This window comes from Camellia sinensis, chromosome 12 (assembly GCF_055761805.1).
Source record: "Camellia sinensis isolate YWXY chromosome 12, ASM5576180v1, whole genome shotgun sequence".
Classification (NCBI taxonomy): domain Eukaryota; kingdom Viridiplantae; phylum Streptophyta; class Magnoliopsida; order Ericales; family Theaceae; genus Camellia; species Camellia sinensis.
In genome coordinates, this window is record NC_138972.1 from 112,554,611 (window position 1) to 112,697,969 (window position 143,359).

General features: G+C 37.7%; 5 protein-coding genes across 14 annotated transcripts; 2 read left to right on the forward strand and 3 right to left on the reverse strand.

Moving 5' to 3' along the window:
- The first annotated feature begins 20,312 nt into the window (after window positions 1-20,312).
- DEG2 (DEGP protease 2) lies at window positions 20,313-51,355 on the forward strand. Of its 2 annotated transcripts, XR_014347064.1 has the most exons (22): window positions 20,313-20,705; window positions 21,848-22,027; window positions 22,838-22,888; window positions 23,693-23,766; window positions 23,973-24,036; window positions 25,219-25,263; window positions 25,853-25,960; window positions 31,494-31,571; window positions 33,139-33,205; window positions 33,356-33,414; window positions 33,699-33,798; window positions 34,616-34,695; window positions 47,052-47,108; window positions 47,623-47,726; window positions 48,063-48,150; window positions 48,281-48,366; window positions 48,485-48,509; window positions 48,629-48,700; window positions 48,794-48,901; window positions 49,159-49,209; window positions 49,289-49,349; window positions 49,426-50,082. XR_014347064.1 is itself a non-coding variant. In XM_028243997.2 (21 exons), the coding sequence occupies exons 1-21, from the start codon at window positions 20,508-20,510 to the stop codon at window positions 49,671-49,673; spliced, it is 1,896 nt and encodes a 631-aa protein (XP_028099798.2). In that variant the 5' UTR covers window positions 20,313-20,507; the 3' UTR covers window positions 49,674-51,355. The 2 variants fall into 2 exon arrangements, 1 of the variants encoding a protein (XP_028099798.2); XM_028243997.2 differs by lacking the exon at window positions 48,794-48,901 and having other exon boundaries at window positions 49,426-51,355.
- A 257-nt stretch (window positions 51,356-51,612) lies between these two features.
- Window positions 51,613-55,552, reverse strand: NET3C (Kinase interacting (KIP1-like) family protein). Its single transcript, XM_028244006.2, has 3 exons — window positions 55,395-55,552; window positions 54,341-54,471; window positions 51,613-52,548 (listed from the first exon to the last, which is right to left on the reverse strand). The coding sequence occupies exons 2-3, from the start codon at window positions 54,450-54,452 to the stop codon at window positions 51,893-51,895; spliced, it is 768 nt and encodes a 255-aa protein (XP_028099807.1). The 5' UTR covers window positions 54,453-54,471; window positions 55,395-55,552; the 3' UTR covers window positions 51,613-51,892.
- A 1,589-nt stretch (window positions 55,553-57,141) lies between these two features.
- Window positions 57,142-66,747, reverse strand: LOC114299289 (sodium/hydrogen exchanger 2). 9 transcript variants are annotated; one of them, XM_082899625.1, is made up of 15 exons: window positions 66,507-66,747; window positions 65,716-65,855; window positions 65,480-65,598; window positions 62,811-62,908; window positions 62,632-62,691; window positions 62,061-62,107; window positions 61,779-61,973; window positions 61,055-61,101; window positions 59,785-59,851; window positions 59,521-59,621; window positions 59,287-59,388; window positions 58,938-59,076; window positions 58,790-58,852; window positions 58,365-58,448; window positions 57,142-57,840 (listed from the first exon to the last, which is right to left on the reverse strand). In XM_082899625.1, the coding sequence occupies exons 4-15, from the start codon at window positions 62,860-62,862 to the stop codon at window positions 57,517-57,519; spliced, it is 1,281 nt and encodes a 426-aa protein (XP_082755751.1). In that variant the 5' UTR covers window positions 62,863-62,908; window positions 65,480-65,598; window positions 65,716-65,855; window positions 66,507-66,747; the 3' UTR covers window positions 57,142-57,516. The 9 variants fall into 9 exon arrangements, with proteins under 9 accessions (XP_082755751.1, XP_028099800.1, XP_028099799.1 ...); XM_028243999.2 differs by having other exon boundaries at window positions 65,716-65,892; window positions 66,141-66,524; XM_028243998.2 differs by having other exon boundaries at window positions 65,716-66,033; window positions 66,141-66,524.
- Window positions 66,748-117,609: 50,862 nt separating this feature from the next.
- TLP3 (tubby like protein 3) lies at window positions 117,610-122,115 on the forward strand. The gene is made up of 6 exons (XM_028244016.2): window positions 117,610-118,641; window positions 119,417-119,504; window positions 119,777-119,906; window positions 119,986-120,165; window positions 120,386-120,868; window positions 121,635-122,115. Exons 1-5 carry the CDS (start codon window positions 118,291-118,293, stop codon window positions 120,855-120,857), a joined length of 1,221 nt encoding a protein of 406 aa, XP_028099817.1. The 5' UTR covers window positions 117,610-118,290; the 3' UTR covers window positions 120,858-120,868; window positions 121,635-122,115.
- A 3,412-nt stretch (window positions 122,116-125,527) lies between these two features.
- LOC114299300 (uncharacterized) lies at window positions 125,528-126,543 on the reverse strand. Its single transcript, XM_028244015.2, has 2 exons — window positions 126,255-126,543; window positions 125,528-126,168 (listed from the first exon to the last, which is right to left on the reverse strand). Exons 1-2 carry the CDS (start codon window positions 126,541-126,543, stop codon window positions 125,528-125,530), a joined length of 930 nt encoding a protein of 309 aa, XP_028099816.2.
- Window positions 126,544-143,359: the final 16,816 nt, after the last annotated feature.

Below are 143,359 nucleotides of genomic sequence, written 5' to 3' on the forward strand. Positions count from 1 at the left end.
GACTAATGTGAATATCATACCTATCGATGGTTAAATATATATATATATATATATATTATTGCCATTCACAGAGAAAATTGTCTGCCAGAGAAAATTGTCTGCAGAAATTTCTCTGGTATGAACTACCAGAAATTCACAGAGAAATTTAACTTGTATCGTCCCAAAGGGATGCCTATATGATCATGTAATCTGTAAGACTTTGTGTTGGTACAAAACAATCATCAAACTCAACAAAACACAAAGCGCACAGTAATTTTATCTGCCACTGGAAAATTTCACTGCATGAATTTCAAAACACAATGCCCAGATAGTTTTCTCTGATGGTAGAATATTTCTCTGGATGAAATTGACGGATTCAAATGGTGACAGAAAATAGAATTTCTGAGTTATGAATTTCTCTGGCTTGAGTGATTTGGAGAGGAGGAATTTCTCCGTGTTGGTGAGGAAAATTTCTCTGGCTTTGACACAAATTTCTGAGTTGAAGTGAGTCCAGAGAAATTCTTCCCTGGTCCAGAGAAATTCTCAACTCAGAGAAATTTCAAAAGAGCTTAATTTTGTTTCTTGGTTATACAATAATTTTTTGTATGCTTTGTCTGGTGTGCACATTTCTTGAAATGACTGGTATGAAGCTACCAGAAATTCACAGAGAAATTTAACTCATATCTCGCCAAAGAAGGTGCCTATATGATCATTCAATCTCTAATGCACTATGTTAGTACAAAACAATTATCAAATTCAACAAACACAATCTACGCATTACTTTAGTCTGCCATTGTCAAATTTATGTAGATGAATATGAAGCTTCAAAACACAATACACAGAATTTTCTCTGCCATAGGAAAATTTCTCTGGATGAATTTGACAGGTATTACAAACCCACTGCCTATAGTATATATCAACAAACACAATGCACACTTTAACTAATATTGGAAAATTTCTCTGGATGAATTTGATTGATATTATTATATACACTGTCTAAAAAATACATTTCACAAAACAAAATACACAAAGTAATCATCAAATGTATTATTCAATCAATAAAATGTATAATCCTTATGTCCTCTTATTATGGTGACCAATACTCTCACAACGACTACACTTAATCACTCTTTTAAACTCTCCAGTAGAAGCAATTCTGTTTTTCTTCGGCCTCCCAGCAGGTCTCTTTCTCAATGGAGATAAAATCATAGCATCTTCAATGCTACACACAGGTTTTTCAACAGTTGGAACTGGGCCAATCGAAAACGAGTATGCTTGACGATACATATCAGCATGAAAAAATGGTTCAACAAATGAATTCAAATTCTTTCCACTCCTAAAAATTACAGCAACAGCATGTTGACATGGATACTCATTTATTTCCCATTTTCGACATGAACAAGTTCTCAACCCAAGATCAACCATAACCGAAGGAAAACAATGCACTTCAAAGACATTATCAGATGATAAACTCACATTCCATGTCCTCCCATCCAAAAAAGACTTCTCCAACACACTATCCATACGAGGACACAGAATTTTATTCCATTTACTAGAGAGCAGCCTCCTATCAGACCTCATATTCATGATTTGCAACCGTATCATGTCCACCAAATTTGTTATTGGAAAGTGCCAAGCTTCTCGTATCCATGAATTGAATGACTCAGCAATATTTGAATACATCTCACCATAACGTTTTCCCGCAAAATATGCATCACTCCAATTTTCATATGGTAAACTTCTCAAGAAAACACTCACAATGTCTCCTCCCTCACGTTTTAATTCATTTAACTTGAAATGAAATGATGCCTTTGTTGGAGCATATGCACATTCTGAAAACTTGGACACAATCGTCTCCCTAACCAAATTTGTGTTTCCACATGACAACTTATCCCTCAAATTTCTCTTCAGATGTTCCAGACAAAATCCATGAAAGCAGTTAGGGAAAAACCTAGCAATTCCCTCCACAATACCATAATGTCGATCTGATATGAAACTTATCACCCTTTCTGACCCCAATACTCCACATAAATGTTCAAGAAACCAACACCAACTGTCTTTATTCTCAGCATCAACAACAGCAAAAGCTACAGGAAAAAACCCTACAAAACAAATAGGAACAAGCATATTACATATACACATGCAGAGAAAAATAGAACAATAAACAACCAGAGAAGTTTGACACTGCCAACATCCAGAGAAAATTCACTTAATGCCCAACTTCAGAGAAAATTCACACATTGGCAACATCCAAAGAAAATTGACTTAATGACCAACTATAGAGAAAATTCACACAATCATAATATCCAGAGAAAATTCACTTATTGACCACCTACAGATACAATTCACACAATGACAACATCCAGAGAAAATTCATACACTGACCAACATCCAGTGAAAATTCTCACAGTGGCCAAAACCAGAGAAAATTCATATTCACTCAATTCCTACATGTATAGAAAATTCACATACTTAGATAAAATTAGATATATTTACAATTACCTTCATTCCCATCTTTCCCCGTTGCAGCAAGCATAACTCCTTTGTATCGTCCTTTCAAAAATGTTCCATCAAGAAAAAGTAATGACCGACAATATTTGAAACCAGCACTGCATGCATGAAAAGCCACAAACACTCTTTTGAAACGCTTGTTATCTTCAAAATCTAACTCAAAACGACTACCCGGATTGTTCTTCAATGCCTCATCAAAATACCATCGTAATTGATCAAATGACAAACAAGAATCCCCATATGTACTACATTTTGCTTTTTCAACACCCAACCAACCACAGTTATAACTGATTGAGACCTCATACTTGTCTTTCATTTCTTTCACAACATCCACTGGACGAGTTAAAGGTTTTGCACTTACCTCTTCAAGTATCAGCCCAAAAACTAAGCTGGAAGTTATCCTCGAATGTTTACTCGTACGAACTGCCACACCATACGTATGTTCATTGTTCAAAGTCCTTATGTAGAAGAACCCATTTATTTTTTCAACAGAAGCATGTACACGCCACATACATCCCCTTGATTCCTTATATGCACATTCTACCGTAACCCTCAGCTTGTCATTTTTAACATACGTAAACTGAAAACCAACCTCAATAGCATACTTGCATAAAAAAGTACAGAACTCAACCACACCACCCTCAAACTTTTGTCCAACACTCGTAATATTATTCCGCCAACTAGCCGACAATAATACATTTTCTTGGTGAGAACAAAACTTAGAGAGTGAATTCCTTTCAATATCCACTAGCCTATCACACTCACCATCCACAACATCTACCCAATTAGACCCCACTTCATCCTCTTCATCAGAAGTACTACATCCTCTTCATCAAAAGTACTACATCTAGTAATTGAAACATCAACTATATCAACACCGCGTGCACAAACAACCCTCAACATATTCAGAAAATCAATATTATTTCGAACCATACAATTCGGATGGCCCAAAATAGAATATGAAATACACATAGTCTCAGGTTTCAAATACTCCCATGTTTTACACAAAATGCCAACCAATTCATCAAAATTCAATTCGCATGAAACATTAATGACAATAGTATCATTCCCATATTTGTACAATAACAACACTGCACTGTCCATTGAAACTGAAATAAAAAAATAACAAAAATAATTTATTTAACATAGAAACACTTCACAAGAACAACATAAAAGTCTAAAGAAATTTTTAAAAATTATAATTTTCTCTGAACTTAAAATAAAAGTTCAAAGACATCGACAAACTGATATTCACCTTCAAGATGATAAAAAACAAAATCACAGAAACTTAATGAATCACAGAGAAATTTACTGCTAACTATTAAACACAATCATAGAAAAAAATCATACAGAATATCTGTTATGAAATTATAGGCTTCTCCATAATTTTCACCTCACTACAAGCTAACAATTTGAGATGCGTCATTCTGTAATATTGCACTCATAGAAAAATCCAGAGAAATTTACAAACTTATATACACCTTTAAGATAACAAAAAACACTGCATTGTCCATCTAAACTGAAAGAAAAAACACAAAAAATAACTTTTGCTTAAAGAAACAAAAACTTCTATTCATCTTCTACAAACATATAATTTTCTCTGAACTACAAACTGAAAGTGAGCAACAAACTTACAATTTTATCTTAACTACAAATACAAGTCCAGAGAAATTTATGAACTTACATTCACTTTCTCATGTTCTATCTGCATTAGAAACTTCTAATAATATGTCCATATGCACTTATAATTTCCTCTGGACTACACAAACAAAAGTGAAGAAAATGAAATTTCTCTGGTTTGACAAAACATAGAACAAAACTTATCATTGATCAGCATGTTGATAAAAAATAGAGCACGAAAAATGAACTCTAAACATCAAAATCACCTACACTGTCAACACTATTTGAAATTGATCAAAAAACAAAGAATGAAAAATTAATTCCAAAAATAAAAATCAACTCTATCAAGCTGGCCTCTCTCTAAACAAAAATTCAAAACAAAAATCAAAATCCATGTGGAATCTAAATCGAAAACAAACCTGATTCAACTCCACTCAAAAACCTACGTGATCAACACACTGTCAACACTCTTTGAAATTGATTAAAAAACAAATAACAAAAAATTAATTCCAAAAATAAAAATCAACTCTATCAAGCTGACCTCTCTCTAAACAAAAATTCAAAACAAAAATCAAAATGCATGTGGTATCTCCATCGAAAACAAACCTGATTCAACTCCACTGAAAATCTACGCGATCAACACACTGTAACACCACTGAAATCTCCGACGAAATCTCCAACGAAATCTACACGATCGTAGCAATCTTTCTCGTCAACTCCATTGAAATCTCCGACGAAATCTCCACCATGAAATCTCCACCGAAATCTCCAACGAAAACTCCGACGAAATCTCCACTGCAAATTCGGTTTCCAAAATCTATCAGTTAAGTCAACAATATAATATTCAAACAAATTTATGTTATAAAGGAAGGGTAATTTAGGTACTTTACAACCTAAAAAAAATTTGAGGGACCTTAGCCATCACAACATATTATTTTAGACCTCTTCTCCTAACAAAAGTAGAGGAGGAATCTTAGTCCAATTTTTCCTAACAAATATGATATTCTATTTTATGTGGACAAAAATGCCGCATTATTGGAATATGAAGTTGATGATGCGCGTTTTTAACCATCACAGTGTAATGTTAAAAAATTAAAATTAAATAAAAATAAATAAAACTATCATGTGTGAGCCCAACAAATTTTTATGGTAAGTGGTTATTCAATTATCTTCAGTTTATTTTTAATTTTTAAATTTATGTACTTTATGTTTCATTATTTTTATAACAAGTTAATCCAAATTAGAAAAAACTTTATTTGGAAATTATTTTTGTTTGGTTGAATTTTCAAAATTTATTTTGAAAAATCTGAAATTAATTTAATAAAAATAAATACAAAAAAATGTTTTTTGATTTGTAAAAATATTTATTTATATACCAAAAAAAGAAAAAATAAGAGAAAAGAAAAGGTTAAATGGAAGGAAAAACAACATGGGTGTTTTGGTCTTATTATTAAAACAACTATTTAGACAATATTTAAATTTTTACAACCTCCTATACTAGGTTGTTGTACGTATTTAATATTTCCTTAGGTGGTGTTTGTTTTTAAGGATTTGTCCACAGGATTCGACTATTAGTCCCTCCAGACTAATAGTAGGGACTAATAGTCTGTTATTTGGTTCAATTTTTTTGCTCCGGACTAATAGTCCTTCATATGAGGGATTATTGTATCCCAAGGGAGGGGGTGAGATTATTTTCATGAGATTAGTATACTATGGGACTAATGTGTGAAATGTCTATTTTACCCTCATGCTATTACTTAATAAACAATTGGAAAAATGGTAAAATAGTCTTTTGAATATTTATAAATTATTTTTTAGTATTGTTAATTTAAAATTATATATTAAATAAAAAATATAAATTATAAATTTAATTTAATTAAAAATTAAAAATTATGGCCTTATAAATTAAATTTTTTTAGTGTTGTTAAAAAATTAAATTTATATATTAAATAAAATCATTCTTTTAGTGTTGTTAATTTAAAATTATATATTATATAAAAAATATAAATTATAAATTTAATTTAATTGAAAATAATAAATTAAAAATTATGGCCTTATAAATTAAAATTTTTTAGTGTTGTTAAATTATAAATTACAAGGGCAAAATATTCTTTTGAATATTTATCCTTATTCAGTCCGTCCAACCAAATATTGGATTCACTAAAAATAGTCCAATCCAGACATCTAATCCCATGACTAAACAAACATAGGATACAAATCCAGTCCAACTAAATAATCCGAGGACAATGTATCCCAGGATTAACAGTCCAATGAATTACAATTGCCCCTGATGCAGTCCGTCCAAATAAACATGCTCGTAATGCCGAAAACAACACAACTGCCAACAAGCATGCCTGTCGGGTGGAGACAATTGAATACAAGAAAGACGGTTCACACACAATCAATGGCATAGTAACCCCCTCCCTCAATCGCAGTTAACTCTAACACCCTGAACACTTGTTTGTGTCTAGGATTATAAACGAGTTGAGTTGAGTCGAATTTTGTTAAACTCGAAAATGGCTCGTTCATTTACCAAATTCGTTTATTGAGCTCGAGTTCAGCTCAATAAGTAACTGAGTTCAAACTCAGCCTCAGCTTGGCTCGTTAATATTAATAAAACTCAAATTTGACTCGACTACTTGATAATTTTTTTAAATATTATTTATATTATTTTAAATAAAAAAAATATTAGTTAAATATATATTATTTATATATATTTATATATTATATATAAATAATATGTTTATTATATATAAATAATATGTTTATTATATAATTTAAATAAAGATAAACGAGTTGAATAACACATGAAATTGATTGATTTTAATGACATCACTCATAAAAAAATAAAAAGAATGGTATAATAATTTATAATTAACTACAAGGCCTTAGTTGTTCCAAGTCTCATTTCTTTTTCACAAGATCCATCTTCTGGTTATTACTAGACAGCCCAATGCAAGATCCAGATGATTTTTTTTTTTTTTTTTATAAAGTATGTGCAAATATATATTTTGACTTTAAAAAATGCTAAATAAGTCACATTTTTTGGGATTTTTTTTGTTTTTGTTATCTTTTTTAAAAATTACATCAATTTTTTTACTTTTTCGATCTGTCTTGTGTAAATAAATTTAAAAATTATATTTTTTAATGTTTAAAAAAAAATTAAAAATCAAAACAAGTCAAAAAATCACTATTTTTTGTTTGTTTTCATTTTAATGAAAATTTAAAATAAAATACTAATATTTATATGAAAATAAAATATTTAAAATTATAAATAATATTTGAATATCTATTTGATTAATTAATTTGCAAATACACGGGTGGGAGGTGAACTTATCATAAAAAAACAAAGGTTTTTGTTACCATGTACCCTAGGTGGTGTTTGTTTTCAAGGATTGAGCCATGAGATTGGACTATTAATCCCTCCAAACTAATAGTCCGTTGTTTGGTTCAATTTTTTTGCTCTGGACTATTAGTCCCTCATATGAAGGATTATTGTATCCTAGGGGAGCAGGTGAGATTATTTCCATGTGATTAATATCCTATGTGACTAATGTGTGAAATGTCTATTTTATCCTCATGCTATTACTTAATAAACAATTGTAAAATGCTAAAATAGTCATTTGAACATTTATAAATTATTTTTTTAGTGTTGTTAATTTAAAATAGTTTATTTACTGAATTCATTTATTGAGCTCAAGTTCAGCTCGATAAGTAACATAGTTTGAACTCAGCCTCAGCTTGGCTCGGTAATATTAATAAAACTCGAACTCGGCTCGACTACTTGATAAATTTTTTAAATATTATTTGTATTATTTTAGATAAAAAAATATTATTTAAATATATATTATTTATATATATATTTATATTTTATATATAATAGTTATATATATTTATATATTATATATAAATAATATGTTTATTATATAATTTAAATAAAGATAAACGAGTTAAATTTGACAAGTCGAGTTTGTTCAAATTCGAACTTGACTTGTTTACTAAACCCTAGTTTGGCTATCATTTTGGGACTAAAAATGCACAAAATGATAAAATAGGCTAAATAAGTTAATAAGATAAACTTCACATTCAATCTATAATCATTATATTTTTTTCTCTCACAAAAGTGAAAAAAAAAAACAAAAACAAAAAATCTAAACCAAGCGAGGCTAAAAAAGTCTTAATACAAAAAAATTGACTAAATTATTCAATGCAAATGAAGTTGGCTATATGAGCCTAATATTTGAACTAGAGTTCGACTCATTTACTAAATGAGCCGAGCCTGTTTATGAATAACTCGATTTATTTGCAGCTTTACTTGTGTCGTTTAGTATCTAAGAGCATTTCTATCATATTACCTAAATTTTATCCTAAAATATTATTAAAAAATTCATTCCTTATTTTAAGAATTACATTTTCATTTATTTCCCCAACAGACTCCCTATTATTTTCCTATTCTATTAATAAACTCCCTATTTTTTTTTCTATTTTATTAAAATATAATTTTTAATTATAAATTTTAAAAAAAATAAAAATTATAAATGTGTATTGCAGTCGCTAAATAAAACAAAGCAAATATGTATATATATAAGGAAGCTACAGGGACATCTAGGGTGCAGCACTCCACCACTTCGCCTAGCAGTACGACGCTTGTATTGCTCTTCCACAACCCCGTTTTCACGGTTTAGGCTGCTCCCATTTCGTTCGCCGCTACTACGGGAATCGCCTTTGCTTTCTTTTCCTCTGGCTACTAAGATGTTTCAGTACGCCAGGTTGTCTCTTTTTTGCCCATGGATTCAGCAGTAGTTTGAAAGGTTGACCTATTCGGGAATCTCCGAATCTATGTTTATTTTCAACTCCTCGAAGCATTTCGTCGCTTACTACACCCTTCCTCGTCTTTGGGTGCCTAGGTATCCACCGTAAGCCTTTCCTCGTTAATGAAAGGGTATAGAGAGCCACTAATCCTTTAAAATAGGTAAGAATGACATTTACAAGTTCTATTAGGGATTCTCTAACGTCGTCAATTCCTCTACAACCCGACCAACACTACATATGGTAGGTGCCAAACAGAGAGCAGTGAATTGCGAGGCGACGAGCATTAGGGGTGGACTACAAAAGCCTGTTAGGCGGATTTTAATACAATAAGAAAATGAATCAGAGCGGTTTATTTTAAGTCCTCTTTAGGTAAATTATTTATTTAAAAAATTAAATTAAATTGTTATTTTTAACTATATAATTTTATCATTACGTACATATTTTTAAAAAGTACACTTTTTGAATTTTTTAAGTTATTTCAAATGATTTTAAATATATTATTTTTAAATAAGTACACTAATTTTAACTATAAATTTTTAACTACTATTTTTTAGATTGTTTGGGATGATCTAAAGAAATATATTTTTAAAAATTTTACAAAAAGATGTCCAAAAAAGTAAAGAGATGATGTGACCCTAAAAAGATAAAAAGTATATTTATATAGTACACCTCAAACAAGCTGACAATAATGATTTTGAAAATAGATGGTACATTTTTTAAAAAATAAATGTGATAAAATTATATATAACTATGTATATTGGATCACTTTTATTTTTTTGTGGATGATCTATACAAAATAATTTAAAAAATTAATGTTTCGAATAATTGAAACCATGATTACAAATGAACTGAATTGTTCATTAATAGCTTAAGCTCGATTCGTTAAAATTTGAGCTCGACTCGTTAAAATGAATGAGCTCTAACAACCCCAAGCTCAGTTCGATAAGGCTCCTAAATATAAAATAAATAAATTTATATTTATTTTTAATAATATATCAATTTATTTCTTTTTAATAATATATCAAATAATTTCTTATTATTCTATTTTATTTTTGTGTTTGATGTTTGTGTAATTTGCATATTTATTTTTAATAATATAAAACATATAAAAAATTATGAGTAAAATATACAAAATTGCTTACGAGTAAATATATATATTTTTATTTTATCTCAATTGAATTTAATAAAAATAATTGGAGGCACTCTAACTTCTTTTCTTATGATTGTTAGTTGAAACTTTAAGACCAATTTCATGTGTTTACCTATTAATTTTTACATGATCTTCAAATTCATAAGTGTTTCTAAAATTTGGTAGTGTTATATGTACCAATTAATATACATACTAGTATACCAACTAGTGTTATGTTATTATTATTGACCTCACTTATTATACAAATTACAAATATTCAAGATCTCTAAAATTATGTCACATCATCTGTTAGTATACTAATTAGTATATTAATTGGTACATATGATATTATTCTTACAAATTTAGATTCTTTTTTATTTGTTTTTAACTTAATCATAAAAACAGTTAATGACTTTTGACATGGATTTTGATGTAGAGCAAGATTCTATAATTTTTAAAATTTAAAATTTTATTATTTTAAAAGTAGGTTTTGACTAGAGTTTTATTAAGATTCTATAATTTTTAAATTTTATTATTTTAGAAGTAGGTTTTGAGTAGAGTTTTATTAAGGCATTGGCTTTGGTCCAGTCTAAGATCGGATTGGACCGTGTTGTTGGGCTCGTGGGGGTCCACCACGGGTCTCGTTTTGATAATCTGAATCGTTCAATGTGTAGAAATCGTCGAGTACTATATGGCTGTAAAAAATCACGTTGATCGGATATCGATAGCTATGTGAACAAAACAGTTTTTTATCAACCGTTAATTTTTTCACCGTCCATTTTTTTTATACAAAACTGATTTGATCACATAGCTATTGATATCCGATCAACCTGATTTTTTACAAGCATGTAGTACTCGACGAGTCCTACATATTGAATGGTTCGAATTATCAGAACGGGCCCAAAAAATGGGCCCTATAGGCCAAACTGGACAGGTCCAGTCTTGATCTCAACTTGAGTCAAGCTGAACCCTTTATTAAATATTCTAAGATTTTGGTTTATTTGTGTTGATTTAAATTTCTTAGTTTAATTTATAATTACTTATAAGTATTAGTGTATAGAGGGGCTAAATATGGTTCTAATAGATGATACTTTTTCAATTCACAAGAACACCCTTAAATCCACACTAATGTTTGGTTTTAATTGTTTAAAAAAAGCTTTATGAATCTTTATTTTTTTCGTTTTTAGTAAATTTTATTAATATTTTTAAAATCTTTAGATTCATTTAATCTAAATATACTTAAAGAAGTACAAAATTTATGGAAAAATGTTTCAAAAAATTCATTAAATATGAAGAAATACAAAAAAATATATATATATTTTTATATTTTATTGTTATTTTATTTTTTTGGGGCACAAATTTCATACTTGGTAAGTGTATTTAGATTAAGTAATCTTAAGAGTAAAAAAAAAAAAAATTTAAATATTCACAAAAAAATAAAAAATCACGTATTAAAAACTCCAAACCAAACATTATTAGGCCTTATTTGTCAACTAGGATTTTAGTTAAAATAGTAAATAAAGATAAAAAAAAATTTATTAAAATAGTCAATAATACAAAAATGTCACATCCTACACCTCAATAGGGATAGCCACGGGACGGGTTTGGGATGGATTTGCCATTCTTTGTCCCCGCCCCCACCCCTGTGGATAAACTCCACCCCCGGCCCCACTCCACTCCTGTTATGGATGAAAATTTTTAATCTCATCCCCACCACTGCGGATACCTAATCACATTTCAAATAACCAAAAAAATTGAGAACCATTTAAATCCTTAACACATTAAATAATTTTCTTTGTTTCCATATATATAAATGGTGAGACTTTTAAGATTATTATTTATTTATATTTAAACAGAACCATATGTTTTTAATATTATTTTCTTATATCTAATTATATTTTATATATATATATATATATATATTATTTATTTATATATTATTAATTATATCGAGTCGAGTTTGGATCAGAGGAGATGATTACTACCCCCGTTGTGGGTGACCAAAACATAATCCACCCCTACCCCACATAGGTGTCGAGGCAGGTGAAATCCACCCAATTCTGGTGGGCGGGCCCGAGTGGATCAGATTAAAATAGTCATCTCTACACCTCAATCAATCACGTTTTTCTCTCACAACCATCTATTCAATTACAAAAAAAATTACAAATTATTTAAAACACATTTTTTTTTCATCAACCTATTTTAGCAATTGGGTTAAAAGTTAGTTTTTTTTTTTTTTTGAGTCACATCATTTATCTATTTTTTTACGTGTTTAAAAAAAAATTAAAAAGTCAAAAAGTTAACTTTTAACTTATTTTCTAAAAAAAAAAAAAAACTAAGGCCTGGTTTGGGATACCCAAAAAAATTCAAAAAGTCAAAAAACTATTAAAAAAATTAAAATGTTATCACTATTCACCAAAAATAATAATAATAATTTTACACAAAAATTATTACAACTTAGTTTGAACCATCCCACAGATGATTGCTGAATTGCTGAAATGATTTGGAAAAACTGCATAGGTGGGGTGCACAAACAACATAGTGTTGTTCGGCCAGTGGGGGCCCATAACGGGTCCTCGTCAAGTATTATATGTTTATAAAAAATCACATTGATCGGATATTGCTAACTACATGATTAAATCAGTTTTGTATAAAAAATTGATGGTGTTATAGTTAACGGTTGAAAAAAAAATAATCCGATCAGATAGCTATCGATATCCGATCAACGTGATTTTTTACAGACATATAGTACTCAATGAGTTCTACACATTAAACGGTTCAGATTATTAAAACGGGACTCGTGATGGCCCCCATGGACCGAACAACACTGTCTAGTGCAATGCCCGAAAAGTAAGCAACCATTTATCATCATCAATTCACTCTCCCAGACGATACGACCTACTGCCTATAGAGATGGCAATCGGAACCCGACCCCCCGACCCCGAATTGAGCGTTATTCCCTGAAAAATACCCCCGACGGGCCGAGAATGGTATTAAAAAATGTATTCTCGGTGATGTTCGGACTGGGGACAGGGATACATGGTTCAATCTCGGACCCAGCCCGACCCCGACCCGGCCGTAGCCCCGACCCCGACCCCGATCCCCGCCCCGTATAAACCCCGATGTAAAATTACTATTTTGCCCCTCCTTATATATATGTGCGCGTTTAGGGCTTGGTTGAAACACTCTGTTCTCACACACAAAACACTAACACTGCCATTGCTCTCTCTTTCTCTCCGCCATTGCCAAGAGCTTAGGGTTTTGCCTCCCCCTCTTTCTCTCTCTCACACAACAAACGATGGCTGCTGCTCTTTCGTCACCGCCGATCTTCCCGCACCGCTGTTCATATCTTACCGCCGATCATCCTCCCTCACTGCTCTCTCTCTCTCTACCGTTGCTAAGAACTTTAGGGTTTCGCCTGCCCCTCTCTCTCTCACACAACGAACGGCGGTTGTCGCTCCTCCGTCACCGCCGATCCTCCCTCACTGCTGCTCGTACCTCACCGCCAATCATCCTCTCTCACCGCTACTGTTTAGGGTATCTCTCTTTCTCTCTCTCTCTAGGGATTTCGATCTACTAGGGTTCATAGATATATATATATATATATACATATATATATATCAGAGTTTATTTATTTTTCTCTAAATTTATTTATTTATTTTAGTGTTTTCTCTAATCAAAATATATATGATTGATCTGTAATCTGTTATTGATCTGTTGTATATATATATATGATTGATATGATATTACTGATATGTTATATATATATACATATATATGAAATTTGATCTGTATCTATTATTTATTGATCTGTTATGATCTGTATCTGTATCTGTTATATGAAATTTGTATCTGTATCTATATCTGTTATATGAAATTTGAAATATGATTGATCTGTATTTGTTATTTATTAAGCATATATATATATATATATATATGATTGATATGTTATTGATCTGTTATCTGTTATTTATTAATCTGTTAGCAGAGTTATTTATTAAGCATAGTTATCTCTTATTTGAAATTATAGTTAATTTCATGTCTCAAAATGTGTAAGAATTAAAGTGGGTGAAACAATAGTTTTTTATTAAGTAGAGTTTGTAACCTGTAATTTTTTACAATAAAAGAAAAAAAAGAAAAAAAGAAAGAAAGAAAGAGGTTGATGAAGCATCAATGAATAATGTTTTCAAGAGCTCTCTAATACACATCAGTGATGATATGATTGGTTCTTGGGTTTGTGAAAATGTGACTTCAAAATTTTGAACAAGGGCAATAAAGCTAGCTAACAAATTGGGAACAAATAAAAGAACTTTTATTTGCATACACAATCAAAATGTGATCCTTTTTTTTTAATTATTGATCTGTTTATTTTATTAATCTATTTGTGACCTGATTTGTTAATGATTCATTCACATTTTAATTCAATCCATATTATTTTTATAAATGTAAAAAATGTCAGATGTTAACTCTCAAGTACCAGTTAACCCTGAACTACCAGTTAACTCTCAAGTGCCATTTGAGAGTGATGCATCACAACAATCATCGCCAGCTACCAACTCACCTACGGACTCACTGTCTCCCCTCTCTAATAAAAATGTTATTGATTTAGAGGAAGAGTCTAATACTTGTGGAAGAAGTAAAAGAAAACCTAGTGTTGTGCGAGAACACTTTAAGAAACAACAAATCAATAGGGTGTGGAAGACAATATGTAATTATTGTAATAAGCATCTTGGAGGTGATTCAAAAAATGGAACTAGGCATTTGCATGATCTAGAAGATGATGTTTTGCCAAAAACTTTAGGTTTTGATGTTTTGAATTGGTGGAAAGCCAATTGACCAAAGTATCCGACCTTACAAGCAATAGCTAGGGATATTTTAGCTATTCCCGTATCCACTGTTGCTTCTGAGTCAGCATTTAGTACTAGTGCAAGGTTGGTGAGTCCACATCGTAGTAGACTTCATCCAAACACATTAGAAGCATTAATGTGTGCACAAAGTTGGTTGTGCAGTATAGAGATGAAATGTACTCATATTATTATTTCATTACATATTATTATTTCACTTTTATATTACCATGGAATAATTTCAATATTGAATTTATATTCTTTACTTTTTTAGGAAATTCAACATTGGAATCGGTGGGCTATGCAACTATATATGATAATGATGAGATCGACTCGGATGAGTCGTATGCCACTTTTGTGCTGTCATTTTTTTTGTTTTGATTGTTAATATTTTTTACATTTTATTATTAGTATTGATTATTTGTTTTTTTTTTCCTTTTTGTTATTTAACAAGAATTCAAGTTGAAGGAGATGATGAAAGTTGTAATGTGGTTTGAAAGTTGTATTGTAATGTGGTTTGAAAGATGATGAAAGTTGCATTGGACAAACAATCTTGTTTTTTATATTGTAATGGATTTTTTTTTTTAATTTTATTTTTTGGGTAGCCTATCTCATGCGGGCTGTGCTTTGGACTAATTATTATGTTTGCAACTTGTTGAATTTTCCTTTTTGTGGGCTACTGGACTGAATATGCTATTTCAGTTGACAGATTATGGCTGATTGATGGAATCTGTCAACTTGTTGAATTTTTTGGGTAGATTATGCTATGCTATTGACAGATTATGTTGTTATACTATTGACAGATTATGTCAACTTGTACAGATTTTTTAATTTGCTATTTAGTTTAGCTTGACAGATGATGTTGACAGATTCTCCTAATGGTTGTATTGGCAGATTACAGATTATTTGAAAATATGTACAGATTTTTTAATTTGCTATTGAGTTTAGCTTGACAGATTATGTTGACAGATTCTCTTAATGGTTGTGTTGACTGATTATAGGTTATGCTATGGGATGTACAGATTCTCTTAATAGGTTGTTTAAAATTTTAAAATATGTACAGATTCTCTTTTAATTTTATGCTATCGGATTTTCTTAATTTTACAAATTATGCTATGGGATGTACAAATTCTATTTTAATTTTAAAATATGTACATATTCTGTTAATAGGATGTTTAAAAAAAAATTGAAAAAAAAAATTATGTAATTCGGGGATTTGGCGGGGTCGAGGATACCCGATCCTTGATCGAAGGTTGGGGCAGAGGGGGGGCGATGGGATCCCCGCTGGGGATCGGGGGCGGGGACAGGGACGGGGAGTGTGGTCCCCGCCCCGTTGCCATTCGTAACTGCCTATTGTCCTTATCTTCTCCTACATACTAATTTATACAAATTTTTAATACACATTTTTTCGTAAAAAGTCAAAAATTTAACCCAAACAACTATTTTTTTTCCCTCAATTTTTTAATCTAAAAAGTTAAAAAATGTACTTATTTAAGACACTTTAAACAATCTAAGTAAAATAATCAAGTTATTAAATGAGACCCAGTTATTGAACAAATTATAGGGCCATCCTGTAACTGCCCAAAAAAACAAAACAGGAGAGGAGGCCCATTGGGCCATTAATAATACATTGTCGAAGACACCCTGAGGCGCCGAAAAAAGGATACCAGTTGGTAAAATGAACAACGCAACGGCTTCAGTACAGTTCAACTTTCAACTGAAACCGATAGTTAAAATTTTTTATTATAAAAGTCATTAAATAATTTTTTTATCGGTAAGTAAGGACGTGTGTAGTATGGTTCGAGCAATTTGAGATTTATAGGGAAGTAAAGGTAGTGCGGTACAGTTCAGATATTTAGAGAATAAAATTATAAATTGAATAATGGATTAGTGGATTAATAAATTGTGATTTAAATAGTTTTAAATAGATTGACATATTAAAAAATATTTTAATTAATTATGAAGGATTTGCATAATATATAACATTAATTTACATAATATTTTTTATATATGTAATACAAACTAATTTATATAATATTTTTCATATATATATATATATAACTATTAATTTGTAATAAATTTTACATATAAATTTTTTCATACTCATTTTTATTTTAATATTTTATTATATGTTAAAAAATATGTATCTATAACTATATATTAAATAAAAGGGGTTGTAACGCCCTCAAAATAATAACATTAAACCCATCAAATAAGACATTCATTAACATATGAAATAACCACATTCTTCTATTCATCAGAGTTTCATTACAAAAGTATTACATGTTAACAACAAAAGCAAAATGCCCTACGGGCTTACAGCTTTCCAAGTTAACACTTGGTTACAACAAAAGAGTACTAACTCAATTACACCTTAAGCCCTTGGCTTAAATTTACATGTAATACAACAAAAGTAAAACGACAAAAGTATGTCCGCCTCCAGCCTCCCAAGCTATGTCCTTGTAGGTGGCATGCTACCTGTACCTGAAAATGATGTTCCCATATAGGGTGAGCCACGGCCCAGTAAAAATACACTAAACCAAATATGAACAATGACTAAAAGATTAGCAGTTGATAGTTGGTCCACACTGATTCTTTCCTTTATCACACTTTACATTTTCATGACATACAAGTCCATGGTACAACTCATTTTCCAATTTCTTTCAATTCTCAAATTTCAACCATGGCTCAGAACCTGGCCAAACAACTCATATGAGACAATAACTCATATCAAACACTTCTCATATCATATTAGATAAACATACGAGCTATATCACACAACAACAGATAAGCATACAAGCTATATCATCACTTCCACAGATATGCATATGAGCACTATCACACTTCCAATGACAAGCATATGAGCTCTGTCAACACAATAATAGATAAGCACATGAGCTCTATCTATGGAGTCCATCCCCTATCTCCTCCCAACACATCCGGTTTAGAGGTCCATCTCCTATCTTCCCCTAAACCGTGGAGTACATCCCCTATCTCCTCCAACACAACACAATGCATATAAACAACAATTATACACATCATCACACAATACATAAATTTAATGTATTCTTTCAATCGTCAATCTCAATGACACATTCGAGTGATTAGTTTCAGTTTGCCTAATCATCATGCATTGTCTACAACAATCACGACTATCCTCCACCGATAGCCCAAAGCAGTTATTTCTAAACAGAAAATAAATGCACAAATTGATATTTAATCAACATTTCATTTCGGTGAGTGATAAATAATTCAACTACACCCTTTAACCCCATACTTTCCCAATCTCCACATTTTCACTTCATTTCCTCATTTCTCACAATTAATTATCCCAATTAATCAAACGGTGTAATTAGGTCATTTTCCATAATTACCATTTCAACCCTTAGGTCCCATTTTCATCAATGATTCAACATTTATTTCACTTCTCTACGACAAACATGCATTTAGGTTTATTATAAATAAAACTCAAACTTTTGTAAAAATAACACAAGAGCCCCAAACTTTCACAAAATTACCAAACCAACCCCAACATCTCAAAATACCAAAATTTAAAGACAAAAATCCATAGAGAGGAGTAGGATATCCCTACCTCAAATTCGGAGCCTCAAAGGAGAAGATGACAAAACCCAACGTGCTCCAAAACTCGAAATTTTCAGATTAAAAGGTAGCCCTCGACGATCAACAATTTTTTTGTAAAGGCCAAAGATGAGCAAATCACTCATACTAGATCAAAACCTAGAGAGAAGGTTGAGTTCTAGAGTGAGAGGCTCAACAATGGTGTTTTTGGAAAAGTATGAGAGAGAAGAGAAAGTGAAAAAGTGATTTGAAAAGTCAAAACACGGAACTTAAACCCGGTCGACCTGCTCGAGCGTAAAACACCACGCTCGAGCGTCACTCATAGACTCCTGCTCGAGCGCCAACAATCCCGCTCGAGCGGCGAATACACACTTCCAGAACTTCTACAGAACCAGGCCATCGCTCGAGCTTCCAACTCCCCGCTCGAGCGGAACTCACACAACCCCGCTCGAGCGGCCAATACCACGCTCGAGCGTCCAACACTGCACAAAAAATACTGGATGGGTGCAATTCCCGCTCGAGCGCCAAAACCCCCGCTCGAGCGGACAGGTCAAAATCTGGGCAACTAGTTTTGGTTTCTAAACTCAACCAACCTGTAACAAATCTGCCCAACACATCCTATAACTCAAATACGAAGTAAAAGGATGTAAACAAAATAATAATCAACTACCAACATCCACGGACACATGTCCGGATCACTGTACAACAAGGGTAAACCCGGGATCGCTATAGGGGTTTTTAACCCAAGTCTTCTGGGAGCTTCAATTTCTCAATCTAAATTTCTTGATTTAAAAAAAAAAAAAACTTAGCATTTATTAACTTTTCCCAACCCCCAAGTCTTACCCTCATAATAATACTTTAATGCATTAAGAACAAGTATAAAAAAAATCTTTAATATCCAACACATATAAATTTCTTGAAAAGTCCCAACACATATGATTATTATCCCTCATAATAACACTTTAATGTATTAAGAACAAGTATAAAAAAAAATTCTTAGAAAGTCCAACACATATGATTATTATCAAAATATTAAACTTTAATATAATATAAAAAAGAAAAAAAATAAGACATTTAAAAAATATATATATATTTAAAAATTACAAATATATTAAGGAAAATGGGGTTTCTAAACCCTAAGTCTTGTGGGAGCTCTAATCTCTCAATCTTAATTTTCTAAATTTTTGATTAAAAAAAAAAATTCTCAGCATTTATGAATTTGGTCAAAATCTCCTGATCAGCATTTATTAACTTTTCTAATTCAGATGTCTGCATTTATTGATTTGGTCAAAATCCCTGATTAACATTTAAAAACCCTCATACAAATAATTATAGATACAACCCATGCATAATTACTGCAGTAGCCTTTTTAATTTCTCATGTATACTATGATTAGTGATAAGATTGTTAAATTATTTTTATAAAAAATCTTAAAAACATAATTTATATATTAAAAAAAAATTTAAAAAATATAAATATCTATAATTATCCCGTGCATAGCACGGGTGATAGGCTAGTATTATCTATAGTGAAACAAAACGATTTTAAAAGCGGATTATAAATTTTACAATTTAGATCATGATTAGCAGATAAAGTGATACGAATGGATACGATTTTAACGAATCAACAGTGATTTAGACCCTTTAAACTTCAACTCTCACCACTTTACACACACGTGACGGGTGGTGATTGAAAAAAAAAAAAAAAAAAAGAAAAAGAAAAAAAAAAAAAAAAAAAGTGGCCCATCAAAAGAGAAAAAGAGTCAAAAGATGGGAAAAAGAGGAATTCCAATCTTTATTCTTAACCAATTAAGAGATATTTTGCGCAACTTCATCGATAAAAATCATTAAACAATAAAAAATCTCGATCAGGTAAAAATTCAACCGGAGAAGTGAAATCATTTTGCAAAATCAAAAGGATAAGAAAAGTAGTCGTTCAAAAAAGGATAAGAAAAGTGAAAGAGAGTGAGAGTGCAAGTCTATTTCATATTCATTCAGCACTATTTACGTTAGCTTTTGGTTTGCTGTGCTTGAATGGCGATTGCAGCTGTGGCTTGCTGGTTCTCTACGATCAGTTCCACGGGTACTTCTCGTTACTCTCTATCTTCTTCCCAACGCCTCTTCTCCACTTCTCACAGACCCACCACCACTCGTCTATTCATCCCCAATGCCTCCAATCGCAAGAAATCAATTCCCAACAAATCTCCTCCTTCTCCTAAATCCACCCCAGAGGTAAGTAAATACCTAATTCTCGTCATTTTCAATATATATACATATGTTGCAGTATTTCATGAACGTTGCCTTATCTAGGGCTCTATTTATTGTTAAATGTTGGTATATGATAATATGTGTAAAAAGTGTGTAAAATTGTATAAAAGTGTGTTGATATATGTGAAATGTGTATTGAAGTTTGAAATTTTTGGCATTATTTGCGTTACAATAAACAGAAAATAGGAGAATTCTGTATATCTTCAATACAGCTTTATCTAGAAGGCTTTACATAGCCTTTTTATTCCCAATATGTATATATGTCCCGCATGCTGCTGAGTTATCTGTGTTCATGCTGTGATTAAACCCCGGGATTTTCGTAAAAGAGGGACCAGTGACAAGGGACTCCAGTGGCTCGCCCTAATGTCTGAGGCTGTTTCTGGATTAGTCTCTAGTAATAGGGCACTGAACATTGAAATCTTTCATGAAAATTGCGTTGCCTCAGCAAGACTACATCTTTATCTAGGTTTTTTTATTTTTATTTATTATTTATTGGGTACTAATGAGGTATACTGAATTTTTCAAACAAAGTAGATTTCAGAAAGTATCTATTAAAAAAGAAACTAACCCTTTCTTTTTCTTAGTTCATTGACTTTCTGTAATTCATAATTTGACTGTATATGTATTGAGGGAAATGCTGGGCGGTGGTTAATGTTGGTATATGTGTATAAAGTGTATTGAAATATGTGAAAAATGTATATAAAAAAAAGAAGTGTACGAGATGTGTGAAATGCGTATTGAAAATCTAACACTATTTTTGGGCATTATTTGATCCTTAATGACCACCCATTAGGCATGACCCATATATGAATAGATCTTGTTAACGTGTCCAAAGTGCACATGTTAAGAAACTTAAAAAGATTGTATATTTTGCATGAAAGTAAGTGCAATAAAGAATGTATAATCGTTTTAAGCCTTTTTATTTTTACATTTTAGATTCCAATGGGTTGAGCATATCACGTGTATGCATTCTATGGTTTTAAAATCCTCTATGTGGAAGATCTTTGATGATATAAAACTGCAGTTTTAAATTAGTTGTCTCTGTAAAGTTTTAGAATAAGAAACTGCAGTTAACTAGCTATCACTTGTATGTATGCTTAATCTAGACAGAAGCTATATCACAGAAGAAGTTTCCTGGAAGATCAAAAGATGAAAGGCCTAACTCAATTGCTGATGGCAATAGTGGCAGAAGTAATACAGGGCGATCTCAGTCAACAGCATTTAAATCATTTGGTGTGCAGAAAAAAGATACAAAGGGATTTCTGTTAGACTTAAAGGACCAGCAGGTAAGAAGGGTTCACTTTGCATTATTTTTTTATTTTTTTGTTTTTGTTTTGATAAGTAGTGTTCACATTGCCTGATCATCTTTTTTATCATTTTCTTTCCCCCTTGGGGGTTTGTTTCCTCCATTATAAATTACATCAAATTCATTGTATGTCTCACCACCAATTTACAATGGTAGGCAGGAATTGATGCAGAAGTTGGATATGGTATAGATATCAAATTTAAAGTGTAATTGAACCTGATTTGCATACTAATAGATATGTTGATGATTATTAGACATCTGATAAGACAAAAGTTCAATCTGTAGTTTAGTTTGTTTTTTGTTGCACGAGAAAGTATGTGCATTATGTGCTTGTGTAAGGAAATGGTGTAATATAAATGTCTATCTACTGAATTTCTAGTAGGTTCTCTCAGTCTCATTGGTTATTTGTTTATCTTTTTTGTTGTCGTTTTTTACCATTAATCATCATCGTAATTGTTACTTTGTTCTATTGTTTGGCCCCTGCAATGATTTTTGCTTTAGGATCCAAGATTTGACAATTTTCATACTTTGCTGGATGTCTATGGTGGTCTTGTGCTGGAAAAACTTGCTCGTTTATTGTTTTCTAACTATTTATACGGTTATAAGAGAAGCACTTTGATCTATGCTCATTGAATTCATCTGTGCAATTGTTGCTGCATTCTTTATGGGATCTAGAAGATAATTGCGTTCTTTAGTCTGAGATTTGTCCATTTGATATCATCTTTTAACTGTTTATAAGTATAAAGTATTTTACTGTTACTTTGTTTAAGCTGTAGTATTTTCTTAACAGGTTGAAACAGGTAATCTTCAAGATGCAACCTTTCTTAATGCTGTAGCAAAGGTAAATAGTTTTATTGATATTAGAGTTTCCAGGATTATTTTTTTTAAAATTTCAGATTGAACTCCACTCAGTAGTTATGACATCTTTTTTGAACTTTTCATGTCATTCTTGCACACACACACACGCACGCACACACACACACATCATGGGAATGGTTTTGATGCATTGCTGAGTGCTGCCTCATACACTGATATCCAGCATGTGCAAATGATTTAAATCATCTGGTCCATATACTCAATGTTATTTATCAAAAAAAAAAAAAAAAAAATACTCAATGTTGGGTCAGGACTTTTTTCTATGGGCCTTGACATATGATAAAGTACTCTTTCCCTGAATGTTCCCATATGTTGTTTACTGATCAGATTGCTTGAATGAACAAACTGAAGCTCATAGTGGGTGGAGGATCTTTATAATTTATTGAAGGGAGACTAAAGAAAGTGTTGTCAACTATTAATGGGATATAAGGATTTATTTTATTTAGTATTTAGTATTTCTGCTCAAATGATAGAAGAGTAACTTTCCCATTTGCCTACCCATTTTTTAAAATTCTCAACCTTTACCATCTGAGATGTTTTGGGCTGACCAGCCTAGCCCCATAGCAATTAAATAAAAAATTGTGACTACATATAAGTAAATGGTCTACAGACACTGATTTCATTCCTCTTCATTAGTGCTTGACATTAGTATGTTCAGTAACTTTGAATGGTGTTCTTCATTTGCAAATAATTTGCCAATTCTATTTTGATTAAGTCTATATCTACTTCTGTTACCTTGCTAACTTTTTTTAATTTGATTTTTGCCTAGGTTTACTGTACCCACACCGCACCTGATTATTCCCTTCCTTGGCAGAAACAAAGGCAATACACAAGTACTGGAAGGCATGTCTTGAATTCTTTCCTCTTCTAGCGGTTCCTGAAAATATGTGAAAAATGACTTCCGTGAAAATTTAAAGATTTAGTTGATTAAAAAATGCATTATGGGTTCTGTTCTATGCTTGTTATTTACAAATGTTCAGTCTTTGGAATTTAGAAGATATTTGCTGGAGTTCAATATTTATTTATTTTGAATTTTCTTTTCAATGCAGTGCTTTTATGATTGGGGATGGGAAACTTTTGACAAATGCACATTGTGTTGAACATGGTACACAGGTAACTTTTGAAATTTTTCTATGTTCAAATTATGATTGCCTTTGCCGGTCTCTATTAGCTGCATTCCAATCAACTGATTTCAAGCTATCATCACCTGAGCCAATGGGTTTTGTAGAAATGGTCTATATCAGTGATATAATAAACTAAGTAATCATTCTGCTTCTTAGATAGGAAAAATTATTAGCACATCACTGGCTCACAAATAATTTAAGAATATTTGTAGGATAATTTGAAGTTTAAGTTCCTATTATGTGGACACTTAAAAAGAAATATGATAGATGAGGCCATGAGGCGAACAAGGTAGAGGCAAAGCGAACCGCCAAGGGGGTGAGCCACTGGGAGAGGATGCACCGAGGCAAGGTTCATTCCTTGTGATAGTGGAGCCAACCCCCTTGGTGATGATGGTATGTCGGCCTCGTGGGACACAACTACTGACAGTTTTCTATAAAGAAATTGCATTGTAGAACACAAAGTAAAGAAAGGTGTCTCATCCTTGTTGGGCATGAGAAAGGGAAAGGAAAGGCAAAAAAAGAATGCATACATCTATTCATAATTGGTTCAATTTTCTCTCTTCTAATATCTCCTGGTTCATGAATTGATATGTACTCCTTTCCCGGTTCCCTTTTCTGTAACTTAAAATGCTAGGAAGAAGAGGTTTGCCTATATTCCATTGGTTGTGTATTTCCTCCCTGCCCTCATTCTTCTTAGGATCCTGAGTATGTCATCATCTTTAAGTATTCCATCTCTCTCTGCCTGCTTGTGCATATAAATGTGTACTCATCTGCATATTATATCAAAAAAGTGTACTAATCTATATATTTGTCATCCTACAATAAGTATAATAATTAGGAGGAACTTCCGAGTGCGGGCCTTGGCACTGCATTAGGGTTAAACCTCGGAAACAACCTCTCTACACGTGGAGGTAAGGCTGTGTACATATGACCTTCACGAGGCCCCACAGTGACAGGAGCCTCATTTAGTGGGACTACCCTTCTAATTAAGATGAACTTCTGATTATATACCTATGTTTATGTCTGTGCGTATACACTTATTATGTTCAATATGTTTATTTCTTAATCATGCATTGCATCATAAAATATGTATTGGAGTTTGGTGGGTTTATAATATATTTTGTCAATATTGGTAAAGCCCAATTATATTTTTCCTCTCATTTGAATGCAGGTCAAAGTGAAGAGAAGGGGAGATGATACCAAATATGTGGCTAAGGTATCACTTGTTTGCAAGGGAAAAAATGTGCCTTCTTATATGTTTTCTTTCCTTTAATTTTCATTACATATTAGTTGTAAAATGGTTGTTTATATACCTATTTCGATACTATGATTCCATTTCATTTTTTGGAGCACTTAGAAATATATTAATGAGATACCATTTGATGAAATCCTAGAAATTAGACCATATATGTGCAATAATAGTGATAATGACCAATTTTTACGTTTGCCTTACTACTTATGTTTCCACCCTACAGACACACACACGGACACTTGCATCAAGGCAAGTCATTTTTTTGTGTAGTCTGCCTTACTTCAGAAAGACCATGAATTTGTATTTTTTGAAAACATGCTACTTCTCTTGGTGATAACCTTGATATTGTTTGCTTCAGTGCTAATTAATCTTCTTTTCAGTAGTTTCAGATTTTGCTTGTCTCATTGCTATGCAAGAAATTGTGTCCTTTGATGTTTCAAATATCCTATTGTGAATTGTTTTAATGCTTAAATTTATTAGTTTTGCTCTGATTATTCAGTTTGAGATGATTATGCGTTGCTGTTTACATTCGTCTCAGTGATTTAATGTACAGGTTTTAGCTAGAGGTGTTGAATGTGACATAGCTTTGCTTTCAGTAGAAAGCAAGGAATTCTGGAAAGGAGCTGAACCACTTCATTTTGGACGCTTGCCTTGTCTTCAGGTTGTTTTATTTCTACTGTAGTTCTTCAAAGAGGAATAGTTTCAGTTCTCAGTCTACTGTGTGCTTGAGCATATATATTGGACTTGGACATTTGAGGCTTAGTTTGGGAAGAACAAAAAATGCCAAGCAACTATACAAAAATATCAAAGATTCCTTTTTCTTTTTACTTTTTGCACATTTTTTCCTAAAACGCTAAAAAATATCCCAAACATACTATTTTTTTAACCTCATATTTTAGCAAAAAAGTTACTAAAATAGTCTATTCCCAAACCAACCCCGAGTGTGAAGATTATCACTGTTTGTGTTTGTATGTAATCATGCTGGCTTTACCATAAAAAGTTAACAAGACACTGGCATAAATAATTACATTAAAGATTATTATCGGGCTGGGTAATTGATTATTGTATAATTGAATAACCAACAGGAATTGAGGGCAGGTCAAACTTTTCTCCTATGGTTTTTCTCTTTAGGAAAATAAATAATTGCATTTGAATAGATAAACTTCTTTAAATACCATTCAAGGGCTTTCGGCTTTTCAGTATTATGTTTAAGTCCTCATGCGAATGTATTTAATAGGGTTTATGAGCCTCCCAATTGATTACGAAAGAAATATAATTGGAGTTCAACAGGCCGATGGTCACTCTTCATAGATTATAAATATGGTTTAGTCTTTCTTTCTTTCTTTCCCTTTTTTTTTTTGGATAAGTAATATGGAGTAGTCTTAATGATGACTATCGACAGTCTGATCTGGTTCACAATATATATATTTGTTTCATTAGTAAAAATTCTAAATTAATATATAAAAAGGCACCCAGGGGGTGCAACCCTATACACTATAGTAGCAAAACAAAACAAAACAAAATACTTGAATCAACTGTTCATCTTGTCAACTCAAAAGACTATACAAAGTCCAGAAATTAGTTCAATGACGGATCAACTCTAGCTGAGAACCAGTTAGCCAAAGAAGACCAAATTTTACACTTTGATTTAAAAATAGGTTCTTCAACTCCATCAAAAGTCCTCTGATTATGCTCTCCCCAAGTGATTACATAAAAGCCAAAGGCACCAAAAGGTCTTTTCTTCTCTTCCCACTAGCTCCTCTCCAAGCGTACAAAAAATCCACTACATTTGTAGGGAACACCCACATTACACTAAACATTCTTAGAATCAAAGACCAAAGATCTCTAGTAGCCACCACATAATGATCTGATTTGCTTCAGGAATCATTCTCCGAAGTTTTAACATCATTTCAACCAGTGGAAATCATATGGACCTGAATATATTGTGCCTAAAATATAGATGGAGACTTGTCAAGCTGAAGATCACGGTACTTCATTTATGCTAAAGTGGGTAGTATGTAAATGGTGCCAAAGCTTATATTATGGTTATGGCACAAGCATTATGTGAGCATAAGTGCTAGTTTTAACACGTAAAAAGCCGCTCGGATCCCTTATGAAATTTATGGCCTTTGATAGAGTCAAGTGGGGAAGGATTCATATAGCCGACCCCATCTGATAGGACTTAAGGTTTGGCTTGGCTTGGCTTGGCTTGGCTTGGCTTGGTTTGGTTTAAGTGCTAGTTTTAACAAGAAAACTTTGTGAGGGTCTTTGTTGACAAGTATGGATCAGGTTGTTCTTCTTGGTTACAATAATAATGCCTCAAAAGCACTCAAAATTATTCCATGTGCATGTGATCATCAGCATGGTTATCAGAATCCCGATCCGGATCTTACGATCCTACGATCTTACGATCCATTTGAGTACAATCGATCCGGATCATGTAAAAAACTCCTTATAGGTAGGATCTTTCGATCCTAGTAGTGGGATCTTATAGGATCGTGGAATCCCGATCTGAATCCGATCCAATTTATAAGCCTTGTTTTATATTGTATGACATATTTTGTTGTAAATTTTATGTTTGTTGTCTAAATACCATTTTATGTCGTCAAAATAAATAATAAAAATTAAGTAGTATTGAATCAAATAGACTAAGAAAAACATATTAGGAAACAAACATTCAAATATTGCGGTAATTTAAGAAAATTAAATAGTCGGAAAAACAAACTTAGCTTTAGCGAAGTCTAAGAAGGGTAAAATGATTGCAACTTTATCCCAATTTCTGGAGAAATTATTTTTGTGACTCGAATCCGTTCCACCAGGGATGCTAACGACAAACCTTATCATTCGACTAAGCTACTCTTTTGAATTCTTAATCTATTTTCATTTTCAATTTTGTTAAATATTTTTTCTTCACTTTTTATGCATTATTGTACATTGTAAAGTATTTTGTTATAGAATTCTTATTCTTCTTCACCTTCTTTTTTGATAAAATACAGAACTTTTACCATCGGGTTTTCTATTGCATAATATATGTACATTTTACATGGAGTATTATATTTTTCACAATATATTCACTTCTTTTTAATAGAATATAGGTTCATTTTGTGTATACTTTATAGGAAATATTTATTTAAATTAAATTATTATGTACTTTGTCTTTTTCGGTAGGATCTTACGATTCTCGATCCGATTCTACGATCCGATCCGATAAACACCTCCAACGATCCAACGTAGGATCCCGATTTTAACAACCTTGGCAATATCAACTACAATTTGTTTTTTTTCTTCAAATAAAACAAATTTGTTCTTTCAAATAAAATTATAAAACTAATCAGCCAACAAAATAATCAGAGAGAGAGAGAGAGAAGCCTTACATTAAGACAACAAAAAAAAAAAAAAAGAAAGAAAGAAAGAAAGAGTGACAGAGATGGAGACAACAAAGAAGAGAGAGAGAGAAGAAAAACGAAGAGCGACACGGAGAGATAGATTGAAACACTCGAAGAAGAAGATCGAACAAGAAGAAGAGAAGAAGAAGATTGAATGAACAAGAAGAAGGAACTTACCTTCAATATGGCAGTGAGCAACGAGCGGTGAGCAACCCTTTCTCTTGTCTCTTCTCCTCAATCAGTTCGATTGTAGGGTTCCTAATTGGGTTAATTGTTTTAATTTGGTTTTTTACAATTTGACACCACTTCAAGTTTCGAAAATTATGTTTTGCACCCTACAGTGCTTGAAACATGTCCCGAACGTGTCCTGAACATGTCTGGCTGCAAAAAATTCAAAAAAAAAAAGGGACACTCTCGGTAGAGTGTCGGACATGTGTTCACAGCGTGTCTGATGCGTGTCCGTGTTCGACACTGATACGCAAGCCTCAAAGAGGTATCCGTGCTTCATAGATTGGACACATACAAGAGACTTCGAGGACTATGGAGAAGTGAGAATGTCTCAAGACTGGATCTTGAGTCATCCTCTTCTTAATTTCATTGAAGACTGCAGTTGTATTCCATTGGAACTATCCTTTCTTCATACAATCAATGATGGGAGACATAAACAGGTACCCATGTCCAACCCATGTAAGCCCAATTGGGTTGACAATGAGCAACGTATTTAAGCCTATTTATTGATTTGAGCGGTTTTATTTGGGTTTTAAATGAGTATAATTGGGCAGGTTCATGGGTTTGGATTGGGTTTGCCACCTCTAATTGAATGTATATTTCAGCTACAAAATTCTGTATTTCATAATAAATTAGATATCATAGCTCAAACATACAACCATGTAATTCAGATTTTAGTTGTGAATACTTATAATGTTGCACCTAGGTCAAGCCTTTTCCATTTTAGTTGATTACATACTTCTTCCCATTGTTAGAAATATGAGATTCCACTTGAAACTAAAATTTCACATGACACTAACATGCAAATTTCACATGTTGTCAAGGTTGTTAACATAGTTATCAAAATCCCGATCTGGATCTTACGATCCTACGATCTTACAATCTATTTGAGTACAATCGATCCGGATCGTGTAAAAAACTCCTTATAGGTAGGATCTTTCGATCCTGGTAGTAGGACCTCATAGGATCGTAGAATCCCGATCCGAATCCGATCCTATCCGATCCAATTTACAAGCCTTATTTTGTATTGTATGACATATTTTATTGTAAATTTTATGTTTGTTGTCTACATACCAATTTTTGTGGTCAAAATAAATAATAAAAATTAAGTAGTATTGAATCAAATAGACTAAGAAAAACAAATTAGGAAATAAACATTCAAATATTGTGGTAATTTAAGAAAATTAAATAGTCGGAAAAACAAACTTAGCTTTAGTGAAGTCTAAGGAGGGTAAGATGATTGCAACTTTATCCCAATTTTACAAGAGATTATTTTTGTGACTTGAATCTGCTCCACCAGGGATGCTAACAACAAACCTTATCATTTGGTTAAGCAACTCTTTTGAGTTCTTAATCTATTTTCATATCCAACTTTGTTAAATATTTTTCCTTCACTTTTTATGCACTATTGTAGATTGTAAAGTATTTTGTTATAGAATTCTTCTTCTTCTTCTTCACCTTCTTTTTTTATGAAATACAAAACTTTTACCACCGAATTTTCTATTGTATAATATTATATGTACATTTTACATGGAGTATTATATTTTTCATAATATCTTCACTTCTTTTTAATAGAATATAGGCTCATTTTGTATATACTTTATAAGAAATATTTATTTCAATTAAATTATTATATAATTTGTCTTTTTCGATAGGATCTTACGATCCTCGATCCGATTCTACGATCCGATCCTATAAATACCTCCAACGATCCAACGTAGGATCCCGATTTTAACAACCTTGATCATCAGTTGATATTATCTCCCTTATCTAGGCCCTATTGTGTATGTTTATTCATATATTTGAAGTTAGTATTTCGTGTAGATGTGGGTCATTCTGGAAGTACTTTTCACTACTAGTTGATTTGGTCAAGCCGAAACATTAACAACCTTAACATTGACAAATAAATTTGTTGTGTTTGAAATGTAGACAATAGCAGAAATATCATATAAGCTCCATCAAGTTATGTGAATTTTCTACAGGATTTTCCCAGTCTACGGTGGGAGAGATTTTTTGACAAAGTACATTGACGAAATATTTGGCATTTGCTTTTACAAAATCTAAAATGTCTCTTACAATGTTTATGTAGAACAACTAAAAATTGATAGATCAATCTGTTTTTCTAATTGTCATCATACTGGAAGTCCTTGACTGCCACTACATGTAGGTGCCTAATTGCTTTGCTTTTGGATATTTATATTTTTAGTTCAAAATTACAGCATAAAGCAGAATGACGAAAATAAGAAAGTAAATATGGTACATGCTTGAAGAAAACACTAAATTTGGTTTTAGTGCCTTTGGCTTGCTAGATTCCTTGGCTACACTGAATCTTTTTTATGTGTTCAATTTGGTTTTAGTTCTCATTCTTTTTTGTGGTGCTTATTGATTTGTGGAAGGAAGCTTTAGTGGCTTTGTTCCATGGAATTTCCGTTTGCCCATATGGCAGAATTTAGTGGAATCTTGTAGATGAGAAATAAACTTAATATTTACTATTGTAATATAGAAATTCTCTATATAAATGCTATAAACATGTCTCACCTGAAAACTTTTTAAACAAGTTTTTTGTTTCTCAATGGGCAGGATGCAGTAACTGTTGTGGGATATCCCCTTGGAGGAGATACCATTTCAGTGACCAAAGGGGTGGTATCGCGAATAGAGGTGTGTTTATTTATCATAAAACTATAATATTATGTGAAAATTAGTTACTGATATTCCACTGCTCATAACTTTTGACTTGTTTTTCCCCGAACAGCAAACCTCATCTTGACGCTCAAGTTGTACATTGTTTTTAATGACAACGATCTATCTAATTCATGCTATAAATCTAATGAACTGTATATTATTGTCTAGACAGTGAGTGACAGCTTTCATCATCTTTCATTGGGGGAAAAGGAGTGGAGGCTCATTGATTGCTGCCAAAAGATGAAAAAAGTCTGTCACGTCTGAATTAAGACATGGAGATTAAATTAAGAAAACTCCGTCTGTATTCCCAGAAATACAAATAAACAATCCAGGAAAATAAGAGGATGCTTTAGGAAAAGAATAATTAATGAATTATTTTGAATCAGATTCTATGACTACTAACAGGCAGTTGCATCACAACAGAGATGATCACAGTCAAACATGCATTTTACTTAAACCATGTTAGAGATTCGAGAGTCAAAAGCAACAAAGTGGTAAAAAGAGTAATCAAAGTTTTTTTTTTTTTTTGAATTGGTGTCGAAAGCAGCAAAACTGTAATTCCATGGTATTACTCATCCTCCCTAATCCTAATCACAATTTCAAGGTATCCAATCCGGCAATCAAACATGCCCTTGGTTTTTTCTATAGACATTGTTTTACCAGCAATTTATTCTTAGTTCTGTCATTCCGTAGAAGATTATTTACCATGCATTATTTTACAACAATATGACTGGTATAGAAGACAAATTTATAAATTAAAAACTGAAGTGTCAAAACCCAAGAGTAACAGAGATGAACATTAAATGCACATTGTTTCTTGTTTAGTCTAATGTTAAGTGAACCTAGTCTATCCAATTTGAGAATTCTCCATGTGTTATGGGGCAGCTGGTTCATGATTTTAGCTGAAAAAGTGCGAAGCTGAGGCTTGCAGGATTTGGTATCATTAGAAAATATAACAATTTAACATGGTCATTGAAAATGATTACACCTTTGCACCCAACAATATCTTATATTATAATATAATATAATGGTCATGAACTTCAATTCTTTCTAGAAACAAATAAGAAGGTGATTGTAATGGCCAAAAGGTCAATTTCAATAAGAGCCGGTGCTTCATCTTGAATAGAGCTCCTTGTAGAAGGCAACTGGTTCATATCCAAGCTGACATAATTGAAATGTAACATGTGCAAGATTTGCAAAAAAGTCTGAAGCCTGAATAATTCAAGTAGATATGGCTAAGAGTGGCATTTATTTCATTTATGATCTCCATTATTTCTCAAACCACTCAGTCAACAACTGAATATTGAAAAGTGCTATAACATAGGCACTTTGATGTTTAATTGACTTAACCTTTTGCAACCATGACACTGGTTCTGTTTCTTTTACTAGACTTGAATGACTTCATTTGTGAAAGTGAGAGATTAGAGGTACTACCAGGATAACACCACTTGCTACAAATTTTTAATGTACCCTAAACTTGTTACTTTGCACCTAAGTGTTCTTGAACAAACAATCAAGGTTCTTACCAGTTCTATACTGCCAGGTCACATCTTATGCTCATGGATCGTCTGAGTTGCTGGGTATTCAAATTGATGCTGCAATAAATCCTGGTTAGTGGATGTCTAACAACTAATTTTCCACTCGTGAATGAAACTTTTTCCGATCATATAGTTGTAACTTGTAAGTATGATATAATGCAATATTTATGTGTTGAATTCTGTTTCTTAGCAATAACAATTGCTTATACTTGCTCAATTTAGGTAATAGTGGTGGTCCTGCTTTCAATGACCAGGGAGAGTGCATTGGTGTTGCATTTCAGGTAGTTCTTTGTCAAAGTTGACAATCGTTACTTGGTGTCGACTCCTTGCACCTTTTTTTTGACTATCTGCTATATATGGAATCCTAATAATTTGTACCTTGGGCAAGTTAGTTGTATCTTACAACATTCTTGCTAAGGTCTATTATTGAAGTAGTTGCAACTAGCAACAGTTATGTTTCATTTTTTTGGATCATAATTTAATGACCTGTGTTCGCCATATTTTCATTCTTGCTTGTACAAGGATTACTGACGAGTACTCTGTTTTTACGAAACAATTCCTTCAGGTTTACAGATCTGAAGAGGCTGAGAATATTGGATATGTTATTCCAACTACGGTAGTGTCTCATTTTTTGGAGGACTATGAGAGGAATGGGAAATACACTGGTAAGAAATTGTCTTAAATTATCAATTTCATTCTAGGTTTTTTATGCTTATGAACTGTATCATGCTTGGGATTAGTCCCTTAAATATGTGTCCATTGGTTTACACAAATGACGATGGTGCTGACCCATTTGGAGTGTAAGGATGAAGAAGGCTGAAATATAAACATCTAATTAGGCTTGGGGGAAATCACCTTCATGTTTATAATGATTAATTTTTGGATTTATTTCACATGATTCCTCAAATCTCTGTGTTATTAAAATTTTATACGCATTAATCACTTTAAAGTTTTTCGATATAAGTATTCTTTTGTAAAAGAAACGACGGCAGAATTGACAGAAGACTAGTATGTTCTATTTATGAGAGTTCGAACTCTACTATCAGAGAGACTTTGTCTTCCTGCCTTTTTGCCATCTATGGGTTTTATGTCATAGTGTCTGAATCTTCGAAATCCTTTAATGTTGTTCCCCTTGTATATTCCTTTATTTAGCTGTTCTGTTCTTTCATTCTTGCTGTAGACGTTATTTGCTCGTATGGATCTGTTTTGTCCTTATTCTTGACAAACATGTGCACCCACAAGTCACTGGATTGGGATTTGATTGGCTAATAGGTTTGCACTTCCATGATGATGCCTTCAGAATCTGTCCTCTCTCACAAACTCCCTGATGATTTTTTACTTTTATTAGGCATTGGCAAGTTATTTTTTCCTGCTATTTATTACAGTTCTTCTGTCTGTAGTAAGATTTTATCCTAGCCATTTAGCAAGGTCTTGCCAACCAGCTTGTAATGATCTAAAACCCACTTCTGAATAAATTTCCAGGTTTCCCTTGCCTTGGTGTGTTGTTGCAAAAATTGGAGAATCCAGCGCTACGTGCCTGCTTGAAAGTTCCATCTAATGAGGTTAATATCTTTTGGATATACTTGTGCGAATACTTGTAATTTTGTGTTTCTTCTACAAAGGTGCTTACAGAAATTTGCTAGTATGAATTACAGGCGTATGTCATTGTTTACACAAAGAGTGCTTTCAGTTCTTTTGTTGGTGATGATAGGATTTTCTAGTGGGTTGATGGTGGAGGGAGTCGAATATGGGAAGAAGTGTGAAAGATGGGAAAGTTGTAATGTGCAGATGATAGAATGAAGGCACTACAGGAAGCTGATAGTTGCACTAAGGGAACATTGGGACTGGAGGAGATCCTGTATGCCCTTTAAAAGAACAAACAGTTATAAACTTAAAAATGTAATCTAATAGTGAAGTTTGAGGTATACATCTTAGAGATCTAATGCTGTCACCGTGTCACATATTGTGGTTTAGACCTAAGTTATGGCTATTCATTTGTGCCTTCCTGCTGATTATTCCCTTTGGATTCAGAATTTTCATTTTCATGTACTAGATCATAAAAAGTGGTATTTAAAATGCTGTGGTGAAAGTGAGCTGCACTGGATGGGGCCTTGAACACATCAAATGAAATCATTAAAGAGCAGAGGTCTTAATTAGGAAATAATGATTATTTGATTGACATAATTAATGCACCATCAAGGGAGAGACTTGATTCAGGTTATAGCCAATGAGAGGGAGATTAATGATCTGGTACTGGGCCGGACAGATCTAAGCCAGACAGGGTTTTGCCGGACAGATTTGGGTTGGGCAAGTGTTGGGCCGAGGATGTGCGGCCCAGTTTGGAAAGAAGCTGCTCGGCAAGGCAGTGCTCGGTTGGACCGAGCTGCTTGATCAGGCGATGGTGGAGCCAGTCAAGCTGAGTGACCGGCGCCCGGAAAGGCGTGGTCAGCCGAGGTAATCGTTTGATCGGCAGGAAGGCCGACCACAGGAGGTGCCCCGGGCTAGGCTTTGCCGAGATGCCGACTAGCCCGGTCCTCCTTGGGCTAAGCCAGTGAAGTGCTTGGGTATGAAGCACAGCATGGCCGTGGAGAGAGAAGCTTGGCTGCCAAGCTCCAGCTGAGAAGGCAGGCAGTTGAGATTAGGTGATGTTCAGCAAGGTTTATGCTGACAGATGGGATAGCGGAGCCACGTGTCAGGAGATGACTGGGAGTGGATATGGGGCGCAGAGGGTATATAAGCATGTCTGCGCCCCCCATACGTGGGGATGAACACTTTGTAAGGAAATTCTTACATTCAAACACTCCTCCCTCTCTCTCTCTCTATCCTAAGGTGTGTGCTAACTTAATCGTCGGAGGGTTTTTCCGGCCACACACCGCCGGGTAGCTCACCGTTATTTGCTCGCAGGTGATCGGACAGAAACGGAGCTCGGAAGAAAGGAGTACGGGCTTGCCGGAATATTTGCTCCCCGTACAATTGGCGCTGTCTGTGGGAAACTTGGCAGACAAAACCTTGTCTTCCAGGTTCATCTGATCGCCGTCCATGGCGAACAACGACGAGTTTCCGTTGTTTGCCATAGACGGAGCCACCCCGGAGTTCACCCGAAGGAGAGAAGGCCCTCCCGCCATTCATCCAATGGCGGACTTGGGGACGCCCACCGGAGGACAGTCAGGAGACGCGCGGGATAAGCGCGGAAGAAGTCATGGTCATTCACGGAGTCCAGACGGTCACCGGCGGAGGAGAGACTCACACGCCAGACGTCTGGAAAATAAGTTGAGGGACCAAGACGCTGTCATCCGGCGAATGGCGGCGGAGATGGAGGATCTGAAGCGGCATGTCAAAGGTAAAGGTGTAGCTGGAGTGGGAGACCACAGTGAGCGCACCCCATCCCACCGTTCAGGCGGTCAGAGTCAGCGACGCACTCAGTCCATATCTATTACCAGGAGTTACCAGGTTGGTGATTCCGACGCGCATGCAGAAAAGTCTAGCGCGCAAGACAGCACCTACAAACCCTCACGTCCGGTGACGACGTCGAGGTACTCTTACTCCGCTCATTCAGAGGATTTGCGGGCGGTCTTAGAGGAGCGGGCTCGCTGGCACGAAGCTCAGAGAATACCGGCGTTCCAACGGCTATCCTACGGGGTTCACGCCAGCGAGGAGGTCGGAATGCCTCCACCCCGCCAAGCAGTGCCACTCTTTGAAGATACGGAGTTGGCCAGGCTGAGTGCCACCCCTTTTTCCCTGGAAATAGAAACAACAACGCTTCCGGCAGGCTTCCACCAGCCTAAGTTCACACTCTACGACGGAAAAACCGATCCTTACATGCATGTGAGCCACTTCCGACAGGTTATGGCCGGACATAGGCGAAATGACGGACTCATGTGCTTAATCTTCCCGTCAAGTTTAGGCGAACTGGGCTTAAAGTGGTTCGAGAGGTTGCCGGAAGGGAGCATACAAAGGTGGCATCAGTTGGCCGAGGCGTTTGTTACACGCTTCAAAACCAACACAAAAACACCAAAGGAAGTCGATCACTTACTAAGTGTCAAGATGGAAACGGGCGACACACTGAAGGCATACAACTCAAGGTATTGGGAAACCTTCAACGAGATCTTGGATTGCCCGCTCAACCTCACAATCACGCAATATAAGCGTGGTCTCCCGGTCGGCCATAGACTGCGGGACTCGCTTACCATGCACCAACCGACCTCCATGGGCCAGCTTATGCAGCGGATCAATGAGCACATCCGAGTAGAGGATGACGCGTCAGCATCTACCGTGAAGGCAACTCCGGTAGCAACGGACAAGAAGACAGCAGGCAAAGTGCATGTAGTTGGGCAAGAGTCCAGCTGCTCAAGTGACCGAGCAGAGGAATCAGACCGTGGCTCGAATCGCAAAAACCGGGGTAGAGGACGTCGGAATGACCGGGATGAATACCCCTGAGATGACGTAGCGGATGCGAACAGAAGATTAAAGGTAAGGACTGGCATCACCACGGTCTTCAAGATTCCAATTTATCGCATACTTAGTGAAATCCGAGACGAGGAGTATGTCCGGTTTCCTGCTAAGTTGGGCGATGGACAGAAGGGCTACAATCCGCGGTATCGTTGCACATTCCACCGGGAGAGAGGCCACCGGACTGAGGATTGTTTGCCTTTGAGGCAACACTTAGAAGAGCTGGTCGCGGCCAGGCACCTCGACCTTTACATTGATGGCGGCGTAAAGCCGAATCAGGCTCCGGTCGATCCCAGGGGACAGGATGACCGAGACGCACCACTACAAGGGGTTATTAATGTCATCCACGGCATCGTGGAACCGGAGCATGTTTGCGAACTCCGGGGCATGATAAAAAAGGCAGAGCATATGAGGGAAGTTTCGTCGGTACAGCCTGCCATCAAAAGGGGGAAGACTGAAGAAAAAGACGTGATTAGTTTCACCTCAAGGGATCTAGAGCGTATCCAGACGCCGCACAACGATGCCCTAGTAGTAACACTACGCGTCAAGGAATTTGATGTTAAACGGATCTTGATCGACCAGGGAAGCTCGGTCGAGATCATGTATTATGATGCGTTCAAGCAGCTCAAGCTCCGGGAGACAGACTTGGCTCCGGCAACTTCGCCACTGGTTGGATTCAACTCACAACCGGAGTGGCCCTTGGGAAAGATTATCCTGCCGGTTAAAGCGGGATCCGTAGTCAAGCAAGTGGAGTTTTGGGTGCTACAAGTGCCTTCGACGTACAACCTTATCATGGGACGAGGATGGCTTCACGCTATGCAAGCTGTAGCGTCGACCTACCACTAGGTGATGAGGTTCCCCTCGGCTATGGGGGCAATCGAGGAGATCTGGGGGGATCAAGTCATGTCCAAACAGTGCTTCGTGGTGGTGAACGGCAGCCGGGCTGCCAAAGGCTTCGTGCAAATGGTAGAAGGACCGGAAGACCGAGGAGTTCTGGAGGATGTGGGCACTAAGGCAGAGGACAAAGCCGTGGAGGACCTGGTTGAGGTGCGACTCGATGTAGAGCGGCCGGATAAGTTCTTCCTGCTCGGTTCCAGCCTTACTGCCCAAGAGAGGACCGAGATGGTTAAGTTTTTGATTGCCAACATCGAAGTCTTCGCATGGTCGCCTTACGACATGCCTGGCCTCGATCCAAGTTTTATCCGCCATCACCTCAACGTCTTCCCTGGAGCAAAGCCAGTCATCCAGCGAACAAGGAGATCGGCACTGCATCACGCTGAGGTAGTTGTAGAGGAGGTGAAGAACCTGCTTGAGGCACGAGCAATTCAGGAAGTGCACTACCCTCGGTGGATCTCCAACACAGTAGTGGTGCCGAAGAAGAATGGAAAGTGGCGAGTTTGTGTCGACTATAAGACAGTCAACCGAGCTTGTCCCAAAGATAGCTTCCCTTTGCCGCGAATTGACCAGCTTGTGGACTTGACGGCTGGACATAATAGGCTCAGTTTCTTGGATGCCTACCACGGCTACCATCAGATTGCCATGCATGGGCCTGACCGAGAGATCACCTCTTTCACGACTCCAAGGGACTCTTCTGCTACCAAGTCATGCCTTTTGGTTTGAAGAACGCCGGGGCAACCTTTCAGAGAATGGTGACCAAAATGTTTGCTCTTTTGCTTGGCCAGACAATGGAGGCTTACATCGATGATATGGTGGTAAATAGCCGCGTGAGGCGAACCATTTGTCCGACTTAGCTGAGATGTTTGCCATTCTAAAGAAGCACAAGCTGCGCTTGAATGCGTCAAAGTGTGCCTTTGGCGTGGGATCCGGAAAATTTTTGGGGTTCCTAGTCACGAACCGAGGCATCGAAGCAGACCCTACTCAGATCAGAGCGGTGCAAGAGTTGAAACAGCCCAGCTCGGCTAAGGACGTGCAGCATCTGGCCGGGATGGCCGCCGCGCTTAATCGGTTTATAAGCCGGTCATCAGATCGCTGCCGCCCTTTCTTTCAAGCATTGAAGTTAAAGTTCTCGTGGGACGAAGAGTGTGATCGAGCTTTGGCCGAGCTCAAGGAATATCTGTCTTCTCCGCCACTGTTGGTTACACCAGAGCCGGGTGAGGAACTCTACCTTTACCTTGCCGTCTCCCAGCACGCAGTCAGTGCGGTGCTAGTCCGCGCTGAAGGAATCAAGCACCTCCCAATTTTCTCTGTCAGCAAGACCTTGCTGTCGGCTGAGACGAGGTACTTGCCGCTGGAAAAGCTCGCGTTGGCGTTGATGATGGCTTCAAGGAAGTTGGCGCATTATTTTCACGCCCATACCATCATCGTACTGACCGAGTTCCCCCTTAAGGCCTTGTTTGAACGGGCGGACTTTTTAGGCCGAATTCCAAGTGGGCGGTCGAGTTGGGACAATTTGATGTAAAGTTCCAACCGCGCACAGCCATAAAAGTCCAAACTTTGGCCGATTTCGTTGCTGAATTCTCGCCAAGAACTCATCCGGTATGCCCGGTCGATATTGCCGCGGCAGAAGAAGAAGGGACTGCAAGCCTGACCGCGATACCACAACTGGGTGGAATTGCCGACGCGGAATTTGCACGCCCCACCGTAGTACCCTCAACTTGTCCAATTCAACCAACCGGTGACGCGATGATGGCGTCGGGTATTGTTGTCACACCCACTCTGTCCGGTACCGCGTCGTCAGAGGGTGCAATAATGGAACTACTCAGCACAGAGCCTGCGGCCGACATAATACCACAACCTGGTGATTTGCCTACGGACTTAAGCATTGTAGACCGACTTGCTGAGTCCGGTGCCGAATCACCAAGGGGGGCTGAAGTGGAACCAATCAACACGGAACTTGAAACCAGACAGCCAAGAAATCGTGATCCCATTGCCCTTCACAACTCTCAGGACCCGTCAGACTGCTGGAAGCTTTTTGTGGGGGAAATGTGGAAGCTTTTCGTTGATGGAGCGTCCAACCGTCATGGTGCCGGCCTAGGTATCGTTCTTATCTCTCCGGATGGCCTAACCATTGAACATTCTATCACGCTTGGCTTCCCGGCATCTAACAACGAGGCTGAGTACGAGGCCCTTCTCGCCGGGCTCAAGAGCGCTATTCAAATGAAGGCTACCGAGCTATTAGTGTACAGTGATTCCCAGCTTGTGGTTAACCAAGTCTCTGGGATTTACGAAGCAAAGGATGACAGAATGGCGAAGTACCAAGCTCTGGTCAGGGCGCACATCAAGCAGTTTCAGGCAATCAGAGTCCAACAGATTGGCCGTGAAGAAAACAGCCGAGCTGATGAGTTGGCTGGTCTCGCTTCGATGGTAGATAGTACGTCTCCAAACCCCCTGTTAATTGACTTTCTTCCACAGCCAAGCATTGAAGACGCCGGGCAGACGGATGTACTCTGCGCCGCGCTAGGTCCTTCCTGGATGGACCCCTTAATCTTGTTCCTCAGAGACCGGACTCAACCAACTGACAAGAAAGAAGCGCACAAAGTCCGGGTGAAGTCAGAGCGGTTTTGGCTCTCTCCATCTGGTGCGTTGTATAAAAAGTCCTTCACTGGTCCTTATTTAAAGTGCGTGCACCCGAGTAGTGTGGAGGCCTTCTTGTACGAGATTCACGAAGGCATTTGTGGCAGCCACATAGGGGGCAGGTCCTTAGCCTACCGAGCTATTTCGCAGGGATATTGGTGGCCGTGCATGCAGGCCGACGCACAAAAGTATGTCCGCAAGTGCGAAAAATGCCAAAAATTCGCCCATTAGATCCATCAGCTTGCTAGGGAACTTCTCCCCCTCACCAGTCCTTGGCCCTTCGCCATGTGGGGGCTAGATATAGTGGGGCCACTGCCAACAGCACCGGGCAACCGGAAATTCTTCATTGCGGCCACAGATTACTTCACGAAATGGGTTGAAGTTGAGCCCTTGGCAACAATCAAAGAGAAAGACGTGAAGCGATTTGTCTGGCAGCACGTGGTCACGCGGTTTGGCGTCCCCAAGATCTAGATCTCTGACAACGGCATCCAGTTTGACGATCGCCTATTCAGAGGATTTTGTGAAGATTTGAAGATTGAATTCTACAACTCCACTCCGGCTTACTCGCAGTCCAATGGTCAAGTCGAGGCGTCGAACAAGACTATACTGGATGGGTTGAAGAAACGGCTGGAGAAGGCAAAGGGAAAATGGGCTGAGGAATTACCCAGCGTCCTTTGGGCATACCGCACAACCCCGCGGCGATCTACTGGGGAAACTCCATTTGTTTTGGCTTATGGCATGGTGGCGGTCATACCTCTGGAAGTTGGCATGCCCACCCTAAGAAGTGAGAGTTTCGAGCCCGAACTGAATGCCGAGGCTATTGCCTTGGAGTTGGACCTAGTGGAAGAGCATCGGGAGAAGGCCCTCATCCATGTGGCTGCATACCAACAAGAGCTCTCAAAGAAATACAACAAGGCGGTGCACCCCAGACCGTTCAAAGTTGGTGATTGGGTTTTGAGGAAAGTTATGGGCAACACCCTGGTGCCAGGTGAAGGCAAACTAGGGGCAAATTGGGAAGGACCCTACAAGACCACCGGTCTGGCGGGCAAGGGGGCTTACCACTTGGAGGACCTAGAGGGAAGAGCAATACCCCGGCCGTGGAATGCAGCCAACCTGAAACTGTATTATTTCTAAGCTTTTGCTTTCTTTTCTTGTGCAAAGGAATTTTTTGGCTTGCACTTCAAAATGTAATTCTTTTTGTCAATATATAGAAGTAATTTTGCTTTCGCACTTGGACTGTTGTTTTAATGTAAAAAATCGAGATGATTTACTCTGCTTGGAAGAGTTGGTGTTTTGTCTAACTTAGGATTCCCAGCCGAGATGGTTTACTCCGGTTGGAAGAGTTGGTGTTTTGTCCAACTTAGGATTCCCAACTGAGATGATTTACTCCGGTTGGAAGAGTTGGTGTTTTGTCCAACTTGGGAATCCCAACCGAGATGGTTTATCCCGGTTGGAAGAGTTGGTGATTTGTTCAACTGCTATTCCCAATCGAGATGGTTTACTCTGGTTGGAAGAGTTGGTGTTTTGTCCAACTTGGGAATCCCAACCGAGATGGTTTATCCCGGTTGGAAGAGTTGGTGATCTGTTCAACTGCTATTTCCAACCGAGGTGATTTACTCCGGTTTTAAGAGTTGGTGATTTGTTCAATTTTGTTATTACCAACCGAGATGGTTATTTCGGTTTATGAAGTTGCTGTTTTGTTCTGCTTAAGTACTTCAACCGAGTTATGTATTCCGGTTGAAGAGGTGTGTTATTCAATCTATGATTTATACCGAGATGTTTTGCTGAAGATGGAATTGATGACAACCGTGCAAACACTTGGCAAAATTAGAGTTTTTCATTGATAGAAAGTCAATACAAAAGGTGGGGACAGAGCCCGATTACATCAGAAACGCAGAAAGCAAACATACAAAAAGAAGAGAAACCTAAGCTAGGGGGGAGAGATCAGGGAACGCCTCATCAGCCTCCAGGTTGACCGTGGCAGTTGGCTCCTGGACACCAGTCCCAGTCTGGCCGGCCTGCTTCTGTTCGGTTTGATCCTCTCCTTCAGCGTCTGCCTCACCCTCTTCTTCAAGTCCTTCCTCGGCCTCAGCTTGCAGCGCGCTGAAGGTGTCATTGGCATAGGGAATGAGGTAGGTCGGTAAGAAGACAGCCGGTGGAGAGGAAAACACGTCAGTGTCAGGACCCTGACCGAGCTGTTGACAGGCAGCCTTCCATCCAGCCTTGAAGTAAATGTCCTGGGTGGCAAAGACTTGTTTCTTGTAGTTTTCCTCGGCTTCGTTGAAGCCGGCGTTATTGGCGTCCTCGCAGTCTTTTTTCCTGGACTTCTTAAGCTCGTCAAGCTCGGCCCGGAGCCCGTCTTTCTCTTTCTCGGCTGCTTCAAGTTGGCCGAGCAGCCGGTTGTTGTCAGAATTGGCGGCTTCGAGGGATGACCTTGCTCGGCCAAGCTCGGTTTGGAGGCTTTCGACTTGGCTGGCGGTATCACTCGCCTTCTGCCGAAGTCTGTGGATGCGCTCCATGACCAAGTGCTGCTTTTGGATGGCCTGCAAAATGAGAATTTGATCAGAGAAGAAACCGTGCAAACACTTGCGAAAATTGAAGCAGAAGATTGAACTTCTTACCCTGGTCATGGACTTCACGGCGGATTTGACCAGCCGGGTGTCAGGAACGTGGTCGCTTCCAACCACGTCGCTGGGCAGCAGCAGAGCCTTTGAGAGGTCGAAGGCAAGCAAGTGCTTCTTGTCGCCTTTGACCGAAGCATTTGCCGGGATCTCTTTGCCTCGGTGCTTCAGCTGCGGCCGCCATGCTGGGATGGAGCTGACCCTGTCGGCAGGTTGCTCGGTTGTCAATTCGGCGACGAGCTCGGCAGAGGGATCGGCCCGTGGTCTTTTGCCAGCCCGGCGTGTTTCTTAGCTAGACTGCCCGGCGGCTGGAGAAGCTAAGGCGACCACGGCGGCACTTGATTGACCGGCTGCCGGGGAGCGGGCGACGACGTTCGGGATCTCGGCCGAGGTTGCAGTGAGAAGGTTTTTGATTCGGCTTCTTTTGGCCATTTCTTGTTCGTCTGTCAACCGAATTAAGGGGACGTCAGGAAGGGTAGGGTCTGGAGGTAGCGAAGGAGCACGGAGGAAGTCTGTTACTTTACTCCGGCGCGGAGCAGAGTACCTGTAGGTTGGGGTGTAACCGAGCAAATCGTTGCAATCTCGGTGGGAATATCGAAGCACGGTTCGAATTGCCTCTACGTTGGGAAATTGATAGTTGGCTTTCAAGGCTTGGATTGCTGCAAAAGAAACAGGAAAACCGATTAATTACAGAATAAAGAGGTAAGCTGACCGAGCAAGTTTGAGCGGCTTACATGAGGAACCGAAGTTCTTGCTTATAAATCAGCCCGGTACCTCGGCTGTTTCGTAATTGCCCGACACCCAGAAAAAATCGTCGTCGTGCAAATCTTTATCCGGGGTGCCGGTTACAATTTTCTCCTTGCCCGGTCTGATTTTCAAGTAATAGGCAAGGCCGTCACCAGTGTGACCCATCGTGTATTGCCTCAATATTTTGGCTAGACCTAAGTTGGTGCCTAGCCGATTGTTCAGTTCATGGACGCCGTTGATAATTCGATAAGTGTTGGTAGACACTTGTGTGGGTGCCAGCCCGGTGCGGCGGAGGAACTCGGTGATAAGTGGGTTTAGTGGGAAGCGGAGGCCTCCTTCGACGATTGACAGCACGGTGAAGGGGAATTGGTCTAGTCTGCCCCAGGGTGTTGTCTCCTCTTCAGCCAGTTCGAGATGGACGTCGGCCGGGATGCCGTACTCCTCTCTGAACGCAGCTAGCGCGGCCGGAGTATCCACTAGGAAGCGGAATTTCCCCATTTGTGGCCGGACTAAGGTAGCTCAGCTGAGGTGTTTGGCACAGTGGCAATTGGTAATTGCTCGGTCTTGAGAGCCTGAGGAATGGACAGTGGTCCCCTTGGACTCAGCAGGAAAAGGACGGCAAGTGTAAGTGTGAGCGCGGTCGCGCAAAATGAGCTTTTCTTTAGCTCGGTCATGAAGAGTGCCAAACCACCTCGGTTTCCTAAGCTAACTAAGGAGCTCGGTCGCCCAAGCGAACCAGATGTTAGCCCGGTTGAGCGACCAATTCCTTTTGCTATCTCAGTTTTGCTAGGATTGAGACAAACATGTTATTTGCTCGGTTAGATTGGTTTTTTGGATCAAATGAAGACCAGGAGCTCGATCCGCCCCAGTTCTTCAGTGTTCTTCAGGAAAAATGAAGAACACCGTTAACAATCGAGGGTTTGGGACGGTTTTAGGAGCCCAAGGCCTAAAAGCTACGATTTCATGCCCTAATGTGTGAAATATTAAAAAAGATAGCAACAAAAGAGGGATTGAAGGTCTTACCAGTGAAGGGCAATTACTTTTCCTTCGAGCACAAACGCAAAGAATGGCAAGCGGGGCTTGGAGGAAGATGCTAGAGCTCTGGCGAGTCGGATTGCAGAAAGACAGTAGGAGGAAAATGAGGACGACGGGTCTTGTATGTATAGACAAAAGAGACCGGCCAAATTCAAATTCTGGCAAAACGGCGGGTCGGCTACTCGAGAACCAATGGCAGCCCGCCACGTGTCCCCATTTATGGCGACGTCAGAACTAAAGAGACAGGTTGAAGAGTCGAAGAGCCAACCGGGCTACTTTCAAGGAAAAGGACGTCAGTCGAGGAGTATAACCGGGCAAGTTTGCAGGCAGTAATGTTAACTAGCCCGGTCGCCCTTTGGCATTTTGAAGACCGAAGAAATGTTACCCCGGTCGAAGTATAGGTAATCCCAGTCACGCTCGTGCGGACGGAATTAAGGGGCAATTGAGAGGGAGATTAATGATCTGGTACTGGGCCGGACAGATCTAAGCCAGACAGGGTTTTGCTGGACAGATTTGGGTTGGGCAAGTGTTGGGCCGAGAATGTGCGGCCCAGTTTGGAAAGAAGCTTCTCGGCAAGGCAGTGCTCGGTTGGACCGAGCTGCTTGATCAAGCGATGGTGGAGCCAGTCAAGCTGAGTGACCGGCGCCCGGAAAGGCGTGGTCAGCCGAGGTAATCGTTTGATCGGCAGGAAGGCCGACCACAGGAGGTGCCCCGGGCTAGGCTTTGCCGAGATGCCGACTAGCCCGGTCCTCCTTGGGCTAAGCCAGTGAAGTGCTTGGGTATGAAGCACAACACGGCCGTGGAGAGAGAAGCTCGGCTGCCGAGCTCCAGCTGAGAAGGCAGGCAGTTGAGATTAGGTGATGTTCAGCAAGGTTTATGCTGACAGATGGGATAGCGCAGCCACGTGTCAGGAGATGACTGGGAGTGGATATGGGGCGCAGAGGGTATATAAGCATGTCTGCGCCCCCCATACGTGGGGACGAACACTTTGTAAGGAAATTCTTACATTCAAACACTCCTTCCTCTCTCTCTCTCTAGCCTAAGGTGTGTGCTAACTTGATCGTCGGAGGGTTTTTCCGGCCACACACCGCCGGATAGCTCACCGTTATTTGCTCGCAGGTGATCGGACAGAAACGGAGCTCGGAAGAAAGGAGTACGGGCTTGCCGGAATATTTGCTCCCCATACAGCCAATATTGAAAAGAGAGATTCAAAATAATTATCTCTGCAATTGGTCACGAATACCTAACAGATTTTTGTAGTCCTGGAAAGATTTGGCCTCAGAGCTGGATGGCAATAAAAATGTCTTGCTATCTGGAGTGCTTGTGATTTTTAAGGAATTGTTGAACTGAACAATCTTTTGGTTTGTATACATGGTTTGTATAAAGCATGCAATTGGATCAGTGTCAGGACACCTTATTTATTTTATTGCTTGTCTTTTGGTAACACTAATATGATATTGATGTATTGCCTCTTTTTGTGAGACTATTCTAATTTTCGCTTGTTATTTTTCCACAATATCTGGTTTGTGCAGGGTGTCCTCGTGAGAAGAGTTGAGCCTACTTCTGATGCCAGTAATGTCTTGAAGGAGGTATTCGTATAGGTTTTAGTCATTATTGATATGCATTCAATGCGATTACCAGTAGGAAAAACTTGAGTTGTTCTTATTGCGATGCTTCTCAACATTGTTTAATGGATCTTAGGATGATGGCATTTCATTTATGGGAAACTCTGTCAATATTTATTTTGTTTTGCAAATTTAACTGATTAAACATAAGTTTTTGTTTTCACCAGTTGAAATTTGAAAACTTGCTTATTGTAAAGCTGTCATTTGTAATCAGTAGAACTGCATAAAATGAAGTGCCGGGATAGTAGAGTATTAAGGTATAAGGAGTATTCACTGAAAGTTCCCCTAAAGCTCTTGAATTAGCTGTTATAAGGATAGCAATTATTACACTATATAAATTGATCATGCAACTACATGTTTGTGTGAAGTTTGTTACCCAACTAAACAATTTTTGGGGGCTTCTGGCCTATCATGATCATATCAAATTACATTGATTCATTTAATGTTCTAAGAAGTGGAATATTCATGCTTTTTTCAGGGAGATGTGATTGTAAGCTTTGATGGAGTTCATGTAGGGTCTGAAGGAACGGTACCATTCCGATCAACTGAGCGCATTGCATTTCGCTACCTCATTAGTCAAAAGTAAAGCTCTTGATTTTCTGTTAAGAAATTGAATTTAAATTTGATTTTGCTGCTCATTTGAGTGCCTTAACACAATATGTTTGATCGGTGCTTGATTAACATTTAAATGTGGGAATGCTTAAACCATGCCGTTTGTGGACAATCAATGGATATGTTATTGGCCTGTTTCACGTAGCTTTCCTGCTATGTTGTGAACCGGTGTATGTGCAATATGACCAGGTTTGCATTTCATACATCATGTTTTGTTCTCCAGTCTTCTGTATAAATGTCTGTTTTATTCTGTCGATTAGCCAAATTGGTAGGTTTCATCTTAGATCTGAGCATGTTCAGGTTCAGATTCGCAGGTGATGTAGCAGAGCTTGGAATTATTAGAGCAGGAGAGTTTATGAAGGTTCAAGCAGTTTTGAATCCACGTGTGCATTTGGTATGCAATGAGAAACTTGACTGTGTAATCATCCACATTTTAGTACTTTATTCTTTTTGATAATGTGAGTTTTGTGGCTTTTATTGTATTGATAATAATTACTTTGGGTCATTTATGCTTTCATGTCCAGGTTCCATATCACATAGAAGAAGGTCAGCCTTCATATTTAATAGTTGCGGGATTGGTGTTTACACCACTATCAGAACCACTCATCGAGTATGTTTTATTACATCTTGAACACTAAAAGCTGCATTCAGTTACCTTAGCACACGTTTTGAGGAATTGCTAATGCATAGACAAGCTAAAGTTATTTCATATTTGTCTTTATTTACAGAGAGGAATGTGAAGACAGCTTAGGGGTAAGTTGTTAAGAGTGATTAGTGACACTTTTAGCCTGAAGTTACTACCAATCTAATGTTCATTGACCAATATTGTTTCACATTTGAAAGTTAATTGGCTGTTTCTTTTCTTGGGTTAGTTGAAATTATTGACAAAGGCACGGTACTCCTTGGCGAGGTTTAAAGGGGAGCAGATTCTGATACTCTCACAGGTATACATATTTGTCTTTAAACAATATGCATGAGATGTTGAGGTGGTGGGCATTGAGTAGAGCATCATAATCCCCTTTTGTATTCTCTTTCAGATAACCAGCTCTGCTACGTGCACAGAATCCGATCATAGAAGCAGACACAAGTCTCTCACATGAGGTGGGACCTACACATTTTATAGGTCCCACACCCCATATGAGAAGGTGTGTCCGGTTGTGGGTTCAGATTCTGTGCACTTTGAATTTTTCTTCAGATAACACATCTCTCTCTCTCACATCGTAGTTCTAAGTACAAGGGCAAGATCTTTAGTGCTAAAAAAAAATACTACTCTATGTTGTTAGAAAGGGACACTTGCAAGCTGAAAAGAATTGATTCCTATGCTATAGGATTTTTCTTTTTTTGATCTTTCTCGTCTGTTCATTGGGTCTTTTGAATTGCTAATGTCTCTCCTTTATACAAGGTCTTAGCAAATGAAGTAAATATTGGCTATGAGGATATGGGCAATCAACAGGCAAGTTAGTTATAACACTTCGACTTTGAAACAGTATTTGCCACTTCATATACATCATTTTCAAATCAAATTATGGCAGGTTTTGAAGTTCAATGGGACTAAAATAAAGAACATTCATCACCTAGCTCATCTGGTTGATTGTAAGTTCTGGCTCTCTTATCTTTCCAAAATTTTCAATCCGATTTACTCTGCTCATAATGGTTTGCTGTTACTCAGCATGCACGCACAAGTATCTTGTTTTTGAGTTTGAAGACAATTACCTTGCGGTTTTGGAAAGGGAGGCGGCAGCAGCTGCCTCATCCCGTATTCTCAAAGATTACGGCATTCCATCTGAAAGATCTTCTGATCTTTTGGAGCCATATGCGGATCCGATGGGAGACAATCAATCGATAAATCACAAGGATTGTGGAGAGAGTCCAGTTTCAAATTCGGAATTTGGATTTGATGCGCTTATTTGGGCATAATCACTAATTAGGGCTGCTCAACTGGAAATCTCACTGCAACCATTCATCAAAAGTGTGATTGCAACTTGCAGGCCACTGAAAAATCATTAATGCCATAGCTTCTGCTTCAATTTTCATTATAACTCCCCTCTTTTTTATGTCAATTCTTCAAATTTTCCGCAAACTAAGATTTTGCTCGTGATTGTAATGGTATATAAGCTGAAGGTTGAATGGCTTTATGCTTTTCGATGGTAAGGCGAGTTGACAGACAAAAGCTTGGATGTTGTGATTCCGCCTTTTTTTTTCATTGATTCAATTATTTGGAGAGGGCATACATGTATCCTGAGGTGGTGGTGGTGATTGGTGGCGTTGGAAAGTATTGATGTATTTATTTTTTGTGAAATGGAATAATGTTCAAATTTTGATTCAATTTATTGGGAAATAGAATACATCCAGTCCTTTTTTCTTTTTCTTTTTTTGAGAACAAAAATACATCCAGTATTTGAATTTATTTATTTTATGAATGTTCTTCATACAAATATCTAATAAATGAACAAATTGTATCATTAAAATAGACTTTGTGATAGGCCCACATTACACAACTAGACCAGTTCAGTTTATTTAAAAAACTAGAAACAAGCTGTATCGTGGATGAATGGACAGAGAGAGTTGTGCAGTGAATGAAGGTTATTAGTTTAATAATTTTACTTTTTAATACTTAATAATTGTTAGACAAAAATAAATATTTGAGAAAAATATATTATAGTATTTTTAGAATCAAAAAATTGTGTAAAGAAATTGTTTGAATTGTGTACTTTTTATCTAATAATATAGGCAAGTGTGCACCTCAGAACAGCAAAAAAGGCCACTAGTGAGAAAGAGAGTCAGACATCATCTTCATTTTGTACCAGAAAACAAAAACATAAAAACAAAAACAAATAAATAGATCAAATAGCAGTAGATTGTCCCATAGCCACCACACCAACCATGCCAAGCTGTATAATCAGAACACACTATCATTCCAACCCCACCACCACAACACAACTTTTTCACCATCCTTTTAAGCCCCTCTCAATCATCTCTACTCTCTCATCTCTCTCTCTCTCTCTCTCTCTCTCTCTCTCTTTTGATTTCATTATCATTTGATGATGGCTTCAATAACTCTACAGTCAGTGTTAGTCATAGTTGTTCTCATGATGGTCTGCTCATTTTCTTCATCACTAGCCTTATTACCATCTTCGCCCATTTCAGCTTCACCATCAACTCTTCCAAATCCTCCTCTTTCTTCCTCTTCTACCCCAACCTTATCTCCAGACATCACTCCTCTCTTCCCTTCTTCTCCTGGTGTGCCCTCTCCATCTGAGTCCTCACTTCCAACCATTCCTTCAAATCTGAGCCCTCCGAACCCTGACGACACGGCGGTCACACTTGCTCCAGGGCCAAGCATGGCCATTTCACCATTTGGGTCTTCACCACCTCCCTCCTCAGTTGCTCCTCCTCTAGGCTTATCTGGCTACCTGAACTCAGTCTTGTTTATGGGTTTGATGGTGTTTTGGTTAATAATGTTGCAGCATTCTGGTATGTAAAAAAGTTGGTTCATCTCATGCAGCTTTATGTGTTTGTGGGCAGCTCCAATAATTGTACGGTTTCCACTTTCTCTTCCTGTTTGTAGATTTATTATATATACATATTTTTGTATGCTAGTGTGATGTTAGGATTGTGAGGTGTATGCCATTGTTTTGTTTGAACTTTTAATACAGGAATGCTATGTACACATAAATAAATCGCAAAAGAGTTTTGTTAACGTGTGTCACTAGGGTACATGTTTAGTTGACTTAAAAATTTAAATATTCTTTTATATGCACACTTTCATATAAAATGTAAGATCTTTTTAAATTACTTTGCATGAGTATTAAAAGCACACGTTAACAAAAATCAACCACCAATACTAGCATAAAAATTGATGAAAAACTAAACCGACTTCGTTTTTTCTATAAAAGGAATATCATATCAAACAACCAAATAAAATACATAATGTAACACCTAGGAGCCCCAATATAGATTAAAAGTAACTATGACATGAATTTAATCCCCCAAACAAAATTATTCACTAGACATGTCTAGAAAGAATATCAATGGTGAAAGAAAACTACCAACATAAAATTCTGTACTCGCTCAAGTTTAAACCTAGCATATGATACGATGAACTGTGTTCTATAGGTTAGTTGCTGACATGTCATCTACACCTGTGATTTTGGGGACCCACTGAACAACTTCCCAAGAAACATACCCTTCAATTTGTGGAACTCAGCAGGGCTCCATTTCTTGGGGGATTCTTTAGCAATACAAAACTTCCTCAGCTTCACATTCTCTTCCTTGAGCAAATCCATGGCTACACTGAGCTGTCTTATGACCTCTCTTTTCTCTTCATCTTTCTCCACTAGTTGTTCCTTCTGAATCTTGTTCTCTTCTTTGAGTTTCTCAATTTCTTCCCTTAGCTTCATCACTTCATCACTGACCGCCTCACTCGAAACTTCTTCTTCCTCTTCATCCGTTTCTTCTTCTTCTTCATGTTCAGGATCATCAACTTCGGATTCACCAGACTCCATGGGGTCATAGCTCTCAGAGTAGCTATCGTAGGATTTATCAACCGAGGCAATTGACTTTTGTCGATTTTTCAAAGACAATGGGGATTCCCAGGGTGAAATGAGGCGAAACAAAGTGTCAGACTTGACTTGATCATATCGCTCTGCTAATGAACGATTGGCACGATATAAATCCTCAACCATGCCAATTAGCTCTGGCCGCTTTGTGTAATACATCTCTGCACGTTGGGCAAACGACTCCGCATCTTCCTCAATTATCCTCAGCATAGCCTTCGTCTTCTCATCTAGCTCTGTAGTAATCAGAAGTGTACATTAAAATCTCAGCAAATTCATAAGCATTGTTTCTATCTACTATTATCTAAAAATAATTAAATTATTAATGACAGGATGAAACCAAGGAATAATCCCTTAAAGTGCAAAATTATAGAAGATCTCCTTATAAAGATCAAACAATTCCATCGAATTGAGTATGATTGTATTTGTGATAGCAGCATATCAAGAAATATTTTAGAGATGTTTTTTGAAATAAAAGGTGAGTGATGCGAATCCCATTGATCTCAAATAATCACTTACAGGGTCCCCCGGAGGAAATAGAATTAAAAGTGAAAAGAAACCTTGGCCCTTTGTGATTCAGACTACTTTTAAGTATTATAATGAGGTCCACTACATAATTAGGCCATCAAAGGTCACTTTTTGTGGCTTAAAAATTGGATGTATAGATAAAATATTAGGGTGATTCCTAAAAGGTATCATAGAGAAAAATTAAATGGTGCCTATGGAACTCGGGGGGCCTTTACTTTAAGGACAACAAAATCATTATGCCATTTACCAAGTATTCCCACCATCCCACCCCACAAACACATCATCAAAGAGCTGACTGCTAGGCGACTAAGAAAGTAAGAACCAGAACCACGAAGATAAGATGGGAATTGTACAGAGAGTGAGGACCTGAGGCACAGTAGAGTAGGCAGGTAGACCCCCTGTTCATTTCCCAATCTCCACAACATACCCTCTAATCCTAGTCCATCAGTTCATGATATCTATGGACCCCTCCACCAATCCACTGTTTCTGCTGATAAAAGAAGAAAATGGGAACATGTAGTACCCAGAATGGTGTTTGATCCAAGAGATACCAGTTTGTCATAATACATGTATTTATATATTGAGCCACCCCACCTTATGGGTTGGCTCCTCCCAAAAAATTAGCATTTATACATAAGAATCAGTGCATGAAGTCTTGTAAAAGTACTTCGATGACTACAATTTTTACACATAAATTTTTTCTCCCTTTTACATCATTATAGCATCACACCAAGCACCTTCCTAGTTTCCCACAAATGCTATGGACACATAAATAAACCACCAAACCAACAACCAAGCACCCAAGGGATGTAAGTGTCAATGGTTGTTTTTTTTGTATTTGTAGCATTTCTGCTAGTTTCCTGATATCAATATACTAATTAATTGCTTTGTTATGATACTTTATGTTGTCTTCTTTTTTTGTGGCCAATGTTAATATTTAAGAATTGAACTTTGAATATTATGTAATAAAATGTGGCTAGACTCCATAAACTACAAATTAATTTGTTTGGATAAAACCAATTAATTAGTTAGTTGAATTATTCATAGTTTCTGAAATTCACAATAGTAAATATAATGTGCATATCACATAACAGCCAGTCTTTCCAATCTTGACACTCGAATAAATCAAGACTCTTTTGGATAACTTTTCAAGATTCTCAATCACTCTCTAACGGTCAAGAATCAGTATAAAAATATACGAGATAGATGGTATGGTTTCATCAATTTCAAATTGAAGCCGAATCTACCTGTACATATCTATTCTATTATATAAAGCACACAACTCACTCACTAGGCTAAGCTATGTTACACATTTTTTCATGCCCAAAGTGCCCCTGTACAACTGTCCAAGTTCTTGATTTCAAATTTTAGTTTCTTCAGTTATTTTTTCCCATCTACATTTATTTATTTATTTTCCAAATGACGGTGGTGTCTATGCATAACCTTCTAGTGTATATATATATATATATATAAGGGCAGAAAGTAGCCGAGTATTTTTACCTGCAAGGGTGGATTGGAGCCACGGTGAGCGTCTTGGGGTGGCGTCATTGACCTTGTTGTGGCAGTCGAACCACCACCAGTGCGACAATGCCTTCGTCTTCGCCTCCACCATTTTTGTCTCTTTTTTTCACCTTCAATTCAACAAAGCCACAACAACCCCACACAAACAAATCCAAAGAATTCAAAAAAATAAAATAAATAAATAAATAAATAAACTATTTAATGACCAAAATCGACTCACTAGAGCAGCTAGGAGTGACATTCTGGTCATTTAAAGTAAAACACTAATGATGATGCAATAGAGAAAAATTGCAAATCAATTGTAAAGCTTACCAACTTTAATAATTGAAGTAATAAACTTTTTCATGATTTTGTAATTTTTTTTTTTTTTTTGCTCTTTCAGCTGATTTGTAATTTTCCCAAAAGATATCATATACAACTTGATTGATAAAGCAGTATTTCCTCAGTAAAGACTGCCTAAACGGCTACTGACTCCAAATCTGGGCCACCATTTTTTCTTCCCACACGGCTTATGCCTCATTTGGGACTAAATATTTTAGTCAAAAAAATTATTATAAATTGTTATATCACTCTCTTTATTTTTTTATACATAATTTTATAAAAATTACTAAAACAGTCTATTCCAAGACCTCCCTTTACACACAAATTTTGTTTAGAAGTTAATTTCCGGACAAAATTTACATGGTTTAAAAATCAACTTTGGAACAAAAACTAATGTTTAATTTGCAAAATATCTAATTTTATTTGAAATTTCATATCCCCCCCCCAAAAAAAAAAAAAAAGGAAAAGAAAGATGAATGGACTGAGAAAATGTGTGTAGACTGAAAATAAAAGCTGGGCAAAACCTCAGGGGAGGGGAACCACATTAAAATGACGAAACTACCCCTAGATGCTTTGCTTAATAACACTAAATAATACACTAGTAGGTGGTTTAACGATAGAAAGGGTATTTTTGTCGAACTCGGATCACCGTCGATTGTCTGATGATCGCCGAATTGAATAGAGAGAGAGAGAGAGAGAGAGAGAGATGTACCTTAAAAGTGTTCGCTTCTTTTTTCTTCAGGAGAAAGAAGCAGAGAGACGCCAATGGAAGCTCTCTCTCTCTCTCTCTCTGTCTCACTGATGAATGAATGAATATCAGAAACAGACAACTGTTTGTAATTTAAAACAACCAGGGAGACCCACCACCAACGCACTTTCAAATTTGTCTTCAGCTCTTCATTGATGCCAATCTCCTATCACAATCTGCCACGTCTTTTCTCACTCAGGGTTCAAACCTTTCCATTTTACCATTTTACCCCTATATTATGATGCCCATTATCTATCAATCCTTCCATGAGTATTCACCCGGTTTGAAAGTAAAATTTTAAATTAAATAGTTTGAGAGATCGATAAATTGTCAAATTATGATTTGAATGAATTGGCAAATTTAAAAATATTTTTAATTAATTATCAAGTATTTATATAATATATAACATTAATTCATATAATATTATATATATATATATAATATAAATTAACTTTACATAATATTTTTTATACATATAACTAATAATTTGTAATAAATTTTACATCTTAAATCTCTCTAACACTTATTTTTACTTTGGTATTTCATTAAAGATTAAAAAATATATATGTATTAACTATACTAAAATGGAATGATTTCGAAGATAAATTATAAATTTTAAAGATCAAACTACAGTTAACGAAAGAATAGTACATATTGATGCAAATTGATGTGATTTTAACGGATTGGGTAATATTTTACACAACTCTACTAAGAAGAATCAACAGTGTCTTTAGGAGGGATAAGATGGTCCATTTGTGTTGTTAATGGAGGGGCCTTTATGAGATTTCCATTTCGTTCTGGCTCTAGTCAAGTCAGTTGGAGCGTCCGAATACGATACTCCCTGGCCAAATATACAAAAGGAAAGAATGTTTGCAACGGTCGAAAATAAATAACGTTAATATCCTACACGACAAAACCAAAAATACGCCACTGCATTGCCAAAACTGTAATAATATATACAAATAAAAAATTAAGGTAATGTTTGGTAGAGTTTTAGAATTATAATTTGATAATAGAATTATATTTTGAGTTTGTAAGTTTTGAAATTATGATTTGAGCGTGAAAAAATTTGTTTGATTATGAATTTTAAAAAAAAAATTAAATTGAGTTTGAATTGCGTGATTTGACATGATATTTGATACAAAAACTTACTATTCATAACACAAACACACAATCCAAAATTATATTCAAAACTCATAAAAAAATTTAAAAAAATTTCACAAATATTTTTTTTTTCTAATATAAAAATAATAGGTGCAAAAAAATAATAAAGAAATAAATAAACCGAACACAGTTCCGGTCAACCGGCCGGTGAGACGTCCGATTAAAACTCATAAAAAAATTTAAAAAAATTTCACAAATATTTTTTTTTTCTAATATAAAAATAATAGGTGCAAAAAAATAATAAAGAAATAAATAAACCGAACACAGTTCCGGTCAACCGGCCGGTGAGACGTCCGATTAGTCCAAATTTTCTCGCCTTGGAAAGAGTTTTCAAAAGTGAGTGAAATTAATTTTTGAAAACACTAAACAAACATCACACTCAAAAGTGAGTATGGAATTATGTTTTAAAAACTCCACCAAAGAGAGCCCAAGTTTTCTGTGTAAAAAATCTCATGCAATGGGACTGGTCAGACCCCGTAGTGATAAAAGTCTCATGCAATAAATCTACTCAATTACTTTCAAAAAATGACACAATGAAACACCAGGATACAAGAAAACATCAATTATGAACATTTGACATAAGCTATAAGGTATTTAATTACACAATTACAACATGATTACAGAAAATGAAGCCGCAATTAGGGCCCTAATTGCTATGATGTATGTTTGTTTAAAACAACAATTTTGAGCATTTTACATAAGCTATAAGGTATTTTATTAATTACTCAAATTACTATATAATTACATAAGATGGAAGATATAATTAGGGTCCTGCACCACAACCAAGGGAGGGTCAGCATGATGTATGTGTGTGTTTTATATACATACAAGGCTATGGCACAATTGAAATGAAGAGCACCGAACGTAAAACAGTAGCTGTCAACACATATGAAGGTCAGTGGCAACAAAACTTGCACAGGTTTTATTGGAGACTGCTTTCTATCGGTGAGCCAGGAACATACGGCACGAATCCCCTCCCACCAAACACAGGGCGCATGAAAGCATCATCAAACTTTCTCCAGTAATGATGGACAGTATGAGTTGGGGTGCTTAAGAGCATGCGTAGACTGGTTGGACGAGGTATACTATGGATACCCGTGTCAGCCTCTGAATCTTCTTGCCCATTGCCGAGAAGTGGCAATGTGAAGGATTTTGGACTAGATGGTTCAGAGGAGGTCATGCTGCTCGAGTGTTTTAATGGAGGCAGCAAGAAATATACAAGAGGTTTGGTCAACGTTCCAAACACCTATTAACAACAACAACAAAAAAAAAAGCAAGACAAACAAAGAAACAAAGAATCAACAATCAGGTGCAGATTGGTAATATTACTATCAATATCGAAGGTGTAATAATAAAAATGCAACAATAGATTTCATCTCTCGACTCGAAATGGGAGCAGGCTTGAAAAGGATATTAGAGTGTCTAGGGTTGGGCTACAGATCCTCTTACATATATAAAGGATGGTTTATCAAGAATATGCAAAACAATCACTTTGAGTTGTTGATTAATCGATTTAACGCAAAAGATGGCTTAGAGCCAGTAGTTCATGCTGAATACAAAAATTCTATTGCATCTATTTTGGATAGATACATACTTATCTAGATATACAAGATTTTTAATTAATAAAAAATCTACTCACAAAGAATGCCATATGTTTGTTATATCAGTTAACTAAGACAATATAAAATAAAACCTGAGTTAAGGCAGAAAATATTTGGATTGGAAGACTTCCCGTTCATAAAAAAAGATCCTTTTAACCAATGGGCATACCAGTGTACTGAAAAGAACGACAGTGATGGTGCTGGTGATCATGATTGCATTTCCTGGCAGTTGTGTATGGCCAGACTTCGCAAACTGCATGTGCACAGAAAATCAAGCTTCAACGTGCAAAATATCGCCCCCATAACAATACATATGGTTGGTAAACACTTATCATGTATTCTAAAAACAAAAACAATCCCGCGTCGAAGATATGTATTCAATGCAATTAACTTGTGCAACAATATCAGCAGTTACAAAATGCATCAGCAAAATATTCGTTCATATGCAATCTGGCTACAATTACAGCTAGAAGAAATCCACAACTTTCTTCTATTGGCAAATTAAATCTAAACCTGCATCGTAGCCCATTGATCGTACACATTTTTACCTAATTATAAACAAGCAATATATAGTCAGTTCTTCAACATTTTTACCTGACTATAAGCAAGCGCCATAGAGACAGCTCCTCGCATTAGACCAGCCCACCAAACTGTAATCTGTAAAGTTATCTACGAGTTCAGTTTTATTGCACAAAGCAGATCAAGAAGCCGAGAAACTTGAAAAAAATTCCAAATCACTTACCTGCTGCTTGAAGCTAATTTTTTCGCTATCAGACTTCTTGGTTAAGTTAATTAAGAAGGATAGTGGCAAGACAAAAGCTGCCCTTCCAACTAAAACCAGGCCAAGCAGAATTGAACTGACCCCAACTGATTTTCCAGGGCTGAAGAAATTGAAATAAAACGCAAATCAAATAAATGAAATCTGCAATGGCAAAATTATAATATAAAATTTCCCCAAGTAAAAAGAAGAAAATATATGAAAAAAACAATTGACTTCCACTTCAGAAATCAGAAAACAAGCTGAAGGAAAAGAAGGGGAAGTGCAAGATTAATTTCAAAACAACACTCTCTAGTGGATTCGTAGATCTTACCTTTTGCTTACAAAACTCCATTTCTCAATGTCCAGGGCATCCATACCAACATAAACGAAGATGAAAATCTCTGCAATGAATGACAATGTTGCAAAACCATGCCTGCAGAAATTAATAAACAGAGTCACAAAATAAATGTAATAAGTCAGCTTAACCATTTTGAGGGAATGCAATTTCATATTTAAAATATGGAAGTCAAACTTCTGAGAAGATATGCCTGAAAATTTTACATACTTGGTAGTTACCCTTGAACTTTCAGTCACATTATGCCAGGTGTAGTGTGACATGACAATCCCACAAATGAATACAGTAAGAATCCCACTCAAGTCAAACAGCTAGAACAAAAGAAAAACATTCAACATAATTATTTTTTTTACATAAATAAAAATAATCAACATAATCATGAAATACAGCAATGTCTGAAATTCAATCCAAACATAGTATGAAAAGTAAATGTTAATGGCCATAAATGTGCTTAAAAAGATGAGCAAAACTTACTTCAGCCATCACATATGAAAGGTAAGCCATGAGACTCATAAGAGCAACTTCACGATCTGTAGAGTGCCTGACATTTGAGCATGTAATGGCCATTAGAGTTATCCATACACTAGTGTGGAAATGCATACATGTATCAGCTACTATAATTTTTGGTAAGGGCAAACTTCACTTCACCCCCTGTGGTCTACTCCATCGGTGGTTTACCTCATATCACTTGAAAATAAGCACATAACCCCTTATGGCTTGTGGATTAAAGTGCACCGTCGGGCATTTCGTTCAAGTTAACTGCAAGTGTGAAACACATGCCAGGACACAAGGGAGTTATGTGTTCATTTCCAAATATCAGGCGGTAAACCACACAGAGTAAAGCACATGGGGCCAAAGTAAATTTTGCCTCCCAAAAAAAAAAAAAGATTTGCACAATGAGATTTTGTATAGGGGTATTTTAGTCTTTCCGCTTAAGTAGTTAACAAGCCTGACGAGGCACTTTAGTCCACAAACCACATGAGGGTTATGTACTTATTTCCTAATGACAGAGGGGTTATGGACACATAGTCCAAACCACAAGAGGAATAAATTAAAATTTTCCTTTTTGGGAAAAGAAATAGTGAAGACACCTTTTATGTGTTAATTCTTCTCCAAGGTAAAAATCCATCTTCAAATCTAAGCAAACAAAGATATATATGGCAGTTATATGTATTATTTCTCTAATGCTAACATTTTTATATTTGTTTTATACAAAATATTTCCCTCTTTTCAGTATAAAACCAGAATGCATCTCAGATAGTTCAAGCATTCTGAATAAACTGAAAACCTTCGAGCAATTCAGATATGATTTTCCAAATTTTGGGCCACAAATCCTCAAAATGTTGTACAATGATATACAAATTCTCCATACGCAAAATAAAGGCTTGCACATGAAAAGACAAGGGTGTCTCACAACTTATAAAACCATAGTAGGAACAAGCTAATCGATGAGATTGGCACATTCAATGTATCCATACTTAAATTTCCTTATGCTGCATAGTAAAAGGACATCAAACCAGATTCCCACCTGAACCTGTTATGATATTTTGTTTTTTATTTTGTTTCGCGCCCCCCCCCCCCCCCCCCCCCCCTAATTATGATATTTAATCATTTGATCACTTGCATAATAAATAATGTAAAAATGCTTGCCCATGGAGACTTAAAAAATAAATGAAGCAAAAATGAAAACTTGATTCTCCAAAAGAAAAAAGTGAAGAAAATTGAAAAACCAACACTTTCATACCTGCCAAAGTACAACTTTTTAATGATGTATGCGCTAAGCAATCCAATCTGCGAGTATAAGGAGTAAAATGTCTTACACCAATATAATAATTTTTTGTCAGCAAGAGATAACTCACAAGCAGCATGCATTAAGTTTTGAGAAGGGGAGGCAGAAGCAGTGACAGCTTTCTGGGCACACCTATGACTACATAAGGGCACTTTGATTACCCTAAAGAAGCCTCTCTCTTTATGCAGCTGGAGAACCTTCTTTGGACTATTTTGTTATATGTTGAGGTTTGCTATTATTGGGCTCCATTTTAAAGAAAAGGCCCCCCCAAAAAATCATGTTTGTCCTCTATACTCAGTCTATCTGAAAAATAAAACATAAGACCTTATTGTAGAATTTCAACAATAAAGATTAATGGAAAGGAAAGGTCCTAGAATCACGTGATAAGGATAGTCATAGTTTTGATGAACTAAAATGAGGATTCCACCATCCCCCTCCACGCACCCCCCCCCCCCCCCCCCCCCCCCCCCCCGCGTGCAAATTATACATTACAACCAAGCTTCTTGAGTGAGAGAAACAGAGAAATGAGTGCTTTTGTTACGCTGGGATCCGTTAAAAAATTATTTAGGGCTTTATCTCCAATTTTTTAATGATGCCTTTTTCTAGGAGATAAGAATTTCAACACAATCACGTGGAATTACTTCCACACACACACAAACAGAGAGAGAGAGAGACTTACGACAACCCCTAGCAAGGTGCTTGCAATAAATAAAGACAAAAAATTGCCTATGAACTGCCAGACAAGGCCTGAGTTCATTTGAGAGATATCAAATTTCTGGATTGCATTGAAAAGTACCACAGAGGTGGCATCATTTACTACTCCTTCGCCAAAGACTAGACTGTACAACAAAGGTGTCTCATCCTGATTAAGCACCTGCCCATTAAACAAAACTTTAGTCACAAATTTCATTTCTTTCTCCTCCTTTGAGAAAGAAAAACGGATTTGAGAAGACATTTATACCTGCAATGTGCAAACCGAATCAGTTGCTGATAAGATTGCTCCAATTGCTGCAAACATTGAAATTTCACACTTAAACAAAGTCAAGAGATAAAGGAATTAATTGGATAAGGCAAGATGTGTAATAAATACACTATAGATTCAAATTTTAATTTATTTTTTATCTTTTAATTACTTTAAGAGTCTTGAGTTTTGTTGCTGGACAAAGTAAAACAAAGCACAGGTAACAATAATATCAACCATAAGCTACCCAACAAAGAAAATACGAGTTTTCCATTTGACCACCAATAGCACAACTCCATTTTCCCATATAAAAGGTGTGTGGTTTATATACGGAGGTACAATTTCTTTAAGGTCAGAAATTCAGATCAGGTGGGATAATCACAGTTTTGAGAGCAGTGTAAGTGTTGGTGTCAGACAGATGTGCAGAACTTAAATAGGGATGTTGATAGCAATGCCAACAATGAGAGTGAAAATAGTGCTAGAGAACATTAATGGCAGCTACAACAGGAACAATCATAACAACCAGAATGACAATAAGTTAACAATGGTCATGGAGAAAAGGTGAGATTACCGAGATAATCCCCCATCTCCAGGAAACCGATATCCAGCTTTTTGAACAATTGAGATGCACCTAGATCAAAATTCATACGTTATGAGCAAGATAAATCAAATATCATATAACAAAAATGAACTTGTAATGGACGTTCAAAAGATAGAGCTCAAATCAAGGATGAAGTTCATCAAGCATACCAATTGCAATGGTAGCGAAGGATATCAATGTCCCAACAACACCAAACAACATGATAATGATAAAGTTCCGAAAAAATTGCTTCTTTTTCACCTGAAACCTGGTGAGAGAAAGTGTGAACACATTATTTCACTGAACACCCCATTGTGCAAACATTTATGAGTACAAAAAGAATAAAGCTTTAAGCAATTAAGAGGTGCCTATCTATATGGAGGAAAAAAATACCAAAATAAATTGGGGGAAAGGTTTCAATAGTAGTAGGGGTGGTAGTAATAACTGTTATGCTCCAAGTAATTTAGCATACAGATTTGTCACAACTGCACTGAAGTTACTTTTGACACCTACTGAAGTGCAAGTAATAGGTCAGTGTCACATGTTATCATCACTCCAATAGTATATCTATACAAACACAAATTTCCTTGCTACCAGTTCACACAATAGAAAGCAAAAAATGTCCAAACTTTGTCCAAAATTCTCTAAACCTGAATTAGAACAACAATAATATAAAAAATAAAAAAACAAATTTGTCTAGTCCAAAAAAGAAAAAGAAACTGACTTCCTTCCACCTATGCTGGAGATGCTGTAAAATCAATAACTTCTAGGATGAACAAGCTAAACCAATGAAATGGGGCATTAGAATGCAAATTCAATGAAAACAGAACTTAACCAAGACCAAGTGCATAATCAATGTTTATATGGTATGACCCAAAAAAGGCTTAGGTAGCACAGAATCATGTAAAAGGATGTGATTACTCCTCAAGGGAAGCCCTCTCCCAAAACTTCAAAAGAAAATGAAAAAATAAATAAATAAATCTGCTACAATGGAATTGCCATTCAGAACAGGCCCAAGATTGGTCACTACACTACAATTCCTCCAGTAGTTTCTATCATGCTGTTATTTACTAATCTTACAGCCAATTCTAGGTTACTCAAACAAATAGTGAATATATTGTAATGAGCCCTTAAACATTGTTTTATGCAAGGTTCTAAAAAGCGGTTGCGGTCGCCATAGCGGTGGCGGTGGCGCGGTTGCGGTTGAGGGGTGTAAAGGCCGTAGCGTAACGGTTGCGGTAACCGGAACCGTGAATTTTTTTATTTTTCGCACAATTTGAAAAAAACTTACCGATACGCATATTTTTTTTTCCATGATCATATTTATTGGATTTAAAATAAATATTTATCAATTTTTGTAAATTTTGTAAGTATGATCCAATATATTTCATATTTTTAAATCACTATAAATTGAGTTTTTTACATTTTATTTTAATAATTAATGACTTTATATTATACAAAAAATCAATCACTAACTATTATATATAAGATAAACAATGACAAAAGTAAGAGAATAAATAAGAGCCTAAATATATATATATACATATTTTAACCAGGCCAAATAGATAATGACCACACCTATTATTATTATTATTATTTTCAAATAATATATAAATAGGCACACAAATAAAATGGTTGAGTGATAGCAACTGAATAGAATAGTATAGGTCTTACAGCTTCAACAAATCAATAACATGTTCATCTTCCCTCTTCTCTCTCTCTATCTCTTGCTCCTCCATTTTCTCTCTTTATCTTCCATCTTCTCCCATTTTTAGCTTTTTTTTGTCTGTTTTTTCAAAAGAAACAATTTGGAACCGTTATGTAACAGTGCGTAACAGACCATTACGACTGTTACGGCACCGCTACGGCAGCCGCTACGACCGACACACCTGTGAATCTCAATCACATTGCAAAAGCGGCCGTAACGGGTGGCGGCAACCACTAAAACCGTTACGTAACGGCGTTACGTAACGGTTGCGGCCGCTTTTTAAAACCTTGGTTTTATGTCAAGTTAAGAAAATCTATACATCAAGGATCCCCTAATCGCATTTGAGAATTTGGAATCCTAATTGTTAGCATAGTTAGTTCTAATTAGTAGGGTTACCTTCATCAGATATAAATGATGCATAAGAAAACACTCACACAGAGGGATGTCAGTTTTAAGTGTTCAATGACATTTTATGGTAATCCAAAAGAAAACTAAACACATGACCTGAAAAAGCAAAAAGTAATTACATAATTGGAGTTACATCAGTAAATCAATCGGAGTTTGAACCATCTTGTAACAAATTCCTCGAGCCCAACTGCTCAAGCAATACAAAAGGACAAAAAGTCTCCACTATTGTTGTTAGGTTTCTTTTAAAAGTTCTCCAAAAATTTCAAAAAAAGTTTTGTTGGGTTGACTTGAGCTGAATTTCTCATAGTTAATAGAACTCCACAGAGATGACAAAAATCTGAGTTATGACAACCTAGCATGATGTGGGCAATCAACTCTAATTATTCAAACTACTTATTGTGCCTCCACTTGGAGCTAATTTTGTTCATCATTTTTGGGGCCTATGGCACTGAACACTTTCTACCTGTCATTATTTTTGTGCTAGCCTCCAATAATGCTGCAATTATGTCAGAGTTAGATATTTCAGCAGTAACAAAAAAATTCTGAACCTTATAAATCAGTAGAAGGCAATTATTTTAACTGGTAAGAGCAACACCCTGACCTAACTAAAAAAGTCAAGGAGAGACATCCATGAGGGATTAGATTGCACAAACATGAAAGGATGACTTTGCAGTTAACTTGAATAATAATAAAACAATGTATGTGAGATAAAACAAAACTGACCCAGCATTGAATATAATAGGTGGAAGGAGGTATATAAAGAAAAATTCTTCATCAAATTCTAAGATACGCGAGCTTTTTCCACCAGAAGTTAGTAGAATAACAACACCAGTGCACAAGCCCTGCAACCAAACCCCATAAATTCCTTTATTACACTCCACGATCTAATAAAAAAAAATATGCAGAATCAAAACAGGAACAATATGTGGAGTCAATAATGATTCTCTGTGAGGACTCACAATGACAAGGGAAGTGAATGACTCATTAAACCATCGGTTTTCCTCGATAAGATAGCCGATCACAATGCAAGCGCAAAGGAGAGCCACGAATAAGGTTATGGAATCTATTGTAACTTGATCGGCGTCCGATGACAGGATCCCTGATTTCATCAAAACAGAGGCCACACCTAAACCCATCTAGCAAATTGTTTTGAAAATTCACCAAGCTCAGAACAGAAAGATAAAATTGTTTGCTGATTGAAACAAAAAATTCAAGTATGTCCCTGAACTATCCATTCAATTCAATATTGAGCCAAAAAATCACACGCCAAATAAACCCTGTATCAGAGTAACCAGAACACAATCACAACTAATAAAATTACGACAGTACAAAATTCAACTCAAATAACCAAGGAAACTACACAGAAAAAGGCATGTGATGTGACCTAAAAAAGTCTGTCGCGTGAAGTCTTGACAAGGAAAGAAAATGTATGCTTTGTTTTGTTTGGTTGCTGAGAATATGTAAACTGAAGGGTTTCTCTGTATGTAAATCAATAACTCCAACCTAGTACGGCTATTTCAAATGCCAAGTGTCATTCGAGTCGATTTTTTGGAATTAAGATCGCAACCAACAACCAAACTATTAAATACACATTTTCTCATCGTTTTCCTCCATTTTTTTTCTCAGTAACCAAACAGGATGGTAAAACAACGTTCACGCCAGGGAGTTTTCTTAGTGAGAAAGTCAGTCCGTATACGCGTGTGTATATATATATATATATAGAGAGAGAGAGAGAGAGAGAGAGAGAGACCTGAAAACTGGAATATTTGAAAGACCGCGAAATGGAGTGACAGACCAAGGAATAGGGAGAGTGGAAGACAAGGAATATGGAGGGCTCGTCACCGTCTGATCTATCAATCAACTTTTGATGGTATTGTGGTACCTTGACACAGGAAATTTTTACTCTTTGGTGTAGATTCTACGCTAATCTATAAATAGTGGGATTCTCTCCCTGTTCACGCAGCCGGCTGGAGAAGAGGCGGGTTTTGTTTGTTGTGAGCTCTATTTGGATTGTATGTTGTTTTATTTTATTATTTATTTGCATTAAATTCGTTTTTTCCGAAAATATTTTCTTACAATTTTGCAAAATTTATTTTCTTACAATCTCCCTATATGTAGTGATACAGATTAATTCCTTTCGCTTAAATTAATTTTTTGCAAAATTTATTTCCTGCTTTTGGTAAAACTCGAGTATTGTTACTGTATCTTTTCTCTGATAATAAAATTGATAAATATGATTAGTAATTTTTTTATCCAAAGTTGTGTTTAAGTAAAATTTTATTACATGATAAATATAATTTTTGTTGGTGCCTCTATTTATCCGCTATCTTTCATCTCAATGCACACCACTATTCAAGGCATACCTCTAGTAATTTAATAAATAATAAATTTGCTTAATACACACCATAATGTTCTATTTTCACCCTTAGTCACACACCTCCACTACCACCTCCACCTGTAACCCAACTCCGTCGCCGGCGACCATGTAGTCCTTCTCTCTTCCCCTCTCTTCCCCTCTCTTCTTCGTCACCGGTACCACCACTCGCCGGTCCTCTCCTTTCTCCCTCACTGGCACTATCTCTTTCCCTGGAACAAACCTTGGTCACTATAGAGATAACCCATAGATTGAATGACTAAAATTGGAAGCATTATAGTAATAATTAACAATCAAACCCTTCAAAAATCCGTAATACAGAGGTGAAACCTCCAAATCATCTTCCACAACAAAGGCAAACTCGTCATCCGAACTCGGCTACCATAACTCCAACCACAGCGCTTGCAACCCTACATTTCCAATCCAGTAAAGCACTAATTTTCACCGAATTCCCAAACAAACCCATCAACAAAATCCAGAAGTCGACGCGATTCACTCAGTTTTGCATCAAAATTATCAGTTAAATTGTTCGTGATTTTGAAGTGGTCAATGAAGATGTGAAGATTGACGCTGTCATTGTGGTAATGGGCATTGGAGAGAGATCCAAGGTAGCGAGAGAGAGAGAGAGAGAGAGAGAGAGAGAGGTAATGCGATCAAAGGCGAGGACTTTGATGGTGAGAATGAAATTGGTATTGGTATTGGTGTGATTAGGTAAAATGAGAGTGGTACAGTGGTTTTGGTTGAAGAATGAGGTGGTTTGGAAAGACTGAAAATTGAGATAGTGAGAAGTTGTAGAGAGAGAAGAGGAAGAGAGATGAGAGAGATATGGAGGGGTTGCGGTGGTGGTGGTGACCACGGCTGTTAGGATTTCACGAAAGATGATGAGTGTAGTTTAGATATTTGATTGAGGGATATAATTGTAATTATATTTTTTTTAGAAAATGGTGTGTCTTGAGGTGAAAGTTGGTGTGTAAATAGAGGCACTCATATGTCTCAATGATGTCTAATGAAGAAAATAACATCTTTGTGACTTTCGGTGTTCCGTGACCAGGACTTGGTTCAACTATAATTTCTGCCGCATTTTGCATGTTATTTGTGAAACACGTAATTTTGTTGTTTATATATATTGCCAATATACATATTTTTCAAAAAATTCTACTTTTTTATTTTTCATACTTTTTTTTATTTTTACTGAATTTTTTAATATTTTAAGTAATTTTTTTAATTTTTAGGCACGCCTAACGTAAATATACATAAAAAAGTATAATTTTTGTGAATTTTTTTTAAAAAAAATTTACTAAATACTAAAAATACAAAAATAAAAATAAAAATACAAGAAGTCAGTATATTTTTCATATTTTTATGTATTTATTAATTTTTTAAAATATTTTTTCACAAATTTTTTACTTTTTAGATATATCTAAGTAAAATGCATCTAAAAAGTTAAAAAAATGCTTAAAAATTTTAAAATATTCACTAAAAACAAAAAAATAAATGAAAAATAAAAAACTCAATTTTCAAAAAATCTAATCCAAAAAACTCAAACCAAACAAACACATTATATTTATTTATGATGGTCATTTATACAAATAATTTAGGGTAATTACAAATACACTCGCTGACGTTTTTTTAAAGTACAGATTACTCCCTGTAGTTTGGAAAATTACAAATATCTCTTTATTAAATTTTTTTATTTAACATAATTAACTAAAAAATGAAATTCATAATTGCTTTCCTATACATGAATAAAATTACATAAATTATTAATTGAAACATATTATTAACATAATTAAAAACTATTAATTGACATGATAATTTATTAATAAAATGGATAATTTGTTATAAAATTAAAAATCTCAATGGTGGAATGTAATCTCTAAAACTATAAGGAGTGATTCGTATTTTAATTAAATCTCAGGAGATATATTTGTAATTTATCCAATAATTTAAGATGAAAAGATATAATAAGCTACACAGTTAGGAAATACTACTGGTCTAAGCTTATGGATTTTTTAAAAATATTTTGGAATGTTGAATTGAATGGCTTTTAATACATTTTAAAAAAAAAATGATATATAAATAAATGGGTTAAGTTAATAGATTTGGATTTTGCATGTTCTCTAAGATTGGGTTTGGGATAATCTCATAGGCTTGATATTTGAACTTAGATAGATACAAAATCTCTTATTAAGTAATATAAGTTTAGTTCAATTTAGTCAATATGACGTCATAATTAGCGGTTGGTGGCATCAAGTGGAGGGTTCCACAGTCCTTTTATAATTATTTATTTATTTTTTTAATCTTCACATATATATTTGTTGGCAAAATGTTGGCTTATTTTTTCTACGAAGGAAAATATCATAAATGCGAGCGTGCCAGCAAGGATTGAAAAATCCTTACAGATTAAATTCAAGCCAATTATCAAGCGATTGTGTTGACGGTTCTTTTGCCTCAACGAAGAGGACTTCAAATTTGCCAAGTGTAGCGAAAAGAAAAAGTAAAAGAAGAAAAAGGGACAGAGAAAGATGATTGAGTGAACAATCAAAGTAATAATTACTTACCTCTACTCCTATGCTTCGAAAAGAAAGTGCATAAAATGCTTCGAAATGGAAATGCTGAAAATAAATGCTTCGAAATATAAATCTATGTTAAACTACTCCTAAGATAAGAAAAATGACAAGAAATATTGAAATCAATTGTCTTTGATTTATGTTCTGGATCTTTTACAATGTAGCCATTAATGGCTATTTATAGAAGAAAAAATACAGCAATAACTACTTAGTAACTACCCATTTCTTCTATCTTCATTCTTGTCTTGCCATGTGTCTTTCCACTCATCCACTTTGTCCTTCATTTTCTCCATTATCTCTATAACTTCTTTTAACTTCCAAATGAATAAGAGGATGCCACGTGTCTTGCAATTATATAAATAATAAATAATAAAAATTGCAGATTTATGGTGTTAACATTACCCCCCGCGGCCCTTAAAAATGATGTTTACTTGAATTTTTGAAGGGTCGAACCAAGAACATGACTAACCTAAGCAGCAAAGTGCTTCGAATGATGTAACAACACCAATAAAGTGCTTCGAATGAGTATGAAGTTATGACTAGTAACAAGCTTCGAAAGTGGTATAAAGGACCAAAATCATTCTTCGAAGGTCGATAGAGCCGACAAAAGACGAATTACATCCTCAAAAATACTCGGCAAAGCTTCGAAGGTTCACAACCACCATTATTATTTCTTCGAAGCTGTTGTTGATGCAAGATAGAGTGCTTCGAAGCTTACAAAATTATGGCAAAACGGCTTTCGAAGCAACTTATGGCAAAACGGCTTTCGAAGCTGTTTTTGGCCAACCATTGTGGTTTATTCAAAACTTATATGTTCTGGTTCACACATAATTAATGGAAATATTAATTTTGTGTTTCGAACCAATTATTAATTCTTCGAAGACACCAAAACTGTTGTTCTTCGAGCCAACTTATGATGCCGAAAACAGGCATTATTCGACAACTAATTAATTGTCATTTTACATATATTTGAAGAGATGTACACATTTCGGAAGTTTTCAAAGTTTTATACAATTTCGAAGGTGAAGTAATCAACCTTCGAAACAACTCTTGATGTTTTGAATGTATCTTCAAAGCTTTATACAGCTTCGAATGTGAAGTAATCAAGCTTCGAAACAACTCTTGATGCTTCGAATGTATCTTTGATGCTTTGATTGTGTACATACAAACAACTGGCCATCAATTTGAAAAGATAAGCCATTCTCAACCACTTATTTAAATGCATAGGCTTTTTCTAGCCAAGTTCATGCATTTTAAATGGTCATCCCTTGTTCTTAGTGCTTCGAACTCATAAGAACAATTTGTTAATTTTATTAACCACATCATCAGGATTATATTTTGATGTGAACCACAAATCCAAAAAGGATTTTGAACACCAAAAGTCATGGTATAGTGTGACCATGAGAATTCATACTTTTTAACATTTTGAAAAATGTCAAAAAATTTGAATTCATGAACAGTGGCTTGTTCATTATTCTTGACCATGTTTGGTTTAAAAACATGACTTTCGCCGAATTGATTTTCATAATTCTTTGGCAAAGTAGGTTGTTTTTCCATGTTAGCCATTAATGGCTTATGAAAATCCCCCATAAGAATGTTATTTTCATGACTTGACTCTCTAAAAATTGATTTTTGGACCCCCCGAGCCATGTATGAAACATCATTCTTAGCCAAATTTGGCTCAAAAACATGCTCTTTCGTTATGTTAATTTCATAATTTGGCTCTTTAAAAACGGATTCTTGAACCCCCCGAGCCAGTGATGAAATCAACTCTTTGCTTTTGCTATTTTTAATCATGGAAAAATTCTGAAAAAATTCACCAATTCCGGCCATTAAGGCCTCAGTTAAAGACTTGGTAGTGAGAGTTGATAACTCATCATTCCATTGGCGAATTTCCATATCAAGTTGATGAATTTCTCCAATTAAATGGTATCTTTTTTCTTCCACCAAATAATATTGTAAGGGATGAAAATTTATTTCATCAAGAAAATGGATCTCTTCTTGAAGATCCAAAATTTCTTGTTTACGCCAATAAATTTCATCTAGACTATTTGAAATGGACAAATCCAATTCATTTTCCATTTATTACACTTGACGTCCCACTGGGCGTGCCAAAAAATGTTGGCAAAATGTTGGCTTATTTTTCCTACGAAGGAAAATATCATAAATGCGAGCGTGCCAGCAAGGATTGAAAAATCCTTACAGATTAAATTCAAGCCAATTATCAAGCGATTGTGTTGACGGTTCTTTTGCCTCAACGAAGAGGACTTCAAATTTGCCAAGTATAGCGAAAAGAAAAAGTAAAAGAAGAAAAAGGGACAGAGAAAGATGATTGAGTGAACAATCAAAGTAATAATTACTTACCTCTACTCCTATGCTTCGAAAAGAAAGTGCATAAAATGCTTCGAAATGGAAATGCTGAAAATAAATGCTTCGAAATATAAATCTATGTTAAACTACTCCTAACATAAGAAAAATGACAAGAAATATTGAAATCAATTGTCTTTGATTTATGTTCTGGATCTTTTACAATGTAGCCATTAATGGCTATTTATAGAAGAAAAAATACAGCAATAACTACTTAGTAACTACCCATTTCTTCTATCTTCATTCTTGTCTTGCCATGTGTCCTTCCACTCATCCACTTTGTCCTTCATTTTTTCCATTATCTCTATAACTTCTTTTAACTTCCAAATGAATAAGAGGATGCCACGTGTCTTACAATTATATAAATAATAAATAATAAAAATTGCAGATTTATGGTGTTAACAATATTTTAATAAACTATATATTGACACATTCATTTATTTAACTAAATTAATAAATAGTTAGCATATAAAATTATATTTATTTTTGTTTTTTGCCAAATTACAAACACTGTGAGTCTGAATGCTCTGAGGGCTGTGCCCAAAAAAAACAGAACAAGCTCGTGCTTCGCATGTATTTGTTCAAAATTTTGTCTCTTGCGATTGCCTAGGTCATTTTAAATTTGGGTCAATTATAGGGACATTTTCTAAGGGTTTATTTTGACGATTACATTGTTCTATCTCTTGGAAGTTCTCTTTTTTTTTTTTTTTTTTTTTTTTAAATATATATATTATCCTGTTATCTGATGAAATATTTGAGTATTTTTTCACACAAATAAATAAAATTATTTTTGTCAATTGGATCAGCTGAATCAAAATATCTTTAATGATAATGGTAAGATTATGCTTTGCGCGAAATCTCCCACTTTTCTCTAATCCTCCAATATATTAGAAGATGGTCATACACCATCAACAATGCTTTCGTTTGAGGTGTATTATGACTTTATTTTTATGATCCAAACCGTTTATTTTGTAGGGTTTGTTGAGTACTTCATGCCTACCAAAAATCATATTAATCGGATATCAAAAACTATATGATCGATAACCAAAAAAATAAATAATAAGTTTTTCTTTTGAGAAATAGCATAAACAATATGCGATTCGATCATATAGTTATTGATATCCGATTAATATGATTTTTGGTAGGCATGAATTACTCAGCAAACCCTACAATATGAACGGTTTAGATCATAAAAATAAGACCATAATACAACTCAAACAGAGACACCACAGTCACTACTGTGTTTTGAGTACAGCACTAACCCCTAAGGATTGATTTACATGTATTTGAATTTAATAGTTATAAATTTGGCAGTTATAGAAAACGTAATATTTATTGAATTGATTTATTTTTTTTATAAATAATATACATAAATGATTTTATGAAATAAAATGTTTAAATTATTAAAACGAAATTTATAATGAGTTCCACAAATCTGAACATGACAATTAAATTTATATTTAAACTTAAAAGAAATACAACTTATTATTAATCTCATGGATAGATTATTTATATTTTATTGATCCACACTCATCTGTTTTTATGACTTTGATTAACATTTTTGTTCCAATATTGAAAACTAATATTTCATTACCATAGAAAAATCGTATAAGTGGTTTTCCTTTTCCTTTTTTATTTTATTTTAATTTTTGTGATTGTATTTAAAGAAAAAATTACGAATGAAATATCAATTAATTTTATTTTACAAAAATTTATATTTTATTTAAATTTCAAACACAATCATTGCCTATATATATATTTTTTTTAAAAAAAAAAAAACAGTTAAGCTCATTAAACATAGGCCATTCAGTTCATAAATTTAAATTGGGATTTTGTTTGTTCAAAAGCTTAGATGCTGAAATACCTTGTCCATCAAGACAAATTTAGGTAAAATGACCAAAAAGCCCATCTATATTGGCATGGGTTTTTTTTGACTATTTTAGCCATAAAAAGACAAAATAGATTAAAAAGTCACGAAGATAAAATGTTACATTCAAACAATAATCATTTTATTTTTCCTATCACAAAAATCAAAAAACTTATCCTAAACAAGATTTTTTAACCTCAAATTAAAATAGTCAAAAAAATTTTAAAAATCAAAATGTTAATCCTCATCCCAAACGAAGGCTATATATGGTTTAAGGTGGAAAACAAACACCTTCCCCTTTGTCTTTCTTCCTCAGCTCGGACGCCGTAGCCATCTCGCTTCACCGTCTCGCCCCGCCCCGCCGATTGCCTTTCTCGTATCTGCTTTCTACAAGCGTCTTTACATGACTCAGATTTGAACGGCGACGACTAGATCTTCACCAGGGCCACAATCGCGAGCACCGAAGAGTGGGGGTGATTGACTGTGTTAGAATAATTGAAAGAAATATGAAAAATATGTATCTGTATTATATTAAATAAATTGAATACAATAGGAAAGTCTGTATTTATAGGCTGAATACAAAGCTAGATAAGTATAGAAGGAGATAGAGAGAGATAGATATAAACTATTATACAATACAAGAAGATAAGTATAAATCTAAGTATAATATATACATTAACAGCCCCCTCAAACTCAAGGTGGGTAAGCATCAACCAACTTGAGTTTGGAAACGAGATCAATAAAACGACTAGGAGGATGAGCCTTGGTGAAAATATCAGCAGGTTGATCAACAGAAGAAATAGGAAGAAGATAAACAGTGCCACGTGTAACATGTTGTCGAATGAAATGACAATCAATCTTAGTATGTTTGGTGTGTTCATGGAAGACATCATTGTGAGCAATCTGAATGGCACTCTAATTGTCACAATAGATAGATGTGACACCAGGGGAAGAAACACCCATATCAGCAATGAGCCAGCGAAGCCATAAAAGTTCCTGAGTAGTGTCAGCAAGAGCACATTATTCAGCTTCAATACTAGAGCGAGTAATGAGGAACTGTTTCTTACTGTGCCACGTAAAAAAAGAATCTCCTAAGAAGAAACAGAAACCTGTGGTGGAGCGTCAATCAGTAGGATCCCCAGCCCAATCAACATCAGAAAAGGCACAAAGCTCGAGAGAAGAGTGAGCAGAGTAGTGGAGTCCATGGAACATAGTGCCTTTAAGGTAGCGAAGTATGCAAAGTAGAGCAGTGTAATGCGGGGTGCGGGGAGTCAACATGTACTGACTAACAAGATGGACAGCATAGGCAATGTCGGGATGAGTCACAGTGAGATAAACAAGATGTCACAACCCAAACCCGCCCCTATGGGTTTAGCACCGTAACCGGCCAGTAATTTGAGATTACCGAAGGCCTGCTTAACAGTAAAACAGTAATACAGAGTACAGGGGCTGGCGGAAGCCAAAACAGTAATTAAAAGATGTCCAATGAGCTGTGACAGTCTGCATGCAAAAAGACTTTTTAAAACATATTCACATTCAGAACGAAACAGTATATACATACATCATTTACAGGCATTCAGGTTAGGGACCAAATCCCTACCATAATAGTACAGTACAAATATCATTCAGTCTATACAAAATAGAGACAGAAAAAAGGGGAAACTAAAACACCCCAGAGCAGCCTTAGCTTGGCAGCACTTGGAACCTCGCAGTGAGGCACGTTGGTTGGCTTGACAAAAAGGGAGTTTAAACCCCACGCCCCTAGCTCCGATCCGGTGCTTGGACACCTACATATATATATATATATATAAACAATAAGCTAAAGCCCGGTGAATAACAGTTGTGTAAAGAGGTTAAGAATGAATGTCCTTTCAGTATTGAAAACAGTCATTTATCAGTATATCAGTTATTCAGTTTATGGCTCATAATTCATGCCATAACAGTCATTCAGAAACTATAATAGTCATATGTGGTACATCCAATAGCAAAACAGTACAGTAGGTCTTAACAGACCGAGCAGTCAATGATGGCCATCATATCAGTAAACAATAGTGGTTCCAAACGTGGGAACCGACAGAGATCTCTGTAACAGTAGCAGTAACAGTTCAGTAACAGTAAATTGCTATGGATGTCACGAACACAGTTCACAAATAGGACAAACATTCATTCAGTAAATAATGTCATTTCATAAAGCAGTACAGTCGTTTGTTCAGAAAATAATCTCAATTGAACATATCTTTACAACATTGTTACTCACAGAGTTTTAGGCTACAGATAAGCTGGTACGCGTCCTCGGATGCCAACCCTACATAGTTACAGAATGAACATACACTAAGCTACACAGTTGGGAAAATAGTAACTTAATTCCTAATTTGCCTCAGTGTGGTTCTATATCAATATCCTTATTAAGATGTCTTAAACTAGACCTAAGAATGCCTAGGATGGAATGAGGATGCAAAGATGCACTATTAAACACTTTTCAAAATTTTGCTGAAACAGGGGTCCCGCTCGAGCGTGGCTTTCTCCGCTCGAGCGGACCTGCAGACAAAAGAGATTCGCTCGAGCTTGGATTCCTCCGCTCGAGCGGATTATAAACTACAGTAAAAGTACTAGATGCACGAAATTTACGCTCGATGGCCGCTCGATACCCGCTCGAGCGTTAGACACAAGTCCTCGCTCGAGCATGCATTCCCTTGCTCGAGCGGACTGTAAACACATGCAAAGTACTGGATACACGCATTTCCCGCTCGAGCGTCGCTTTCTCAGCTCGAGCGAACTGTATGAACACAGGTTGTACGCTCGAGCGTGAAGTTTCCCGCTCGAGCGTGAGTCCAAATTCTGGAAATTCCAGATTGAACCTTCAAGCTCAAAATCAACTTTAAATGCATCAATTTCGATCCTCTTGGGCTAAATTTCTAGAAAACTCTTGCAAACTCATAATATGACATGTTTCAAAGATCAATTTGAGAAATCAAAGCCCAAAGGTAGTTCAATTAAACACAATTTTCAAATGAACTTCAAGAACATGAAGAACAATGCAAATTCAACACATGCATGGGTTCCTTGAAACTCCAATGTTCTAAAACAAGATCAAATGCAAGATTTAACTTCAAAACATGGTGAGTTCGTGAACTATAACAAAAATGTGGACATGCATGTAAGAATTTCCATGAAAACAACTCTAAACTTCAAGATATGCACATGCATGCATTATTTAAGCTTCAATTCAACAATCTAAACCAAAACTTGACTTCAATCTCTAAGATTCCATGAACCATGCAAGAACTAATTTAATTCACAGTTATAAGGATAAATTCCTTACCTAGGTTTCTCAATTACAAGAATGGAAGCTCAATTATGCAATTAACCTTCAATATCTTCAAGTCTCCAAGCTAAATGCCTAGATGAACTCAATTCTCCTATCTCTTTCTCTCTCTAGTCGGTTATGGTATAAGGAAATGGCTGATGAAATGATATAAAATCAAGTCTCAAAGCGTTGTAGAGATAGGCCACTAAGTGGCAAAAGGGTAAATAAGTCTAACTTATGTGATTTAACATTATTAAATCTAATTTAATCATACCAAATCAAATTTCAATTAAATATACCATAAAATCACATAAATTCTAATTAGCATAAAACATTAATCAATTAAAGATTCGGCCACCGATAAGGCCTTCAATTTGAAATTTAAACATAATACATGAACAGATAATTTAACAGTCAAACAGATAGACATGCATTTAAACTAACACACTCAATCAATTAACTCAGAATTTCAATCAATGCAATTACTTATCATGATCAGTCTCAGTTTAGCAGTAACCAGTGGTGTTATCAGTAAACAGTAGTGAGGGTTGTCACACAAGACTACCGACCAGTTGGCGATAAAGAGTAGCATTAGAGAGAAGATCCCTGTTTTAGACGTCCCCGAACGCCCCGGGAGGACGAGTCCCGTTCTGTTCGTTGTGGGTCTACTACAGTTCGGACTCAAATTGTCACGGTTCTAAATCTGAACCAAAGAGTCCAAATCCGGCAAATCGTTTTGAGAAAACAGATTTTGAAAGAAGTGTCAAACATGGACTGCTTTGCCAGATACAGAGTCGCCACCTAAATGTTTTATTTTGGGAAATTTAGGAAACCCTGACTCATTTGCCTAAGGCCACGTGTCCGTCATCACCAAAGTTGCCTCGGCTCGGGAACTTGGGTAAGATTGGGGAAGGTCACTTCGTGAGCACCCCCGCTCGCCCGATCAAAGATCGGTCTCTACTAACCATGATATCTATTTTTGAAAACATTATGCATCCTTATTCCGGTTATTAGCCTAGATTTACTATGTGATGCGCACAGCATACAAGTATAGACTGGGTTGCCTGAATTGGAACAAAACATTTCATGTTTGTTTATTTGAAAATGGTTTGATGGTGCTACCCGCAAGTAGGCTAAGACGTGGATTTGCCACCCTCGGGTGGGCTTAGAAAACATGATTTTGCCACTATCTAGTGGGCTTAAAACACACATTTGATGAATCGTTCCAATCCAAATAACCCAACCTTCACCCACAGGCATTCAGGCAGTTATATCACATAAGCAATTAGCCTCATGGTAAGCATGCTATCATGGCAGTCACTCACACGCATGCAAGGATGCTAAAGCGTAAAACTTACCGAGTACTCCAAGCCAAAACAGAAGCTAATTAGAAATCCATGCATGATCCTAACTATACAGAAATGCCTAATGCAACACATGCAAAAATGCAACTATAGCAGGCTCGGCTATTCTAAATATGGCATGTGAAATGCTACAACTAACACGTATTCAATTTGGAATTGAAACACAATGCAGTTAGCATGATGTGCCGAGCTTGGTGCATGCAAGACAAATGTATGAATGCACGCATGCATAGCATAAGGTATGCTAATTTAAATATGCCCTAGTCTACCATCATAAGCGGGTAAATAAAAGGGAAGAAAGACGTGGGGTTGGAAGACATACACACACTCACGCACACTTATTACACAATTGCCCTCGCTCGGAGGGTCCAAAAGAATAATACAGTCCGAATAATGAATCAACTATCCTAACTAATTAATTATTACAGACCCTCTAATTAATTAACAAATTAATAACAAAAGAATGGGGCCACAGCCCCGCTTTGGGATGCGTGAATGATGCATTCTTGACTCGTCTCGCCCGAAAACTCGCTGCCATAGCACTGTTGCCTCTATTAACACTGCCCTGCTCCTCTGGGGACTGCTAAAGTTCAAGAGTATGCTCTCTGGATGTTAGGGAATACCACCGGCTAGGACAAAATTCCACCGACCGAAGGGGATGATCACCGGCTGCCTTTTGATCTATCGGCCACAGATTACTGGCCGGTCGGCACTGTATTTAGCCGACCGGCCAAATCTTCCTGCAGAACCTGTAATTGACAGCAGCAGAGGGCAAGCAGTGTATGGCATGGAATTTTCAAAGCAATGTATGCATGGCCACTCTTCCTATCATGCAATGGACTCAAGGGAGCATGGCCCTCGACCCTCGGGCCATCAATTATGCATTTTGATGCATGATGGCCTAAGAGGCCAAGTTAGCAACTTCGATATCAAATGGAATGCACACACAAAACACATCAAAGGCCCCGACCTCTATCATGCTTGATCAAGAGGCAAGGGATGCATGCACAATGTAATGCAACCTAAGCATGCAAGCAAGGCTAATGCAAGATGATTATGCAATGCATCTAATATGCAATAGGCACACAACCTAAACATGTAAGCATACATGGCATACAACAAAATGCGATGATGGACTTAAACTAACATGGATAGCTCGCAAGCATGCCAAAATCAGTAGCCATTAGATGAAAATGAGACTCTCAAAACGCGTGCACGCATGCACGCAAACCGAGGACCAAACCTAAGGCATAGTATGCAACTCTAACAAGGCATGGCAAGGCATGAAATATGGCATACAAGCATGTAATTCCAGCACTGAAATGTGATACAAAACAGCCCCGAATCATAGAAACATGGCACCCGATGCATGGAATGGCCCCGAAACACAAAACTAGGCATACGCATTGGCCTATAGCTATACAAAGCATGCATTATTTGATCATGAAGAATGAATACAAATGCAAGACAGTCCCAAAGCATGCATATTTTTAGTTTATAACAAGTCCCAAAAATGAATGCAAATAGGGCTAATCTATCATGCAAAAATGGCCCAGCATCTGGCCTCAAATGGTGATGAGCCCCTCAGCAAAGTTGAAGAGAGGCTCAAAATAAGACCCTTTACAGTTTACATCAAACCACAAAAATTAGCACAAGTGAGGCTAAACTATCATGCAAGAAAAAGGCCTAAAAGGGGGATAAAGAGACAAGTGATAGTAGGAGACCTCAAACAGCAAGAGGTCCTTAATCAAACATGAAAGGGCGCTCAAAATATGACCATTTACAGTTTGGGTCGGAGCCCAAAAATGCTTGCAAGTATGGCTTATAGATGAGGCAAGAAAAGACTAGAAAAGGGAAAAGAAGAACTCACCCTTGTAGAGCAGTAAACTAACAGCTCTTGGACCAAGTTTCTGAGCTCTCAACCTCTTCAAATGGCCTCCAAGTTGCTGGAATGGAGTGTAGAGGTGTGGTGCTATGGGTTGTAGTGCAAAGGGTGCAAGAACCTTAGGGTTTGGAGGGTTGAAGGAGAGAGATATAGAGGGTGTATGTATCAAAGCCTCAGCTAGTTTTTGTAACCCTTCAAAATGGTGGTGGAGGGCTGGTTATATAGAGGGAGAGAGGCTAAGGAAAGGGGGGGAAAAACAAATTCAAATTTTCCCCCCAAAAGGCAGCCCCTCGGACAGTGGGTTGAGTGGAGAATAGCTGGCACAGCTGGCATCCATTCAATCTGTAGAATACTCCGAAAGGTCATCAGCTAGCAAAATTGGTCAGTCGGCTACTTTAACTAGCCGGTCGGCAATCTATTTGGCCGGTCGGCCATCTGTTCTGGCCGGTCGGCAGGAAAAATCTGCTCCGCAGGTCCAACTTCAAACGGGCATAACTTCTTCATATGAACTCCTTTTCAGGTCAATATTGTGTCAAAATTTAAGCCCCGGAAGTAATCTTTCCAATGGAACCAGTCTTGCATCAAAATTCCAACTGTGAAAATAGTTATGCTTGTTTTGGTGAAGGCTGCTCAGTTTCGGTCCAACCGGGATGATGCCCAACTTCAACCAATCATATCTCCGCCATCCGGACTCGGATTTAAGAGATTCTTGAATAAAAAATGAAGCCCCAAAAGTCTTCTTTCCAGCGGTAGTGGCCTCATAGCTTAAATTCATTTGTATAGACAGATAAGCTTGATTTAGCGAGAACTGCTCGTCACTCTCTTAGCGATTCTTGTCTATCTTCTTCTCCAACTTGGTTTCTTCTCTCCTCCCCTTCTTTCTTCAACTTCAAACCCCTAAGCAAGGCATTTTGAAAGAATTTCAAAGATTTCATCTCTCTTTCATTCATTTCCACTTTGTCCTTGCTCGGTTTATCGAAAAGCGCATCATTTGACAAAATGTGAGCCTCGGAACATTGTAGAAACTTTATTTCAAAAATATTTTGAAAGAGAGGGTTCTAAGGTCTAAAAACCCTCCAAAATAACTTTGGTCCAAAATGGGGTGTGAAGTTGAGATTTGTCTCTCTCCTTGCCGAAGAAACTGAACTTTTGCCCCTGCACACCTTTCTCCACCAAGTAAACCATCAGTAACGCCCAAGTCTTGAGGGCGGTCAAAAATGGGGTGTCTACAGTTGCCCCTCTTTGACAGAACTCGGAAGTCAAGAAGTGACGTGAGTGAATGTCAAAGCCTAGAGAAGACCCATTTTCGACAAGGCCGAAGACTTGGACAAACAAACAAAATACCGATAAATAAATGGTTGTGCCCGCAGGCTGCCTACGTATCTCTTTGCAAGGAATCAAACCAGCGTAGTTCAAGGGCAGGATGCAAATGATATGCCGGAAGACTTTGATAATTGGACTTATACGCTACGCGAAGCCGGTTTGAAAATTGTGAAATCTTCACGAACATGTGCGATAGATATACAAAGTGAGTAAGCATGTGCAATAGATACACTAAGTGAGCATAGTGTGATAGATACTCAAAGTAAGCGTGTGATAGATACACAAAGCAAGTAAAGTGTGGTAGATACACAAAGCGAGCGTGTGATAGATACTCAAAGTAAGTATAGTGTGATAGATACACAAGGTGAACAAAGTGTAATAGATGCATTAGGTAAGCGTGTGATAGATACACAAAGTGAAGCGAGTGTGATGGATACACTATATGAAGTAAAGTGTGATGGATACACTAGGTGAACGTGTGATAGATACACAAGGTAAGTATAGTGTGATAGATACACATGGTGAACAAAGTGTAATAGATGCATTAGGTAAGCGTGTGATAGATACACAAAGTGATAAAGTGTGATTGATACACTAAACATAGACACAAAGTGTGATAGATGCACCAAGTGAACAAAGTATGATTGATATACTAAATGTGAACACAAAGTGTGATAAATGCACTTAGTGAACAAGTATGATGGATACACTAAAGGTGAACACGAAGTGTGATAGATGCACTTAGTGAACAGAGTATGATAGATATACTAAAGGTGAACACGAAGTGTGATAGATGCACTTAGTGAACAGAGTATGATAGATATACTAAATGTGAACACGAAGTGTGATAGATGCACTTAGTGAACAGAGTATGATAGATATACTAAATGTGAACACAAAGTGTGATAGATGCACTTAGTGAAAAGAGTATGATAGATATACTAAATGTGAACACAAAGTGTGATAGATGCACTAAGTGAACAGAGTGTGATTGATACACTGAAGGTGAACACAAAGTGTGATAGATGCACTATGTGAACAAAGTGTGATTGATACACTAGAAGCGGACACAAAGTGTGATAGATGCACTAAGTGAACAGAGTGTGATTGATACACTAAAAGTGAACACAAAGTGTGATAGATGCACTATGCGAACGAGTGTGATGGATACACTAAAGGTGAACACAAAGTGTGATAGATGCACTATGTGAACAGAGTATGATTGATATACTAAATGAATGAAGTGTGATTGATACACTAAATGTGAACACGAAGTGTGATAGATGCACTTAGTGAACAGAGTATGATAGATACACTAAAAGCGAACACAAAGTGTGATAGATGCACTATGTGAACGGGTGTGATTGATACACTAAATGTGAACACGAAGTGTGATAGATGCACTTAGTGAACAGAGTATGATAGATATACTGAAAATGAACACAAAGTGTGATAGATGCACTATGTGAACAGAGTATGATTGATTTACTAAATGAAGTGTGATTGATACACTAAATTAATGAAGTGTGATTGATACACTAAACGAGAATGTATGTGATAGATACACTAAAGTGAATATGTGCATGGTAGATACACAAAATGAGAATGTGTGTGATAGATACACAAAAGTGAATGAAGTGTGATTGATACACTAAGTGAATGAAGTGAAGTGTGATTGATACACAAAACGAGAATGTATGTGATAGATACACAAAATGAAAGAAGTGTGATCGATACACTAAGTGAAGAGAGTGCGATTGATACACTAAATAAATGAAGTGTGATTGATACACTAAGTGAGTGAAGAAAGTGAAGTGTGATTGATACACTAAGTAAATGAAGGAAGTGAAGTGTGATTGATACACTAAGTAAATGAAGGAAGTGAAGTGTGATTGATGCACTAAGTAAATGAAGTGTGATTGATACACTAAATAAATGATCTCAAACGGAACTTCTTTGAATGAACCGTACATACAATATTGTGCATGAATGAGAAAGAAACTTGATAGGTATAATGCAATACAATGCATGATGTTTAAGGAACGCAATGAACAAGCATAGCGGCGCTTTAGAAAGCACCTCATGGGGTGAGTGGCGATGAACCGCTCTACTCTGACGGGGATCTCCCTTCGTGCTCTTCGAACACTTACCTTCAACTTACAGTACAAAGGCTCTGAAATACTGACAAGGGTTCTTCACGTAGAACACTTTGGATGCCGCCTTTCTTCCGGATCATATTCACAACTTTCCCTATTCTCCAACGGGGTGACAGACTAGGTTGGTTCAGTATCCAGAATTGAGGTGCATACACGCTATCTCAACCTATGGGGCTTCTATACAGATTTCAAGTCGGAGATACACTCCTGGGTATTTAAACCAGACTTTAGTCTCGGAAATCCCGAACCTTTGCGTTCTAGGCAACAGCCATTCGAACTCTAGTTTCCACCGTCGCAGTTGGTTTCTTAGGAACTCATTGCGAATACAGCCAAGATGCCTCTGGTAGGGAATGGTACTCAGGGAGAGCACTTCTGATTGCCATTCTGGCTTAAAGCAGACTTGATCTTGAGCTTGAGGTAGAGGCACACTCATACTTCGGAGCATTGGCAAGACTTGAAGAGGTACACACGGAATGTAGTCTCGGAACTTACTGAAGTTGAAACAAACTCAGATACCCGACATTTTCCCTCTTTTCTTTTGCTTTGTAGTCTGGAACCCATATAGCTTCAAATAGGTCCTGGTTTTACTGTTCTAACATGACCTGGGTTGAACCCTGCGGTTTTATGAAAGAACAAATCTTGTTTTGCACAGATGTGGAGAACGGTACGGCACTCGGAGCGCAAAACGATTTTATTTTGAAATTGATAAATAAGTTCTCGACCGAGTATTGAGCCTACGACTGAACACAACGCACTACGACTCAACAACGGAAAACAAAAGGTAAACAACCTAAACACAAATACAGACACTAAAAAAAAACGACTCAAGACAAGAATCGAGGTAAAACAAAAAGACACGACACTCGGACGCGCACAGGGAGCCTGTTTCTCTGGGTATTGTTTCCCACCCTTTCTCATTTGTGATTCTCACATCACTCGGCCTTCAAGCTCGGTTTTTCTCACTTTTTCTCTCATCGCACATCTCTCTATTCTTCAATCTCTCGTTTTTTTCAATCCCTCCCCTGGGTGGTTGATGGATAAACAGGAAGTCGTGGGCCCTTGCCCCTGGTATTCTACCAGCTTTTGATTCTTGTTCACAACAGTGAATTCCTCCCACAGAGGGGGTTGCGCTACAACTGGGTATGTAGCAAATCTGTAGCTGACATCAGTTGATGATGCTCTACTGGGAAGTTCGGACATGATCAGATCTGTCCAGATGAGGGAGTGGAATATCTCGCCCCATTCCAGTTCGTGCTTCGCACTTGTCTTGATACCTCGTTGCTTGGAGGATGAGAGAGCTTTCAGCCCTTTGTTGTTGACTTCAGTTGTGCCCTTTATGGCAAGTAGAGTGCCATTTCTGGCAAATGTATTGACAACAGGGAAAAGAGAGGAAGCCTGACTCAACCGTGCTCCTAGTTCATTATTTTGACCATTTTTTGTTTTGGTTTTCTACTAAAACAATTTTGACCAACATAAGAGTTAGATTAACACATTTGTTCGATTTTTGATTTGAAATCATGCAAGTCAGGCTATGAGCACTGAAAATTTTCCTTTTTTGGGTCCAAGAAATGGTCCAGTTTTTGGAAAAGATGGAACAATTTTCCAGAAAATTAGTCAACCTCAGTAAAAATTCTCAAAAATTATTTTTGCAAACGGCCGATGCTTAACAAGCGCGGAACTTACTCTTGAGACGTACAACCTCGGATCTGGACGAAAATTGCCCCCTTGCTCGAAGAGAGCTGCATGGCAACGGAAAGTTGCCCCTTGTTTGAACGGCACCGCAGTGCATTGAATGGCAACGGAAAGTTGCCCCTTGTGTGAATGGCACCGCAGCGCATTATAATCAGTCCTCGAAGCGATGATTACAACCGAACTCTCGGATACAGAGAAGGCAAAGATTATCAGAACCATTACATGGACATGATCGAATTTGAAGTGTTTTAGGGCTGGACTTCAGAATGAAGTTGCCTACGTATCCCAAGGATGGGAATCAAGCCTTACGTAGTTCGGGGTTAAGGTACATTCGGGTATTAACCTCTCCTTTTTAGGCTCTAACTTTTGCCAAGGCGCCCGTTGCGGGTTTTCGACCTTACGAGCTTTGTTCTTCTTTTTTTTCAATTTTTGTATCTTTTCATTCTCTTTCATTCTTTTTCATTCTTTTTTTCTTTTTTTTTTTCTTTTTTTCTTCATTTTTTTCCTTTTCTCTTTTTTTTTTCTTTTATTCTTGTTGTTATTTTCTTTTCCTTTTTTTTTTGTTCTTTTCTCTTGCTCTAACTTTTGTCTGGGTCGCCCTTCTGGGTTTTCGGCCTAGCGAGCCTCTCAAAGGGTAAAAGTGTAACAAGTCCATGCCAAATGGTTTTAGGGTTTTGCAGCCATCCGTATCCAAGAGAGTGGCCATTGCATTGATTTACTGAAGGATCCATCTTCGGCTCTTCGAGCATATCGGACATTTTCGCCCCTAGTTCGAGGGGTGCTTTTGTTCTAGCTTCGCAAGCCTCTTCTGATGAAATCTGATCTTCTTGATCTGACTTTCTTGCCTCTTGTTCGAGGGCTGCTTTGAATCTGGCCACACAGGTCTCACATGGCGGTTGACCGTTGAACGTTCTGAATGGGTTCAAGGTTCGAAAACAAATGGATTGAATCTTGAGGCTGAGAGTGATCCTAGGCTGCACAATCTCAAGAGCGATTCCACACAAGTCTTCACAGGACCGCGCAAAACAATTTTTGAAATCTTTTAAGAAAGCGACAAATCGCTCGCGCTGAAGACAGTGTAGGACCAATCTGGATCAAACCAGGATCCTTCTCAGTACTCATACTAACAAGCATGATCTCGATCATTAAGGGCTTAACATGCCTCTCTTTCTCTCAATTGATCAAGTTTTGCAAAACCCGAGGAATTCCTTCCTCTTTGTTTTTCTCACAATGTTTCGAAAAAAAAGTTTTGGAAAACTTAGGTCGATGCAATGAATTCAAGGCACAGAAAAGACACAGCTTCTAGTCAAATACTGTCATCTCATTTAGAATTTCTGGCACAACTAGCACACGGCAGAAGCAAACACAAGAGTGTGAAAATCACTACTGTTCCATTTAAATCTGTTGGCACAACTGGCTCCCTGGCAGAAACAAACTCAAAGGAAAGCAAAAGGACAAACGCAAAATAAGCAAGTGATATCCAAGGTAACACCCCCGAAATCACCTGACTCTAACAAAACAGGACTGACTCGATACAATAAGACAGACCCGACTGACTCAGTATGAAAGGACTGACTCAAAACAAAGAGGCAGACTCAAAACAACACAACAAGACTGACCCAACACCCAAGTCAGAATGTACAAAACTAGCATTCACAAATGCTCAAAATAGTGCGTGCCATACGCCACATCTGGAGTAAACTGAGTGCCGACCGCAGGTGGTCCAACCTCTGATCACATCACATTGTCCCCCACAAGTTCACTGATCAAGTGCCGATAGACTTTGCAGAGCTTGGTGCGACGATGACCTCATTGTCAATCAAATTTTGTATCTCGTGGCGGAGACGGACGCATCTGTCGGTGTCATGACCGGTTTGTTGATGGAAAGCACAGTACTTAGTCGGGTCATGCTTTGTAGGGAGAGGATCGGGTAGGGGCCGTTGTTCTAACGGTTTCAGATGCCCTTTCCTGAGTAGGACCCCTAGAGCTTTAGACAAAGGCATAAAGAGCGGGGTGAAAACCCTCTTGCCTCGGGGTAAATAGTCCGAAGTTCGAGGGTTTGAAGTGGATGCACCAACAAAGGGGGTGGTTGCTCTTGGTGTGGTGGTGGCGACCATGCCCACGTCTGAAGTCCTAGCAGCTGCATCACCGCTGGGGGTCGCATTCGAACTGCGGGTGAACGCCCTCCTGGGCTGCTCCTTCTCCTGGTCAATGAGGCCCTGCTTCATGGCATCCTCGATCTGTACTCCCATCTCATGCAAATCCGAAAAGGTAGGGAAGGGGAGCACGATCATTTTCTGCATTAGCTTAGGCTGGAGATTGCGCACAATCATCCGGATTTGATCCTTATCAGTAGGCCTTAGAGTCATCATCGAGGTCTTCGCCCTCCACCGGGCCACGAATTCCGAGAAGCTCTCCGTAGGCTCCTGTCTTGTCGTCTCAAGATCACGGGTCGTAATCTCGATTTGAGTGTTATAGGAGTACTGTGCAATGAACGCCTCAGCCATCTCATCCCAGGTTCTCTTGACATCATCTTCCAGTTTTGCATACTAGATGGCCGCTACACCTGACAGGGTCCGGTCAAACAGTGAAAGCTTTTGTAGTCTCGTGAGGCCCATCGGCCTTAGAATATCTGAAAACAGTCGCAGATGCACCAAAGGATCCCCGGATCCGTCAAAACGATCAATTTGTGGCATCTTAAACTGATCTGGTAGCGTCACGGCTGCGTCGGTATACCCGTCCTCAATGTCCAGAATGGACTTCACACCTTGAGATTTCTTGAACAGCTTTTCAAGCTTGCTCACTTTTAATGCCATGGGGTCCACCTCGGACTCGAAGGGAGAATCCGGTTGATTGATAGGAGTGGGTGCCTTGGATAGTTGAGGTAAAATCGGGGGCGGAGCTGGCCCCGTTGGGATGTCTGTATCCTCCTGAACGTTCTGAACATTCGCCGTCTCCCCGGGTATTGGGACTCTTGGTGGGGGAGGGACCTGGTGTGGAGCAGATGCTCCGGTTTGCTGTTGTAACCGGGCAATTAACTCTGCCTGTTGAGCCATGACCTCGGCCTGTTGTTTGGCAAATTCGGCTTAACGAACAGCGTCCTGCTGCATGGTTTTCATACTTTCTTGGAGTTGGCGCACCATCTCTTCCATTCCTGCCATACTGCCCTGATCTAACTGATCTATCGGTATATCTGTCTTTGTGGTAAAAGCAGATATCTCAACCCAACTGCACGCAGGTGAGATGGATAATGACTGCTGATCCGAAGACTGTTGAACTAATGATCTGTGCCCGACTGGCGTTTTTACCCTGTCTCTGGTGAAGGAACACCGATTGCCCTTGAACTGAATCTCTGACCCGACAAAGTCTATCAGCACAAATCCAATGTACCCGGGGGATAGTGGAGCCTTCTGAAGCTATGGTTCCCAGACTACCTAGCAAAAGAGAAAACAGACAGCACCTCAGCCTGATTTCACCAAAACAGATATGAGCATAGTAGGATGACTGTGCCCTTCTACTGAATTCTGCCCCAAAATTCTGCCTATAAACCGATACCCTCAGGTAAACTGAATCCCAAAATACTGAACTGGTGCCCGCAGGCCTGATGCCCAAACTTGCAAACTGATACACGCATTCCCTGTAGAGACGCACTCTAAAGCACATAGCAGATAAGTGAGAGCCAAAACACCCCTATGTTGGGGTAGGGTTTCCCTGTCCTATTTTGTCAGGAGCTAGGGTTTCACTACGCACGCAGCGGTTTCAAACAACTTAGCATCGGGTAAGCAACCTGTCCTAGTTTGGAATGGTCACTATGAATTCCGAATATGCACTAGGTCGAATGGTCAAAAAAGGTGCCCCGGTAAAACCGGGGTTTGTGTTCCCATACTGTCAGAGCCCACAACCGGTAAGCCTTATGGTCATGCCTTGACAAGATAAGCCTCCGGCAAACCGTTCAAGAATGGCAGATGGCAAACACAGTGTCCTAGGCGCACCAATGCACATGCAATGCAAAGAAACACATAAGTGCAGTCAAAACAAGATATCATGAGTTCGAGTCAAGTTCTCTATTATCCCCAACAGAGTCGCCAGAAACTGTAGACGTCCCCGAACGCCTTGGAAGGACGAGTCCCGTTTTGTTCGTTGTGGGTCTACTACAGTTCGGACTCAAATTGTCACGGTTCTAAATCTGAACCAAAGAGTCCAAATCCGGCAAATCGTTTTGAGAAAACAGATTTTGAAAGAAGTGCCAAACATGGACTGCTTTGCCAGATACAGAGTCGCCACCTAAATGTTTTATTTTGGGAAGCTTAGGAAACCCTGACTCGTTTGCCTAAGGCCACGTGTCCGTCATCACCAAAGTTGCCTCGGCTCGGGAACTTGGGTAAGATTGGAGAAGGTCACTTCATGAGCACCCCTGCTCGCCCGATCAAAGATCGGCCTCTACTAACCATGATATCTATTTTTGAAAACATTATGCATCCTTATTCCGGTTATTAGCCTAGATTTACTATGTGATGCGCACAGCATACAAGTATAGACTGGGTCGCCTGAATTGGAACAAAACATTTCATGTTTGTTTATTTGAAAATGGTTTGATGGTGCTACCCGCAAGTAGGCTAAGACGTGGATTTGCCACCCTCGGGTGGGCTTAGAAAACATGATTTTGCCACTATCTAGTGGGCTTAAAACACACATTTGATGAATCGTTCCAATCCAAATAACTCAACCTTCACCCACAGGCATTCATGCAGTTATATCACATAAGCAATTAGCCTCATGGTAAGCATGCTATCATGGCAGTCACTCACACGCATGCAAGGATGCTAAAGCGTAAAACTTACCGAGTACTCCAAGCCAAAACAGAAGCTAATTAGAAATCCATGCATGATCCTAACTATACAGAAATGCCTAATGCAACACATGCAAAAATGCAACTATAGCAGGCTCGGCTATTCTAAACATGGCATGTGAAATGCTACAACTAACACGTATTCAATTTGGAATTGAAACACAATGCAGTTAGCATGATGTGCCGAGCCTGGTGCATGCAAGACAAATGTATGAATGCACGCATGCATAGCATAAGGTATGCTAATTTAAATATGCCCTAGTCTACCATCATAAGCGGGTAAATAAAGAGGAAGAAAGACGTGGGGTTGGAAGACATACACACACTCACGCACACTTATTACACAATTGCCCTCGCTCGGAGGGTCCAAAAGAATAATACAGTCCGAATAATGAATCAACTATCCTAGCTAATTAATTATTACAGACCCTCTAATTAATTAACAAATTAATAACAAAAGAATGGGGCCACAGCCCACCTCAGGATGCGTGAATGATGCATTCTTGACTCGTCTCGCCCGAAAACTCGCTGCCATAACACTGTTGCCTCTATTAACACTGCCCTGCTCCTCTGGGGACTGCTAAAGTTCAAGAGTATGCTCTCTGGATGTTAGGGAATACCACCGGCTAGGACAAAATTCCACCGACCGAAGGGGATGATCACCGGCTGCCTTTTGATCTATCGGCCACAGATTACTGGCCGGTCGGCACTGTATTTAGCCGACCGGCCAAATCTTCCTGCAGAACCTGCAATTGACAGCAGCAGAGGGCAAGCAGTGTATGGCATGGAATTTTCAAAGCAATGTATGCATGGCCACTCTCCCTATCATGCAATGGACTCAAGGGAGCATGGCCCTCGACCCTCGGGCCATCAATTATGCATTTTGATGCATGATGGCCTAAGAGGCCAAGTTAGTAACTTCGATATCAAATGGAATGCACACACAAAACACATCAAAGGCCCTGACCTCTATCATGCTTGATGAAGAGGCAAGGGATGCATGCACAATGTAATGCAACCTAAGCATGCAAGCAAGGCTAATGCAAGATGATTATGCAATGCATCTAATATGCAATAGGTACACAACCTAAACATGTAAGCATACATGGCATACAACAAAATGCGACTTAAACTAACATGGATAGCTCGCAAGCATGCCAAAATCAGTGGCCATTAGATGAAAATGAGACTCTCGAAACGCGTGCACGCATGCACGCAAACCGATGACCAAACCTAAGGCATAGTATGCAACTCTAACAAGGCATGGCAAGGCATGAAATATGGCATACAAGCATGTAATTCCAGTACTGAAATGTGATACAAAACAGCCCCGAATCATGGAAACATGGCACCCGATGCATGGAATGGCCCCGAAACACAAAACTAGGCATACGCATTGGCCTATAGCTATACAAAGCATGCATTATTTGATCATGAAGAATGAATACAAATGCAAGACAGTCCCAAAGCATGCATATTTTTAGTTTATAATAAGTCCCAAAAATGAATGCAAATAGGGCTAATCTATCATGCAAAAATGGTCCTAAAGAGAGATTAAACACAAAGGGACAGAAGCTGGCCCCAAATGGTGATGAGCCCCTCAACAAAGTTGAAGAGGGGCTCAAAATAAGACCCTTTACAGTTTACATCAAGCCACGAAAATTAGCACAAGTGAGGCTAAACTATCATGCAAGAAAAAGGCCTAAAAGGGGGATAAAGAGACAAGTGATAGTAGGAGACCTCAAACAGCAAGAGGTCCTTAATCAAACATGAAAGGGCGCTCAAAATATGACCATTTACAGTTTGGGTCGGAGCCCAAAAATGCTTTCAAGTATGGCTTATAGATGAAGCAAGAAAAGACTAGAAAAGGGAAAAGAAGAACTCACCCTTGTAGAGCAGTAAACTAGCAGCTCTTGGACCAAGTTTCTGAGCTCTCAACCTCTTCAAATGGCCTCCAAGTTGCTGGAATGGAGTGTAGAGGTGTGGTGCTATGGGTTGTAGTGCAAAGAGTGCAAGAACCTTAGGGTTTGGAGGGTTGAAGGAGAGAGATATAGAGGGTGTATGTATCAAAGCCTCAGCTGGTTTTTGTAACCCTTCAAAATGGTGGTGGAGGGCTGGTTATATAGAGGGAGAGAGGCTAAGGAAAGGGGGGGAAAAATAAATTCAAATTTTCCCCCCAAAAGGCAGCCCCTCGGACAGTGGGTTGAGTGGAGAATAGCTGGCACAGCTGGCATCCATTCAATCTGTAGAATACTCCGGAAGGTCGTCGGCTAGAAAAATTGGTCGGTCGGCTACTTTAACTAGCCGGTCGGAAATCTATTTGGCCGGTCGGCCATCTGTTCTGGCCGGTCGGCCATCTATTTGATCGGTCGGCCATCTGTTCTGGCCGGTCGGCAGGAAAAATCTGCTCCGCAGGTCCAACTTCATACGGGCATAACTTCTTCATATGAACTCCTTTTCAGGTCAATCTTGTGTTAAAATTTAATCCCCGGAAGTAATCTTTCCAATGGCACCATTCTTGCATCAAAATTCCAACTGTGCAAAGAGTTATGCTTGTTTTGGTGAAGGCTGCTCAGTAACCGGGATGATGCCCAACTTCAACCAATCATATCTCCGCCATCCGGACTCGGATTTAAGAGATTCTTGAATAAAAAATGAAGCCCCGAAAGTCTTCTTTCCAGCGGTGGTGGCCTCATAGCTTAACTTCATTTGTATAGATAGATAAGCTTGATTTAGCGAGAACTGCTCGTCCCTCTCTTAGCGATTCTTGCCTATCTTCTTCTCCAACTTGGTTTCTTCTCTCCTCCCCTTCTTTCTTCAACTTCAAACCCCTAAGCAAGGCATTTTGAAAGATTTTCAAAGATTTCATCTCTCTTTCATTCATTTCCACTTTGTCCTTGCTCGGTTTATCGAAAAGCGTATCATTTGACAAAATGTGAGCCTCGGAACATTGTAGAAACTTTATTTCAAAAATGTTTTGAAAGAGAGGGTTCTAAGGTCTAAAAACCCTCCAAAATAACTTTGGTCCAAAATGGGGTGTGAAGTTGAGATTTGTCTCTCTCCTTGCCGAAGAAACTGAACCTTTGCCCCTGCACACCTTTCTCCACCAAGTAAACCATCAGTAACGCCCAAGTCTTGAGGGCGGTCAAAAATGGGGTGTCTACACCTGTCTAGAAGAGTGAGACGAGTCTGAGGATCAATGGGAGTAGATGTAGTCTTACAATCGGTAAGACCAACACGTGCCAGAAGATTAGATGCATATTTGGCTTGTGACAAATAATAACCAGTGGAATCATGAGAGATTTCAGGTCCTAAGAACTAATTAAGCGTACCAAGGTCCTTCATCTCAAATTGACGATTGAGAAATTGTTTGACGATAAGAATACTAGCCACATCATCACTAGTGATAATCATATCATCTACGTAAAGAAGAAAAAGAGTGGTGCCATGAGGAGTGGCCCGAACAAATAGAGAGGAGTCATATGAGCTAGAGGTGAAGCCGAAGTCATGGATGGTGGAACTTAATTTTGCAAACTAAGCTTGTGGGGCTTGCTTGAGACCACAGAGAGCATGTTGTAGTTTGCAAACCTTATAAGCCGGATAAGCAGACCTAGGGGGAGGTTGTATGTAGAATTTCTCAAGAAGATCACCATTAAGGAAGGCATTTTTGACATCCATCTAAAAGAGATCCCAGTGGCGAGCAGCGACAACAGCAAGTAAGCTACGCACAGAGGTAAGTCGAGCAACCGGAGCGAAAGTTTCCTTATAATCAATGCCATATTCTTAGGTGAAGCCCTTTGCAACAAGACGGGCTTTGTAACGCTCAATAGAGCTATCAGAATGGGTCTTGATTTTGTATACCCATCTGCAGCCAATCTGTAATAACCTCGACCTATAATTAACGTTAATTCATGCTTAGGAGTGCCTAACAAGTAATTAAAAAGAAATCCTGAGTTAATGACATATGTATTGCATTATTTTGTGTTTATATCTATTCAGCGTATGAAGATCTATTCATGTTTTAGTTTCGGTTTGTGAATTGAAAGCCTTATCGGCATCCGACTCAGAAATTGACTTGATTTATGTGTTAATTAGAATTTTTAGAATTTTATGGTAGATTCAATTGAAATTCGATTTAGAACGATTAAATTAGATTAAATTAATGTTCACTTAATTAACCTTAATTAATTATACTTTTATCCAAGCCTATTTAAGGCACCAATTGAGCTTCCACTCATCTTTTTGTTTCCTTCATCTCAATACAGTTTGAGCCTATTCAAGTAGAAAACGTGAGAGAGGGAGAGTTGGGAGTAATTGAGCTCAAACAAAGGATTTGCTAGGAATGTTGTGAGATTGAAAAGAATTTGGGAGTTTCAACTTCAACCTTTGTGAATCTAAGTCTCTAGGTAGGGAATCAAACTCTTAATTGTGGAATTGTAGTAGACTTTGCAAGACTTCAAGTGAATTAGGTGAATTCATGAAGGAATTGCACTAGAATGGAGTAGAATTAAGTCATACCATGCATGCATGTTCTTCTCTTCACAAATTGGGCATGATTTCAAAGAATTCTTTCATGCATGCATTCATCTCACCTATGTTTTAAGAATTCATCATGTTTTACATCCTCTCATTTCATTTGATCATGATTTGGAGACTTGAAACTCAAATTATTTCATGCATGTCATGTTTTTGGAACATTCATAAAGTTTTTGTTGAATTTTTGAACAATTGGCATGCTTTTGGGCCATGATTTTTTGAAATGATCCTTTAAACATGTTGTTTTATGAGTTTCTAAGTGTTTTTCAGAATTTTGGCTCAAGATGATGAGTTTTGAAGTGTTCGATTTGAGCTTGAAGCTTGGAGATCAAATCTGGAAATTTCAGATTTTGCATTCACGCTTGAGCGAGCACTCTGAGCGCGTGCACTTCCACTCGAGCAACCAGAATCTCGCTCAAGCGTGAAATGCATGTATCCAGAAGTTCATATGTTTTGCAGCATGCTCGAGCGACAGATGTCACGCTCGAGCGAGGGCCTGAGTCTTACGCTCGAGCGTAGGTCGAGTGTCTGTCAAGCGTAAAAAACAAGCAACCAGTACTTTTAATAATTTACAGTCCGCTCGAGCGAAAGAAGTCACGCTCGAGCGAACCTTCACATTTTGCATGTCCGTTCGAGCGAGGAAAGCCATGCTCAAGCATAGACCCTGTTTTCAACAAGATCTAAAAAATATTTTCTAATGCAATTTTTGCATCCTCATTCCATCCTATACATTCCTAAGTCATGATTAAGACACCATAATAAGGATAAGGGTAGAAACACACTAAGAACAAGTGAAATAAGTTATGTACGATTCGAACGAGTATTTCGGGTGTGTGTTTGTTATGTGTTGATGTAGGTCACGTGCCGTAAATCATTTGATTAGTCTGCTCTGTCTGTCTGTACCCGAAGCCAACTGTGAATAATAGCTTAGTAAAGTTATGTTCAACCTTATTTATTTTCTGTATGATGAAATAAGATCTGTTTTCTGAAATCTTATGTTCTGTAGAATGAATGATTGTCTAATTTTTGACAATGTATTCATGGCATCCTTAGTATCATGTGATATCTGTTAGCTGTTACCCGGTATCGAAGGTTCCATCATGGAAATTTTATGTCTGTCATCTATTACCCGTACCTGAGGCTCCATCATGGAGCTCAGCATGTTTATTCTCTGTTACCTGGATCCGGAGGTTCCTTTATGGAACTGGTTATTCATAACCACTACATTATCTACATATGTCCTGTATCTTCTCTGTTAGCGCTAATGGATGTACCACATATGAATAAGTATGAATTATGATTTCTGAATATGATTGGAACAAGGATATGAACCTGAATCTGTTATGAATCTGAATTATGATTTCTGAATCTATGTGGATTTCATTCATTAAAACCCTTTACTCTGTTATTATTCACTAGGCTTTCGCTCACTATTTATATTATGTATGTAGGTGAGCAAGCGCGTGACCAGGCCTAAGCTGCTGCTTGGAGTTTTGGTGTCAGCCAGCTATCGTGCCTCCCATGGAGATTTCTTTTGAGAGCTACTCAAGCTTAGTCTTTTGGAACTTTTGTGCTCCTAAATGTTTATGTTTGGGCTGAACATGTGCTGAAAGTTTTGTATAAATGGTTTAAGTGACGTAAGATTGATACTTTTGTAACGTTACATATTCGATTAAGAAGTTTTATATTCTGTCCCATGTATGTCATCACAACTCATTGGACTACGTATATTTTGTATATTTGCTTCTGCAGCCCCTAACTATATGAAGTCCTGCTAAGAGACCTTTAGTAATCGAAGAATTACTGGCTAGTTACGATGCTGAACCCATAGGGGCGAGTTTGGGTCGTGACACAATCGCAGTCTTTCCAAGAGGAAGATCAATAACATCCCAAGTATAAGTTTTGTCTAAAGCTTGTAATTCATTAGTCATAGGTTGCAGCCAAAGAGGATTAGTACAAACCTTATGATAGGAGGTAAGTTCATAAGTAGAAAAGGCAGTAGACCTGACAATATAATCACGAAGATGAACAAGTGGTTGAGTTACCCAATGTGGACGACCGATGGGAGGAGGATCTGGTAGGGTGATAGGAGACTCAACGGGACCATCAGAGGGAGTAGTCGGGACAGGATCAGGTGTAGGCAAAGGCGTCTCTAGAGAGGAGGAACCTGCATCAAAGGCATTAGAGAAGAGATCGATAGAAGGATTAGTAAACAAAATAGAAGTAGAAGATGATGATAAGTGGAACGAGGATAAGGATGAAAACATTTTATGCTCCTAGAAAACCACATAACGAGAGACACGAAGACATTTAGAGATAGGATCCCAGCAACGATAGCTTTTATGTTCAATTCCAAACCCAAGATAGCAACAAAGATAAGAATAGGGTTCAAGTTTGGTATGTTCATGAGGCTGGAGGAGAACAAAGCATGCAAACCCCAAAACCCGAAGATTTGTGTATGGAGCACTAGTGTCATGTAAACGTGCATAAGGAGTTTGGTTATGGATAGTAGGAGTGAGAACACAATTGATAGTGTAAAAAATAGTAAGAGCAGCTTCCCCCAAAAAATATTCAGGACACGAGGAAGAGATAAGAAGGACTTGAGTAGTGTCAAGAATATGCCTATGCTTTTGTTCAGTACGGCCATTTTGTTAGGACGGCCAGCACAGAAACGATGGGGCTGAGTACCGTGACGCTAAAAGATTGAGAGAAAATCAAGATCCTTGTATTCCATAGCATTATCAGATCGAAAAATTTAAATGGTTTTAGAAAATTGAGTTTGGACCGTGCTTGAAAAATTGTAATAAAGTTGTTTGAATTCTTATCGACTTTTCACGAGAAACAACCGTGTAAAACGTGAAAAATCATCAACAAAGACAACAAAATAACATGATCCCCCCACAGTGGTAGTAAGTGATTGTCACGACCCAAACCCGCCCCTATGGGTTTAGCACCGTAACCAGCCAGTAATCCGAGATTACCGAAGGCCTGCTTAATAGTAATACAGTAATACAGAGTACAGGAGCTGGCGGAAGCCAATACAGTAAATAAACAATGTCCAATGAGCTGCGACAGTCTGTATGCAAAAAGACTTTTCATTCAAATATATACAGTCAGACAAAACAGTATGTACATATATACAATCATTCAGTTCAGGGACCTAATCCCTATTGAACAGTACAGTAAAGTAGACAAAACAGATACAGAGACAGACGGGGAAATTAAAAACACCCCTAAGCCGTAGCTTGACAGGCTCAGAACCTCGCATTGAGGCACATAGGTTGGCTCGACAAAACTGGAGTTTACCCCGACGCTTCTAACCACGGTCTGGTGCCTGTACACCTACATATATATATGAGCAGTGAGCTAAAGCCTAGTGAATAACACAATGCGTAAAGGGGTTAAGAATGAATGTCCTTACAGTAACGAAAACAGCTCATTAAATCAGTATTTCAGTCGATACAGTCATATGTGGTACATCCATTAGCATAACAGTACAGTAAGCAGTAGGTCTTAAAAGACCGAACAGTAAATGATGACCATCAATCAGTAAACAGTAGTGGTTCCAACAAGGGAACCGACAGAGATCTCTGTAACAGTAACAGTAACAGTAACAGTAACAGTAAACAGTAGTTGCTAAGGATGCCACAATACAGTTCAGAATATAGGACATACATTCATTCAATTAACAGTAACAGTTCATAAAGCAGTACAGTTCAATTGTTCAGAAGATAATCATTTTGAACATATCTTTACACAGTACTCACAGAGTTCTGGGCTACAGTAAAGCTAGAGCGCGTCCCCGGTCGCCAACCCTACACAGTTACAGATTGAACACACACTAAGCTACACAGTTGGGAAAATAATAACCCAATCCCTAATTTGCCTCGGTGTGGCTCTACATCTATATCCTCATTAAGATGTCTTAAACTAGGTCTAAGAATGCCTAGGATGGGATGAGGATGCAAAGATCCACTTTAAAAGCATTTTCAGAATTTTCAGAAAACAGGGGTCACGCTCGAGCGTAGGTTACTCCGCTCGAGCGGACATGCAGACAAAGGTTTCTGCTCGAGCGTAGACTTACCTGCTCGAGCGTTCTGTAAAACAGTCAAAAGTACTGGATGAGTGAAAATCACGCTCGATTGGGCGCTCGACACCCGCTCGAGCATGTGACACAATGTCCCGCTCGAGCGTCAATTATTCCGCTCGAGCGGACTTCAAAACAGAACAAAATGTTGGGAGCACGATTTCTACGCTCGAGCGCCAGTCACCCCGCTCGAGCGTGAGTCTAAATTCTGGAAATTTCAGATTTGAACCTCAAGCTCAAAACCAAGTTTTAAACCATAAATTTCGATCCTCTTGGGCCAATTTTCCAGAAAACACATCAAAACTCATACTTTAACATGATTCAAAGCTCAATTTGTAAAATCAAAGCCCAAGGGTGTTTCAAACAACTCAATTCAAACCAATTTTCATGAATATGAAGAACATGCAAACATGCATGAATTTAAACCATTTCAAAGCTTTAAATACAATGCTCAAATGAGCTAACTCTTACAAAAACAAGATGAAAACATGGACTTGACATAACCATGAGCATGCATGTGACAATTCTCCATGGAATCAACTCAAAATTCAATAGTATAGGCATGCATGCATGAATTAAGCTATAATTCAACAATTAAGAGCCATAGCTTGGCTCTAGACTTCAACTTGCTCAAAACCATGCAAGAATCAATTCAAAACATACACAAGAGGCGATGAATCTACCTTAGGTCTTGTAGTTCAAGATGTACAAGCTCAATTTTGCAAAGAACTCTTCAATTTACTTCAATTACCAAGCAAAACTCAAGATGAAGCTAAGCTTTCTCCTTCCTCTCCCTCTCTCTCTCGGTTAAGTGTCACTCAATGGCTGATGAAATGTTTTGTATAGAGTGTAATAAGGCTCAATAATAGTCCAAGTAGTGGGCCACTAGGTGGCACCAATGTAAATAAGTCTAAGTTGTGCAATTTATCAATAATTAACCTAATTTAATCATACCAAATCGATTTTCAGATGAATATGCCATAAGATCCTATAAATTATGACTAACACAGAACATCAATCAATTTCAGGTTCGGCCGCCGATAAGGCCTTCAATTCGCAATTTAACCATAAAAACACGAACAAATCAATTAACAATCAACAGATAGAAAATGCATTTAAACAGGTACAGTCAATCAATCAGTCTCAGATTTCAGTCAGTCAGTTCAGTTTTTCAATCAGTTCAATTACCTCAGTTATCAATCACAATCAGTCTCAGTTTAGCAGTAATCGGTAGTTATCGGTAAACAATGACGAGGGTTGTTACAGTCTCCCCTCCTTAAAAAGAGTTTAGTCCTCTAAACTCGAGTTACCTTCGTTTTGGAAGAAAACAGGATTCAGTGGAAACAGTTCAGGATATCTTTTAGCCATGTTATCTTCCCTTTCCCAAGTGGCATACAAGCCACCATGGTTTTGCCAGTCAACTTTCACTAATGGGATCTCTTTGTTTCTCAACTTCTTGATCCGTCTGTTTACAATCTGAATAGGCCGTTCCTCGCAAGTGTAGTTATCACTCAGCACTACACGAGTAGGCTCTATCACATGGAAAGGATCCCGGAGGTAGTCCCTCAACATAGAAATGTGGAAGACATTGTGCATATGCTTCATTTCAGGAGGAAGCGCAACTTGATACGCCACCGGATTGATTTTCTCAATAATCTCGTATGGTCCGACGTATCTCGGCGCTAACTTGCCTTTGACTCCAAAACGAGTCTGGCTTTTCATCGGTGTCACTTTCACAAACACGTGATCACCCACTTCGTATTCTCTATCCCGTCTTCTAACATCAGCATAACTTTTCTGTCTGCTCTGTGCGGTTTTCAGTCTCTGTTGTATCAGTTTCATTTTCTCAGTCGTTTCATATACAATCTTGGGTCCAAGCAAAGACCCATCTCCAACTTCTGCCCAGCAAATTGGAGATCTACATTTTATGCTATACAATGCCTCGAAAGGCGCCATACCAATACTTGAATGATAGCTGTTGTTGTAGGCGAATTCAGCTAATGGCAAATAGCTTTCCCAGTTTCCCTGAAAATCAAGGACACACATTCTCAGTAAATCCTCCAGAGTCTGGATGGTCCTTTCTGACTGGCCATCGGTCTGAGGATGATAAGCACTACTCAGTCTCAATTCGGTACCCAATGCAGTCTGTAAGCTTTGCCAAAATCTCGATGTAAACTTCGAATCTCTGTCAGAAACAATGGACACAGGCACTCCATGCAGTCTAACAATTTCATCAATATAGAGTATAGCCAATTTGTCCGCATTATAAATTGTCTTAACAGGTAAGAAGTGAGCAGATTTAGTCAATCTATCAACAATAACCCAAATTGAGTCCATACCTTTATTGGAGCGAGGCAATCCCACAATAAAATCCATGGTGATATGTTCCCATTTCCACTCCGGTATGGGTAAGGGCTGTAATAAGCCTGCGGGTCGTTGATGTTCGGTTTTAACTTATTGGCAATGAAGACATTTCGATACAAAATCAGTAATTTCTTTTTTCATTCCCGGCCACCAGAAATTTAGTTTCAGGTCTTGGTACATTTTCGTATTCCCTGGATGGATAGAAAATTTTGAATTGTGGCCCTCTTGCAGAACTCTTTTTTTCAATTCAGTATCATTTGGTACACACAGTCTTTCTTGGAATTTCAGTACATTATTTTCAAATTTGAAACCCGGTCTGGGTTTAGTTTCCCTTTTTTCGATGATCTTCTTCAAGAAGTCATCCAGTTGCTGTTTCTTTTTAATCTCTTCAATCAGTGCTGGTTGAGTAGAAATAGCAGCTATTATTTCACCTTGTTCTCGTAAAACAGTTTCAATTTTAGATTTTTCAAGGTCACAAAGCAATTCCTTCTGCCCGGTAAGCAAACAGGCTAAGTTTCCAATCGATTTCCGGCTCAGTGCATCGGCAACGATGTTGGCTTTTCCCGGGTGGCACAAAATCTGTAGGTCATAGTCTTTAATCAGTTCTAGCCATCTCCGCTGTCTCATGTTCAGTTCTTTCTGCGTGAATAAATATTTCAAACTCTTGTGGTCAATATATACTTCACATGTCGCCCTATACAGATAGTGACGCCAGATTTTTAGTGCAAATACTACTGCAGCAAGTTCCAGATCATGGGTCGGGTAGTTCTTTTCGTGCGGTCTCAGTTGTCGGGAAGCATAAGCAATAACTCTCCCATTCTGCATTAAAACACATCCCAAACCCTTATGAGAAGCATCACTAAATACAGTATAACCATCCGTACCTGAAGGTAGGGTAAGAACCGGTGCAGTCACAAGTCGAGTTTTCAATTCCTGGAAAGCAGATTCCCTTTGGTCAGTCCAGTCAAATGATATCCCTTTCTGAGTTAACTGAGTCAACGGTAAGGCAATCTTGGAGAAATCTTTGACAAATCTTCTATAATACCCGGCTAGTTCCAAAAAGTTTCGGACTTCTGTCACATTTATTGGTCTAGGCCAGTTTACTACAGCTTCAATTTTCTGTGGATCAACGGAAATTCCATCTTTGCTAACAACATGCCCCAAAAACATAACATGATCAAGCCAAAATTCACATTTAGACAGTTTAGCATAAAGTTTCTGTTCTCTTAGGGTTTGTAGGGCAAGTCTCAGATGATGTTCATGTTCTTCTATACTTGTGGAGTAAATCAGTATGTCATCAATGAATACTACAATAAAGTCATCAAGGTATGGTTTAAAGATTCTGTTCATGAGGTCCATAAATGCAGCAGGTGCATTGGTAACTCCGAAAGGCATAACTAAAAATTCGTAATGTCCATACCTCGTTCGAAAAGCAGTTTTGTCAATGTCTTCTGGTTTAACTTTCAACTGATGGTATCTTGATCTGTGGTCGATCTTGGAGAACACTTGAGCACCCTGTAACTGATCAAATAAGTCATCAATGCGCGGTAATGGGTATTTATTTTTCACAGTTACCTTGTTCAGTTCATGGTAGTTAATACACAGTCTTAGTGAGCCGTCTTTCTTTTTCACAAATAAAATAGGAGCGCCCCATGGCGAAGTGCTAGGCCTGATGAACTTCTTATCCAACAGTTCTTGCAGTTGCACTTTCAATTATTTCAGTTCAGTTGGAGCCATTCGGTAAGGAGCTTTAGATACTGGTTGCGTTCCCGGAATCACATCAACGGTAAATTCAATCTCCCTGTCAATCAAATCCCCTGGCAGATTATCTGGAAATACATCTGGGAATTCTCTGACTATAGGAATATTGTTCACGTTAGCATTATCATCAGTAGATACAGTCAATACATAACACAGATATCCCTTACACCTCTTTCTAATCAATTTAACAGCTTTCACAGATGAAATCAAATACGGAGGAGGTACTACTCCAACCCCATTAAACACAAATTCGGGTAAACCCGGTGGACGAAAAACTACTTGTTTCGTTACACAGTCTATGATGGCATGGTATTTCGTTAACCAGTCCATTCCCAATATTACATCAAAATGATCAATGTTCAGTGGCAGTAAGTCAATAAACAAATGTGCATCTCCAACAATAATTTCACAAGCAGGGTACATATATGCACAGGTCATAGATCCCCCAATGGTAACAGATAGTTCATGGGTTCTAATGGTCTATTTAGTTTTCGCGAAAAAGCATGCGACACATATGAATGCGTAGACCCCGAATCAATCAGTACATAAGCATTTTGAGTACAGATAGAGAGAATACCTGACACAACGGTCTCGGTATTCTGCACGTCTCCCAGTACTAGGGCGAACACTCGGCCCTGCCTCATGGGCTCTTTCCCGGTAGCTTTGGGGTTCGGTCTTGGTGCAACAATTGATGCTGCCACGCTTGGCGTAGCTTTACTACTGGCATGCGGAGCAGAGGGGCAGCCTTTAACCATGTGGCCCACCTTGCCACACCTGTAACAGGCTCCAGATATTTTATAACAGACCCCTTTGTGCTTCTTGCCACACTCAGAACAGGGTGGTGTAAAACCACTCCCTTGGCTGGGGCTAGTTATTGACCCCGTATTCTGTTTCTTGTTCAATGGGTTATGCTTGCCTTTCTTGAATTTAAAACCCTGCCTTTTACCACGCCATTCAGATACTGGTGTCTCAGTTTTCAGTGCTTCGATGTTCGATTCAGCCATCAAGGCTCGGTCAAGAACATTTACATAATTCGGTAATTTCAGAACATTTATTCTGTCGAGTATTGCAACATTAAGGCCGCCTTCAAATTTTCTGGCCTTCTTATAATCAGTGTCCACCATGTGTGGTGCATAACGGACAAGTTCAGTAAATTTTGTCTCATATTCAGCAACAGACATTGTGCCCTGTCTCAGCTGTTCAAATTCAGTCACTTTTCTATCCCTAACGCACTGAGGGAAATACTTTTCAAAGAAGGCTCCTTTGTGTTGAGCCCAAAGTCATAACAGTATTTTCATTACGGATAAGCATCCACCACCTTCTAGCTTCTTTCTGCAGAGTAAAGGTGGCCAACAATACCTTGTGTGCTTCAGAGCACGGAAAAACCTCAAACAATTTTTCAGTCTCAAGAACCCATGCTTCAGCTTTTAACGGTTCAAGGCCTCCCTGGAAGGACGGCGGTTTCATTTTGCTAAACTTATGGGTGAGAGCAATTATGTCCCCATCATTAACATTCACATTCTGTTCCGGCTGTACCAGAGGAGGAGATGGGGGCTGTGGATTCTGTTGTTGGTCCAGTCTTTCAGTTATTAGTTCCATCATTCTTTCCAGTCTTGCCATTCTTGCCTCAGAGGATAAGGATTCAGATTCATTTACAGTTCTCGCGTTATCCATTTCACTATAGGCAGTTATAACAGTTATTAACATAGGCAGTCATTTGTTCAAACAGATTAACACATTAGCATGCATTCAGTCATGTCATAACCACGCACTTATCATGCTCATGTAATGCCCTATTCGCTTTTCTAGGACATCCTATAGCTCATTTGGACATGTGTGTGCGGTATAACTCGTGGTACGTATCGCTCTGATACCACTCTGTCACGACCCAAACCCGCCCTTATGGGTTTAGCACCGTAACCAACCAGTAATCCGAGATTACCGAAGGCCTGCTTAATAGTAATACAGTAATACAGAGTACAGGGGCTGGCGGAAGCCAATACAGTAAATAAACAATGTTCAATAAGCTGCGACAGTCTGTATGCAAAAAGACTTTTCATTCAAATATATACAGTCAGACAAAACAGTATGTACATAGATACAATCATTCAGTTCAGGGACCTAATCCCTATTGAACAGTACAGTACAGTAGACAAAACAGATACAGAGACAGACGGGGAAATTAAAAACACCCCTAAGCCGTAGCTTGACAGGCTCGGAACCTCGCATTGAGGCACATAGGTTAGCTCGACAAAACTGGAGTTTACCCCGACGCTTCTAACCACGGTCTGGTGCCTGTACACCAACATATATATATGAGCAGTGAGCTAAAGCCCAGTGAATAACACAATGCGTAAAGGGGTTAAGAATGAATGTCCTTACAATAACGAAAATAGTTCATTAAATCAGTATTTCAGTCGATACAGTCATATGTGGTACATCCATTAGCATAACAGTACAGTAAGCAGTAGGTCTTAAAAGACCGAACAGTAAATGATGACCATCAATCAGTAAACAGTAGTGGTTCCAACAAGGGAACCGACAGAGATCTCTGTAACAGTAACAGTAACAGTAACAGTAAACAGTAGTTGCTAAGGATGCCACAATACAGTTCAGAATATAGGACATACATTCATTCAATTAACAGTAACAGTTCAGAAAGCAGTACAGTTCAATTGTTCAGAAGATAATCATTTTGAACATATCTTTACACAGTTGTTACTCACAGAGTTCTGGGCTACAGTAAAGCTAGAGCACGTCTCCAGTCGCCAACCCTACACAGTTACAGATTGAACACACACTAAGCTACACAGTTGGGAAAATAATAACCCAATCCCTAATTTGCCTCGGTGTGGTTCTACATCTATACCCTCATTAAGATATCTTAAACTAGGCCTAAGAATGCCTAGGATGGGATGAGGATGCAAAGATCCACTTTAAAAGCATTTTCAGAATTTTCAGAAAACAGGGGTCACGCTCGAGCGTAGGTTACTCCGCTCGAGCGGACATGCAGACAAAGGTTTCCGCTCGAGCATAGACTTACCTGCTCGAGCGTTCTGTAAAACAGTCAAAAGTACTGGATGAGTGAAAATCACGCTCGATTGGGCGCTCGACACCCGCTCGAGCATGTGACACAATGTCTCGCTCGAGCGTCAATTATTCCGCTCGAGCGGACTTCAAAACAGAACAAAATGCTGGGAGCACGATTTCCACGCTCGAGTGCCAGTCACCCCGCTCGAGCGTGAGTCCAAATTCTGGAAATTCCAGATTTGAACCTCAAGCTCAAAACCAAGTTTTAAACCATAAATTTCGATCCTCTTGGGCCAATTTTCTAGAAAACACATCAAAACTCATACTTTAACATGATTCAAAGCTCAATTTGTAAAATCAAAGCCCAAGGGTGTTTCAAACAACTCAATTCAAACCAATTTTCATGAATATGAAGAACATGCAAACATGCATGAATTTAAACCATTTCAAAGCTTTAAATACAATGCTCAAATGAGCTAACTCTTACAAAAACAAGATGAAAACATGGACTTGACATAACCATGAGCATGCATGTGACAATTCTCCATGGAATCAACTCAAAATTCAATAGTATAGGCATGCATGCATGAATTAAGCTATAATTCAACAATTAAGAGCCATAGCTTGGCTCTAGACTTCAACTTGCTCAAAACCATGCAAGAATCAATTCAAAACATACACAAGAGGCGATGAATCTACCTTAGGTCTTGTAGTTCAAGATGTACAAGCTCAATTTTGCAAAGAACTCTTCAATTTACTTTAATTACCAAGCAAAACTCAAGATGAAGCTAAGCTTTCTCCTTCCTCTCCCTCTCTCTCTCGGTTAAGTGTCACTCAATGGCTGATGAAATGTTTTGTATAGAGTGTAATAAGGCTCAACAATAGTCCAAGTAGTGGGCCACTAGGTGGCACCAATGTAAATAAGTCTAAGTTGTGCAATTTATCAATAATTAACCTAATTTAATCATACCAAATCGATTTTCAGATAAATATGCCATAAAATCCTATAAATTATGACTAACACAAAACATCAATCAATTTCAGGTTCGGCCGCCGATAAGGCCTTCAATTCGCAATTTAACCATAAAAACACGAACAGATCAATTAACAATCAACAGATAGAAAATGCATTTAAACAGGTACAGTCAATCAATCAGTCTCAGATTTCAGTCAATCAGTTCAGTTTTTCAATCAGTTCAATTACTTCAGTTATCAATCACAATCAGTCTCAGTTTAGCAGTAATTGGTAGTTATCGGTAAACAGTGACGAGGGTTGTTACAGTGATGGTCCCCAAATATCAGAATGGATAAGATCAAATAGTGCATGAGAAACAGAAGTACTTGCATTAAATGATAAAGTAGGTTGTTTTACAAGTTGACAAGAAAAACAATCCAAAGTATCGGGAATGACATGACCTAACTGACTAGTAGAAACTAAAGATTTTAAACGACTAACAAAAATATGTCCTAAACGACAATGCCAAATATTAAAAGGAGACATGCTGGAAGCAGATATATGAGCAGCTATCGGGGTGGAGTCTGGAACATGAAGATGAATGAGCTAATAGAGACGTCCATGCCTATGGCTAATCCCAAGAGTCTATCTCGTCTGAGGGTCCTGTACCAAACAACCATTAGTAGAAAATGTGACAGTTAAACCAAACTCATATAATTAACTAATAGAAATAAGATTTAAAATGAGAGTAGGAATAAGGTAAACATTTGATAAGGATATATAAGAGGTTAAAATAGAACTAATATGACTTACAGACATAAGAGAACCATAAAGCGGTATAAATGGAGGAAATATGAGGAGATGAGGAAATAGAAGAAAACAAAGTAGAACTAGAAGTCATATGATTGCAACATGCTGAGTCAAAATACCAGGGAGATGTACCTGAAGTCACAGACAGAGCAGTAGAGGGAAGTGTACCAGAGGTGGTAAGAAACTATTTGAACACAACTTCAACATCAGTTTGGAAAAAGACAGAAGCGGTTGGATCTAAAGGCTCAGAAAATTCCTCAGAGGCAACAGCAGTGAAATGAGCAGGCAAAGATCTAGACTGATTCCCGGGACGTTGTGAACGACCTCGTGATGTAGCCCCACGAATAGTAGATGTGTGGTCTAGATTGCGAAAACAATCTTGCTGCAGATGACCAAGACTAATCTTGTTGCAGTACCGATAGGATCTGACAGGACAATGAAGCAGAAGATGAGTAGAAGGAAGGCCCCGATTCTAACAATAATTGCAAGTAGTAGGCTGCTGGGTGGTTGGTGCAAATGAACTCAGTGATTGGGGAGTAGTAAGAACTGTATCCACATGATGGGTCTTCAAAGGGCCAAGACGAGTCTTCTCAGATAATAGCTCAGAAATAGCTTACTCAAGAGTGGGCAATGGAGTGCGATGAAATAGAGATGTACGCATGGGCTCAAACTGGGTAGTAAAAGCCATGAGAAACTGAACCAATCGTTGGTGATTACGACACTGAGTGAATAAAGTAGCATCTTCAATATGAGGCCAGACAGGTTCAGAGAGAGCGAGTTGGTCCCAAACAGAATATATCTGAGAGAGAAAATCATTAATAGACTGACCAGGCTCTTGACGTAGGTGTTTGAAGCTGATACTGATGAGCAAGACCAGTAGTCTGATAACGTTCTGTCAAAAAATCCCAAATATCTTTGGCAGGGGTAATCATGGAGTCAAGTTGAAAATGACCAAATTGTAAACTGATAGAGGTAACAGAAGTATTCCGAAGCCAAGTGATGATTTGGTAGTTCTTACTATTCCAGTCCTTTAAACGGTCTGCATTTGTGGCAGCTGTTTCATAAACCTCTTTCACTGGTTGAACCACATCCCCAGTGATAATGCGCCAAAGTTTCTTCCATTTCAGAAAATCGGACATGGCTTGGGCCCATAACACATAATTGGAGCCGTCAAAGATAATAGAGTGTAAAAACCCATATTTAATTATTTTTAAAAGAAAATAAATCAATAAATTAATTAATTATATTCAGAATCTACCTAAAATATATAATAGTGTAAAATTTAGTTTTAAATTAACCCAATTCAATCACTAACAAAGACCTTATTAAGAATAATAATTTTGTGGGTATTCAATATTTATTGTTTATAAATTATTTTAATTAGGATTTAACATGATAATTATTCTTACTAAATACCTTAGTTAAAAATCTTAGTGTATCAATTTTGATAAACCCATGCAAATACACACACCAAAAAAACAAATAAAAGAAATAAAATAAAAATATAATAATTCAGATTTCGGCAGAGATTTGGTGGTGGCAAATAAACAACACTTGGATTGCATGCAAATGTATTCATTATATTCATTGGAATTGAGAGATACGATTAGACCACACAAAATGATTAAGAGAGAGAGAGAGAGAGAGAGAGAGAGAGAGCCTCAGAGAAGGTTCTATAAATTCATACACAGAGGGTTCATATTTTCAAGGCTTAGCTTATTATACATATACATGTCTGCTCTTTCGGATGAGTGAGGGAAAGTAAGGGAAAAAAAAGAAAAAGAAAAAGGAAAAGGAATTCAACTAAACAGTTGAAGGAGAAGAAGAGAGGAAGGTTAAGGAAGCAAAATTTTTCTACCGTTTCATTATTCCATTTCAATCCTACTATTAAGTAAGAAAACCCTCTCAACTCTCTCATTTCTTTTTATTAATGAAGTTTTCAGATTAGATTCATGTGATAAAATGACTACTCATAGATAGAAATTTTATATATATTTGTAGAAATTTTGTGATGTGTATATCAAATGTTTGAAGATATTCATAGTCTTAAAATCATTGTATTATTGTGAAAATAGGCTTGCATGTGTAGTTTATACTATTAAAGAAAAGATTGAAATTAATCTTTTTTTCCTTGAATCTACCAGAATGTTTGCGCTAATTTTTAGACAATTTGATACTCAAAATTTGGAGATGATTTCTTTTACAAAGTTGTTGAGAATGATGTCTAGTTCATCAAGGAATTTTGGAAACAATTTTTGAACTTTTTACAAATTTATACAAATTTTTAATTGAATCTGAAACTATGAGACAAATTTTACTATATATTTGAAAATTTATTAAAAATTCTATACTAAGCCAAATCTGGTAAGTTCTAACTAAAAGATGAAATTTGAGAAGTCTAATTTCATAATAAATTAGTAGATTATGGATTTGATCTATAAATTTAAGCATGGAATTAATTTAAGGAAATGTGACGAATCTGTGTCATAAAAATTGCTGAAAATTTTACAGGATTATTTACATCTTCTTTTTTTGAAATTCTTTCTGAAAAATGACCTAAGCATCCCTATTGAGTATTCTGTTCAATTGCACGAATTTTAGGATTGTGTAAATAATTTATTTATAATTTTTAATACCTAAGTTACAATCTGAAATTTTCTGGACAGGATAAAATCATCACTTCAATATTGTGTTGGTCTAATCCATCAACTTTTATAAATTAGTAATCCATGTATGGGTGTGTTGTGATTTATTTAATATTGTGCTAGTCTAATTTTGTAAATCAAAAATTTGTGCATGTGTGTGATTATGGTTTATTTCTTGTATCTAAGTTATTATGTTCATACCATGGTTTAAATTAATTGTCTATTAAATTTTGTACATTGAATTATTATTGTGTGACATGTATAATGTTTTATGTTGGGAGTTTTCTTTTGAGTTGGTATAACATTGTTGGTGATTGAGATTTGAATAATTTGTGTTTAATATATAAATTAACCGAAATGATTAATGGTATATATAAAGTTACTGATAGAGGGTTAATACCGGGTATTTAGGGTGAGCCCTGGTTTTTAATAATTTTTAAGTAAATTGTGTCGCGAAACCCTAAGATGGCACGGAGCTTATTTGAACCCTTATCGGTATTTGGTTTTGAAATAAGGGTGGATGTGCGGGTGGCACGTAGGGAAGTTACATATCCCTGGCAGATCGTTCCCTTGGGGCAGACCACAGATGTCACGGCTTGGGTATATAACTCCGGGCGTAAGCATCTTTGGTAGTTCTTGAATATTTGACCAAGGTGGGGGGTTTCCAAATTAATCGTGACCATGACTTAGTGGTTGGTAAGTTAAACCTCTTTAGTGAGATTTCAAGGGTCACCTAATTTATTAAAATTATTTGAATTATTTTAATGGTTGTAATTTATGTTTACAATTATATTATTATCTCGTGTTTATAATCTCATTATTTTTTTCTCAAAAAGAATGATAGGTTGGTTATGTTTTCTTACTGTGTTGCAAAACTCATGGCATATATTTTGTTGCCCTGGCATTTCATGCCAGATTATGTCAAAGAAGGGACTGAAGCTAAATTTAGAGCTGCTGCTTATATCGAACCTTGGCTAACTTAGAGTTAAGATTTTATCCAAATAAAATTCTATTATCTCTTGTATTAGTATTTAACAATGTTGTGACGTTATATGTGAACTTTTAATTTTATTTTGTTGTTGGACTTTGACTATGTAAGAGTTTAAAATTCCCTAATTAGTAGTTAAAATTTTATCTAACAAGTTATTTTTATTTAAATTTTATGATGTTCTAAAAAAAATTGGGGCGTCACATAGAGATTGGATGATAAGCATCATGATGTGAAGTAAAATAAAGAAAAACAATGTTATAGAGGCAAAAATCAGCAAAACAGAGCATACCAGTGAGTCTGGAAGGTCGAAAATAGTTGGAAAAGAGGTCTGGTGTGCAGAGATGATGTCAGTAGGGGTTGGATGACGTTAACAGGAGCGCAACTCACGTTAGCAGAAGGGTGCGTGACGCACGATAGGAGCAGAGGCGTCAGCAGATACGCGGCGCACGTTAGCAGGAAGATACGCGGCGCACAGCAAGCGTGCAACGTGCTGTAGTGTTGACGCGCTTAGGGCTTACGTCAGCGACGACAAAAGTGGAGGGACGTGTACGTGACAGATGCGTGGCGTGTGATCTTCTGGCAACCGGCGCGTGGTAGTGCGTGTAGAGACTAGTGGTGTCGTGAATGACGCACATAGCAATAAATGGTGTGTGAAAGTGCGTCTGAGCTTGTTTTGGAGCGTGGTTGGTGGCTCTGGAATCGTCTGGAAGAAACGAATATTACAGTATTGCAAGTTTGTGATTACGACCATTGGAATCGTCTGAAAAATAATGATGAAACAGTGCTGGAACAAAGATAATAAAGGGTATGGGTGATGGAATGAATACTGTAGTACTAATGTGTACGGGACTAAGCACAAAAAAAAAAAAAAAAAAAAAAAAAAAGAGGCTATAAGTGTAGAACCTATAGTTCTAATACCATGTTAGAATAGTTGAAAGAAATATAAAAAATGTGTATTTGTATTATATTGAATAAATTGAATACAATATGAGAGCTTGTAGTTATAGGCTGAATACAAACCTAGATAAGTATAGAAAGAGATAGAGGTAGAGAGAGATAGAGATAAGCTACCGTATCTATAATACAAGGAGATAAGTATAAATCTAAATCTAATATAAATCTAAATCTAATATATACATTAACAGACTGTGCGCTTGATCATTGGTGGGAAGTTAAAGATTCGTTGTTGTTGTTAATTCGTGTGTGTATATATATATATACGAGTTCCCACAACCCATTTTATTATTTTTCTCTCTCTAGTTTTCTCGTTTCTCTCTGTAGGATCGAAGAGGAAGAAGAAGTGGATGCTTCAAACTCAGGTCGTTTCTTTTGTCTATTATATAGTTGTGTTTTAGATCTGTGTTGTATATCTACTTGATTTCTGTCTGCGCGGTGGTCGGAACATATCATGACTCTGGTTGGCGAGTATAGGGTTCCAGCGTGATTCCAGATCTACGTGAGTGGGGTTGACAGCCGGAGGAGACATCACTGCAGATTTGTGAACGTTCAACCTATTACAGATCTGATACACTTGGAAGAAAATCAAAAAATGATATGGAGATTGATAGGGATGGACATGTGGATTTATTTATTTATTTTCATCAATCTGATACTCTTCTCAATCTATAATTGGTTGGTCTCTGATCTACAAATCTCACATGAATATTGTTGTGTCTTTTTTTTTTTCATGAAGAAACAGATAAAAATAATGTATATCTGTGTTATATTTGAGTATTGGTGATAAAAAATTCCAACAAATAGAATTTTAAATTTGGACAGAAAATTTGTACAGATAAAAATTTAAATAAGAAAAAAATTGAATAAATAGGTGAAAAAATTCAATAGACTAGGTGGTAAATTTCAACAGATATAAATTTTTTGAAAAGATAAGGGGAAAAAATTGAACAAATAGTTAAATTTTTTGAACAGATAGATATAAATTTAAACAGATAACAAATAATTTGAACATGTAGATGTTAATTTGAACAGATAACAGATAAATTAACGGATACAATTAGAAACAAAATGTCCTTTAAAACAAATAAAAAGATTTCCCACCAAACTATTTCACAAATGGTAGACTTCTCACCAATGAAAAATATTTACTGGACGTAATGTATTAGACAATTACTAAAGTAGATTTTTCAACAATTTTCTTTTAAATATAGCCTCTAAATTTACTCTAAATAATATGCGAGAGGGTAATTTGTGTAGCCAAATTGGACCGAGCTAGGCTGGAGTGGCGGTCAAAGATGTTTGACCGAACTAGTAAATGCCCATATTTTTGGACCTAGCTACGGGACCAAGCTATAGGACCTAATTACGGGATCTAGCTATGGGATTTAGCCATGAGACCTAGCTACGGGACCTAATTACGAGACTGAGCTATGAGACCTAGCTACGAGGCTTAGCTATGGGACCTAGCCACGAGACCTAGCTATGAGACCTAGCCACGGGACCTAGCTATGAGACCTAGCCACGGGACCTAGCTACAGGAACTGGTTACTTCCTGGTGGCAGTTAACGCTATGGCCAAGCTACCAAGCAAAATAGTCAAACAGAGAGGAGAGCCGAGCTAGGAAGAGAACTATGCAATGGTAGCTTTCACAGTGTTGCATGTTGCATGACTAAACCATTGGCGAACAGAGCAGAGGTAGTCTGGTTGGATGGTAGAAAGTCGAGCAAAGACTTGTGCCATCTCACTTGGCTTGCAGTGAGGAAGGTGTTCTAAGGATAAGCATTATCCTTAGGTATGAGACTCCTGGGAAGACTCTGCTAAAGAAAGTTAGAGTCTTGCTAGAGCTGTGCCACGTGAAATTTACAAAAGCTCATGAGAGAACCTATGGACAGATATTACAATTCTTACTTTCAAATACACAGAGCTTATTGTCTATTGTCTAATTGCTGACTTAGACATCGGAGGGATTTCTGACACACACCCACCAGCTAGCTCACGATTGTGTTTTTAAGTAACAAAGCGACGACGTTTGGAAGAGTGCAAATTTGATCGATAGGATTATATGAAAAGATTATTCTGTGCTTGTACAGTATGAATTGATGTAAGTCAGTTATTGATTTGTTTATAAATTAATCAATTCAAATTCAAATTTGCCAATTACTTTTTTTTTTTGAACTATAAATGAGACTTTTTATTTATTTAGTGTTAAAAAAAGTGGTGATAAATCTAAAGAAGGAAAATATCAAAGCTTTTGAGCTCAAAAGAACAATTTTTTTTTTTTGTAATTATTGAGTGAAAAATACATTTGAATAATGCTTGGGACCCCCTTTTGGGGGTCACCCCTCACCCCCCTTTGCCACATGGCGGGTGGTGATTGGAGGAGCAGGAAAAAAAAGAAAAAGAAAAAAAAAATGTAACCAATGAGAAAGAGAGGGGGTCAAAGGGGGTGATGGAAAAGGGGAGATGAATCATTGTTGAATACATTTATGACAATTTTATCATTGTACTCTGTTTATTTGTAATTTCGCTATATTTGTCATCGATCCTAAAAGTTTGACGACAATTATGGCAGATAAATAGGTAAACAAATAAATAAATAAGTAAATAGTGATAATTTAATTTAATTTTTACAACTTTAAAAGAATAAAATTTAAAACTATTATCAAAAAATTTAAAAAACTGCACTTTTGGCTGGATGGCAACGAGTTGGATTTTTGAATTTTGTGCGTGAATTTTTAATTTTAAACTCAATTTTTTGAGGACGAATTTGAACGTATAGTTTGAGAGTGTCATTTTAGTTTTTGATTTTTTAATTGTGACACATTTGATTCTAAATTTTGAATCTTATTCTAAATAAGGATAATTGAGGTTATCTCTCAATTTTAAGGATAAAGTCATCAATTTGATAAAATATAAACTATTTTGATAAAAATAAATGTCAAAAAAATATTTTTAAATTTGTAAAAATTATTTCTACTCACCAAATATAAAACTATATAAAATTGATAAATCTTTTATACGTTTTTATTTATTTTTCTAAATTAATTTTTATTATGTGTTTGGATGATGATCATGTAATGAGTGGTTGATAGACTTTTAATGTGTAATCGATATATTTAATACATAAAATATTTTTATTTTTGGATTTTTTAATTTAATGGGTTGATTTAATAATAATATCAAAGTTGCCACCATATTTAACTTATGAAAAAATAGAAACTAATTAAAAAAAAATAAGAACAACCAACCATTATATTATTATCATCCAAACATATAATAAAAATGAATTTGGTAAATAAATAAATGTGTAAAAAAAATAATTTTATATAATTTTATCTTTGGTGGATAGAAATAATTTTTAAAAATTAAAAAAATATTTTTTTGACATTTATTTTTGTCAAATTAATTTATATTTTATCAAGTTAACGACTTTGCCCTTGAAATTGAGTAATGGTATCTTCAATTGTCTTTATTTAGAGTAAAATTCAAAATTCAAAATCAAATGTGTTACAATTGAAAAGTTACGAATTAAAGTGACATGAGTCCTAAACTATAGGAAATATTAGTGTAATTCGCCCATTATTTTAATAAAATAATTTCATACTTCCTTATAAATTTAACAATTTTGACTTACATACTAGGAATAACAATGGAGAACAATGAGATGATATTAATTCCTCATTCTTATTCCCTTATTATAATTTTTTTTCCATTTCCGATCCTCCATCTCCTATGGGGACTACCCTCCCCATCTCCTCATGTGTTTGGGTTTTTTCCAACTCAATTTGACTCTCTTTTTTCCTTTTCCTTTTTCTTTTTAGTTAGGTAGTAGTAGTAGTAGTTGTTATTGTTGCCGATATAAATAGATTATTTCCACTCAATTTTTTACAATCACAAGAAACAATTAACAATTTGAACAATATACAAATTTCAACTCAAAGTTCCCAACAACAAACAACAAACATATATGAAACACAATTTGAACAATATATAAATTTCAACAATAAATTATTGAAAATAAACATAAAATTTAAGAAAAAGAAACATCATAAAATTAATTTGTGAAATAGACCCAAATAGAACAAGTTCATCTGATTTTGTGATCTGTGAACATGTTTGAAGCTCTTCATCTTCATCATTAGATTGTTCACATGATCATAATTCAATATCTAAAGAGTTTTTCCCCTTTCTCTCATCGATCCCATGATCATAGAGTACTATCATATTTGAAACCTATGTTTGTAACCCAAATGTGCGTGCGCGAGAGAGAGAGAGAGAGAGAGAGAGAGAGAGAGAGAGAGAGAGAGAGAGAGAGAGAGAGAGAGAGAGGAGGGGAGAGAGAGAGATGAGTTTGGGTGAAAGAGGGGGCAAATCGACTGCGATTGAAAGGGTTGAGATCGAGAGACAGAAAAATAAGATTTAGAATGATCTAGAAGAGAGGGAGAGCGAGAGAGTGAAATGAGAATCCTAATTGTAAAACAGGGTAGTCAAACACATATGGGGAAATGGGCAGGTATATATTCCCAACCCATTCTAGATGGATATTTAAATTATACAATGTATCCGGCTCAACGAGTAAGGAAATGAAAAAATTCCATATATTTCGGATTTGGTTTTCATGGATTTTTATTGGATAGAATATCTATTGCCATTATCTATCATTAAACTTGACTCTATCCAATCAATATTCTCAGGCAGGCTTGGTTTGAAAAGTGGGTTGGCTTTTTGATTTTTTTGACTATCTTAACTTGGGCTAAAAAGTTTAGTTTGAGAAAAACTTTTTGATTTTTTGGTTTTTTTAATTTTTTTTGTGAGAGAAGAGTGTAATAATTATGAATTGAATGTAATTTTTTATTTTTTGTAACTAAAATAGTCACTTTAACCCTTCCCAAACAATGTCTCAAATCATTTATGTTAAAATTAGATTGGAATAAGTATAATCGGGTCGGGAATTTTGCCATCTAACTGGATCAAACCCGGATTCCGACCCGGCGGAATTGACAGTTTATGCTGTTTCCAAAGCGGATAAGATTACTAAAACACAGATCCCTTAACACACCAAACCCTAACCCCCGCATCACTCACTTTCCTTCTTCTACTAACACCAAACCCTAACCCCCGCATCACTCACTTTCCTTCTTCTACTCACACTTCTCACTTGTCACAACCGACCTCTGATCGAAAATGGGTTTCAAACCCTAATCTCCAAAATTTTCATTTTCCCCATTTTTTTTCCCCTTTTCTTTCGGCGTGAGAACTTTTGATCTACAATTTTGGCAATGGTTCGAAGGGATATAGATCTGTAGAACTTGACGATGCTTGTTGGATTGTCTTCGGATCTTCTTCGAATTTGTTCTACTCTTTTGGACGACGAGCTTGTGATCTTTGATTGGTAGATATGTGGCTTGTTGGTGAAAAAGGCTTTTTGTTGCTTTTCACATTGTTTTGAGTGTAACTTGATCTGATTATGTTCCACTTTCCATCAAAGCTTGCACCTTTGGATTTCAAAGCTTCTTCATCAATGGTTATTAGCTTCTGTTTATGGATAAACATGTAAATTGAAGTGTATTTGAATGTGGGTTGGAAGGTTTGGATTGTTGTAGATAAACTGTTTGATGTAAAGACTGAAAAAGAAAGTATTAAGATGTCCTTTAAGAGTATAATTCAGGACGTGAAGGGTGAATTGGGAAGCATTTCTAGAAAAGGGTTTGATGTGAAATTTGGGTATGGGTTGAAGTCGAGGTCGCTCCGGGTGGTTCAGGATAGTTCGGTGGTGGTGGTTGATGCTTTGAAGCAGAGTCGTTGGGCAAATATGCCTCCCGAGCTTTTAAGGGATGTCTTGATGAGGATCGAGGCTTCGGAGTTTACTTGGCCTCCTAGGAAGAATGTGGTTGCTTGTGCTGGTGTTTGTAGGAGTTGGAGACAAATCATGAAGGAAATTGTGAAAACCTTGCAAGTTTCGGGGAAATTGACATTCCCAATATCCTTGAAGCAGGTCAATTATATGAACCTAAGGAATCTCTATTATATATATGCCAATTGAGTCACTGTTTCTGTCTTATGCTCATATATTGTTTGGTTTCATATGGTGTTTAGTGTGTTTTCCATAATTTAGCTTTAATGTTTGTTCTGTCCATTTATCGATGCCCTTTTTTCTTGTCATGTCTTCTACTTATTTAAGAAAGTCCTGTCATCATTCAGGAACTAAATTTTCCTGGTAGTACTAGTTGTAATAGGGGATTTGAATTTAGTAATCACTTTTAAATGAATTGTTTGTTGTCGGAACTTGGATAGGAGAATTAGTTTGGTTCATGTCTGACTTGCTGCTGGTAGGTAACTTGACTTTGTCAATTTGTAATGAGGCTTGTGTGATTCCAAATCTGGGAAAATATGCATACCTCGTCTTCTTAGCTAGAAGTAGGACTGGGCTGGGAATCACCTTTCGTTTCAGTGGAATGGAAGAGATTGGGTTTACTTGCTTCTACATTTTGAATGATAATTAGTTTTTCCAGGACCATCTTATTTCTAGTGTGGATTGTTTACTTTGATTCCTCATTTTTTATTTTGTTGAGAGCTGCATGATGTGCATTAAATTTGGAGATGTTTGAATTGAAGCTTAATTAAGATCTGTCTCTCTAAGAAAACTTTGTTTACTAAAGTTGTTGGATAATTCATAATTCCTTTTTTGGGATTCTAGTCATCAAACCATTTGCTAATTTTATATTCTAGCTTATACTAAAATTCCTTATGTTTATACCCTCTTTCTGCAGCCCGGTCCAAGGGACTCTCTTGTTCAGTGTTATATAAAACGCAATCGTAGCACCCAGACATATCACCTTTACCTCAGTGTAAATCAAGGTGACTAACTCAATATTTGTTTCAGTCTCTTAATTCTTGCGTTTCTCTTACTGGTGTTTGTGTACTTTGTTTTTTCTTTTATTGTTGATACCTGCAATAATTTTGTTTGTTGGAACTAATTTATTAGTGAGGTTAGGATATATTAGAGGCTGAGGTTTCTTCATTCATAATTTTCAAGCTGAATGTTTTGGAAAAAAGATAGGGCTTGTTCTGTTTTTAAGCCGCGGGTTCTAATTTTTGTCTTTCCTTGTTTTTGTCTGATTTATGGACAGCTTCAAGTGATGATGGGAAGTTCCTTCTAGCTGCACGCAAGTGTCGGCGTCCGACATGCACAGACTACATCATCTCTTTAAATCCTGATGACGTATCAAAGGGGAGCAGCACCTACATTGGGAAGCTGAGGTAAGATCTAGTATATGGCATCGGTGCTTCTTAATTGTATTGTAGCCTAAACTGTCAATCACATTTTCCTTTCTGACAGATCAAACTTTCTGGGGACTAAGTTCACAATCTATGATGCACAGCCTCCCAGTGCTGGAGCCAAAGTTGCTAAATGTCGTTCAACCAGACTTGTTGGAATGAAACAAGTCTCCCCCAAATTCCCTGCTGGGAACTATCATGTAGCCCACATTTCATATGAGTTGAATGTCTTGGGTTCCAGGTAATAAATTCTCGAAACACTAACCTCTTCTTTTAAGGAAAAGACATGTTTGTTAGGACTCATTGTTGTTGTGAAGAAATTAAATGCTCTGTGATTAAGAGCTAGTGAGGGGTTGTCATTGTTAAATTCCAATAGTAATTTTATACCCTCTAACAATGAGTGTCACTCACTGTTATGTTCATATGCTTACTAATAAAAATTGACATATTGCGGAAAACAGGGGACCAAGGAGGATGAACTGTGTCATGGATGCCATCCCTGCTTCAGCTATTGAGCCAGAGGGAGTGGCCCCCACACAAACTGAATTCCTGCTTAGCCATATGGATTCCTTTCCATCGCTTCCGTTTTTTAGATCAAAATCAACTCGCATGGAGAATTTCCAATCTGGACCTTTGTCCACCCAGAAAGATGGGATGCTAGTCTTGAAGAATAAGGCTCCTAGATGGCATGAACAACTCCAGTGCTGGTGTTTGAACTTCAATGGGCGGGTGACAGTTGCATCAGTGAAGAATTTTCAGCTGGTTGCCTCTGTGGAGGATGGAGCTGCTGGGCAAGAGCAGGAAAATGTCATTCTACAGTTTGGGAAGGTGGGAAAGGATGTGTTCACCATGGATTATCAGTATCCAATCTCAGCATTCCAAGCATTTGCAATCTGCCTCAGTAGCTTCGACACCAAGATTGCTTGTGAATGACTGGCATACAGGTTTGGTGCTCTCTCTTCCTGTCAAAGCTATATCATCCTTGGTCGTAAATTCTTCAATTCTTATAATAATGACCCTGAGCTCCTTTGTTCAGTCCAGAACCATAGACTTGAAAAACATCTTAGTGGTATAACCTTTCTCGAATGCTAATATGCTAAAATGATGAGTTAAATCAAGTTTTACTAAAAATATTACTATTGAATAAACATATAATTTCCAATTTTGAGTTATATAGTATATCAATTTTTTAACTCGCATTTCTATGATATGATTTCTGAAGGGTTTTTAAAATTTGCAAATAGTTTTCAAGAACTTCCTCGTGTTGTTTATTGAAATATCTTAAATCATTCTCCTAGGATGTTTTTTAAAATGTTGCGAAGGCATTTTTTATATTTGCTACAATTTGCTAAAAAATATTTGTGAAAATTCCATTTATGTTTCCAAGTGGTTTATGTAGATTTTCTTTCCAATTTCCATTTAGTTTATTTGGAGTTTCCTTCAACATTTTCCAAAAAGAAAATGAAGTATCCGGTGGACCAGAACATTTTCCCAAAATTTTAAGAAGCATCATACCTGTATGAGAACCGTGTTGTCTGTTGTCAAATGAAGTTTCCTGGTGACTATGTTCTCAGTTCCCACCCACAAAATATATATTTAGGTTTATTTCTATACTATAGCCTGCATCCTAACTTTTTGATTAAGATCATCACTGGTGCTGTATGACATCTTGATTTTCAAGCTATTAAATTTTTTTCAATTACATGGCAGGTGTTGCCATTTATGGAAGTTCTTTTGGAAGGCAATTGTGTGCTGTGGTATGTGGGTACAGTGCTACGAAGCTTCCGGGGTCTGGGAGACTTGCATTTCTTCCTTTGATTGCTGTGTGAATAGTTGGTTTTCTTCTCTCTCCATTTTTTCCCCTTATGCCCTGTACATAAGAATTGATCGTATCATGAGTGAAACATGGCTGATCTTTTTTATTCTCTTGTAGAATATGCTTTAACCCCGTTATTTTCTGAGAATTTGATGCCTAAATTGTGCTTGGAGTTTGCTGGTAGTGTACCACACCGGCGCCTTTGTTTAATTTAATATTGTGTCTTCTCTCGTTGCTTCAATGGGAGAACTGTATCCCCTCCCTTAAATCAGGATTGTCTGTATCACATGCAAAATATAGCATACCTGGTCATTTGATTCTCTTGTAGACAATTATTTTTTTATGAGAATTCAATGACTGAATTGTTTGTTTTGAGTTTGCTGCTAGAGAGTTGCACACAAGAGGCTTTGTTAATTTAATTCTGTGTCTGCTCTCCTGTTTTTATCATGGTATTTTTGGTTGCTGGTTTTTGGTGTTGTTTTGTGAAATCTCATGAAAATTTTATTTTGTTTCCCCTAGAATTTAATTTGTTGTTCACACGAATCACACATATTCTGTTTGTCATAGGATTTAGGATTTAGTGGGTTGGCAATTCTTATAGGCAAAATGTGTGCAAGGTGTCTAGGTCTGGGTATATAGTTACGAGTGCTCAAGTTCTGAAGATTGAAGATGTCTAGCGACAATGCAAAACATGCTCCAATCTAATTTTAGGTATAAATGGATGAGCACATTGCAAAGTTTAGGACATCCTTTCTGGTCAATTGAAATATATCTACTTGTATAAAAGGACGACAATTTTTTCAGTTCTTTCATAGATATGGGATGGCCTTTGTAAAGTTAACCAAATTGCTCCAGAATTTCAGGCAATGAGCAATAATGTTTGTGATATGAAGGACGACAATTTGTGCCGTGGTGTTCCAGTCTCTACCTTATCTTTAGAAGTATGTGCTCCATCCTAGAGGTTAGTCAAGTAGAAATCCCAAAGGACAATTTGATTTTGGATGTGAGAAAATGATCATATTCAATATTTCACTGCCACGTGACAGAGAAGACAATGTGAGTCAAGGTGAAATCCCGCAGGACAATTTGATTTTTTTGGTGATAAATAATGAGTTTTATTGCAAAGCATCAAGCTGATGCAAGACGATCACTTATATCATCCAAAAAATCTAAGAAAGAAAAAAGATTCAGCTTAACTTTACACTCCAATCAACTATACAAGGTAACTAAGAACCGACCCTCCAACCAAGCCACCGATTGCTGGTTGTCCTGGAAAAATCTCCTGTTTCTTTCCAGCCAAACCAACCACATCAAACAAAAAGGCACCAAAGCCCACACTCGTTGCTGACTCTGGCCAACCTGAGCCCCCCTCCAACTCCACAACATATCCACCACCCCCTTTAGCTGCACCCACGAAATTCCAAAAAGAGAACAAGCCAACCCCAAAGTCGGGAGGTAATAGAACAATGGAGGAATAAATAGTCAACTGACTTCGCAGCAGCACAACACATGCAACAACGGTTGACTAACACGTGCCTTCAACAAACCAGATTATCAATGGTAAGATTACGACCTAAAGCAGCCGTCCATAAAAAGAAAACCACCTTAGAAGGCACACGAGGCACCCAAATACTCCTCCAAGGAAATGCACCACCCACTACCCCCACCGAACTCCGATAAAAGGACCGAACCAAGAACAGACCTTTAGTTCCCACCACACTCCAAACCAACACATTTTCCCTCCTACCCGATAGACCCAACCCATATAGGAAACTGAACAACTCCCTCAATTGATCCATTTCCCAATCCTGAACTTCATGCCGAAGCTGAATATCCCAAACCACCACCGCTCCACCCCCCAAATAAGATGCTACCGTTGCCTCGTAGTCCTTTGCAATGCCAAAGATCAAAGGGAAGCACACCTCTAATACCATCTCCCCACACTACCTATCTTTCCAGAATCGAACCGTCTCCCCAGTCCCTTCAGAAAAATGTACCCTCTCAAGAAACTCCCCTTTTCCCAAGCAAATACCTTTCCACAAGCCCCTCCCATGAGACCCCATCACCTTCTCTGACCTTCAATCCCCTGTAACCACCCCAAACTTAGAAGCCACCACCCGACGCCATAAGCGATCCCATTCTCTAACAAACCGCCACAACCACTTCCCTAACAACGCTCGATTAAACTGCACCACACTTCGCACCCCCAAACCGCCCACCTCCTTAGGTTGGCAAATCCGTCTCCAATCAACCAAGTGATATTTAAAATCTTCTCCTCCATCTCCCCACAGAAAGTCCCTCTGAAGTTTCTGTAGACGAGCAACCACAGATGCAAGAATAACATGCAAAGACATAAAGTAGGTCGGAATACTGCTCAACACACTCTTAATCAATGTTAACATTCCCCCTTTCGATAAGTATTGTTGTTTCCATCCAGCCAAACAACGTTGAACCCGTTCCACCACTCTATCCCAAACCCCTGTCGCCTTGAAGGTAGCACCCAACAGCAATCCCAAGTAAGTCATTGGTAAAGTTGCTACCTTACAGCCTAAAATCACTGCTACCACAGGCAAACGCTCAACTTCCCCCACCGGGATCAACCTTGACTTGCTTAAATTAATCCGCAAGCCTGAAACTGCCTCAAAACAAAGTAGAACACAATGAAGGAACCCTACTTGCTCCGCATTCGCATCACAAAAAACCAAAGTATCATTAGCATACAACAAATGAGACACCCCAATTGCTGTCCCAGTCGGAGACTCCACACTAAAACCCTTCACCAAACCTTTAAGCACGGCCTTAGACAACAGACGACTCAAAGCCTCCATAACTAGGATAAACAACAAGGGAGATAAAGGATCCCCCTACGGAAGACCCCGAAAAGTCGGAAAGAAACCAGCAGGTGAGCCATTCACCAAAACCGACATCCGCACCGTGGATACACAGAACTTTATCCACCGACACCATGTGGCCCCAAAACCCATCCGACACATAAGATAAAATAGGAAATCCCAATTAACATTATCATAAGCATTCTCAATGTCCAACTTACAGACTAGACCAGGTCGCCCTTCTCGGAGTTGAAAATCAACACACTCATTAGCGACCAAAACCGCATCCAAAATCTGCCACCCTCCTACAAAAGCATTCTGGGATTCAGACACCACGTTTTGCAACACACCCCGAAGTCTGTTTGTCAACACTTTTGCCACCAGCTTATATACACTCCCCAACAAACTAATAGGCCTAAAATCTCTCACATTGTCAGCCCCCCCTTTCTTCGGAATCAAAGCTAGGAAGGTCGCATTAAAGTCCCTCTCGAACTTCCCTATGGTGAAAAAGGCCTCAAACACTGCCATTACATCCTCCTTAACCACCCCCCAACAATGCTGGAAGAAAGCCAAAGTGAAACCATTTGGACCCGAAGCCTTGTCACCACTCATCATCTTCAAAGCGCCACACATCTCCTCCTCCGTGAGGCCCACTCCAAACCCTCCCTATCTCCTTCAAGAAGAGTATCAAATAACATCTCATCCAGCCCCGGCCTCCATGCCCCATCTTGTTCCCAAAAAAGCCACTGATAAAAGCCCACAATACCTTTCCGAATCGTGTCATCTGTAGACAAATCTCTCCCATCTACCCGCAAACACACAATCTGATTAACCCTTCTATGAGCATTTGCCATCCTATGGAAAAACTTGGTATTTCGGTCCCCATCTTTCAACCATAAACAAGGAGATTTTTGTCGGAAACAAATCTCTTCCATATGAGCCAAATGAACATAATCCTACTTGGCCGCCTCCTTTTTAGCCACATCCACACCTAAAAGCCCACTAGAAACTTCCTGCGCATCTAAGGACTGCAGAATGTCCACCACTTCCGCTTTTAGAACTTCCACCTGGCTAAAAGTCTCCTTATTCCACAGTTTCAAATATGTTTTGAGAAGTTTTAGTTTCTGAGCCAACATGCAACTAGGAGTGCCACTAACTATATACGTACTCCACCATCGACGGACCCTCTCTAAAAAGCCCTCCGAGTGCAACCACATATTCTTGAACCAAAAAGGCGTCGACCCACTACGAACCCCGCCACTGTCAAGCAAAATAGGCCAATGATCTGAGACTGGACGTGGTAAGCAACTTTGAACGACCTCTGAAAAGTGCTCCTCCCAACCACTAGTGACCAGAAATCTATCAATTCGGGACATATGGTGGCCATTAGACCAAGTGAAATTCCCCCCCTGAAGAGGCAAATCAACCAAATTCAACTCATCAATAAATGCAGAGAATGCCCACATGGACCTATTCACCCTAGTGTTCCCCATCTTCTCAACCGACCATCGAACCATATTCAAATCACCCCCCACACACCACGGCTCACACCATTGATGTGCAACATCCCCCAACTCTCCCAAAAAAGAGCCCCTCTCTGAATTTCGCACCGACCATACACCCTAGAAAACACCCACCTGAAATTATCTACCACACATTGAAAAAGGCATGACACCGAAAAACCTCCTACTTCCTCATCCTTCTTCACCACCACACTATTATCCCAACATAGAAGAACCCCTCCTGCCGTACCCACAGTTGGTAAATATGACCATTCCACAAACCGACCACCCCAGATCTCTCTCACCATATCTCCACCCAACACCTCCATTTTCGTTTCCTGCAAACATATTACATCCGCTCTCACGTTGCGAAGCAGGGACCTAACTGCTAGGCGTTTATCCTTCTCATACAAGCCACGCACATTCCATGATAACACTTTTAACTTCATTTCAATAACAGAGGACCTCATCGCTCTCTCTTGGGGCCCCGCCCACTCATCTCCCCTCCATGGTCATAGTTAACAGAACACTCCAAATTTCTGAACTCCCGTAACCCTTTACGTTGCACCACTTCTAAAAAACCACCCTCCTGTGATGGAGCCCCTTACCTCTATGAGATTTCTATTGCTCTGAATAAACTCATAGCCTCAGTCTTATGGCCATCAAAAGATACACCAAGCAAATGACTAACCTCGCTAATCCTACTAAGCACCCACTTCGAAACAGTGTCTGCCGAGGGAGCCTTCATCCCATTCAAATCAACCTGACACTCAACCTTACCTTAGGGCAGCTCGGAAGAGGCTTCACCATGGCTGGCAGCAGTTGAAATGGCAAGAGGATGGACCATAAGAGACAACTCCCTCCCTAAATGCCCAGGATTAGATTCGTTCCTTCTAACCCAATCGGTCGCAGCATTCACTGCATCATCAGTTACCCAGTGCTACCTCAAATCCTTATTTGTATTAAAAGACTGACTGGACCCTTTATCGTCCTTCGATACATCACGCAATCCACCCAGCTCCTCGTCGCGATCAGTGACAGACGTCAACAGTGTAACGTTCTTCCCATTCGCTAAAGGTCCTAAAGTCGAAGACCGACTCGTTTGACTTGGATCCAAATCACGACGCAAATTATCAAAGACCGGGGCCACTGGAGTAGTGAACCTAGAATGGCCTACAACTCCTTTCACAAAATGGGCCAACTCCTTCAACCCTAACCCCTAGGACCTATCCGCAGATTGGCCCACCCCAATATTACCTTGCAACGGGTTGATATCCCTTGCCTTAGGCCCTTGAAAAGATGGACCACTAATTTTGTTAATTTTTTCCTTACCCCGGCCCAACTTAGGGTAAGCCCAAACTTGGGCCTTTGAGTATGTGGCCCATTGTTCAGATTTTTTCTTTCGCCAGGCCTTCTTAGGTCTGACCCAACACTGTGAAATCAGCGACTACAACTGCATCTTCTCCTTCCCCAAATCACGACGACCATCACGCAGAACAGATCGCACCAAATCCCGACGTTCCGTAACTAACTCACGACAATCACGCTGCTCCGGCAGACCGTGAGTCTCCACCTCCGGTCTGTCCTCTGACTAAATAGGCAGTGAGTATCTCCAATCATCCCAACGAATGGTGATTCGCGCCGGAGTACCCCTAGCTGTACCACGAACTTTGAGTCAAACACATCCTAGAGGTCCCTCCATCACTGTTGTTGCATCAACCTCCAGGAACCCCCCATAACGATCACCAATCCCGTGATACACCTGCTCGCCACGAAGATGAAGCGGAAGTCCAAGCACCTGCACCCAAAAACTCTGACTTAGCGATTGATGACTTCCCCTGGCACATAACACCTCCGGCGACCACCAATTAAGACTCAAACATCAACCATCGACCACCCAATTACCTCACAGAATTCTGATGGCTTCTGACTTAGATGGAAAAACAAACAACACGTATTGTCCTCCGACGACCTTCACCTGCACGCCTCCACTAACCTTCCACAATTGGTTAACCCACATTGAGAGGGCAGATAGCTTTATCTCCTTCTCCCCCAATTCTCCCACTCTCTTCACCAGACACGAATCTAAAAAGGACACTCATTTGGCACCAGACCCTTATCTCACCACCGCATCCTCCCCCCCAACCCCAGGGATAACCACCGCATTCCCAATTGGCCAGGAATTATGTCTTCCCTCTCTTGAATCCTGACCTTGTATGACCTATCCATTTCCCACCGTAAAACCATCCAAAACCAGCGCTACGCCCTCCCAGCCATTCCCAAACGATAATTGTGGAAGGAACATCTGAGTACGATGATCACCCATATGAACCACAATCTGAACAGTCGCCCCCACCTCCTCTAGACGAAGCTAACACGCCACACTGTGCCGCCCCCCAGAGACACGACCCAAAAACACCCCAACGGTGTTCATCTTGGATGCCTTCCTCATTTGATCTGCTACCCATTTGATCTCTGCATCGAACAACTCAATCGCTCGCCGAACCCCTTGACCATGTTCGACAATATGTACTCGACATCAGCCTATTGCATCCGCTAAATCCTCATCAAACTCAAAAGGCCGATCACCCAAAACATGAGAAATGATCGTATCTAAGATTTCACACTGCCACTTGACAGAAAAGACGGTGTAAACAGTAGTGGAGTTAATGATCTAGGTTCCAATAAGGCAGCGATCTACAATGGTCATAGCATTCAGATGAAGGAGCGTCTTATAAGTTGTAATGTTTGAGAATCACTTTAGAACAACGTTTGTGGGAAATGCAAGCGAGGACATGTTATTGAAGATGGTTGCATCGCACCTAATCTCTACCATGTCCCACAGAGACGAGCTTTTCCATTGTATTTTTGTTTTTTTGTTTTGATTTTGTCTCTGCAGTTAAAGTTCCTTTATCGTGTTCCTTGAGGTTATGTTTTGACCCTTGGTATTAAGGCCGTTGGATGCTCTAGTTATGTTCTTGTTTATTTTATTTATTTTTCTTTTTTTGAGGAGACGTGATATCAGATAACATAGAATAAGAAACAAAATACAATTGGTAGTGGTTAGCTTCTATGGAAGGCAAGCTTAACAGCTACATATGCTGCTTTCACTGCCTTCCTAGAAGCCTTAGAAATACATACTTCATCAAACTTGTTACAAAGAGCCCTAATATCAGATAACATATGCATTGTCTCCCAATCCTCCGTACCGTTCTGTCGAAGCTTCTAAATAAGTACTCGGTAGTCCATAAGGATAGAGATAGTCGTAACATGCTGTTGGACACACCATTTCAAAGCTTGGAAACATGCAGTTACTTCAGTCATTAATGCAGATAGAGCCACAAAAATGTATTGCTTATACGCAATAATATGACCACTACTATCCACAGCAACCCACGCAGCCCCCGCTTGTTTGGTGTGCTGACTCCAGGCCCCATCAATCAAAATCCTGTCAAAACGAGGATCAGGCAGCCAAGACAAATTGTTAATGGCAGTAAAAGCATGAGCTGGGTTACAAAAAGAAGGACTGTGAGATGAAGGAATCCAGCCCCTAAGGTTTTTCCAGTCTGGATCATTGGGACACCAAACTTGCTGATGGATTTGTTGGAGAGCTTGATGCAGAGTATTAACCACCCCTTCAAAGACAGCTTTATTTCTTTGAAGCCAAAGACCCCATAAGACTTTGATGGATTCCACCACGGCTTCCTCGTCTGGAGCTTCCCTAAACCAAGATTCCATCCACACCTGAACTAACATACACTACAAAAAATTCGCTTTTTTGCGACGGTAAAATACCGTTGCCAATACCAAAGAAGCCGTCTCAAATGCTTTTTTGCGACGGTAAATAGCCTTTAGCGACGGTAGTAGGGGGGTCGCAAAAGAAGGGGTAGCTAAAGGTCTTTAGCGACGGTAAACGCCGTCACAAAAACATTGGCGACGGCAAAGATGCCTTTTAGCGACGGCAAAATGCTGTCGCAGTTAATGTGTAAAAATCTGAAGTTTTTGAGACGGCACTAAAATACCGTCGCTAATATGGTTATTTGCGACGGGAAAATACCGTCGCAAAAGGGTTTATTTGAGACGGTAAAAAATACCGTCGCTAAAACTGGTTATTTGCAACGGGTTTAATACCGTCATTAATACTATTATTTGCGACAGAAAAGGGTGCCGTCTCTAAAAATATTATTTGCGACGGTGAAAGTACCGTCGCTAAAGGCCTTTTGTTCATATTGCCAATATCATTGGCGACGGCTATGCTACCGTCGCAAAAACCTGTTTCTAACAAAAAATGCAGTTTTAAAATTATTAAAAATATGCAAATTACCTGTATTAAATAAAAATAACTAAAAAAAATCGATAACTATATAATAATATAAAAATTCCTGTATATAAATAAAATTTCATCCTTAATTAAAGTACTCTTCCATTCATAACAACACATCATCAAAATTATCCAACCACATAATTTTGCAAAATACATACATAATGTTGTTCACAAATCTAAATAATGTAAATCAAAAATAAAAGTTTTCTTCATAAACAAAAGTCCGTCGCAATCTTCACACGGCTGCATTCCACAAGAAGCAAACTGCTACTCAGGAAATATCTGAAAATAAAAAATAAAAATAATTAGTGACAATATAATTATGTATTAATATTTTAATTACAAAAAAAACATCAAAATTTATTTATTATATAATTACAAAGATAGTTAAGTAAATAATTTTGGCTAGATAGAAATCCGACCCTAACTCCCAAACTAGAAACCCGATTCGAGTCTCATCTTCTCCCACAACTCTCTCGTGCCTAGGCGATCATGTGTGCCAAGTTTCGTGCTAAACCGACCCCTTTTGGTGATTTTGGAGCGTCAACACCTCGAATTCAAGTTTCTTAAGGAACTAGTTTGCCTAGACCGAAATACGGCTCTAACTCCCAAACCGGGAAACCGATTAGAGTCCCGTCTTCTCCCACAAGTCTCTCGTGCCTAGGCGGTCGTGTGTGCCAAGTTCCGTGCCAATCCGACCCCGTTTGGTGATTTTGGAACGTTAACACTTCGAATTCAAGTTTCTTAAGGAATTAGTTTGCCTAGAGTGAAATCCGTCTCTAATTCCTAATCCGGGAACCCGATTGGAGTCCCGTCTTCACCCACAAGTCTCTCGTGCCTAGGCGGTCATGTGTGCCAAGTTTCGTGCCAATCCGACCCCATTTGGTGATTTTGGAGTGTCAACACCTCGAATTTAAGTTTCTTAAGGAACTAATTTGCCTAAACCGAAATATGGCTCTAACTCCCAAACCGGGAAACCGATTGGAGTCCCGTCTTCTCCCACAAGTCTCTCGTGTCTAGGCGGTCGTGTGTGCCAAGTTTCGTGCCAATCCGACCCCATTTGGTGATTTTGGGGTGTCAACACCTCGAATTTAGGTTTCTTAAAGAACTAGTTTGCCTAAACCGAAATATGGCTCTAATTCCCAAACCGGGAACCCGATTCGAGTCCCGTCTTCTCCCACAAGTCTCTCGTGGCTAGGCGGTCGTGTGTGCCAAGTTTCGTGCCAATCCGACCCCATTTGGTGATTTTGGGGTGTCAACACCTCGAATTTAAGTTTCTTAAGGAACTAGTTTGCCTAAACTGAAATATGGCTGTAACTCCCAAACCGGGAAACCGATTGGAGTCCCGTCTTCTCCCACAAGTCTCTCGTGCCTAGGCGGTCGTGTGTGCCAAGTTTCGTGCCAATCCGACCCCATTTGGTGATTTTGGGACGTCAACACCTCGAATTTAAGTTTCTTAAGGAACTAGTTTGCCTAAACCGAAATATGGCTCTAACTCCCAAACCGGGAACCCGATTCGAGTCCCGTCTTCTCCCACAAGTCTTTCGTGCCTAGGCGGTCGTGTGTGCCAAGTTTCGTATCAATCCGACCCCGTTTGGTGATTTTGGGCCGTCAACACCTCGAATTTAAGTTTGTTAAGGAACTAGTTTGCCTAAACCGAAATATGGCTCTAACTCCCAAACCGGGAACCCGATTCGAGTCCCGTCTTCTCCCACAAGTCTCTCGTGCCTAGGCAGTCATGTGTGCCAAGTTTCGTGCTAAACCGACCCCTTTTGGTGATTTTGAGGCGTTAACACCAGTGTTGTGAAAAGCGCGCCTAGGCGCAAGGCGTGAGGTATGCGCCTGAATAGGACCCAGGCTTGGTGCTTTGAGGAAGTCACGCGCCTTGGACGCGACTTGAACCAGGCGCGAGAGGCGCAAGGCTCGAGCCTAGGCGCACTTGATTGTTTAATTCCTTATTATGATCTAATGACTGTAATGTGTGTTCGAATGGCTCCAATCATAGAGGATTACAACTCGTATACAATACAACCCAAATACGACTGATGAAATCCCTAATTTGTGTCGTGTCTTCCTCTCTCGACTTCGACTGGGCTGCTGGACTTCGACTTTGACATTTCAGGTCAGCCAATGCTTCGACTTCTTCTTCTTCTCCTCCTCCTCCTTCTCTGCTGGTTCGCTGTTTGAGTTGAGTCTCTCTCTCTTTCTCTCGAGTTGAGTCGAGTCTCTCTCTCTCTCTCACTCGTTCTGTTTTCTGCATCGTCTCTCTTTCTCGTTTGTTCTTTCTCTATTTCTGTATCAGTCCACTCTGACTATAATGCATATATACATATATATATATATATATATATCTGTTTCTGTATACAAACAAATATCTCTCTATTTGTACTTATCTATTTAGATTCTAGACTTTCAAAGGTGATATTAATATATTATTATTATTATTATTATTATTATTATTAATATTATAAGTTTCTTCTTCTTTTATTTATTATTATTATTATTTTTGGATGGATTTAATTTATTATTATTATTGTTAATATTTTATTTTTCTTATTTTTTTGTACTCTTTTTATGTTATATTTAATTAATTTTGTATTTTATAAAAATAAAAATATTCAGAATTCAAAAGGCTTACGCCTCAACGCCTCGCCTTGTGCTTTCGTCTTTAAAAACACTGATTAGTATTTGTTGTATATTTATGTTTTGGATGTTTGGTTTTTATTTTTATTATTTGTTAAATGGGGATTATTTTACCTTTGAAAATTAAAATGCTACGTAATATGCACTTTTATGGCTTTGAGAATTATTCTATAATTTGCCTCAGTTATTTATTTATTTATTTTTAAATTGTCTTAGTACTAACATGTTATGAATCATTAGTCTATATTAATTTATTTATTATTTACTAAGACTGAGCGCCTTATTTCAATAAAGCTCGTGCCCCGCCTTGTGCTTAGGTCCCAAGAGACCTTCGGCTCCTCAGCACGCCTTGAGCCTTTAAAAACACTGCATTGGTGTTAGTTTATGAACATAAACTATATATGATCAATAGTATCAATTTTTATTTTTATTTTTATTTTTATTTTTATTTTTTGAACAAATTGTATTCTATTTAATTCAATTGTACATATTTTCTTTAGTATTACGAAATTATTTGTCATATTACTAATTCTTGAATAAATCCAAATTATTCTATAAAATTGTATTGCTTTCAAAATCACTATTCGAGTTATGCTTCATGGAATGAAGATGATCCCCAATCCATGTTCCTATCAAAGTTGTGTTTTCCAAGGATATTATTTTTAGGGTTAATTATCGTCATCTTATTTATGAACTCGTATATATAGATTTTTTTAAACTTTGAATACCAGGCAAGTACATCTTTTTTTAAAATGGTTTAGAAGGAATATCAAGATAATACTTTTTTTATAATTGCAGGTTAAAATACATAAATTCATAGATGATAACGCAAAATAATATTCATTGATAGTTAAAAGAGTCATGGTATAATTAACTTTAAAACTAAACACAACTAAACATACAAAATCTACGACGTCTCCCTCGAGAGAGTCCTAATTTGTGAGGATTTCAATGAGGTATGACTCCAATTATATGTTGAAAAATAAACATATACTTGTGAACAAATCATTTTATGTTGATATTGTTGTTCAAATTGTGTAATTAAACAAAATAAATAGATTCATGGTTTATTAAATGAAATAATAGAACATCAAATAAAACCATACTTGATAAATCACATTCTAATGCATAAAATATGAAACAAGATTAATAGAAATACATATTTAACTGAAATATGAAAACAAGGAATCAAACTAAATTTTGTGTGATATCACAATGTCCTTAAAACATATTAGCCGTCTTACCGTGGGTGCTGGAAGAACGTCGACTTTTGTCTCTCAAGATAAGATGGTCTAGACCGGCTAACGCAGAAGCACCTTCTGTTAACTTTGGCGAACCAACAATGACAATTCTCTCTTACACAGGGAAAAAATTATACTCGTAAGCAAACTTATTATATGATTAGAAGGCAAAATATTATGTACCAAACAAAGGGAGATGGGTTTCCTCTTATACACAATGGGGGACAGAGGAGGAGTCTCCAGCCATCAAGGCAGGCCACTAATGCAGGCCATTACTTCTACAAAACTGCTGGAGTATTGCACAAAATTGATAGGAATTCAAAGTGTGAGTTACACCCAATATACACATGTGTATATACATTTCTACAACAAACTTGGGCCTGCAGCAGACCTGGCCAAAAAAGAATAGGTTTGTGGATCACCAATCCGGCCTAGCCCAAACCTAACTCATTCTAACAAGCTTCAAGCCCAAGATCCAAGATCCACGACCTACGACCCATAGACCCGGCCCGGTCCGGCTCGATCCGGGCGGGCGGGCGGGTGGCGCGCGCTTGTGGCAATTTTGCCATAACCAACTTGGACCATAGTCTTGGTCCAAACCCATCCTTGAAGCATCCATGCCTCCATTCGAAAAATTTGGATGTCCTAAAGAGCTATGCCCTTCTCATAATCTTGAGGTTTAAATACCCATCAAAACTTTCCTCTACAATCAATGTGAGATTGATAGTTATACACAATTCTCAATACCTCATTTATGAGGCCAACTTTATGAGACAATTTATCATTCAATTCTTAATGGTTTTTGGTCATTCTTGTTGTGGTGTAAAGACCTTGTTACAAAGAATCTAAACCCATTTAATTCTACCTCAACCAATGGTTGGGACCTACTTTAATTTCACATTAAAGTCACCAAAAAATAATTTTTTCCAACAATCTCCCACATGAAAAAAATTGACTGAATAAAGAAAACAGACAACGTTTACAACCAAGACTCAGAGAGAGAGCACACAGACTAATCCTGCATCAAAAAAGGTAGTTGTTGGCTTTGAACCTTTCGTAGTGAAAGTCTATCGGATTTATTGGCTGACCAGTGAAGGTGATGTCTTGAACTGTTTTACCGCTTGTGTAAACTGAGACAATAGACCTCACACAAGAGTTAGTCCAACCATTGTTCTTGTTCTCACTGGTGTATTCGGTATGACCTTGGAACACTAACCTAGTTCAATGAGTGGTTTTAAAGAATTCGACCTTCTCAATTCTTAAAGAAGCGGCCCCACTTCGCACTCACATAGGTGACCTATATAAGGTATCGCATTATACCACGATTAACTATTCATATCACTTAGGTTATTAAAAGCATTAGCTTAACCTTCTACCCCCACCGAATATCACTGTACAAAGGAATGGGCAAGAGGATTTACCTCTTCTGTGACTCACCCGTTACACGAAATTAGGTTGTCCCTTTGAGCCTAGATCTTGGGATCTCCAGTCAACTATATTGAGTTTTCCGTTCCGGTAACATTACTAAAGGCCTTAAACCTATTTCTCTTGACGATGTTTCTACTAACTCTAGAGTTAACCCTTTCATTAACGGATCCGTAATGTTATCCTTAGACTTTACATAGTCCAGAGAGATAACTCCATTAGAGAGTAGTTGTTGTATGGAATTATGTCTACGACAGATATGTCTAGACTTTCCATTATACATATGACTTTGTGCCCGTCCAATCGCCGATTGGTTATCATAATGAATACAGATAGTAGTCACAAGTTTCGGTGAACGTGGAATATCCTCAACGAACTGGCGAAGCCGTTCAGCTTCTTTAGTTGCTTTATCCAAAGTTATAAACTCAGATTCCATCGTTGGTCTCAATATACACGTTTGCTTGGAAGATTTCCAAGACACGACTGCCCCTTCGGGTAAACACATAACCACTAGTGAACTTGGAGTCCTTTATATCAGATATCTAGTTAGTGTCATTATACCCTTCTAGTACCACTGGGTATCTAGTCTAATGCAATCCATAATCCCAGGTGTAGTGTAAATAACCTAACACCCGCATAATACCTCTCCAATGAGTTACATTTGGATTACTCGTGTATCTGCTAAGCCTACTAACATAGTAGGCTATATCCGACCTTGTACAACTTATCAGATACATCAAACTTCCAATGACTCGAGAATATTCTAGCTGAGAGACACTCTCACCATTATTCTTAGTCAAATGTAGACTCACGTCTACCAGTGTCCTAGACACACTTGTATCTGATTTACCAAATTTCTCAAGTATCTTCTCAACATAGTGAGACTGAGAAAGTACAATACCACTAGATGTTCTGGTAATCTTAATACTTAGAATGACATTTGCAAGGCCCATATCTTTCATGTCAAACTTAGAGTTTAACAATCTGTTGGTAGTTCGAACCATTTCATCATTATTACCAACAATGAGTATGTCGTCTACGTATAGACACAAAATGACATAACCTCTGTCAGTATCTTTAACATATACGCACTTGTCACACTCATTGATTCTAAACTCATTTGACAACATAGCGTTGTTAAACTTCTCATGACATTGCTTAGGCGCTTGTTTCAAACCATATAGTGATTTGACAATCTTACAGACTTTGTTATTTTTTCCTGGAGCTGAAAACCCCTCGGGTTGTTCCATGTAGATTTCTTCATCTAAATCTCCATTTAAGAAAGTTGTCTTTACATCCATCTGATGTATCTCTAGGCCACGTAAAGCTGCTATTGCAATCACCATGCGAATGGATGTAATCCTTGTCACAGGTGAATACGTATCAAAGTAATCCAGGCCTTCTTGCTGCGTGTATCCTTTGATAACTAGCCTAGCTTTATATTTATCAATTGATCCATCAGCTTTCATCTTTCTTCTAAAGATCCACTTACTCCCCAAGGCCTTACTGCCTGAGAGTAGATCAACCAACTCCCAAGTATGATTCTGTAAGAAGGAGTCAATTTCACTTTTAATAGCTTTTTTCCATAAGGGATTTTCTGGTGAAGTCACAGTTTCATGGATAGTTCGAGGTTCTCCATCTAACATATAAGTCAAGAAGTCTAGGCCAAAGGACTTGACAGTCCTAGCTCTCTTACTTCTTCTTGACTCATCTACTTCTTCATCTTAATCATTTACTTGATCACCATCCTGATCATCTCCTCAGGTTCAGCAACGAAATGTCTTTAAAGAAAGACATATTCCTTGACTCTATTATGGTATTCTTGCGGATATCTGAAATATCAAACTTGTGCACAAGAAACCTATATGCACTACTATTCTGTGCATAACCAATGAATATACAATCCACGATTTTCGGACCTATCCTAACCCACGATTTTCGGACCTATCCCAACCCACTTGGGTGTAGGCACCGCCACTTTTGCGAGACACCCACACATTCATAGGAAATTATAAGAAGGCTTGCAACCTTTCCATAATTCATATGGAGTCTTGTCTATTTTCTTCCGAGGGATTCTATTTAGAATGTAATTCACGGAGAGAATTGCTTCCCCCTACAAGTTCTGTGGTAATCCAAAACTTAGCAACATTGCATTCATCATCTCCTTTAGCATCCTATTCTTTCGCTCAACAATCTCATTTGACTAAGGAGAATAATGCGCCGTGTTTTGGTAGATAATCCCGGATTGAGCACAAATCTCAATAAACGGTGATTCATACTCACCACCACGATCACTTCTTAAAGCCTTAATCTTGCGGCCTAATTGATTCTCAACTTCATTCTTATAAAGAACAAACTTGTCATCAGCCTCATCTTTGCTTTTGAGCAAATACACATAACAATACTTAGTGCAATCATCAACAAAAGTAATGAAGTATTTATTGCTACCACATGATTGTATAAACTTTAAGTCACACACATCACTATGCACTAAAAGCCCAACGGCTCTGAACTAATGAAACGAAGATCTTGTCAACTTCGCTTCAACACAAGTTTCACACTTGTGTTTTGGATTAATCTTAAAAGATAGTATGTGATCTAACTTGATTAAACTACGCAGAGATTCAAAGTTCACATGTCCTAGTCTACCATGCCACAAATTGGAAGACTCAAGTATGTAAGCAGAAGAAGATGCATCTTTATTTATCTTTGGGATAACAGTCATTACATTGAGTTTAAACATATCTTCCAACATATAACCCCTACCCACATACACTTTGCTCTTGGTCAGAACGACCTTGTCGGACTCAAAGACCATGCGAAAACCATGTTTGCTGAGAAGAAACCCTGAGACAAGATTCTTACGAATGTCCGGAACATACAAGATTTCGTTCAAGGTCAACTCCTTTCCTGAGGTCAACTTCAGGACCACATTTCCTTTCCCCTCAACAATTGAGGTAGCAGAATTACCCATAAACAACTTTTCATCTTTTGTAACCGGCTCGAAAGTTGTAAACAGCTTCTTCTTGGAGCAGATGTGGCGTGTAGTCCCAATATCAATCCACTATTCTCTTGGGTTTGAACCCACCAGATTCACCTTAGAGACAAAGGCAAACAAGTGCATGTCATCCTCATCATAGGAGTGCTCTTACATATCTGCCATGTGAGCACAAGGTTTGGTCTTGTATGGTTTTTTCTGCTTGAGACAATCACTAGCCCGATGCCCCTCGCTACCACAGTTGTAGCACTTTCCTAAGAACCGATAACCAGGTTCCTGCAGTTTGTATGCCGGCTTCTTTGCAACACCACCCCTTGGCCCTAGCTTTGAGGCCTTTTTCACACGAGGCTTCTTCCTCACCCTAGAAGATTTGTTATGCTCAATGACATTGGCCTTCATAGTGGAGGTACTTCCTCATTTCTTTCTATTATCCTCCTCAATTCGGAGTCGGACAACCAGCTCTTCAACTGACATTTCCTTGCGCTTGTGCTTTAAGTAGTTCTTGAAGCTCTTCTAACCATTGGGAAGTTCTTCAATGATCACAGCAACTTGGAATGACTCGTTCAACGACATCCCTTTAGCATAAATTTCATGCAAGATCACTTGGAACTCATGGACTTGGCTTATCACAATTTTTGAATCTACCATTTTAAAATCCAGGAACCGGCCAACAACAAATTTCTTTGCCCCAGCATGCTCAGTCCTATATTTCTTGTTCAAAGATTCCCATAACTCCTTTATTGAGCTCTTGGCACAAAACACACTATAAAGTGAGTCTGTCAAACTGTTGAACACATAGTTTTGGCAAAGATAATGTGTCTACTTCCATGTGTCAAGTGCCATGACTTTCTACCTGTCTGGCTCATTCTCTGTCACGGCTAGAGGATCCTAGCTTAAAACCTTTGCAAGGTTCAGCGTGGCCAAGTAGAACATCATCTTTTGTTGCCTATCTCTTGAAGTTCACCCCAGCAAATTTCTCTAGGCGCTCATAGTGATTGAGCGGTCCTCTCGGAATAGTCGGAGTAACACCAGGGTTGATCACAGAGGTCACAGTTGCGGTTGGCAAGTCAGTTGCCCTGGGTTTCAGATCTCTACCAACATTAGCAGTAGCAGCATCATAGATGACAGTTGCCATTTCTGAAAAATACAACAGAATATCACTTTCTGTGTTTCCAGAAATTAAACTTAGCACTAGAAAATTCTACAGTTGAAAAGTTAATTCAAAATTAGTCTCACCACTAAATTTAGAATCGAACATGGTCAAGAATGTTCCCAGAAAGACTGGAGGGGGTCACATCGATCCCACTTAAAACCCAGTTAACCTTTTTGACAAAACTTTCAAGAGCATGTTGACTCCTAGTCCGTGAGAAACAATTTTTAGAATTACGTTTTCCAAGAGATGAAGTAGGTTAAAACAAATCGAGGTTCAATACTTACAAGCAATTTAAAAATTACTAACCAAATTACAAGTAATGTAAAAAATTGGTACAACGATTACAAGCAAATAAAACTTGATTTTACAAATTGGTAAACAAGACAAATAAATCTCAAGCAAAAATTGCTTCAAATATTATACGAGTAAACCAATTTAAATTGAGGATTGTAAGTAGTCCAAATTTTTTTTTCCCTTTTCCTTGCACTCCCAAATTCTATTAATTTGGATTTGTATTGTTTCCATTCTCTTTCGCATAAGTATGTCTACAAAGAAGGTTAGTAGAAAACCACAACAAAATGCAAATAAATAATCTAAAGAAACTTGTAAAACTAATCAATTAATTTAATAGCAAAACTAATTATGCTAGACAAGTTATACAATTAAACTTATGACTCCCAAATAAATTACAAACTTTTGTAACTCTAAAAATTAAATTAAAAATTAATTTACAAGAGTTATAGAAAAATTATTATACCATTATCATATAAATAAATGTAGCCAAGTTACAAAAAATTTTAATAACTCCAAAATTAAATTTACAATTTAAGTTACACAATAAACATGTAAATAAATAGATAAGTTACAAAACCTTTTATAACTCCTAAATAATGACAATTTTAACAAACCAATAACCAATTAATTAAAGAGTAAACTACCAATAGGTCCTAACAGTTGGACTTAATTCCCATCAAGTCGTATTGAAAATAAATCTTGGTAAAATTATCACTAAAAATAATTTTTTGGTGACAATTTTTTACATACGTTGTTAAAAATTGATAATTAGTAATTTTTTTGTCATGATTTTTATAAATTGTCGCTAAAACTTATAATTAGTGACGTTTTTTCATGACAAATTTTTTTCTATAGGACCTATTAGACAATAAGTCTACTTATTAGGATCTACACGTAAATACCGCTTAATTAAACATGTGAATGTTTCTTGCAATTAACATATAAATCATTTTAAAAATAATATTATGCAAATAATTCTAGAAACTTTAAATCATGCAAATTATCCAACAAATCTAAGATCTAAACATGTGAAATAAACTAGTATAAAAAAAAAACATATTAAATATGTTGATTAGACTAGAACCTAGACAACAATTGGCATGTCAATATTTAACTACAAAATGCCAACATTCATAATCTTGTAAAATTATAAACCTCATGCTTGACAAATATTGCATATATACAAAATTTCAATTTTTTTTTTTTTAATAACAAAATAGTTTATATCATGTATGAGATGGAACATAACACAGCAGAATTCATATTATATTGATTATAATCATGCACTTACTTATATAATAGTGGCCTATTACAACTAACCAAATTGAATTAATCTAATATGTAAATATATAATATGGTACAGGTGGTTTAGACCACACAAAGTGATAGCATGCAAATGTATTCCTACAGGTGGTCCCAGAACCATACATATAAAATTATATATTCTATTTTGTATTTATATGTAATCTTCACACAAGCATACAATTCTAAGTCAAAGAATCTAAGTACTATTTTCCCATTTCTATTATTATAGATACACACAATACATATGAATCTAATTATCTAATTTCATGATAAATACAATTAATCTATTTTAAGATTGTTGTTCAAATTGTGTGATTAAACAAAATAAATAGATTCATGATTTATTAAATGAAATAATAAAACATCAAATAAAACCGTACTTGATAAATCACATTCTAGATCATGAAACATGAAACAAAATTAATAGAATTATATATTTAATTGAAATATGAAAACAAGGAATCAAACCAAATTCTGTGTGATATCACAGTGTCCTTAAAACAGATTAGCCGTCTCAGCGTGGGTGCTGGAGGAATGTCGACTTCTGTCTCCCAGGATAAGATGGTCTAAACCGGCTAACGCAGAAGTACCTTCTGTTAGCTTTGGTAAACCGAACATGGCAGCACTCTCTCACACAAGAAGAAAATTATATTAGTAAGCAAATTGACTATATGATTGGAATGCAAAAAATTATGTACCAAACCAAGGGAGATGAGTCTCCTCTTATACACAATAGGGGAGAGAGGAGGAGCCTACAACCATCAAGGCAGGCCATTATTCCTGCAAAACTGCTGGAGTAATTCACAAAACTGATGGGAATTCAAAGTGTGAGTTACACAAGATATACACGTGTATATACATTTCTACTTCAATAGACCTGACCCAAAAAGAATAGGTTGGTGTACCCAGGGCCGGCCCTGAGAATTCAGGGCCCTAGGCGAGCTTCTAAGTTTGGGCCCCTTCCCTTGTACATACGCCCAAAAAATATATATATATTTGCTAGTGGCCACTCAAGTTTGCTTGAGTAAATTTGGACCCTTTGTTTGTTTTTTCAATTGGACTAATTTTTTTATTTGTTTTTAATATAGGCCTGCAACATGTTTTTATTTGGGCCTTTTATAGCGGACTGTTTTATTTTTGAGGGCTTCTATTTTAGTGGGTTGTTTTATTTTTGAGGGCTTCTAACAATAATTGGACTTTATTTAAAACTTGATAGTATAATGGATCTTCAAAATTTGGAGCCCTATTTTGGGCCAAATTTTGGGAGCCCTAGGCACGGGCCAAATTTTGGGGGCCCTAGGCACAGGCCTTACTCGTCTTAGCCCAGGGCCGGCCCTGGGTGTACCACCAATCCGATCCAGTCCAACTCTAACCCATTCCAGCAAGCCTCAAGCCCAAGATCCATGATCCACGGACCCGGCCCGGTCCGGGCGGCGCGCGTGTGGCAATTTTACCATAACCAACTTGGACCATAGTCTTGGCCCAAGCCTATCCTTGAAGCATCCATGCCTCCCTTCTTTTAGAAAATTTGGATGCCCTAAAGGGCTCATGCCCTTCTCATAATCTTGAGGTTTAAATACCCATCAAAACTTTCCTCTACAATCAATGTGAGATTGAGAGTTATACACAATTCCCAATGCCTCATTTATGAGGCCAACTTTGTGAGACAGTTTCTCATTCAATTCTTAATGGTTTTTTGTCATTCTTTTTGTAGTGTAAAGACCTTGTTACAAAGAATCTGAACCCATTTTATCCCACCTCAACCAATGGGTGAGGCCTACTTTAATTTCACATTAAAGTCACCAAAAAAAATTATTTTTTCCAACAGATATTTTACTCAATAGTATAGGAGGGTGGCAATTGTGAAGAAATCATTTTATGTTGATATTTTACTCAACAGTAT

Coding starts and splice junctions, on each gene's coding strand:
- DEG2 (XM_028243997.2), top strand. CDS start 20,508: ATGGCGATTGCAGCTGTGGCTTGCTGGTTCTCTACGATCAGTTCCACG. Junction 25,961..31,493: donor GACGCTTGCCTTGTCTTCAG/GTTGTTTTATTT, acceptor CTCAATGGGCAG/GATGCAGTAACTGTTGTGGG. Junction 48,510..48,628: donor AATGTGAAGACAGCTTAGGG/GTAAGTTGTTAA, acceptor TTCTTGGGTTAG/TTGAAATTATTGACAAAGGC.
- NET3C (XM_028244006.2), bottom strand. CDS start 54,452: ATGGTGGAGGCGAAGACGAAGGCATTGTCGCACTGGTGGTGGTTCGAC. Junction 52,549..54,340: donor GCTCCAATCCACCCTTGCAG/GTAAAAATACTC, acceptor TGATTACTACAG/AGCTAGATGAGAAGACGAAG.
- TLP3 (XM_028244016.2), top strand. CDS start 118,291: ATGTCCTTTAAGAGTATAATTCAGGACGTGAAGGGTGAATTGGGAAGC. Junction 119,505..119,776: donor TTACCTCAGTGTAAATCAAG/GTGACTAACTCA, acceptor ATTTATGGACAG/CTTCAAGTGATGATGGGAAG. Junction 120,166..120,385: donor TTGAATGTCTTGGGTTCCAG/GTAATAAATTCT, acceptor TGCGGAAAACAG/GGGACCAAGGAGGATGAACT.
- LOC114299289 (XM_028243999.2), bottom strand. CDS start 65,892: ATGGGTTTAGGTGTGGCCTCTGTTTTGATGAAATCAGGGATCCTGTCA. Junction 59,852..61,054: donor AAAAAGTTGTACTTTGGCAG/GTATGAAAGTGT, acceptor CTCAAATGTCAG/GCACTCTACAGATCGTGAAG. Junction 59,389..59,520: donor AGTTCAAGGGTAACTACCAA/GTATGTAAAATT, acceptor TAATTTCTGCAG/GCATGGTTTTGCAACATTGT.
- LOC114299300 (XM_028244015.2), bottom strand. CDS start 126,543: ATGAGGTCCTCTGTTATTGAAATGAAGTTAAAAGTGTTATCATGGAAT. Junction 126,169..126,254: donor GAAGGATGAGGAAGTAGGAG/GTTTTTCGGTGT, acceptor TGCGAAATTCAG/AGAGGGGCTCTTTTTTGGGA.